The sequence below is a fragment of the Streptopelia decaocto genome (assembly GCF_964273445.1).
Source record: "Streptopelia decaocto genome assembly, chromosome: 6".
Classification (NCBI taxonomy): Eukaryota; Metazoa; Chordata; class Aves; order Columbiformes; family Columbidae; genus Streptopelia; species Streptopelia decaocto.
In genome coordinates this window covers 21,032,151-21,176,329 of record NC_138660.1, presented here as the reverse complement: position 1 = coordinate 21,176,329, position 144,179 = coordinate 21,032,151, and the positions used below count along the sequence as shown (strand labels likewise).

The 144,179-nt window shown below is 37.3% G+C and overlaps 3 protein-coding genes across 4 annotated transcripts; 1 reads left to right on the top strand and 2 right to left on the bottom strand.

Annotated features, from left to right (window-relative positions):
* Positions 1 to 83,521: 83,521 nt before the first annotated feature.
* Positions 83,522 to 89,471, top strand: MRPS22 (mitochondrial ribosomal protein S22). Its single transcript, XM_082057065.1, has 8 exons — positions 83,522 to 83,654; positions 83,869 to 84,020; positions 84,745 to 84,909; positions 86,232 to 86,375; positions 86,864 to 86,947; positions 87,535 to 87,680; positions 88,877 to 88,985; positions 89,246 to 89,471. The coding sequence occupies exons 1-8, from the start codon at positions 83,543 to 83,545 to the stop codon at positions 89,336 to 89,338; spliced, it is 1,005 nt and encodes a 334-aa protein (XP_081913191.1). The 5' UTR covers positions 83,522 to 83,542; the 3' UTR covers positions 89,339 to 89,471.
* A 432-nt stretch (positions 89,472 to 89,903) lies between these two features.
* Positions 89,904 to 106,446, bottom strand: COPB2 (COPI coat complex subunit beta 2). Of its 2 annotated transcripts, none has more exons than XM_082057063.1 (22): positions 106,341 to 106,446; positions 104,807 to 104,944; positions 104,124 to 104,210; positions 102,271 to 102,397; positions 101,030 to 101,178; positions 99,669 to 99,815; positions 98,296 to 98,395; positions 98,021 to 98,163; positions 97,603 to 97,802; positions 96,914 to 97,024; positions 96,567 to 96,655; positions 96,377 to 96,483; positions 95,942 to 96,085; positions 95,120 to 95,250; positions 94,634 to 94,841; positions 94,291 to 94,401; positions 93,234 to 93,448; positions 92,873 to 92,965; positions 92,613 to 92,793; positions 92,394 to 92,462; positions 90,710 to 90,802; positions 89,904 to 90,243 (listed from the first exon to the last, which is right to left on the bottom strand). In XM_082057063.1, the coding sequence occupies exons 1-22, from the start codon at positions 106,341 to 106,343 to the stop codon at positions 90,148 to 90,150; spliced, it is 2,742 nt and encodes a 913-aa protein (XP_081913189.1). In that variant the 5' UTR covers positions 106,344 to 106,446; the 3' UTR covers positions 89,904 to 90,147. The 2 variants fall into 2 exon arrangements, with proteins under 2 accessions (XP_081913189.1, XP_081913190.1); XM_082057064.1 differs by having other exon boundaries at positions 90,710 to 90,799.
* Positions 106,447 to 122,409: 15,963 nt separating this feature from the next.
* Positions 122,410 to 131,361, bottom strand: RBP2 (retinol binding protein 2; the record flags this gene model as incomplete). The annotated part of the gene is made up of 4 exons (XM_082057140.1): positions 122,410 to 122,560; positions 124,186 to 124,287; positions 127,285 to 127,463; positions 131,289 to 131,361. The coding sequence occupies 4 exons, from the start codon at positions 131,359 to 131,361 to the stop codon at positions 122,507 to 122,509; spliced, it is 408 nt and encodes a 135-aa protein (XP_081913266.1). The 3' UTR covers positions 122,410 to 122,506.
* Positions 131,362 to 144,179: the final 12,818 nt, after the last annotated feature.

Here is a 144,179-nt window from a genome sequence, read left to right as displayed (position 1 = left end):
ACCTGTTCATTGGAATGATGCTGAGAAAGCTAAGTACCAGATAACCTTCTGCAGTTACCTTTGCACTGCCTTCGAACCAGCAAACTGGGTTTGAGCTGCGTCGCTCCAGCAAAGCTTCCTTTACTAAAACATAGATTCACTGACTTCAAAGACACAAATAAAATTGATATCCTAATCACCATTAAAGTTGCATTTTGTTAAATGCCTTTGTACATCTTACTCCTGTATTTAAGAATGTTTGGGGCTTTTTTTTTTTTGTCCTAGAGCACATGGATTTCACTGATGCCAAGCCTTATAAGAAGGGCAGCTAAAGTCACTATAAGCCTAGAGGTCCGTGCTCTGTGAAGAAACATCGCAAGTTTTAAAGTTTTCTGTTTGCTTTGTATGACAAAGTGCACACAGTGCCTTCTGTCCTACACAATTCATCTCAGTTAAGTAGAAACAAGAAGATAGGGACTCACGTTGTACAAAAACGAGCTAATGCATTTAGCAAGCTGGGATAAGTGTGTGCAGAAGTTATTACAGACACTAGACTAACAAGAGCACATAGCCAGTAACTATATACATTATATGAACATCCTTTGCTGAAAAGGCGAATACGTTGTTTTAGAGGAAGGTTGTCAGTCAAAAAACCCAGGGAACAGCCCTTTCTAGGCAGAATAGCTCAATTACCACAAGTATCTCACAGAGCAATGGAAACAGTGCAATGTATTCATGAAGCACTCTCAAAATATTGCTTGATAAAAGAGACTAGTGCTTTTCACAGCAGCCTCCACTGAATCCCCAGAGCTGCCATTACCCAAGGAACATCCAGGTGTTGCTGAGCTTGAACAGGAGAAGGGGCTGGGAATGAGAGGAATTCTGCTCCCCTGCCCACCCCAGCTGCCACTGCCTTTTGTTTCTCTATTTTTCTCTCAACTACAGCCACATCCCATTTCTGAACAAGTGACAGACAGCTCCAAAACTTGACCACCTGGCCTTTATCAATAGGCATAACCATAAATCCCCCAGGACCTGGGCCAGATGGAAAGTAAAATTCAGCAACATTTGCAAACAAAAGCACTTACACACTAAAAACTTGTTGTTTTGTGGTGAAGTTTAGCATTGTTTACTGACAGGTCAGCACTAAGAGTAAATTGTCTCCTCTAGGAATTGGGTGTCAACACTTCTCTGGCCACTACTAATTGTTACTCTATACTTATGTCATTTACAGACATCACCACAGTAAAACACAGTTTGTAAATTACTTCACCCTCATGCAGCAAATCAGCACCTGAAGTAAAAGGGTAAAAAAGTTTGCTCATTAGACATTTTAGCAATGCACAAAACATGCTGCTCACAAGCACCTCCGAAAACATTCACATGAACAATTCATTTATTTGATGATCAAGTGAAAACAAAGTTGGGGGTTTTCTGTGCTTTTTTTTTTTTTTTTTTTTTTACATGTCAGCCATGATAATTGCTAAGTTTCTGCTAGGAAACAGATTCAGAAACACTAAAATGTTTCACTTAAGTTTTGTCACTTTTCATTTCCTGCTCTCCCAAGTTGCAAAGATTCCCTTTTTACCGAATGTTACTTAAATCTTTTTTATTATATGATAAAAATGTTTAAATGCTACTTGCAAACACAAGATGTTAAATATTTTGTTTTGTTGAAAGGTGACCTGCAAAGCAATTTTCACAGCACCTCAAAGGAATGTCCCTACACTGAGCAGCAGGGACCCTGCAGTAGATCTCAGCAAGGACAGCAAGAGCCCAGGGAGAGCCCTTCGCATCAGTGCTGTGCCCGATTCACCTGAAGATCACATGCAGCCTTGTTCACTAAACACAGCAAAACTGCACAACCTTACGGGATTTGCAGTTTATATCGTCTGTGAGAGGGACTACCTTATCCCACAGAAATGTGAAATGCTGTTCTTTACTTCAAAGGCTTTAAAATAGCAGTGGGAGGTACTTTATTTTAATCAAGCTGCAGAAATTTGGATTCCAAAGCAGCACACACTCCTGCCCCTAATTTTTTTATTAATTAAATCAAGCACAGCCTCAGGAAGAAAATTTTGCACTTAAAATTAACCTCATGTGTAACAGTTTGTAAGCTTTCCCCCTAAATATTAGTATAGGGGCAAGTAAGAAGCAGCTGTCATACAAGTCTTATAAATAAATATTTACAGAACATACAATAAATTGTTATAATATTTATGCTTTTAGTAATCATAACAGAAATAGAACACAGTCTTAAAAAGGTGTGATGTTCACTAATCAGATATGAGATCTTTATTCTACACATAATTTCAGACAAAAAAAAAAAATCCCCATTTTCTCAATAACAAAAGGACCAATCTAAATATATAATTCATGGGGTTTCAACAGGAGTTTTATAATGCCAGACCATGTATACATAAAAATGGAGCACACGGTTTCAGAAACACAAGCTTCTGAAATACTACTCATATATTCTTAATCTCCAGGGCTGAAGAACAAATCTAGCCTAAATAACCTTCACTCTCAAAAATGTTATGATATTTAAATTAATCTGATGGCATTTTTTAAAGCAAAAGAAAAAAAAACTCTATGAGTAAATGGCTTTACTTATTTATGTCAATGCAGTTTTCCAGCATTTGAAGCTTTTGTTTTTTATTGTGAAGGTCATGAAGTTATTACTGCTAAGATTCTCTTACTAACTCTACATTAATATAGTGCTAGTAAGCTCTTCTTTAAAGTAAAAAACCAAAAAAAAGTCATAGGCTAACCACGAATTCAGCAGTTGATGCTACTTTATTAGAAGCCCTTGTTAAGCTGTTACAGAGAGAGTCCAAATAAAGGAATCATGGACCCAGCTGGCAAGGTACCCAACCTAAACAACTTTTCTTACTTTATTCTAATTGTGCTTGCTTTAGAAAACAGGGACAGACACCCAGAACCTTGAGACACTGTTTGGTGAAGTTGTTTCTGCTACTGTGGGAGATCACAAATTGTTCAGCAACTCTCAGAATACATTTTGGTTTATGTGCTGCTATCTATCCTTTTACACAGCACCTTCAGTGTCAGGAACACCCGCATTACCTGAAAAACAATGAGGTGAACTAAGAATAGGACCTCTAATATTTTTTTTATTTTTTAAAGCAACTTCTATGACCCCACAGAATTTTGCTGGTAAGCTAAAGGCATAAACGTAGACACAATAATAAAATAATTTTGCATACCTGGAAAGAAGTCTTGAACACCTTTTTGTGCCTTATGGAGGAGAAGGAAAAAGAGACTATTGCTGTACAGTACAATTTCTTCAGTTTGACAGAGGCTAAATATTCTGATACATAAACATGACTAACTACAAAAATGAAAACTTTACCCTAGACCTCTAGTAAATTCACTGCAAGCTAAACAATGGCTATGAGATGAGATGCTCTGTGCTTCCAGCCAGCCAAAAGACTTGAAACCCCTCCTTAGGCAAGACACACATATACTAGCCTTGGTCAGGGCTGTGATTAGACTAATTGGCTGTAAGTGTCCTTACCAGCCTCACCTGGTACCTACTCCTCAAGAAACTCCTGTTAAACTCAGGCCAGGAGTTTCAATCTCATTCTGATCTATTTTGCAGTTGTACCAAGTTCAGATTTATTTCTGCTCTTGAGTCCTGTGTAGCCCTTAGATCTGTGCTGTAGCTTTGTCTCTACTCTTGTCTCTTGGACCTATGCTGCAGCCGGTTTCACATGTTTTCTCTGGCCCTATTCCCTGCTGCTCCTGCCAGGACGTGGGTCCTGGTTCCCCAGCTCACCCTGCCTGGGGCAGTCCGTGGTTCTGGGCTGAGCACCCTGCTCAGATGCCACAGGCCTGTGCTCTGGTCAGTGAGGGCACTGCCTGTCCTGTGGTCACCTGTGACTCTTGGCTTGTCCTCCCTCACAGAATAGCCTTGTTGTTGCTGCTTCCTGATACTCTTCAGAAAACTGCAGGAATCTTCGTTTTTGAGCCAAAGGAGCTCGTTTTGCTATCAGTATGCAAACAAAAAGGCATGTTTTTTTCAGTGAATAGGTTTAAACACCAAAAGTATTATAGATATCAAAAAAACCTGGGAGACAACTGTACAACTGCCATTGAGGAACTAGGGTATGCTATGGGTCTCACAAGAAAACTGGAGTTCAGCTGTCAAGCGTGAGACTTGCTCTCTCCTGCCAGCCATTGGTGCTGTAAAAGATTTTTATTGACTTATGTTATCTTTAGCTCTGTAAAGGATCTGGACATGAACTCTCACTCCTATGAAAATCCAGGCTTTGCCCCAGTATATTTTAACAGAAGTATTTTTTTCCTCCATGATGAGGGACGCTGAAGGTGCCATTGCCTCTCTTCTTCTTCTCTGTTCCTGAGAGATATAACATAGCCCAACAGATTTTTACTTCAGTTCACAAGTCCTATTTCTATTTTCCATTATACTCCTGTGTCAAGTTAAATATGTTCCATATTGAAAGACACTGATAACACTGACAGAGTGTGCTCTGCTATTCTGCCCAACAAAAGCTTTGTCTTGAAACTAACCTTTCCCTCAGCAGACAAATGTGAAGGGCCCTAATAGCAAATGAAAACACATAGTTCTGTTTATTAGGGATGTTGGTTTGAATGCCAAGTTCTTGGTACAGGACTAAGTGCAATTTGTGTACAGCTGGAATATGTCATAGGTACATTCAGGTCTTTGATTTTTAACATTCCCAGGTGATTTTTTTTTTTTTATTAGTCTTTAGTGCAGAAAAAATTCTGGATACCTTTTAAGTTCTGCAAGTATAAAAAATATTGTTATTAAATTTAATGCAATACTATTTAAAATCATATTTATTTTAAAATTGAATTATTATGAAGCAATGGCAGCAAAATAAATTATAAAACCTTCAGATTTTATATACCTTCTTTGAACCGAAGCATTTTTATCTTTAGTATCACTTCAGATATCTATCCCCAATATAATATTAGATTTTGTGTCTATTTAAATCAGTGTTGAAGTTTTGTAATGATTTTACTCATATTCCCAGTTTCTCAATGAGTAAAATCAGTAGAAAACCTCACCACTGATTTAAAGCTTTAGAAAATTTCTAAAGAGACGAGGCAGCCATCTTCTTCCATGTGCTTTCGAAAAATATATCAGTTCCATACAAAGAAAGCAAGGGTTTCTGCCTACTGTAAATAACTGATGTACTTTATAAAATATGCTGCTCATTTATGGTCTGATGTAAATCCTAATGAATCATAAAAATATTCTTCTTGACTTCTGAGGACTCTGGATATAGTACTTAGGCAAAATTATTTCTTACAATTCTGTTAATGTAGCTGTTTGGGAATCATGATGTCCTGCATATTAACATCAAGGGTTCTTTTATACTTATTTTGATTAGGTTTGGTTTCAGCTTTGTTTATTAAATAATGTGAATAATGGTTATATAAGAATTTATTTTGAGTGGTGGCATTAGGAGATATAATGAAAACTTTTACAGGAATACAACCAAAAAAGAACTGAAGAAATGAATGGGATGTTTCATATATGTAAACAACTTCTATGATCGTCCTCCAGCCTACCACCACTCAAATCCAGCATGTTTGTATCACTTATGTTTTCATGAGAGTTAAAGGAATTTGGGAAGTAGATGAAGATACTTACTAGCATTTGATCATTACTTTTTGGCACTCAGTCTGAGAACTCATTTATTCAAAGAAACACACTGCATACTCTATTTCTTTATATGCATCCTTGCCTTAGGATTTTTAGGCAGGAATGGTGACTTGCTATGCTCCTTCTCAGTGTGTAGCTGGTCAAAAAATGGGGGTCTGTCTGCAGATAAGGACCTTAGCAGAGTTACTTATGTCTTTGACACTTCCATGCTGTTTTACTGCACTGGCCTGTATTTGAAGTTAGCCTTGAAGACCACCCAGAAGTACCAGCTGGTGCAGAACTCTGCTACTCACATTCTTAGTAGAAAGGAGCTGCTATCACCATAAAACAAACTGTGCTCAGTGTTTTGCTCTGCCTATCTTTTGCTTGGTGCTACGACAGTGTGCAAGTTGTACTCAAGAAGGCTGGATAGCCTGGCAATTGATTACTTGAAGCTGCCTCTCCTTACTCCTCCATCATGGCTTGCCTCTCTCAAGTTCTTTGATAAAACCTTTAGGACCAGACGCAAGCCACACTGAGTAAAAGATCAAACTCTTCCCCTCTGGCAGTTTGTCAGCACAAGAACTTGGTAGGGCATAGTGTTCATTTGTTATGGCAGGTTTTTAATTACATCTATGATACGGCAGTGATAGGATTCCATATGTGAGAGTAATGCAGCATATGCACTAGTAAATCAGAGTTGAAATAAATTTAGGTCAGATCCTCACCTGATGTAAATTAACTGTTTCACTGACTTAAAGGGAACCCTGTGTATTTCTCACAACTGAGAATCCGATCCCTTGTGAGATTTTACTGAAATGTCTAGGCTATAAAACTTTTGATAACAATAGGTATTTTACATAAATATACTTTTCTCTCTCTCTCCTAACCCTGGAGCTCATGATGTTACTAAACTGTTGGTGAACTTTTAGGAGAAGCAGACCATGTGTTGACCTGTATAAAACACATGAAACCTTGAAAATATTAGAAGGTTGCAGACTTTGGAACTGTGAACCTCAGCTGGAACTTCCTGCCGACTGCTTTCCCATTTAGGAGGCATCAGGTTGAGTTTTGTGCTTTGTGGCATACAGCATGTCTGATCACAACTGACAGACTGCTTTGAAAGCAGGCAGTAAGGATGAACACTTAATCCGCTGCATAATATGACTGCAAAACAGTTTCTAACTAAGGGAAGCTAATAAAATAAAGCCCTTAGGGGTAAGGTGATTTGTTTATAACATAATGTGCATAATTTAATATTTATAAATGAAAGCAAATTTCTGCCTGTAAATTTTGGGACACTGGTCAGTTCAATTTCACTACAGTAAGACCATCAATGAAAATAATCTCAGTTTCTAACTAGCGTTCTGTACCAATATTTGATTATATAAATTACGTGCTCTTCATATTATGCACTTGTTAACATTCAGTAAGTATCAATTTAGTTTCATCTAGATAAAATGTCTGTAGTAAAGCCATCCTTCTGCAGTCTGCATATTGCAAAGCTTGGAATCATGCCACAGCTACACACTGAGATCATGTTAGTCAGCCTAGGTGCACACATAGCTTCTGGTTTCTAAAGACCTATTGCTGATGCTCACCAGTTTAGGATCTTACTGCTATTTTTCATGCTACAGAATGACTTCAGAGAAGGAGATCTTTTCTTTGAAGCCATTAATAGATGCCCTTTGTAGTGCTCCTCTCCCCTTTCTCTCTCCACACCACTTCCTTCCAATTATCTAAAGGTCAGATATTGAGGCTCGTTTCTAGTCATGCTGAACAAGATTGTACTTTACTAATTGTCTCCAGAAGACAATAGGACTGTTGTCAGTGTAAGCTATTAATCGGTGCAGATGGAAGTAGCAGAAACCAAAGTAAGAGCTCAAAGCATTTTTCCAACTGACTTTGGTAGGTCTCAAACTGGACTGTCTGGGCAGCCTGTTGGCCATATTCTGTACATAAAAATATCCCCAAAACAGTGGGTTCTGTGAAAAAGTGATTATAAATTAGGAACTCATGAGGAGACTAGAATAACAGGTATGAGTCTGAGTTACTATAATCCATTACATCACCTTCTGAAACCAAATTGCTGCTACAGGTCTGGGCCCTTCTTCAGCTCACGGTCCTGTAGGAGTGGGGGGCTTAACCTTGTCACAGAAGGGAGCAGGAGCCCACAGTACTGTGCCATGTGAAGTGGAGAGAATGGGGGACACAACACCACCTTACGCTGACCTACCCTTTGTATTTGAAGCTCTGGCACCTTTTCACTATGTGTTCTGCAGCCAAAGATCCACAGGGGATAAAATGCCTTTAGTAACTGACAGAGTTTCCATCTTTCTTCTCTGAATCTCCAAATCTGGGTAGGCCGTTGCCAAAAGTTTTGAACAAAGCTGAAAAGGAGTGTATTGGGATGGACGGAGGGGTGAATACAATCTGCGTTTGACTGGTTTTGCTTCTATGACATGATCAGATATGGGAATTAGGGTTGGCATCTGAACCTCAACAGTTCTGAGGGATGAACCTCAGTCTCCTATAGAAGCAGGAAAGGACACAAAACACCTGATGCATGGTAGTCTTTTGCTGGAAGGACTAGCACACAAAAGTGAAGGACACACCAGTGTAACAGGACAGGTAGACAGAGGAAACAGAATTAACACACTATGGTAGACAGAGGAAACAGAATTAACACACTATCAGACTCATCCTCTAATTCTTCAGATATGAGTTCAGGGCATGACTTGAATGCCTGAGAATACACTGAGATTTTAGCCCAAGGGAAGAAAATGACAAGGCATTGACCCAAAAAGGAAATGTTCAAGTCTTATGAATGCTTTAGTCCTGTTTATCAAACAGAATCCTCAGCTTTCCCAAACAGAGTATTTTCATTTCATGCTTCCATTTTCTATATCACACGCACAGAGAAAATAACTGAAAATATTCTAGGAGGAACAACCGTATATTGCACTAGAGAAACAATTCACTTTTCTTGCTCCCATTGGCACCAGCATCCCTTAGGTCTGTACGTGAAGCCTCATGATGCTGTTACCATGAGCATCAGAAATCAATACTAGGAGTTGGGTGTCTTTTTGATGTAATGTTATTTATTATAGAAATTATAATATTCTTGTTTCTCTGAATATATAAGAAAGGCACACACCTTTCTTTTAAAATAATCTTCACATCTGTCACTTCTATAAGCATCAAACCACTGAGACAGATAGAGGGATAAGAAAGAAAAATGTACAGTTCAGAAATTGTTCTGGTGTAATAGATCATATGTGTTTGGGTAGAACAAGGATTTGGGAGAACAGAAATATTGTTGCAAGGATTTGTGGTTAATCAAAGCTATTGTGATATGATATACAGGAAACCACCACAGATTTACAGCTGTATTCACAGAACTAATTTTACTGACCTCTTTGTAAGATTATCTGGCTCTATGCACACGTCTTAAAAATCTTAGGTGCTGATCTTGCAAAAACTTTTGCCCATACTTGACTTAGCACTTATTATAAACAGTTCTCCTGAACTCAAACTAGTTGCATGACTAGTGTTAAGCAAGAATCCAATGATTTTTAAGTCTCTAATTTCTGTCCAAAAAAGATGATCTTCTACATTCTGCTTTAGACAACACAATATAAATGTGTAACAACAGCCAGGTCTCTGTTAGCCCTATAACATTTAACAAGAAACCATATAGTTTAAGGCATTCTGTAGTGCTAAGAATTTATACCAATATTGCAACAGAATTCTAAGAGACGCTTAAAAGAAAACATTCTTTGGAAAAGTAGCAACTTGATCATGTTTCATAAATATTTGGCACAAGATTTGTAGGTACCCCTCAATTTTTATAGTTTAGTCTCTTACAGATTCTACAGCATTTTCTCTTCCTGTGATTAACACTGGACTTTCCTCCCCCACTGTGGGATTTTGCAGGGATGCTCATCTACAGTTCTGCTATATTTTAATTTTGTTCCTCATTGACAGGTCACAATTTTACATGTATCACTGTTTTTCAGTGATACAACCTGCACTGTAAGTTTCAATGACCTTTCAAATGTCTGTAAGCAAAAGGATAGACACATTTTTGCTCAAAATTTCATTACAACTTTTCTTAAAAATGGATCTTTCCAATTGGACAGGTCCTTCAAGGAAGCAAAAAAAAAAAAAACTTTCAAAATAAACATTTAGTTGTACAATATATATTTCAGAATAATGTTTTTTTATGTTAGTGTGATTAATGAAGGAAAACGCCAAGAAGAATTTTTCTCTATCACCTCCCCATTAATAACGTTGCTGCTTAGCTATACTGAATTATTTTTCTGCAGAAGCTCCTCAGGTACCTTTGCCCTGCTTGACTAAAGCCTTCATCCCACAGATTTGCCACAGGTAAGCTCTAGAAGGCAGAAGAAAGTGAATGAAAAACATGCAAGAGAGAGTGTGAGAATCAGGAGCCTGTGTATTTTTAGAAAGCAATAGAAACTGTGGAGTCCACATCTTCTAACAAGCAGTTGCATCTGAACAGAAGCAGCTGCTCAAACAACAACAGATTTACTCAGTTTTCGCTCTGTAAATTGGGACTGAGGAGGAAGGGAAGCATATTTCGTAGAACAACAAGCAAAGAGAAACAATACTGCTGCTCTTAGCTTTTATGAAACTGGCAGCTACATGGGACCTGAACTCTAAGACAAAACTCTCATAAACAGTGACACAAAGAAACATCTGTTTCCATAAATGAAGACAGAGTAACCTACAGCAACTTGTAAAAAAAAATTAGGAACATGTAGAAATAATCTCAGCCCTGGAGGTGTGTAATACATATACCTGTGATGATGCACATGTGAATTGTACTTGTTTCTTCTCATTCAGGTGTTAAAAACAACAACTGGCCACTCTTATTCTTCCACTCATTTGTTTCTACCTTATTAATCTGTTCAAAACATCTGTTTATAAAGCATTTGTCATCTGTTTCCTCCAAATGAAAAGCCTGATCCAAATCGGTGGCAAATGTCCCACTGAATGGGAGTTGGATTAGGTCCTTAATGTGTATGAGCAGTTCCATAAGAGGGCAGAAGAGACAGTAAAATACACTTATCCAAAACATCTGTGTATTTTACTAAGTTTACAGGTGAAGTAGTACAATTTTTTATAAGTATAACTAATATACCAAGTAATTTCAAAGTTATAATTTGGCATGCATAATTCACATTGATATGAACTCATAAATAAACTTCCAGATTTCACAACTTCAAGGCAAACAAAGAAATCACTGGAAAAGAAACATTACAAGCCACATGGGAGGAAGAAAAACTCTTTTATAATCCATGGACCGATGAACAGCATGTTAGCCAGCATGCAGGAGGCGAAGGGATATCTGTCTACACAAAATCAGTGGGATTTTTCTTTTTCCTTGTTTGATTACAGGCTATCAGCCTAATATTGGGCAAATACAATGGATGATAATGATGATTCATCAGAGTATAAAGCATCCCAATGGATATCATGCTGTTAGAGAATGTGCCTTATTTCACACCTGGTTAATACCAATAATATGACCAATAATGGCTCAGTCCATCATCCTCTGAAGTCTTAAGTATTTTTTTCCATTATTTGCAATAAACATCACATTGGCTTTTTATTGGAAAAATTCTGTAGTGACTTACACCTTGAAATTAACATTGAATGAATAATAATATTATTATTATCAATAGTAGTAATATTAGAAATAATATAATAATAAAGTAAGAAATAAATAAAAGCATATTTGTGCAAAATTTGCCCCTATATATCTAAAGACTGGTAATGAAACATCCTTTCATTTGAAATTGAATGGGCTGCGAGATTACTGCCACATTGAATAAAAAAAGGTATTACTGAAGTAATGCTGATTCATTGGCTTAAATGTATGATTACTTATCCACAACGGCATGATGATGCACAAGGAGAAGCACAGCACAAAAAGGGTCTAATTCATCTGTGGTATAGTACAAGTGAAGGAAGGGGCTATAAAGGATTCAAAGAGATAAAAAACTGTTACCTGCAAGCAGCAACATTAGTCATTGGAGATGAGGGCTACAAACTGGACATGTATCTTCCTCCAGATTAAAGGCTGTATACTTTGAAAGGGTCTCCTTTTGGTCTGTAGGAAGAATACAAGAGAAGAAGTCAGCCTTCATCTTAAATATTATCTCAGACAGGAAACTTTGCCTTTACAGAAGAGTTAAGGAACCTCTCATCAAAGCCTAGCTGAAGACATAAAATAAATAAATAAAAACTCATTCCTTTGCTAGGAACTCTGTGAAAGGGCACTGAGCTCTTGCAGCAAGGCCTCTGCTTTCTTCGTTCTTAAAAGGGCTAAAACTGTCCTGGTCAGCCCCCAGGGACATGGCTGTGCTGGATGCAGTCTCATGTAGTTTTAAACTTTTAAAATGGCATTTTGTTCCTACAAGCAGATCCCAGATTGCCAAATGTGTTCCTGCTGTGCTTCTGTCTCCTCCTTACGAGAGCTGTGCTGCCTGAGAGGGAGTCATGATCATCCTCCTCTGATTTAGACACACAAGTCCTTGCTCTTAAGGTCTGGGGAAAAAGAAGAGGGTCCAGCCAGCTCCTTGCTATCTATGATGCTGGCCCATGTAGAACAGCTGGAACTCCAAACAAAAGTACATTTGCACCCTTAAGGGAGATGCAGTTTACATGATTATAAAAAACCTTTGCTGCTATAACTTTTCCAATGATGTGAATAGAATAACTTGTACTAACAAACTGCTGTTTTCTCTCCTTGTCAGCACTGTTTTGTTGAGCAGTGGTAGAATGTGTTGCTAGGATTATGCACTCAAATGAAAGTTCACCTCATAACAGAGTCCCCAGCACTCTCTTACCAAGCCTGTTCTGATGGAAGAAAAGTGTAAGGAAAGTATAAGGAAATATCTTAAATCACATGCCCTCCAGTCAGACTCAGGCTTTGTAGTGTCATAATGGAACAGCTGTCTGGGAAAGGAACAACTTCCAAAATAGAGGTAACTCCCAAGAACTAGCTTGGAATTACCCCAACACTCAGCAAATAACTAGTGCTTCTATTCTGAAGATCAGCAATCACCATTGCAAAAGAAACTTAGTTGGTCATGTTTTGTGCATAATGAATAAATTACTCAAATGACAAATTTTAGGTCGTATTCCTCCAACACAAATTTCTCAAATAGTTATTTAGCTAGACATGATCCCCCAGTTTTCACTAATGGCATTTGCTAAGCTAACCCTTCAGTTCTTAGTAGTATCTTTATATTAAACATTCCTATTATGTAAAGCATACCTGAAAAGCTCAAAGAATTTTTACTCCAGTTCATATTTTCTGTCTAATATATACTGATCAAGTGAAAACATATTAGAGAAGATAATTCCCTGGGTTAAATATTTTTAAATAAGTGACCAAGATGTTTCAAGAATCATTTGTAAGAAAAGAGCAAAACTCGAAAGAGAGACGATGCAAATGTCTGTAGTAACCCAACAGTTAAGCTAAATATAGAAATGCTGAGCAAAATAATTCGAAGTCCCCAGGAGAACATGTCCTTTGCCTGCTGTGATTTATCAAAACAGTAAGTCTTTAACGGACTTATCACAGAAGACACAAATTTGCCCCACTGGTTCACAGGACCACAGCATCAGGCACAGCAACCACCCTGGTGAGCACCCAGCCGCCGGAGTCTGCTCTTCCCCATGGCAGCAGTGCAGGGTGAACCACGTGCTCACAGCCAGTTTGTGCCTTGCATCAGAACCTCAATCTTGGGTTCTTGGGAGCAAGTTGATATTTTTATTCCTAACACCTTAAAAACCACCTTCACAAAGTTCATTCAGGCACCTTAATGCTGTGACTGTCCATACTCAAGTTTAAATTTTCTCTAAAGAATTATAAAGAAATAATGGATGCTATTGGGAAGCTTTATAATTTTTCTTAGATAGAAGTCTTTGCTGGCCTTTACAGAAATCAACACTAGCACAGCCACAATGGCAACCTGAGGTGTCCTTCAGTGTCTCTAAAGTGCATCCTCTGAGGTTCGTTTCTGTGGCCTTTACCAAACTCTTTTATTCTGCGGTGGAGTGTCTATGTACCTGGCACACACAGCTGAAACCTGCACAGGGACTGTGTGACTGGAAATCTATTAAAATGCCCAGGAAACAACTTCTTCCCTATTTATTCACTTTGTTTATTCACCCAAAGATACACAGCAAAAGATTAAAACAACACAAGTGTGCATGCAAAATGTGCTAAACTAGACCTTTCTAGATATTTCTTTACATTCTTTGATAAGCTATAGCGCCTACGCTAAAGCTTCTGTGAAGATGCAAACTATTTTACTGTAGCATGCACCTGGCGTTCCTTTGGGATATTCTTCATTTCTTGTCTTTCCTAGGACAGTATTTTTAATGTTTTTGCATTTTCTTTGCTCATAGCCTCCAACTGAAGCATCACAAGCTTTGCTAGCTTGATTAGACAAAGTTCCACAAGCTTCTAAGCATACTTTATGATCTGATCTTTTCATTGCCATGCTTTGTTTACTCCTTCACAGCCTTTCCTAATTTAACTCTATAAAGCTGAACAGGATAATATCACCTAGGTAAAGCGAAGTGCACATGATGTTTACTAAAAAATACAAAAGCCCAAACCTTCAGACATTTTCATTTCCTCACTAATAAAAGGAATTTAAAAGGTCACTAGCTGAAAACAGTTTTTCAAAAGACTCCAGATAAAATGACCGGACCATACCAGATAAAATGACAGGGCCCTACAAAATTTCTGGGTCCACACACCTTTCTTTTTATTAGCTATGAAAGGATAAATCAAAAGGATCCAAGAGGGTTCAGAAGATCAGTGCTTCTTTGAAGGAGGAGCAGAGAGACAACTTTTTAGGAATAAGCAGAAAGAATGATTTCCCAGACACAGAAGAAGTGATGTTATCTCTTCCACACTTTAAAGAACAGAGGGAGAAAAAGAAGTTTTCAGTATTCTTGGGAGGTCTGGCAGATTTACGTTTCTGGCTTAGATGTGATTTTAACTTCCCAGTAACACACTGATATTGGATGCACTGCAAGCACACAGAACTATTGTGCTTCCTGCAATATTAAATGGCATGTGAGAATGGAAAATAATCATAATGGCAGAAGTTAGTTGCCTAGAACATTCACGTCAGATGACCATGTTTAAATGTATTCCAGCTTGTTACTTTTCATGTTTGGAGGGGATACGAATTGCACAGGATAGAAACACAGTTTCTAGCAATAGATATTCCTTATATTTCCCATCATCTACATTGTTTCTCAGAAATTTCTCATTCTAAACATACTGCACAGTGACTATAAAACCTTGTGGTGTAGTGGGTATATTTCTGAAATAAGAAGTCCAGCCTTCACAGACAGGATACGCTGCATCTGGCCTATGTGGAAAGAACAAGGAAATACAGCAGAAGTAAATTAAAACAAGTATTTAACAACATCTGAAGATGTTCACAAAGCAAATATAGATGTTATTTTGGTCTATATAAAGTGGGTACACTAGTTTAATAACCTGAAACTGCTTGGCAGAATTTACTCAAGTAGTTGAAGATAGCTTCAAGTGATTATTACTGTAAATACAGCTGTTAGAGCAGCTGTGTAGTCCAGCTAAGTACTACCCACAGAGTAATAAACTGTAGGATATGTGAGTACAGCAGTTTACAGTCACATTTGTAGATCAAATTCATATCTAGGTTTTGTCTCACAAACATAAAGTGATGCCACAAAGATTTATTTCCTGATTTGCATCCAGTCAGATGCTATCTTGAAAGTTCTAGTAAGATACACGAAACCAACCATGGTTAAGGGATCTTGCATGTTTCCAGCCTTTCAATATGTTTCTTAAATATTTTTTTTCCAGTCACACTGCACAAAGTACTCTAATACTCTTCTGCAAGAAAAATAACCTGTTTAAATATAACAGATTGTAAAGATAAAGCTAATTTAATTGTGTCTGTGCTAGAACTCTTTTTAAACATCCTTATGGAGAATAAACAAGGTCTTGTAGAATATACATATTCTAATTTATTTCTATTTCTATTATAATTCCTCATTACTTCAATAGATGCCTGAGACAGTAGTATTTGAAACCAACAGAAAAACTTCCACTATGTAAATGGACTTTGTAAGCTGGCTTTTCCTCGGTCACTGCTTGATGTTATTAATACAGGAGAAGTGCACACTGTCTTCATATCTTTTACTAAACTTTTAACTAGAAGGAATAAGTAGATATATATAATAAAAGAGAATGTTTATCCTCTCTTTAAGGACTCATGTCCATACTTAGTCACCTAAAGAAATGGTAGACTTCAACAAACTCCCAAAGATTGTATTTAAACTCCGAGTATCTTTAAATTTGATTTGGCAGTGTCTCAGAAAACAAGAGAATCAGTACAACCGCAAAAGTTGTTGCCATTTATTTTCTCCTTTTTTTTTTTTCCAAAACAGCTTCCACATTGATAGCCCTTTTCCTTCTCAGTCCTTGCATCTGTATTAAGAATTATGGGACCAGATAAGACTATTGACTTCATTTGAGCCTACCATGAGGCTTCTGTGTTTAATTTATTTTTATAATTTTGACAAGACACAAGATACCACATGAGTAGATTCATGGAACTGTAACAAAACTCCTGGAGATTATCACTGTAAATAATGCACATGAATTCTAAGTGCTGTACAATACTACTGCCAATGTAATGAAGCTGAGGAATGAGACTGGACTTTTTAATTGTTTATGTAAACTCTCACTATTTTATGCACAAGTGATTAATTCCATCAGTGAACCAGGGACATATACACCAGATTAATCAAAATCTGCTCAGATCAGGGGAAAGAGGTTTAATCAGTTGCATTCCCCTTGATATAATATGCGTTTGGCTCAAAAAGTATCTTGCAGAAGATACAAAAGATAAACAAAGATGCAAAAGATAATTACGTGCTTGCTGTGTTCTTGTCTTTTTCCCCAAGATTTCTGTAGTGTTTAAGACAGAAAAGTGGGCTAGCTGGGCTTTCACTCTCACCCAATACAGTTAATCTTATATTTCACATGGGAGGTGGCACAAGCAGTCAGCACAAGTTAACACAAGTGGGGACACTTTTCACAGGTTTTCTATAATGAGAGTCCTAGAAAATGGGTCTTATGGCTTTGCCACCTTCCTGTATCTTTGAGTTAAACAAATAACCCCTTTTTACCTATACTCAAGCCATTTAGACATGAATGAGAGCAGAAAACTCTTCTTCATGAACTTTGGTGCCTCAGCGTTCTGAGCAAACAGCCTGTGTGGACTCTCAGTGCTACATCTACTCTTTCTTCAGCACATTATAGTAATGCTGTATGCTGGTTTAAGAGACAAAATTTTATATCCATTATTCAGTCCTCTCTTACTTTCACACTGCAAGATTTATATCGCCCTGCTGGAATATTTGGAGATTCATCATGGCGAGAAACAAAATTCCTGTCGATCTGAACCTTGAAGGGAGATGTCTGTGCCTAACAGCTCATCAGTCTAAAAAGCTGAGTAAATTTTAAAACATTTTGGAGCAAGTCCTAAGTTCAGGAGATGTCTTTGTGCTAAGCAAGAAAGTTATCTGCTCCAGAAAAGATAAGAATGATAGTAGTATCCTAAAGCTAACTGTTTAAGGGTAAACTCTGATTCCTGTGCAGTACATGCATTAAGTGAAATGAAAAGAAAATTGCATAAATATTGACGTTAGTTAATTGTGTTTATGTTAAAAGTTACAGTGTTTATTTAACGTCTTTGCAAAATCTGTAAACTTGGCTTCTGGATAAAGGCATTCAGAATACTGTTTAGGGTTACAGCCACGTGTTCCCATCACTCACTTGTAGCACTCCTGCCGAAAACCCAGGCCTGTTTTATTCTCAGGTATCTTGCAAAGTCCTACTGGCTGTGCCTCAAATAGCCACTGAAACATTTCACGCACTGATACTGAAAATGCAAACATGAGGGCAGCTTTCCTTCTCTGTGCCTGAGAGCAAGACTTTGGATTTAGAACTTGAGGGTCTTTTATTCTGCCTTTATCTCTGTATCTCCCAAAAGAGATTTTTCTGTTTAAAAGAAACAGAGATCTTATTTTTCTCTGATTGATGAGCTTTTTCCATGGGCTCAACTCTTGCTGAAGCAAATTTTAAATTAGAGCTAGTGACACTTGAGTAAAGCTTTGCTAGTTTGTACCTGCAGAGAGTCTTTAGTGTGTGGCACAGAAACTGCTCAGACACCACCGATCCCTGCTGACTTCCACTGAAAACCTGGATTTAAAGAGAGCTGGCTCAGACATAGTCCCTGCAATTGGTACCACATGCACCAAACACAGCTTCTCCTCAGCCTTCTACGGCCTGAATAGATTTTACTCATATCTTAAGAATAATCACTTATGAGCTTAGAACTTAACTATGTGCAGTTCTCATAAGACTCAAAACCATATTAGTAAAAGTATTTAATAAGATCAGCTGTTCTCGTAGGAAAGCGTCAGCCTAGACTTCTGCTTCTGTTTCTTGATAATATCCATCATTAAAATATTACAAATATCTGCTTCAAGGCAGCTAATACATTTTAGCATTCCCAACAATGTTATGCTCAGCCATCAGAAATGTCACAGTAGCAGTATCTATCTGCAAAGCAAAATCTGAAAGCTGGGCCAGTGCTGGATAGATTTTGGCTTTCAGAGAAAAATCCCTAGATTAATCTGGAGGAAGAGTTCATTATTTACCAAATTCTACAGCAGAGCAGGTTTCTGCTCAGTACAAGAGTGCAGCAGAGCATATAAGCATGCACTTAGCATTGAACAGCCAGTTCAGTGTTAAATTAAACATGCTTATAAGAGTTCTGATGGAGTACAGCCCTCTTTCGTGTGCACAAAACTTACTGACCTCAAGTAAATTGTGTACGGATAACTGCCACCAAGTATATACTCCAGCCTCGCAGTCGGTATCAAGGAGAATTTGATCTTAATATGCAAGCTAAAATACTTTCTGTATTAGAGGGTCATATTATTTTTCTATCTATTTTTTCACAAGAGTTTAAATGTGAGAACGTGCTGACATTGTTGAGGCTTGTCCTTAACGTGGAAGATAAATTTCAAATTCATTCTATCAGTTGTTTTCAATAAAAAATGTAAACAAGTAGGATCATTTTGCAATGTCCTCGAACAGGATCTTCTGTTAATAGTGATAGGGTACCCGGGATTTCCATTGTTGTTAAATCACAAGTATTTTCTCACCAGGCTTTGCTCTTTTCAGTGAAACTTGCTATGGATTATGAAAGCTGATTTAAATTGGACTTGAGTGTCGCTGACATATAATCTTATTTTTAACCATGACAGAATATCTAAAAAAAATTAGTATTCATAGGCTCAGATCTATTGGCATTTGTTTTGACCAGACTGTGTTAAGTTTAGAGCTACAAAGTTATGAATACCAAAACTGGTGCAAAGAACAAGGAAGAGCAGTTCAATGATGGAGCACCAGGAATTGAAATTCACACATTCTGGAGTGTTTTAGAAAGTCAGTTAAGAGAACGGATGCAACAGTGCTTTAATGCTTGAAGATGCTTTCAGGTTTCAGGTTTCTAGGTACAGATATACACCCAAATAAATTTTTAGAAGTGTTTCAATTTCTTCCATTAGTTTCCAAGTACTTCTGAAAATCCCTTTAGACCTATGTTAAAGATTGATCACTGGTGATTTGGCTAAATAAATACTACTTTCTTTCTTGGGAGTGAAGACCCCAGATTTAATACTGAGAGATGCTGTAAAAGGTGGAATATGTTTCCATCGTCTTTTGCAAGCAGGTGCAAGGCCATTCCTGACTGTACTCTGCAATGACAGGGAACCAGACTGTCTCAGATGGTGTTTGCTGAACCTCAGGTTTCTCAGTCTTGATGAGAGGCAGAAATTATTGTTTCCAACCAAATGCTGCACAAATGCAGGTACAGGGCTCATGTTCAGCCCATAGTACAGAGTTTGTTTTCTCACCTGCACTAGCATTTGAAGGCTGGGTAAGCAAGTCAAGAAACTCATTACAAAATCAAACATGAGACACAGCATACACATGACAAACATGAAGCCACGTCTCCACAAAATACATATATCTTTGAGAAATGGCAGCAATCCCTGCCTTCACACTAGTTCTTTGAATGCAACCATCCAGGTCAGCTTCCTCCTCATTGAGTTCTCATGGAGAGGTGGTTCATTACAGAAAGCTTTGTATCAAGTCTTAGGTGCTTTTGAGCCCAGAGCTTGCAGACAGGGACAAATTCTACACATTACTCATGGTAGGCACAACACACACCTGAGTGCCTTCTCCAAGGTGTAGTTCATCCCACAGCACATACTTCCAGCAGTTATATAAAAACATGGCTGCCCAGAGCACTCTGATGTTTTCATTGTAGATCATGAATTTACAGAACTGTCTGTGTGCATGTGCTATAAACAGCTAATGTAACAGCCAGTTTTTAAGGTTCAGAGTCCCTGTCAGCATCACACCTAGAAATGGTTTCTTAGGAAGGTTAAGGTTGTACTTACCTTGGCTGATACAAAAAATCAAGAATGCTGATTGCAAAAGGCATATCGTGGATGGTTGTCTCTAAAAGGATGCTTAATAGGGCAGATGTTTTTCATCCACTGCCGAGTTCACAGTAACACACACTCACTGTCCACATGTTCTCTGTAACCATAATCACTTACATGCAGTCCCAAAAAGGGGTGCTACAGCCTAAGTGAGTCAAATTCCATCTTGTTGACACAACTCACTTCAGCTGTTATTGAGGCAAAAATGTTACTATGCTATAATTAATTTGGCCTAAGTCTTAAGAAAATCACTAGAGTAGGTTGCTGTCTCTTTTAAACACTGCAATCATCAATAGTAGAGTGCAGAGCAGAGCAAAAGCAGAGCAAATTAAAATCAAATGCATGAAAAAAATATGAAAAAACATGAAAAAAATCTTATAAACATCAATAATGTAATATTAGTATACTATAAAGTCTAAACAAATGTATTAAGAGAAGAATTTGGCTTTCTGCACTCTGTACAAAATATGTGGTGGTGCTAGGAGAAAGCACCTATTGACAAAATAACTATGGACCATTGGAATTAAAAGATGAAGTACTTCAAAATTAAAAGATAAAGGCTGAATGCCTGCCTAAACCCAGATTGATTGCCAGACCCAAATGCATATGCAGCACTTTTGCCAAAACTTTTCACGTAGAGTGCTAAGAGTCATTTCGAATAGCTTTTTGTCTATTTGATGTGAAAATAGGATGCAGTAACAATATTTGCAAAATTCAGGGCTTTTGAGGTGTCTTGCACACCAGCACTGAACACCTCATCTGCCTGTGAGTAAAGCATTGCAACTGCCTTAGAAGAAAACTCATGTTTTGGTGCAATGAAAAGGATTTGTGATAAAACAATACAAATTAAAATTCTCATTTATGATTGATCAATTCCCTACTATGAAGGGAAAAATACAGCAGAAACCAGCTTCTTTCTCTTCACTTCTCTGGTTCTCATCTTACATTTATTACCTTAAAGAAATAATAACAGAAGATAAATTTTGTCTTATCTTTTTCAGAGGCCTGACGAAGCAGAAGCATCAGTGGAGTGCAAGAGGCAGTGCCTTGATTTAATCTCCTCTCCCTTCAGCACATGTATATGCACTGGGCAAATTCCTCTGGCATAGAGGCAGGGGAAATCCTCGGCAAAATGAATTGAGGAAAATTTGTTGTTGGGGAAACCTCTGATAGTCTTTAGCAAGTGGAATTAATGTGACCTGTTTTTCAGTGATGCTCAGCACTGACAACTAAGGCCTGGATGTTTGAGAGAATTCAATTCCATTTTTGTCATCAAAACATGGAGGCCAGATGTTTAGAACCGTTCAGCAGCATGCAGAGCACTGAGCTTTCTCCATCTGGCCAGATGCACCACTGTTTGAGCATGGAGAAACAGAACATTTGGACTCCCCTTTTATGGGAAATATTTGCCACTATGGCTACATCTTACAAGACCCATCATTCTCACTGTTATTGAACACAACATTTTTATTATCTGAGTTGCTTTCTCAGGTTGTCAAAAATGTTACCTTACACATTGAAATAGTTTACAGAAAACAAAATCTCGACAAAGGATCAAGGGACACAACTGTTTTTCAAATCACTCTCACAAAACAAAAAATGGTTTTGGAAGGCCCATAAGCATGGACTGAAAGTGTGGTTCAGTTCAACAGGACTCGCTACTTCAGATCTGGCTTCATGCTACCACAGTGACCCAGCTCCTGCCAGTGTGGACAGCCAGAGCAACCCGCCTGCGAATGTGTTCACAGATGTGCTCAGAATCTGCAAACCCCGGGCTGCAGCCACGGGGAGAACATTCAGAACTGATCTGTATTGCTGATAGCAAGCGCTTTAAGGTGCTTGTGTTAATCAAGAGAAGCAAGCTAGCTATTAACTAATTGCATTAAAGAAGCATGAGAAGACCAGAGCTGAAGGATATAAAGAAAAACATGTTAAGCAAAATAGAAAAAGGTGGTCTAATAAACTAACGATAAACTAAGAAGACAGTTATGGGGAAGGGAAAAGTTCTTGACAAAAGATCTGATTATTGAAATTCAGAGCAAAACTCTTGGAAAGAGATATATGACACACCAGAAATGAACATTTACCAAATAAAGATATTAACATTGTCCAAGAGTAGATTTAATGGAAGCATCCAGCTCTGATACAGCATCTCCTAAACAGAATTAAAAATCCTGTAAGAAAAAAGGCAGACTACAGAGTTCACCAAAACTAACCCAAACACATCAACAACATTGCAGCAACCATCTCAAACTAAGGCAATGCCTGGCAGTAGGAAAAGATAAAAGAAATGTAGGGGATTACATCACTTTGGAAATGCTTCTCAGCAGCAGCAGAGGGTGCACTACTTAGGTAGAAAGGAGAAAAGCAAAACTGCTTTTTTTTGAGTAACAGACAACATTGTGAATCACTGAGATATCAACCCAGAACCACACAAAATACTATTTCCATCTAAGTGGATATTAGATATTATAGCTATGCTTCATCAGAAAAGAAACAATGCAAGTATAAGCACATGGATATAAAAATATATAAGGAGATACACAGTTTCAGACATAATATAAGGAAAAATAAATAACATCCAACGCATACGTTTGTGTACATTCAGTCTTCTCTTTGGGAGACATGATACGCTTTTCATGTTTGGTTATGTTCAGTACCAGGTCTAAAATATATACTCTAGCCCAGGGGGCAGGAGGGCAATAGAAGTGTGAGACCAGTCATCCCCTCATATAGGATTGGAGGAAAATGTTGCCAAAATAACTAACTGCCTAAATAGAGCACTATGAAGATCAGATGATGGCCTGGATATGGTCCTATGAAATTATAAGTAACAACAGTGTGATATTGGCTGTCGCCAGCTCATGCTTTGCTCAGGAAGAACTGTGACAACCAAAATGGCACCACGTATGAAAAAGATGCCAAAATCACTAAGGACTGCCAACCCACAGATAATAGGGAAAACACAGAAAGAGTCCACGTGATTTGGGATTCTGACATACTCCACCATCTTTTGTAAATGCTGTTCTAATTCCCTATGGTAGAACTGGAGATGTTAACCTAAGTTTGCTCACATAAATTTATTAGTCCTGAAGACCAACTCCAATGGAGGAAAAACTTACGCAGATGCCAGAAAAGAGAAGATTAAAAGGGGCACCAAGCATGGTGCCCTTGGCTTTTTGCCTACTGGCTTCTGGCAAGAATCAAACTCAAAAGGTTGAGCTAACAGGGCACAAGGACATGAGACAACCAGATCAACAGGACTTCCAGCCTGGTAGAGCTGATGTTCCAAATGAGCACTTGTCTGAAGAATTGCTCAGGGCATCTCAAACACTAAATGAACACTCTTAGTGAACTGTATTTTTAATTCTATCTTGTATTACAATTAGCACAAATGTTTGGCATTGAATGTGGTACTGGACCCATGGTCATCAAAGGCTGGGTTTTCCATGCACCCAGTCTAGGCAGGTTGTACAGTCAAGAGCAACAAGATGCAGAACAAAGTAGACTTTTTGAAAATATATTCAAGACCAAACACAACAGACTCCATAAAGTATAGCTGGGAGGAAAGATAATGGCAATGGCCGCTCCAATAGTGGCGGTAGCTCTGTGCATCCATGACAGGGCTGCCTAGCGTACAGTCTTCCACAGCTGCCAATAGCCTGATCTCGAAGAAAGCCAGAAGCTGAGACCAGCCTGTCCTCTGGTGCAATCTCCCATCATCTAGAAATCAGAGATGAAGTTCACACTTTGTTTAGATGTCACTACCCTCCTAAACTTGTGTAGTTTCTTTTTGAGATCATTTTACCCCCAAACATCTGATGGCTACAAAATTCATTGCATAGTTATTAACTTAATGAAAAAAGTCATGTTTCTTTTGTTTTAAATCTATTGCCTGATAAATTCACTGGGCAGCTTATAAGTATTATTCTGGGAATAAACACTTCTAACTCTCCTTCATAGTACTTACTTAATATTATTATAGATTTTATATGGACCTTTGTCATATTTAACGTATGGCAACCAACTATCTCTTTCAAGACAGAACCCTACACTGTTTACCTCCCATGTTCTATGCCTTTGATTATAATTTTTGTACTATTCCATATCTTTTCTGGATCTACTATACATTTTTGAGCTGTGATGCTCCAGCCTGTCTGCAAGGTTTAAGAAGGGACCAAATCGCAAAGGTAAAATTTCTCTTTTTTTTGTCATCAGTTCCTTGCTTGGTATTGCAGTTGTCTTTTCTATTCCAGCTGAGCACTGAATATTCAATTTAAGGATTCCAAGAACTGGCAGAAAGATCCCACAAAAAGGGATGGCGTGAAAGTTCTCTTCCTCTTCCGCTTTTTCTCTAACACACACAGCAAGCACTTCATATTCTTAGTTTCTTTGTTACAGTACAGGAGGTCACCTGCTGCACAGCAGTGTGGCTCACGGATACGCTGCCTTGCAAACGCAGGTTTTGCACTTGCATTGCTGCAGTGTCAAATATGAAGTGAATAACGGGAAATGGGGCAGAACTAAAATATTTACTGACTTGAGAAGGCAGAAGATCAATAGATCAAATAAAATTGACTTACAATTATAATATAAGATTCAGTAAGCCCACAGGGAGTTTTGCCACTAAGGTCAGTATTTCAGTGAGGCAAGAACATTTTATAGATGGTCTTATAGCCCTGTAAATACCAATCCATGGAGCAGGACAAGCATCTACTATATCTTTATTGTAAATCAGCATATACTCCTTCTTTCTCTCTGCTCTCATGCTAAGACAAAGCTTTTGATGATGTTTATAAGTTAAAAAGATAATTATATTTGCTACTTAGTGCCCCAGTTCTCAAGACTATTCCTATACAAATCGGGTGTAGATTTCTTGTTGTTTGTAACAGAAAAGAAAAAGGTATTTTCATTTTTCAAACTAACAAATTACAGAACCGAAGCGAAAATATATGTAAAAGTAATGCTAGTAAGGCTGAAAAAAACCCCTTTCCATAACCAGAAAGTTTTGAAAATGTAGAGGGGCTTCGTTACAAATTACTACCTCTCAATTTGCTACTCTAAACTTTCCAGGACAGAAACTAGGAAAAGCAGCAAAATAAAACGAAAGAAAATGATATCTTGGACATTATTCCTGTTATTGGACTCAGTGGTGTAAAAGAGGGGGAAACAATTAAAACAACTGAAAATTCTGAGGATTTAAGAGATTAATCTTTTATATTATAAAATAACATTTAAAATGTTCAATTGAGTTTCAGCCCTCTTTTAATAGAAACAGCTCTGAAGTTTCAAAATGTTACACTATTTACTCTTTTGAGCAGTTACATGACTGAGAGTGTTAGATGAGAACCTGTTGCCTCTCTTACTCTGAAAAAAGTACATGTAACATAGATAACGCAACACAAAGTGGAGGGAAAAATAGTCACCTCTCACCCAAATAAATTATTCCTAATCCAATCTGCACCATAGAATTCTTATGCTCTTCTAGGTAAGTCACTTAAACCACCGTTTTCCCAGAGGGCCTCTTGTTTATGGTCTTGCACAAACTTTGAGTGTTTGAGTCAAGACAGCAGAACAGCTATTGGAACCTGCTTTTCTCAGATTGAATGTTTTCCTTCTTTCTTAACAGCTTTTTTAATTTTTTGAAGATCTGTAACTTCCTTCTGTTCTTTATAGGCCTTTTAATCCATTTGGGGGTGAACAGTAATTGTAGGATTAACATCTTTACGTGCTTTCAAAGCCCAACTTTTTCCAATCTGATAGAGCTATAAAATTTGTCACTGAATATACATGGTTCAATACACTCACGTATACATATTTAGTAGACTAATTCCTTCTTGACCAAAAATAATTTTAGACTTCTACTTCAAACAAACAAAAAAGAAGTAAAGCTGTCATATTAATTCAGTTCCACGATCGATCCCTCAGGGAAAGGGCCAGCATTGCTTTTACTTTAAAAGCTCATAAGATGTGTTTAATTTGGTTCTGCAGTTATTTGTTCAGTATGCAGTGCAAATTTTTCTGGCTACAGACATGGGATATGGTAAACCTTTGCCTGGATCAATGTCCAACTTCTTTTAAGTTGTGGAGAAAGTTGCTCTCTCTTAAAGTTCAGACCTGCCAGACTCAATAACTCTACAAAAATGTTCAGATGAAAATTGCTTCAAGCAATCCTAGTAGAAAGCCAGCACCTCACCCCTAGTTTAAAGTTATGATCCTTATCATAATTAATTCAATAAAGAAGTAATGTACTTCAACCTAGGCATAGAGAATAATTTTCTGTCCTGACTGGTATAAACTTTCAGCTAGGGACGTTTAAACTCTGGACCTGATCTTTTAGAGCAAATAATAAATTACAGACCTAAAGCCAGCAGATTATAGCTGAAGTTGAACTATCATGAATATGTTGCTACCTCTAAGATGAAAAGGTACACTGGATAGGAGTGATAAAAGTTATAATACTATTTATAAATATAACAAAAATGTTCTGTTACTGAAAAATCAAACACTAATAATATTTTTGAGCTGTGAATGCATTAAAGAGTAGGAATTTCTAAGTGGTTCTTGTAAGCTGACATACCTTGCATCCTGAATTTAAAATCAACATTTTTCTGCCAGTGAAATATAGAATTAATTCACTGTCAAGCAAACCAACACTTTCGCAGATGCTTATTTGAAAGTTTCAATCCCAAATGGTTTAAGTGTTGCATTTATGATTCACCTTACTTTTGTTTAATGGTATCGCTTTGCTATTGAAGCCCTTCCTTGTACAACTGTGAGAAGCAGATCCTGTTGCAGAGATCTGCTTACCTAGTGTGTGACACTCTCAACACACGGAGGAGTAACTGGCCTTTTGCCTCTCTACTCATCTGAAGATTTCTGTTATTTATTCTGGAGAGAAACATGCACTGACAACAGGGGGCATGTGAAGTAATAGCATAGGTGTAGAGCTAAGTAAACACACTATAAACATTCTTCAGTGTATACATTGTTATTTTTACAATGTGCATTTAGCAGTAATAAAGAAAGACAACTTGAAGGGAAAGAACAGGCCCACTGAATGAATGCAGTAAGATGGAAGAGGTTGTTTTTTGACACTTATCCAAGTGTTCTTTTCCTCATCTGCTGGGATATGTTAAAGCAAATAGCCATTCTTTTTAGCAGCAAAGATATACTAGTAAAGTGGAGTGTGTACTTCTTTAAATTTTAGCTTTTATTTTATCATCTCATCTCGCATTCCATCTCATTGCATTCAGTCCTTTCTGTGCTGCAGTGTGACATAACTTGCTGGAGTGTTAACAATTCCAAAACATGTAAATTGCTTTTCCAAGACATTTTATCCAAAACAAATATCCCCTTCTCACTAATTTAGTTTGAATATTCATAGACAATCTTTCTAAGACATATTTAAAATACACATAGTACTTTTATCAGATATAATAAATGTATTTTTAATCCTAATATGCGTGGATTTGTATGCTGTTTCTACTGTTTTTACTGTTACCTATATCTATTTATGTTTAATTCTCTCAGTTCTTACTGTACAGAGGTTAACCGTGTCTCTCAAATAATGCAAGAAGCAAAGTACAGGATTTTTAGGAAATGTTTGTGGCCTAAAATTTCAATAATATCCAAGCACTGATGCATTGTAAATGTGTAGTATCCTGCTCATCCAGGCGAAAAACCCCAGTGATGAAGAGGATTCCTTGTTGTGTTTGTTTGCTTGCTTGTTTTCCCTATTTCCAACCCCCCCTCCCCCCCCCCAAGTTACCAAATGAGGGAGAGTTTCCAGGATTTTAACTCATCTAAAGCTCTCTTAATCATACCACGATATTATGTTATCCTAAAGCAAAAAAAAAGCAAACAAAAACTCTTTAAAAGAGGCTTTGAGTAAATTTAAAATTAAATGGTTTTTAACATGTACTTGTGGACTGAAAGTTTTTGCTATGGATCTGCCAGGATAAAACAAAACTACATTGTTAAGCTTTAAGAGCTACATTTCTCACTTAAATTCTTTTTTTTTGTGTTATAAGTTAGCTTTCCTCGACTGAGTAGCCTTTATACTGTGTGAGTAGTTTGTATTATATGAATTACAGCTCTCAAGCTTACTTGTGTACAAGATTAGGCTCAGATAATGTCAGTAGATGTTAATCCTTAGAAATGTGTTTGTCTACTTTTACTATTTTGAAAGTAACACTGTATGGTATTTCAGGTTCTTTTACGCTAAATTACCTCCACTTTAGAAGTGTCTTTAATAAATTTAAGCTCACATACATGTACATACAACCACATCATCTAAAAACTTACCCAGCAATTAAAAACGTAAAAGGAGTTCAAATGATTGATCAGTTATTTACAGTACACACAAACCAAGACGTATAGGAAGTAAGTCACCACACTAGAGATTGGTTGCTGTTACAACAAATGCGTTTTTGCCAGAATGTTTGACCAACACTTGCAACCCTGCACCTCCACCCCCTTTGAGTCCCCCTTGGATTGATTAAATTGGCTCAAGATGACACCAATAATTGGCTCAAGATGCCGCTTCGACAGACCCAATGATCCATATCTTCACATTCCCTAAAATCAGTCCTTTCAGCTCTGTGTTAGATTTAGGATGGTTTACATTGGCTCTGTCACAAACATTTTAATAAAGTCCCAGAGAAACCTCAAACTGGTGACATCATTGGATGGTGTTAAAAAAAAGTTCCACTTTGCTGGTTAGTTGTTAGCCTTTAAAATCCAATCAGAATCTTTTTTTTCTACTAGATTCTGGCATTCCTTTATAATGCTCTGCAATTAGGACCATAGTATTAAAAAGAGAAAAAAAATAGTATTAGCTATAAGGAGAAAACAATTCTAGGTATTTTGACATCAAGTAGTAAAATGAAAAAACACAACCTCAAACATTTACTGTATCCTAAGGGCAGGAGGCCTTAAACTGCTGGGTATGTTATTTTTGAACTATTAGATGAATTAATTACAATGAAAGTATTGGCTGTTCTCATGAGACTATTGTATAAACTAAATACAAAATAATGTTATCAAACTCACTGGAAAGGCTAATACTCATTTAACTACTTTTAGAAAATAAATGGCAAATTCTTCAGTGTGTCCCAAGACTGTACACACATCTGGGTTCAGCTAATACACACAGGGCCTGATTCTCCTGTAATTTATGTACATATAAAGAAAAAGATGTTCCACTGACATCAGAGGAGCAGTGCTAGTTAAAGGTCTGAGGCTGCTGACAATCATTCCCATGCCATTTGTGTATTTTTCCTAAACGCATGGCTTTTTACAAATTAGCATTTTCAATCGTTAATTCTGATCCACCCCAAGAACAGAGTCGCTAAGGAGCTCCACAACACAGGCACTCCTGTTATCTGATATCTGGGCTCCTTGAGCTTTCCAGTTTTTTGAGTTTAAACAGATGACAGTCCTTGTGTCATCAGATGTTATTACTTAATTACTTCTAGCAGTGCACTTCATATAAAAAGGTTACTCTGAGTATTTTTTTCCACACCACACTGGAAAATTTGACGTGCTTTTCCTTTTCAAACTCAAAGGCTGATTTTATGTCCTGAATTTCCATACTATTGTCCTTAAAAATATGAAAATCCCAAGTAAGTGAGCTAAAGCCTACACCCAGTTTATAGCACAGGAACAGCCTGCCTTGCCAGGTGCCAGGATTTCCTCTGATAACTAAATCTTGTTTATAATACATCCTGACACTCAAACACAGCCCAAGAGCCACTGGTGCTAAATGCTGTCCTGACACGTGGTAGATGCTCCAAGCCCTCATCCCACCCTTGATAGCTGGAAATCAAAACAGAGCAGGTCAGCGGAAGAGGGAGCAAAGGGATGGGAAATGACTTATTTAAGGTCAGTAGCAGAGCCAGCACTTGAACCTGGGTCTTCTACTCTGAATGGCTGTGCCTTATCAGCAAAATGTTCTGCCTCACGTGCCTGTACTGTCTCAGACCTCGCCACCACTTCACACGAAGCAGAGGACACTGAGCTCCTCACAGCTAAGGAGTCCACATGGATTCAACTAACTGCTTTATTCTCAGTGTGTACAGGCAGCAGAGGAAGCAAAATACAGCCGGGATACTTCTCCTACAACGAAAGTCACTGGGCAACTACATGCAATAGTGGTCCCTTGCATGCACAAGGTATTTGAGAACGAGAGGTAGTTAATTTTTCCTTCTTTCTTTATAAAACAAACAGTTGGGTCCAGATGCTTGGCTAGTGTGAATCAGCGTCACCACATTATCATCCTCAATTTACACTTCCCACTAAAGAAAAGGGAGGCCTTTTAATTTCAACAGTCAGTTTGAGCTCCCCTCAAAAATCAAACACAAATACAAGAGCTTTGCTATCAAAACACAGAAATATTCATTTTTAACACGTTAGTTAAAAACATGATAACATGTTTTCTAAAAAAATAAACTACCATTGAAAACTAAATCAACTTTATCAACAAACGTAATGCTTGCAACAAGTATAAAAGCATGATGATACTGTTGCACAACTATTAGGCAAATGTAGGTAAAATTATTATTTTTCTCATTCTGTTCTTTTTCCAACATTCTTTACAACACTGAGATAAAATGCAACTACTTTAAAAAACCTATTTTTTTAGAAAATGTTTCTTGTAAATGCTAAAAGCCTCACTCTTTTTACCCTTAAAAAAAAAAAAAAGAAAGAAAGAAAAACAAAAAAGAAGCAAAACCACACCAGGATAACTGCAAGCATATTTCCAAAATAAAATTAAAAAGGTGATTTTCCAGGTTTCAATATGTAACAGCTTTTTAAATTATCCAATACGTTGTCTTGATTCTGTACAAATGTTCCCTTCCTTCAAAGAGACAAAAAAGCATGTACTGCCAGATCTGATTGTATGTAGAGAGTCGATCTGATCCCCTTGTCACTAAGGTTACTAATCAAATTTCCATCCAATATGCTCATGCAGGATTTCCTGATCAAACACTTAAATCTGCCCCCTCTGCACCCCCATTAGCTAACATGTTTTATATGAAGCGGGGTCATCAAAAGTGTAATTCCCTTAAAGAAACCTAATCCTGCCCTCTTGTCAACCAGCAGATAGCTAATAATGCTTTCTATCCTACATTTTTTGAACATCAATAGCATACCAGAAATTAAGATCTTATTTTAATCTCACAGCAGATGTTCAAAACAAAGGTATTGCATCTGTATGTTACATGTATTAAAAAACAAACAGGTGAAGAAATATGGAAGTTTCACGTAAGATTAGCATGTTTTTTGCCCAGGAAAATATAAAATACATTTTAGTTTCTGTTTGGTCTGGGTAAATATCCTGCAGGACCTAATGAAGTACGGTACCTGGACTAGAGGGCAATTTCACTGTTGAAACAATGGGACTTTTGGAGAGAACCTCGGGCTGGTCCCCCAGACGCGATCATGCGGGAAAGCCGCTGAGGCGACACCGATCTGTTCCAGTGGGTCGCTCACAACACGTGTTCATCCTGAGACGCACTGCCCTTTTCTATGTGGATTTCTACAACTTCTCTCCTCTGAATACTCACTAGATGTTTTATCACTCCTTTTCTGTTCATTCATCTATTAAAAAGAGCCAAAGCAAAAGAAGAAAACTATCAAATCTATTTCAATGCAAACAAGATTCAATACCATTTACTAAGGTGGGTTTTTTTCTCAAAACCACCTTTTTTTTTTTCAATAGTAAAACCAAACCATGAAGATTTGGCTCAAGTTTATTTGTTAATGAATTTCTTTATTAACAGGTTGAATAAGAATTTGTACTGAAGAAATATAACTTCCATGAGGAACATTTTGGAGGTCTGTGTGTGGGGTTTTTTATTTTTCTTTTATATTTTTTCTGAGCAATGGTCACAATCAGAGTAGTAGAAGTGGGTCAGGAAATTCAACCTGACTGGTCGAACTCTGGGCTGAATCTGTAAGGTCTGCAAGGCCCAGGTTTGTCAGAACTCAGTGGATTATATGCATCTGAATGGCAAAACAGATTTAAAATGCTGTCTATTTCAACTTAACATTTGCCCTAGACACTGCTGAATTTCAATTAATATGAACTCTATAGACTCAGCTTTAGCAGTCGGCAGCTTTGGTATCTAAACAAAATTCTTAATCACATATCTGTAGTTCAATTTTTTTTTCTCTGATATGTGGTCATTTAACAATTTTTTAATGTGCAAAGAGAACCAGTTCAATGTAATCCTTGTGTTTTCAGTTTTGGTTAGTGATATTTTATGAAGTCAATATATAACTCTGACAGATCTGAATAGTACTTCATATGGAATTCTGTGAAACCTTTAAAATATATTTTAAGTTTAACTGAATAATTTCAACTACTGTAAATGGCAAGAAAATGTATTTAAACCATGTAAATTCCATTTTGAAAAATGTTTGTTGAGTTTCAGGTTTTATTGATTTTAAAATTATTTACTGAACAGAGTTAAGGAGAAAGAATATAAAAAGATGATTTAATCTACTTCACATTTTTCTGTACAAAAGCTTTAATGGAAAACAAGTGGATGGTTTGTGCTTTAACTAGTATAAAATTTAATATAATAATGTATGGGAGCAAATTCAACTACAAAACTAGTTGCAGACAATTTGGGAATACTAGGTGTATGAGCTTTTTAAAATAAAGCCACCACTATGCTAAAAATGAATTTTCTTTTTGCCAATGAGGATTTTTTTATGCTTTTGACTGATAGTACAGAACATATATGTTTTTAAACACCAAAATGATAATCAAACACTTTGTAGGTGGTGTTTAAAGACATTTAAATGAATTGCTCAGATTTTAGTTGCAAAATATTTAGAAAGGATTCAGGAAAACTGAATTCTTGGAACAAATTGCATAACAAGAAAATAATGTGGATGCTCTAAGTTCATCTTTGTTTTTGTACAAAAATCATTTGTTTACTTGTAAACCTGGAATTTTCAATTAGTATCCTAGCCTGAAATCTTAATTTTGATATGAATAACAGTATAATTTAATATCTATTATGATGTTAAGCTTCATTTTTATTCCCAGCATATTTAGTACAGTTAGAAGTTTACCAAATCAGCACAGTCATTGAAAAGGAAAGAACCGAGTAAGTTTCCAAACAGTAATATGAGTCTTAACAAGAGATTTCAAATGAAAACAGCGATGAGTTATGCAAACGCAGCTGATATTGCATCATACTCCCAAATCTTCTCTAAATTAGCTCTATGTCAGGGGGCTATACTGAGAGAATGGCTTTTTGTGAAAGTGTGTCATGTTAAAAAAAGTTGGAATAATATCAGTTTACTGCAAGATCTAAGAGTTCATTACATTTTATTGCAATGAGCAAAGTTTCTAAGATCCTTTTTTGGCTGTTTTGGGGGAGGCTGTTTCATTTTAAAGCTACAGCTCAATTTAATATACTACTTTAAAGAATTAATTTCCTATTTTTTTTTGCAACACAAAACATTTTCTGATTTTAGTGCCACCATGATCTAAATGGGTAGATCTTGTACAAGTGACAGATACTTGGAGTGCTCACAGAAGGAGGAGTCCTTTAACATGAGCTGTGTTAGAAGACTGTCTGAACTGATCCTGCTTTCTGCACAGGGAGGTTAGGAGGATCCCAGGTAAATATTGTGTATCACAAACTGTGTCTACAACTGAAAGAAAATAGGTCAGGGAGAAACATTACAGACCTTTGCTACATTTGACAGAACAAAATGTGACTGTAATGGATGTTCTTTGTCATACATGTTGCAAAACATCAAAAAGGTAAGTCCTCAGTGCAAATTTTGGAATAAGATTATACAGGAGAAGGCACCATGGGCCTAAAGAAGCTCCACAGTATTTCTTCAGTTGCCAACACAACAGACTACAGGAATCAGTCAAAACCGTTCTGTTATAACTCAGTTTTACAGTACAGCCCCAAATGATGTAGAACAAAAACTCTCACTAGAGGTTCACAGTTGCAAGTTGTGACACACTGTATGTGGCTACAATACTGCAGTGACTGAATTAAGCACCAGGAATATGGCTAGGATGTAACTGATATATGCATTGAGAGTGCCAAATGAATATTATTAATTATTTATGTATATGTTTGGCTTTCATTTATATATTTATATAGACAAGTTTCATGCGAGAATAATGAATTGTACTTAGCAATCCAGCCTTTTTTAGTTATTATGCAATAACAAAGACATATTGCTGCAATATGTACTGGATGTGTGAATAATAATTCTTTTAAATGATCTTCATGATAGCTAGCTATGTGGTTATGCCCCACTAAGCAGACATCATCGACGGCAGAAAACGCAAAATTCACATGTCTGTGTAAACTTCACAACCATTTTTCTCATTAGAGCTACTTATCTATGTATTTATCTATTAGTTTTGTTGTAAGCATCACTTCTGCATGAACAGATTCATTTTTCAATCTTTCTGTACATTAACTTCATTTTGGGTATACAGGACTGAGCTACACGTATGAAGTGATTGCAAAAGTTAGGCAAGAAGTTGTTAGTGACAGAAACTGAAAGGCAGACTCTGAAGCTCGTTTTTTTCCAACTCCAAAGTCTCCATGTGCAAGAGCGTCCTGTTCTGCCTTTGTTTACCTCTCTATTAAATATAAAGCCCCCTCTTCTCCTTGGGCAGGGTTTGTACCGAGCAGCCCCCTGGCACAGACCCACACTCCCTCTCAGCAGTGGGTTAACCCCAGGAAGAGGTGTAACTGCTCCAGAGGCAGATGTTTAGGCAGGAGGGTGTGGAGAACACTCATCACCACAATCAGAGCTGTAGGGGGATTACAGAAAGAGGCACACCATTTTCTAAGCCTTTCCTCAGCTGTCCACCTTGAGCTTTTCAAATAAAAACCCAACCTCTCTGAAACTCTAAGTATTTCATGTACCTGTTATTTACAGAGTATGAAACTCAATTAATCCTTTTAAAGGCAGAGGAACAAGCATTTATTCAGAAAGGCCATCTGGTAAAATGAAACGCAATCCAACTCTCAGGCTGCTTCAAAATTTAATTCAGAATCTTATACTGCAGCCTAAAGTAAAATAAAAGTTGCAGCCTGTGCCTTTTCTTGTGGTGCTGCTGTGTGCATTCATTCCTTACTGGAGCTTCCCATACCCAGACATGCACACCTGTATCAGAAAAAAAAAAAAAAACATCTATGGCCAGAGAACATAGCACAGAAAGGGCAGGAAGGCCAGACCCCTGCCTTGTATGTCATGGGAACTTTTACCAATTCTTTTTGAAATAGAATGACTACCAGACAAAGGCAAGCACTTAATGAGCATTTGCATCTTCCAAAATTTCTTGTGCTCTTCCCTCTCTAACACATACATTGCATTTCAAATAAGTTTTAGCCTCTGATATTTGGATTCTGGTTATCTGTTGCACAACTATGCCCTGTTAGAGAGACACTGAACCTGTCTGTATTTAGACACTTCACATGGGTGTTTTGGCTTGTTCAATCTAGGGAGGGAGCACGTGAACATCAGAGCAAAGGAGAATAGAAACGTAACTTCCAGAATACTCTCGAATAATAATATGACCTTGTCTCCATGAATGTAAGGTCCTCAGCACCAGTGCTGCGCAGAGGAGTCAAGCGGAAGCCCGGAGTCTGTGACTTGCCCAAGGTCACCCAGCAATCAGTGACAGGAATGGGAATGGGACAAGGTCTCTCAATTCTCATAAACATGCCTTTATTTTAGTATAAACTGCAACAATGACATGCAATGACAGGTCTCCCAGCTTATATTTAGTATACATCTGCTTCAAACTAGCCTTACTGATACCCACAGGTATATCAGGCTAAAAAAAATATGCTTAAAATACAAATGTTAAAAGGGAAAAGGTAAAACGTTAAGATTTCTTAGGAAAGTTGTGAAGAAAACTGTGGCACAGTTCTGTATCTCCTATTCAAGGCCCAAAGGTAAATAACTCTTGTTTGTTGATCATGTTTTAAGAACTGAAGGCTTCATACCAGAAATCACACATGTTTGGTTTAGACAGGAATATTTTGATTTTGAAAAGGGAGGTTTTGGTACTCTTTGTTAATTGTTGAAAAACAGATACACTGTGGAGTCAGTAGAAAATAAAAACAAAGAAAATTTTCTTCTCTAAAGAAAGTGTTCTTTATTTTCTACTTGTTTTGTCCATTACAAATGAGAGGATTTATAACAGCTTTCTCTTTTCTTGCTTGGCTGTATCTTGATCAGAAATAACTGCCTGGATAACACATTTGGATAAAAAAAAAAAGACTTTAAGAAGCTTCCTATTTTACTTGGAATGAAAGAAAAAACTTTTGCTTGTGTTTGTGGAGTAAGAATTTGAACCAATTTCCTTAGACATTTTCCTCAAAATTTATAAAGAACAAAAATTGCCAAAAAACAAAAACAGGGGGAAAAAAAAAAAAAAAAAAAAAAAAAAGAGAGAGAAACCTAATCCTGGAATATCTAATCAAAGAATAACTTAATTTTTACATAGTGACACTTTGGCTTCAGGGAAATAATAATTTATGTTTTGTCAATTACTGCATTTTCCCCATGTTTGTTTTTTTAATGGTTGAAATTAAATTAGTCAAATTAGACATCATGTTACTCCACAAGCAACAAGGTGGAGTTTGGTCTAGCTTCAGTTACAAAATACACAACCAAATCTACTTGTTCTGCTTCATGTCATAAATATGGCCACAGGGTACTTCTAATGGGCTATGTGTTAAAAAGAAACAAAATAGCACAAATACTGTAAAATACTAGTCTGAAAAAATAATAATAATCGTGTTTCTTCTGAATGGGACTTTCGTTGAAGTAAAGCCTGCAGATTTGGGCCTTTGGTGCAGTCCTGCATGACATGAACATTCAGAGGAAACTGTGAATACTCTGATCCAAAATATTAATTTGGAGAAAACCAAATTTGCAATTAAAAGGAAGAAAAAAACTAGTCAGCAGCATTTATAGTTTTGGTTTGGGTTTTTTTGTGTGTTTTGTTGTTGTTGTTGGTTGAGTGTGTTTTGTTTTGTTTTGTTGGGTTCTGTTCCCAGTTCACAGTGACTTCAATACCTAGGTCGTAACAACTACAGCAAGACTTTCTTACCACTGGCCTCTTCTCCAGTCCAACCCAGCAGTTCAAAAAAACCTCGCTTATTTCTGATGAAGAACCCTGGTAAAAACCTCAGACTAACACTTATCCTCAAAAGACTTCTACTGTATGCATGGCAAAATGGTAGCAAATGAGGAGAATGGGACCTCAGGTATGGTTAATGTGAATTCAAGCCACAGCTATAAAAGACATCTGCAGTCTACACCAATAGTTTCAAAAGCATTTAGACCTGGTTGATAATGTGTGTGCTTCTCATAAAATGTTTAAAAAGTATTGTTTCCATTAAAACTTTCTTGCCAGTGCCACACTTGGGCACAGACGATGTAGCAGATGTATCTGGAGAACAGGGCATGAGCAGATCTTGAGCTCTGGTCCCACCTCTGCTACTGCTAAGAGCCATTGCCTTGGGCAGCTCACCCGGTCTGCCTCCCCTCCTCTTCTGCAAATGCATCTAGCAGCACCACAGAAATATTTTTTCATAGTAAATGATGATCATAAAGCATGAGGAATATTACTACATACAACTTTCTATGACGGACCTTATGGCTAATGAGTAGTTTCACTTTCCTTTTAGAAAACACCGCCCCCAGAGCATCAGCATAATTCAAAAAAGAGAATCATTGATATTATAAAATTTGCCATGAAGCAAGAACAAAGCAGCACTTGCAAAACTTAACACCATTTGTCAATGATTGGCAGGAATCATCTTTCGGAGAAAGACAGAAGTAGGCAAAATATGTGCCTCTGAAAAACATACCTAAATTTGCAAAAGCTTGTTGCATAGAATGGAGAGTGAGGATAGCTCACGTCCTCTGTCATGCACCACATAAAAGCTCAGACTCACATGTGGACTGGGCTACGGCTGTGAGCATCTCACGGGGAATTGCTGAATGCTGAACTCTCTTGAATATTTGACTCACTGTGTAGACTTCTATTACCAGAAGCACTAAATCACTTCTGATTGATCCAATTTAAAGCATTTACACAGATCATTGCCTGTATGTTACACACATGAATATATTGCACAGTAGAATGTACTTTTTTGCCAAAAATAGTACTTCCTGCCAAAAACTCTTACCCAGCAGTGGCAGAAATGAATAAACAAGGTGCTGGAGAAAATGATTAATGTAATGTCCTGCAGCATCACTTTTAATCCAAATTGACTGAGTTCTGGCAGACAGATCGTTGAAGTTTAGCTCTTTATTCCAGAAAGCCTATGTGCAACAAACAGTAATCCTGTCATAAATGCCTAGAGATACCCCAAACACACAGTTGAATTTGTTTTGCAGTGACTACATCCATGCCTATGTTGAACTGAAGAGCTTGGTCTTAATTTCAGCATTGTAAATTCCCAGTATTTTACTTTGAGTTGCACAATGTTTGAGATTTCTAGCTTGTGAAGGCATGCCATTTGACAAGTCCTATACTCTTTTAGTTAAAGAAAATCACATTCACAGCTGTGGGAAAAATCTGAATGGTACAATCCCTAGGCACCCAAGCAATTAAAAAACAGAAGTCAAAGAAATACAAAATACCGCCTTTTAAACTCCTCCAGTTGTTAAGCCTCCTCTGATTTTTTGAGGACCTGAACTCGAGACTTTTAAATGCTGGCACTTTGCAATATTATTAACAAGCCTTTCTTAGCCGGTGTAAGTTAAGGCACTTGTCTGTCTCAGGGTTTCTCTCATCACTCGACTTTCCAAATCATATACATGTCACAGGAAAAACTAATAGATGTCAAAAGATGGAACAAAGAACTGGAAAAGCATAAAGAAATCAGCGTTATCAGCATTGGAAAACTATGCATTGCCTTGCCCAAAGGAAATAAAATGGAGTCAAAACTTGCCTAGATTTAAATCGGAACATAAGCCTGTTTCTAGGAGCCTGCTGTTTTATTTAAGCAAATTTTGCTTCCTTCATAGAAGCACAGAAAAAAGAGGAAAACATATTTTGGGACTTTTCCTTCACAAATCAGCTATTTGCAAGCTATGCTTGCATCCTTCAGCAACATGACAGAAGTTTACAGGGGGTCCTCAATTAAAGGAGCAGAATACTTGTTCCTTGAAGAAGGATGGCAGTCTCAGCCTATCCACAAGGTTTTGCATCTTAGAAGGCAAAAGAAGACAGTCTAACCTCTTTGCTAATGTGGCAGTTGTGGTTCTGTTAAGCTACAGAATAGCAAAGGCTCATATGTTGCAAGTGTGATACAGGGCCATGTCTGAGTTGCAAGGGTTGCTGAGATGCTGTGAAATAAGGGATGTTGTTTTTAGAAGCACATGCACCTACTCTAAGATTTTTTTTTTATTATTGTTATTTGTGGAGTGGCTGCTTAGCAGGAATCTAGCTAAAAAGCATTCAAAAGGGAGAATAATGTCGCCATCTGTGCAGTGCAGTAACTGTACAAGCTAAGAAAAGCTGCACTTGATCAACACTGTACCCAGCCTCCAAGAGGCATTATTAATATTTTGTTTCCTTCGATTCAGACTACATTCAAGCTTTTACACTAGGGGTAACTACTCCTACATTTATACAGTCCTAAAATTACATTTGGCCTTTTGAAGGCAACTGTGAGGCTGATGTGGCCCCTGGCAAAAATGAGTTTGACACCTCTGTCTTACACAATGAAGTTCAGGGGTCTCTCTACTGTCTCCCATTTCACAGTCAGGGCGGTCCTTTCAATCTCTGGATGAGGTGAGTGCCAAGGAAGGGGTCAGCCATTTGCTAAAATGTTTGGCTCAGCCATCACACACTGCTTTTTGCTTGCCAAAAAGGAATTAGGAGAAAGGAAGGCAGGAGAATAAAAACAGATCAAAAAAGGAAGCAAGAGAACAGGAAAATGACCATTGAGCAGTTTTAGCAGGAAAATATTTCAGGGGAGGGAACACTTGATGCGTGTAACTTTCTGAAACAAGTCATACGAGGGTTTTTTAAACTGTATTTATGGTCAAGGAGAGAAAAGAAGATGATGAAGAGCTGTCAAAGGACACATGCTGTTTCCTATAGTGCAGAGTCTGCATACCTTCTCCAGTGGATACATAAGGGGCCAAACCTCTGGAACACTTGATATCAAAGTCCTGAGTAGGACAACTTGATCACTCTGACTTGTAAGAGGTTGGAGCCTTTTCTAAGTCCTCTCTGAAAAATCCTCAAGTATTCACGTACAACACAAAAGTAGCAAGTGCAGAGGGCAGCATTTTCAACCGACAAATTGCCCTGCCCAATCCTGGTAAATGTATATCGCCAGTTCTAATAGAGATTACAACAATGGCTTTTTAATAACTATGAAAATCTATTTATTACTAGATAGAACCATAAAGAAACATTGCTTTCCACGTGCCTGTATTAAATGTTACATTTATTGAATTTTATTTTTATTTAAGTCTTTGTTATTATTTTATAGTAGCTAACTGTATATTTTTCTTTTATTTTTAAAATGAGCACCACACTAAACAGTCACACTGACCCTCAAAGAAAATTTGCACATGCTGTCAAAAAGCAAAAATGGTTATTATTGATTAATCATAAACTTAATATTGTAGGTTTCTGAAAAAAAGATAATATGGAAAAGAGACATATATATGCCTCCCCATAACCAATTAGGAAACACAAAACCAATTGTCTATTAAAAAGACACAAATTCATAACTCAGTAGAAAAGCCCAAAGTGGATAGCTTTTATGGGCCCATACAGCAGTATTTGATCAACTGTATTATCTCTAATAGTGCCATCTTGAAATTTTTAAAATAATATTTATCTGTTCATTAATGTTACGGGTAGAGTTCTGTACAAGTGGCAGGTTACTACAGGGCTCATCCCATTTAGTCATAAAGAAATTCTTGTACCTTGAGATATAGTCCTGATTAATTCCTTACAGTAACATGTTTTCGTGAAATACCAAAACTGGATCTGGTGAGCACACCATGCTACCTCACATGCTCATCAGATCTTGAAACATATTTTCGCACAACATATTAGCACACAATGTCTCACGCATGTCCTCACATCTCTCTAACTATTCTGCTTATGTTTCTTTTATACTTTACCTGGAAGGCCTCTGGGACCAGGATCAGCTTTTGCTCTTTACTCACCGTGGTCCTGAACAATGAAACATGGATGCTCTGGTCATAAAAATAATTAGCATTTCTTGTAATAAATGAGTAGTTTTCTATTCAAGAAAGTCTGTCTCCATGCCTCTCTTCAGTCTCTATGCTGCTGTCTGAACATCCCATTGACTAATTCTGCACAGAGATTTTCAGAATAAGAATATGCAAATGAGAACAGCTTTGGCTCAGTCTTCCCAGATTTCTCAGGCCTCCTTTATTGTGGCAGCCTGTATTTGTATTTTTTTCTGGGGAGTGTAAAGCTGCAAAACCTCATTGCAGAGCTATGGTAATGAAAACAAATAAAGCGGCAATTGAGATAGCAATTTTGGCAACAATATCAAGTGCCCTCTTAAGTGCAAAATTAAGTCATTTGTGCTGCAAGTGGGACAAGCTTTCAAACAGGAGGATGGCACAGAACCAAAATTATTCTTTTGTGTTTGACAAATTGTTTGCTTATGTAGGCATAAGAAGTTATGCTAAAAGCTCTTTAACAGTGGTGTTGAACAACCTTCTGCTGCTCATCAAAGGCTGTGCTAGGCTGCATTCCACACTGGTAAGAAAGCATTTTCATGTATTATTTAGTAGAACAAATATGAACATTTCATATTCTTTAAGCTTTGATCCCAAAAAAGGATTTACCTACAAAGAAGCCCATTGTATTTCAGAAGCCCTCTGGCTAATAAACAGGTGGATTCAAACATACTGAATTGCACTTACACTTTCAGCTTGTGAAGTTTTTCACTCAGAATGGTTGATGGTATCCAGATTCTCTGATAATCTCTTCCCATGCTGTTTTTCAGTGAAGATTCATGTATAATCTAAAAATGTTCTAGCAGAAACCATTATAACAAATACAACTACAGACCTCTTCTCTATCTAGGAGGCACATTTTTAGTGAGGCAGTCAATATTTGTAATATTTCTGAATTAGCATTCAGATCAGTCACATGTAAGAACAAGGGGGTGTTTCCATAAAATGACATATCAAATTACATAGGACCTGCGATTCCAGTGCCAGAAGAGTCATAGGATTTCACTTAGGAAACTTAATATAAGCATAAAAGGCTCTTTGTCTGAATTTAGGCTAACATGTCTAAATGAATCTTCTACATAATTACTCCTGTGATTAAAATTTAGCACACACACCGTTAGAAGCAATTTACATATTTAGTAAATTTTGGATACATGTTTATTTTGGGATGGAATTCTAGTCTGCAGAATTCAGAAGCCAGAGAAGAATGGGATTAAAAGGTTGCTTACATCCTCTGTTTGCTTAGTTTAATAAGTAGAAAAGTTTAGTTATATAGAACTTAGGTTATGACAGACATGCTTAAACATTTCTGTAATTATTAAAATAAATTCTGATATAAAAACTTAGATTTGTGTCATTATTGAAAGTAACCTCAGTGAGTATACAGTTTGATTAAAGATACATGGCTACCATTTAAATAGTCAAATAATCAGTGACAGCTGGAGCAAGAGAGCTCATTATGTGTAGAATCAGTCAGTCCTATTTATGAAGATGCTCTAAGTCATCAGTCCACTTGTGGATGGAAAGTGATTTCAATCGTTGGCTCTCAAGAATTCTGAGAAACACAGTTTAAGATCTAACTGCTGAGGAGCAGCTAGTTGTGTTCGGCTGAATCAAATTTTATGATTGAAATCTAAGTAGTTTATTTGGAAAACGATCTTTAGAAAAGGGCAAACTTTTAAACTTGGTAAACCACAAAATTAAGTCTATCTGATCAGAGACAGTGACAAGTCTGAGAATTAAAACTTATTGTTTGTGATACAGAAGGCAAGGGAGGCCTAAGTAGAAGAAAAGTGTCTAAACTTCTCTCTGGAAGTCCCACATTAACATCATACCTTGTGGACAAGGAAAGAAGACACCTAATCTTCACTACACCCCATGAAGATGGGGAAGTTGAGATGTATGTGGGCTTCATTAAGTCAGTAAGAAAGGATTACCAAAGAATTGTTTTCTCACTTTAAAAGGACATTAGAAAACATCACACCTAAGAAGGCTGGTGGATCCAGAAATGAACATACTTTCCAAGTTTCCTCAAGCCACGAAGTAACAGTGTATTTCCTGATACAGCCCCTACACAGCAGAAGCATCAGTATGGGATCCTTTCAAAAAAGGTTGTTTGAGTCCAATAAATACGAAAGTGACAATTTACTTCATGCCAGTAGAACAGGGTATTATATATTCTCTTAAATGTAGACATTACACAAATTCTGGAGAACATAAAAATGGAATTCTCTGTAGACTGCTATGAAATGTGAGAATAGCAATAGTGAAGTGTTACTTTTTTGTTGTGCAGTAGTTAAGTGAATGCTTATAAAATAAACCCCTATCGTTAGTAACATCACACATCTCTATATGAGTTTGTATTTTTCATAAGGTTTCTTGCCTGAAGTTTGTGACAAACTATGCCTCTCATGCCATTTTAGACATAATTACAAACATTTTTACTAAACTGTTTTCATTGCTTCCTCCCACATTTGTTGGAATACTGTTATGGACTGATGGCCGCATAGTAATGAAAGGTCTTCGAGTTCAGTTATATTGTTTTTAACACTTTTGCTGTCAACATAATATTATTATCGCACTTGCATACCTGCACAGCATTCATTGCTGGATTAGAAACATTAGAAACATTGAGCTAAGTTTCTTTATCAGAAATGCAGTGGTTTTCCCCAGTTTCCTCTTCATTTTGGTATTTCTTTAAAACAAAGAAAAATACCCTTCCCTCACAAATATCCTAAATTCATTCCTCAGAACAAAAAAAATGCCTCGAAATAAAGCAAGTATAATCAGAAATTTTTAGGCCACAGTTCCTCTCACCCTGAGATAAACATAGAATCATATAACAGAATCATAGAATCATTTCAGTTGGAAGAGACCCTCAGGACCATTGAGTCCAACCATAACCAACTCTAGCACTAAACCACGTCCCTAAGAACCTCATCTAAATGCCTTTTAAACACCTCCAGGGATGGTGACTCCTCCACTGCCCTGGGCAGCCTATTCCAATGCCTGACAATCCCTTTGATGAAGAATTTTTTCCTAATATCCAATCTAAACAGATGAACTGCTCTGACTGCAAGGAAAACACAGACACAAAGGAAATGCAGCCAAATGGCTCAGACATCCACTTCACCACTTGCTACACCCCAACACTGATCAGATGAATCACCTTGCACAGACACCAGCTCTGCCTTTCTTTGAGGTGGCTGAACAGTGAGATGTATCTGGAGCTCAGCAAGTGCTTACAGCGCATGGAAAGACCAAGGGGAAAGCAACCTGCAGTGAACGTTTACACATTATTGTGAAACAAGCCCTTTGGGATTTCCCAAATTTTACACCAGATACAGAACACCTGGCTTAGTCAGAGACTGTGGGACACCTACACTGCAGTCAAGTCTGAGATTATTTTGAATATTAATAATTTGCTAAGTGCTATAGACAAATGCAACTGGTCTCCATCCCTGAAGGACTGACAATCAGATTCGCTCGTGCTGAAATATTTGGAGTCTTTGCATTAATTGCCATAGGATTTTATGGGGGCACATACAAAACCATCCAAGACGTTTCAAAACTGGTTTTGTACTTTCTATGCACTGACAAGTACAAATAAAAACCCTACGGCTGTAAGAGCTTTAAGCAATTTAAAAACCCATGCCCTCTGTGCTCCTTCCAATCTTATACTTGTTTACACTAGGTATAGCACAGTTTGAAAAATAAGAGATAATACAATTAAAAGAAGGAAAAAAAAAATGAAGGAAAAAAAAAATCTAGAGAGAACAGCTCCATATGCCAAAGCAGTTTGTGTGGCCTTTGCTCATCAGGTAAGGTGCTGCAGGTACAAAGCATTTGTACACAAATGCAGCCCAAAGCATTTTTGAATAGCATGTTCCTGTGAATGCATTTTGAAAACACACTTAAAAAAGCCACTCAGAATGCTTCTCTTTCACTATAAAAATAATTTTACACACAAGGGGAAAAAAATATTCATGACCAATGTAATTGCTAATTGTTAAGCATCCAGCTTGCTTATCTTTATTGCCTTTTGTTGAAGATCTAGTTAACTGTGTGTTTTACAAATGAGTGTGTGGACTGGAGTCAAACAATTTTTTTTAAATGCCTTGTCACAGACCACTACTACTGATCTCTCTTTTTTAAACCTGCATCTACTATTTTCCACTAGAAATTCTCCGCAGAAAGAGGAACTTCCTTATAAATAAAAAGGTTTCTTTTATTTACTACTTATTATTTTATTCTACATGACAAGAACAGCAGATTTTTGTTCCCTAAGTAAGCCAAATTGAGTTGTACATTCCAGTTCATGAGGCAATTACAGTTAAGCTAAGAGGAAGTTAATAGCAATGTTATATTTGGTGTGGCTCCAAGCATGCTTTCACAGTTTTGATAGCTGACAGAGAGATGGTCATTTTATGCAAGACAAAATCCACTTACCGCTTAAGCTACTTTGCCAGATTTTTCACACCCTCTCCAGTAATAACCAAATGTATAAATGAATCCCATTACTAAACAGTAAGCCTTGATCAAATGCATGCATTTCATATCTCCATTCTCCAATAGAAAGCACATTATTATTGTACCATGCTTGTGCATATAAGTCTATGTCATAGTATGCAATGATAAGCTTCATGGTAACCCTCTCAAGCAAAGCAGTGGGCAGGGGAACACGTCTCACCCCCCAGCCCTGCAGCCTGTGCGCTGCCCAGCAGGTGTGTGGAACAGCTCTGGAGACAATGCTGCCAGGAGAATCTTTCCTCCAAGCCGCTCTTCCAAATGCACCAATTTCAGTAAAACAGGGTGTACTTTGAATTAGTTACATCGTGGGATCAAAAAGGTTTGTTAGTTCTAATACCTGAAAGAGTTGTAAGGCAACAGCCTGAGCATTGCCTCCAGAGTAATTTTTATTAGGATGAAATCTCTTACTGGAATAAATCACTACATATGGTTGCCTTTACTGCTTCTACTGATCCTCTTTCCCATGCACTCGGTGACCTCCCAGACTTTCTGAATAAATCTAATAGTGGAGCTATCCAAAGATATCCTTGGAAACTTGCAATCTAGTGACACAAGAGGGATATGTTTCCAAGTATCAAGACAGTTATCCCCAAGGATATTTCCTATGGCAGGCCTGGTAAGTAGGGAAGCTGCTATAGTCTTTTTTTATGCTCAAAAAATGTCCAAGAAATGAAGGAACTGGTGCCAAAAATATGCCCTAAAATATTAGAGGATGACAGAGCTAATCATACTTTTTAAACTGGTGACAAAACAGCTGGGATTCTATTGCTCATTGTGGTAGCTGGAATGCAGGCTGTGTTAATCAGGACAAAAATACAGACTCTCGATCACTAACAGAACTAAGGCTGACACACAAGACCTGAGAATCTCTCTTATTTTCTGTATAACTCTGCCTTCAGAAAAATTTAATTTGAAATCATATGTATACACTCAATGCAAACCAATTTTGCTCTTCTAATTTTCTAAATGTGTTTTAAACACAAGATTTGGCAGAATCAGTACATGGAGAGGTGAAGGGAAACTGAGGCACTTAGCATCAATTCTATGATGTCAGAGGGAACCAGTGACCAAGTATTCAAACCCACCAGTTATCTAAGTTATTACTTAAAACACAGAAAAAAAAATAACAAGGATCATAATTTAAAAAGGTTTATTATGGAAAGTTATTTTTCAAAGTAGATATTAGTAGACTTGCAGGACTTTTCACACCAACAGGGCAAAAGATGTCCAAAACTCTTGCAGTAAAAAGTTGCAAGTTTAATAATGTGCACTGAAAAGTGACAGAGTCCATGATGTCTAATCTGATTTTTCAGGTAACTTCAAAAAAACCCTTGCAATGACATACAGCATTTGTCTCTGAGTTCCTGTCCTATGAACTACCACACTGGAGCCAGGAATATTAAATGATTCCTAGGAACATGTCAAAAAAGATCAAGTGTTCGAGCAAGCATATTTCTCTAATTTGCAAGAACAGGAAGAGGATGAATCACTTTCTGAACAAAAACAGAGCTAAAGCTTTCCTAGATTTCAATTTCTAAGAAAACTGACTTGTGTGGGGTGCTGTCTAGTCTTTCTTGGACTGTCCGAGTGGCAATTATCCTTCCCAGGTGTTCACCATTGAGCCAATCCATCTGTTTTTTCTGTCCAAAAGTTACCTGCATACAGGATAGTGCCCTCTCACTGTGATGGAGAAATTGTTAACAATTAGAAAATATTGTGCAACTGTGAATACTGAAAGTATTATTTCTATTCAGGGGCTGAGGACAATGACATTCAAAATGCATCTACCACACAGGGCATCCCAAATGCTTGCTCCAGTGACAAGCAGGCAAAACCATCTGCATTTGGATACAGTATTCCCTTTGAATAGAGTTTAAATTCCTTTGTTGCAGATCAGGGACTTCATACTTTTTCTGACATAGAAGACACTCAGGACACAAACACATTAATTTTAATTATATTCCCATGATAGTTTAACTGATTGTTGTTTGCAGTTCACTGGCAATGACACTCAGCAATATCATGACTCTATTCTAATCCTCAGTGCTTATTCAAACCTGAAGGTTCCTAAACCCATTCATGAACTGTGGTCAAGGGAAACATCATGTAACAGATGGGGGAATTTTACTAGAAGATGTTTACAATCAAACACTGCAAGCAAAATCGCTTCAGGGTAGGAGCTTTTCACTGACTTTAGTCATTGCCAAATTGAGTGCTAGTTTTCTTAGTTTGACATCAGAAGACTGTTCTAAGCCCTTAAGGGAGAAGCAGCAGGAAGGATGGATGCAATACACACTCTGAACCTGACTGCTGGGCCACCAGTTGGACAACATGGAACTCGCCAAGTTTTCTGCATCTCTTTTCTAGGCTTGTACAAAGCCAAGGAAAGACTGAGTTTTTGGGGCAGCCGAGTGTATCATGACAAGGTATTACCCATTTGGGAATGCCTGAACTGTTGAATGCCCAGACTCTGAAGGGTTCCCAGTTTTGAAAGGCAGACAAGTACTGCTTCCTGGAAATAGAGCCTCTAGGCAAATGGAGGTCAAACATCAAGGGATAGCAAAAGGGATATCAAAATCAGCATTTGTTTCAGGAAACATTAGCCCATGTTATTTCTGCATGTGCCAATAAAATTTGTTCTTTCACAGACAGGTGCTGCAAAACTCTTGAAGAAGTTCAAAGGCAGAACTCACAGCAGCTTCTTCCACTCAGTTCTTCCCTAGAAGCCCCTTACATGTTTAACTAACTGCTTTGCTCTGCCACAACACTGGCTTTCTATGTCTCTATCACAAAATCCTACTCTGCCTTAAGAATGAGAGGAAAAGGGAGCACCTATGATTTTCCAGATGGATTCCCAAAATATTCCCAAATTAAAGTAATGATTAAAAACACAGAAGAGCCACTGTTTGTCAATCTACAATGTACAAGGATGAGTATTAGCCATAAGCAATACAATATAAAGCATTTGAAGTACTGCACTTCAGAAAAACCGACCCAACATACTTGAACATTTCAGATTTTTTCCAAGACTCATCTCAACATGTCAAGGAGACACAGTTTTCCTTTTCTCAAAAGAGCAACCTCCAGTAAACACATACCAACTTTAGCCAGAGTCTGGCTGACGTATCTGTTTCTAAGTTCACAACGCCCTTTTTTCATGTGACTGAGCGTGCTTAGAGCCTTGTCCATGCTTCAATAGGTATTCAGACTGAATCAGAGCTCTAGGTTTACCTAATTCAAACACTTTATAAATAACAATAAAAAATGAGAAATTTAATAAAAAAAAGGAAGAAAAATGATCACTGTGATGTCCATAGTACAAGAAAACCTAATATTTAAGGAATATCTGGTATGATCTGTATTTTTAGCAATTTGACATATATAGTTTGCTATAATACGCTAACACCTAAATGGGAAGGTTACGCTTCCTCTAAAAATCAGAAAATTGAAACTACCTTGCAGGAGTTTACGAAAAATGGAAACTGTTTTGACTCTGTTTCACAAGAAAAGAATTCATTGCATGAAGCTGTCAGTCACTAACATCAAGACACTCAATTTTCCTACAAAAAAAAAGCACGAATGGCTTTCATTATATTTAGCTACAGCTTTAAGAAAATTTAATCAACTTAAACTGTTTAGTCTTTTTCCCTGATGAAAATCATAAAGTCAAATTCACATTTAAACCTGTTTAAGCTGAAGCTCCTGTCAGCACCTCTGTTTATATTAAATCTATAGGCATGAAATGCACTAAAATAAGAATAATGATATAATGTCTTAGGTGCATAATGTTAACAGAGGTCCCAGACAGAAAAGTTGGACAGACAGGCTGAACATCGTAAATTATTTTTCAATGTGTTATATTTATAGCTGTCATGTTTTCTAAATAGTTGCTCTTGCAGCTTTTACACACTCTGCTTATCCATCTGTCTCTGTTAGTCAATGTCTATCCACTAACATTACTATTTCAGCAGCAAATTGCTACCTCCAGATTTTTGAGTGGGCTGGCACACTGGGTATCAAGTTCTCCTAGGACCAGCTTTCAGGAGCAACAGTAACAGTTACCGGGAATGGTGCCCCTGAGATAGCCCAGCCCCTATGCTTTTAGTGTGCTGGCCCTGAAAGGCCAATGCTCCTTTATCTCTTCAATAACTAAGGAATCTACAAAACAAAAAAAAGTAAGCAACAATAAGGGAAAAAACTGCCAGAAAAATACTGGAGTTTCTGGATAACCATCTTAGAAAAACAGGTACATCTCATCAGAGATAAACTACCTGAGAGGTCTCAAAAACTCACCTAAGACTTCAGTTTGTTTTACATTTTATTAAATAAAATGCAAGCAAATGAAAAAACTTGCCAACAACACAAAAAACAAAAACAAACACACAAAAACCCAAATCAACCAAACAAAACAAACACAGAAACTCCAAATAAACAGACACAAAACACACACACACACCAAAAAAAGCCCCACCAGAAAAACCCAACAACCCTATCTTCCCAAACTCACACTGTGAATATTAGGGCCCTTTTTCTGGGCATTTAAAATCACATCTTGTAACTCTTGAGCCAGTGGCCCAAATTATACAGAAAGTAGGAAATCTTTCAGATATGATGGCTCTGCCAAATGGGTCATAGGATTAACTTCTATATATATAGCACAACGCTGCTTCTTGGCATTTGCTGAGAACTGAGTTTAACATATCTTGCATTATGCAACTAAAAGGACTATTCGTGCTTGAAAAATGAGGACAGTACCATGGAAATACATTGACCAGTTACTGCATTTCAGACATGTCCAACTTCCATAGTAACTTTACAAAATGTTTTTCGAAGGACCCAGTTTTGTATTTTTATTTACAGGATTACAGCAATACTTTCTAGAATTTGTAGGTCTGGATGTTACCAAAGCTAAATATTTCATAAAGCTTTTGATAAATGAGACTGTAGGTGATTTAAATCAGTAGAGGTTCCCTGAAATCACCTTAAAGAAACCAAAGGCAAAACTCTTGGTTACTCCAGGACTGGGATCATGCTGTACAGATTGTAAATATGTAAATAGCTCATATCCTATACAAGCTAAAGATTTCTGGTATAGGACTCTAGAAACAGTCAATTATATAGAAGAAAACATTTCTAATGCAATTTTTAAAAGTTTTTATTATTACTTGGCATTCTTTGTGGGGTTTATTAATTTATCAAAAACAGGGGAAAAGTATTGGAAATCAGATTTAGTTTGTACGTCTTTTCAGGCATTTTCCTATTGAGAACTGTTGCAGCAACTGCATTTTCTTCTTGTATCTATCTGCCTGTTACTGTTTTTAGGGTAGCTTTTCCTCACTAGCTATCCATAACAAGAAGAGTTAGCATTAATGACATAAAAATTCATGATTGTCACATAGTAAATTTGTGGGAGAAAAAGATGCAAACAGTCAATCTATTTCCTTTTCAAATTAGTCTAGCACAAGTCACAGTGTGTTTACTGGATTCTGATAACTGGATTAGTCTGATTGAGGTTTTGCATTTTCTTCTGCAGAAGAGAAAATATATTTGCTGTGGTTAAAGGGCGTCTGTTCTGAAGCTGATAATATAATGGAGCAATTAATAAACATTATTTCTGGTATCTTAATTTTGTTTTCAGGTACTTTACTGGAAGGTGCACTTTGAACTCAATATAGTGATACTTCCCAAGTATTGCGGATATCATGCTATTTAGTAAGGCTCATATTTAAGCAACTTATCTCCCATAACACTCAATTTAAAGGAATTTTTGTGAGTGTCTTCCTAGTGTAGCCAATCAGGGCAACACTTCATACATTTAATAATTTCAAAATGGATATTGAGGGTAGGTGGGAAACTGCCTTTTGTCATATGACCACGCTTGAGATTTCAGAAATTCCTCTATGTGAAATTGGGATAGAGGTTTGAATGATTCTATGCAGATTTTAAATAATTTTAATTGAATCATTAGCTATGGCAGCAATTTCAAACTAAAAATAATGTTATTTTGTTTAGAAAATATCAAGATAGGCTATTGAAATTGGTTTTTAATGGAAAACAAATCTGCTTACAATGGAAAATACATTCTGTATTGACAATTTTTATTTTTTTTTAAGTCAAATAATTTGGCCAGCTCTACATATGAAAAATTATTCTCACAAAATCTCTGGGAGCCTGCAAATTTTCAATTCATTTTTTTAGACAGATGTATATGTAGGCAGCCACATCTGAATGTTGGTGTGTACATGCCAATTTTGGTTTGAACGTGGAAATTCACCCAGATTTCAAACACATGAAATTCATCAATTTTCTTTTTGGATGCACAATGTTCATTATCAGTGTCTGGGAAGCTGCATATTTTGTAATGAAGATTATAATGCCTTTCATATAAGAGACACTGTGCTTAAAGTGAAACTCCCCTGGTTTACTTTTTGTTAACATGCTTCCCATAAACTTCTGACTGGAAATCAAAGGTGAGATCTCTGAGGCTACATAAACTAATAGTGGTCAAAAAATAAGTCTCAAATAACCCTACCACTGATGTTAAAGCTACATATTTATTTCTATAAGCTTTTATGCTTGTTTTCAAATTAGTCATTATGCTTGGAGCTAACAAAGATTTCAGTTTGCATTCTCTGGATAACTTCTATTATGCTTGTTAAACTCTTAAATTGGTAGAAATAAAGCAGAAGAAAATTACACATCTGACTAATATATTAAAATACAGCAAACTTTAATACACCAATAACTGCTAAAAGCTTTATTACTGCTATTATTATGTGGCTGACTTCACAGCTATTGAATCAGTCATCACACACTCATTTGATTGGCAGCATCATTACCCTGATGGTTTTCTCTGTTACACATACTAAATTTTTGTAACATTCTTTGTCTTTTTCTTCAAGGAATTTTTCTGTTTTGCTATTTCTATTAGGAATTGGATGTGTCCTGGTCCATGCTACTTTCTCCTCTCTTTTGACAGTGTTTTCTCTGGAAAATTCCTATTTTCTTACACAGCTTTCCAATCTGACTACTAATGTGCTTAAACTTTTTAACTGGTCTTCCACCAATAATTTTTGTGCGTATTAAATTCCCTTATCATGGTTCCAGATGTGATTCTTCTGTCAACGACCTCTGAAAGGCAGTATGCCATGTATTCCAAGTTTCTTCCCATTTTTCTCTTTCCTTAGCCCCCATGAATCTTGAATTATCCTGCACTCTTCAGTGTCTATCCCCTTAGTGGACCAGGCCCTCAACCAATATAAAAACTAATGTGGCTTCATAGAAGTCATGGGAACATAAGAGTGATTTATACAGACGTCCCCATCTTTATAGTTCAATCTATGTGAAACTTTAACCCAGCAAAACTACAGTGAAGAGAGAGAAAAAGAACCTTATAATGCTGATTATTGTGACACAACCACAATAATCGGCCACAGTAATCAGCCACAGTTTATGAAATTATTTCACAAACTTCTAAGATGTCAGCAAGTACAATGAAAGGTTTAAAAGACAGTAAAAAGGCTCAATACTGAGGAAGCTGTTTTTCCCCTTTGAACCCACTGCCTACTTACAAAGGAGTTAAATACCGCACACTACTAACTCAAACAAGCACGTCCTCTGCATTCCGCCACATCTTGCAGCACAATTCCCAAGTCTGTTTTGTTCTCCCCTGCCTTCAATAAATAGAAAGGGAAAAAAGATATCAAAGCAGTTAAGCTTTCTGGAAGAGACAAGGGGACGAGCCCATGCCGCATCAGTGGGATCAAAATACCAAAAAAGGCAGGTTGTGTCTCTTTTTTCCAACATTATCAGTCACTAGCTCATCCCTTTTAGATTCACATGGGACTTTGGCCCAGGTTTTATGCTGTGAATCTGACCTGCCCCAGCTGCAATTTAGTTATCTGCATTCAATTTTTTTCTTTTTTTTTTTTGAATACAACCTAATCTTCATCACTTGCATTTTAATTGCTTAGAAATGCCAAGTTGTTTTGGTTCAGTCAAACCACAGAGGCGACGTTTATCACAACTGTTACAGTGAGAACCAGTTCAGTTCTCACCAAAAAGAACTGTTATTCCCATCAGTGACATTTAGTTCTGAAAACAAGGCTACTGATTTGTCTAAAGCAAACAGAACAGCCTTTCCCACTCTGAGATAGCTACAGACTCTCATCTCAACCATGAAGCAGAGGGGAGGTGCCACAGAACCAAGGATATTATAGTTTCTGGAGGACTCTTTACTGATATAGAGGTTAAATCACAGTGAAAAAAAATATGCTTCATTTTTCCTGCATGCCTTGTGGATCCAAAATTCTTCTTTTAAAAAGGAAAACTATTATAAAATGCTGGTTAGGGTTAATATGACCACTTTTCAAAATACTTTTTTATTAGTTTGGTAAGAAGATTTCATTTCATGTGTTGGCCAGACTAAGCAAGGGTGAGAGAGAGATACTGATATTTTTGAGTAAACAAAATGAATCAGTTCTCTGATCACAGTGTATTACCTGTCCTGGGTCAATGACACTGTAAACCATCAGCACTTCTCAGCACATACAGGCAAAAAGCAGATCACAGGTCTTGAGCTTAGAAAAAGTCACCACTGCTAATGAATAAAATATCTGGATTGCTTCAATAAAGGTTGAAGAGTTTACTCCAGTCTCTTCTCAACTTAAAAAAATGCAAGGTCTACCTGTGGAATGTAGGCTAGAGCAATTTTGAAACTCCAGGACTGTATTAACATAATGATATACAAAGACTGTCAGTCAGCGAACAAACGTATCCATCTCTGAAAGGAAGAGCGGCTTCTGTTGAGCAGCAGTGAACAACAGTTTAAAGACAACAGCTACAGAACATCCTAAGGAGCAATGTTGGAGGGGGATTAAAGGGAGGTAGCATGTAATTATCTCAGCTGGAACTCAGCCTAGAGTAGCATTTCAAACTGTTTTTCCTTTTTCAAGAATAATTACTATGAAAACACTCAACCAAGACTGTCAAAACAGATGTCAATATTCCATTCAAAAGATGTAAAAGCATTTCATTATTAAAAGGGAATCTGTAACTCGGAACACTGGAAGTTACAGAGTTTTTACATATCTGTTAGTAGGTTGTCAACTGCAAGAAATAGAGATAGCACTCCAGATCCAGATGTCTAGAAAGAAGAGGCTAAAGTCAGATGAGGATTCAAGTCATTTTTTTAAAACCAGAATAACGTATGTTTATCCCTCAAAACAGTAATTTGGCACAATTCATGGTCTGTCTGTTCCCTTTGTGAGAACTGAAGGACCAGTGGCTGTGGCATGGAACATGGAACTGAAAGGGTAGGAGTTCCTTTGACCAGTATCAGTGACAAAGACAGGGCCTCACTGTAAAACTGCTATAGACTTTTAAATCCACAGTTTTGCTTAAAAAAAAAAAAAAGGTATGTTGAAAGTGAGATGTTGTCTTTCAGCTTGTGAGTCAATGACAATACATACCTATGTTACAAAGAGAAGGACTTTTCTGAGAAGTTAGTGTCCTCTAAGAGTTTAATATAAACAATACAAAAGGTTTTTCATGTTCCTTTCAAATAAAAGAGCAGTTTTGATAGTATCTACTCGTATTAAAGTTTTTATTCATTCCAAACTTGCTTTTGTTCTACAGTTTCTGTTTTGTTTTGTTTTCTTGGCAAACACAGAGAATTTATTTGGGTACAGCAGTACATCTTGACCAAGTATTTTGAAGTTAAAATATTTCTTTTTTTGTTGGATGAAAAAAAAAAAAAAAAAAGTGGCATTTCAGTTATCCTGAAATTATTTCTACCTTCCTGAAAGTTCTTTTATGCCAGAATAGTAAATAAAACGTAATGGATTTAGGGCATAAAAGGGGACATGTAATTTATTTTTTTTGAAAAAGCAATGAGGTAAACATCAGTCACAGCAAGTAGGAAGCAAAATTTATCATAAACATTACCAGCATCTACGTATCTAAAAAAATCAGTGTTTTTTATAGTTATATATAATTATATGAAAATACTATTTCTGGGATGTCTATCAGCAATGAACCTGTTAGTGGGCTGGCATACACAAAGCTATTTATAAAGGGACAGTTCAAAAGCTAGGTCAAATCTGCATCACTGGAAATTTCTTACCATGGTGGAACTTTCCGAGTAAAAATTTGGCTTTAGAATTCTGAGTCTTTCCAGAATCAGTTTTCCAAACAGAACTAAATGAGAGAGCTGGATGCATAGATTAGTCAACCCCTGGAAAGCTGTCTTGATTTTTAAAAGCTGAAAACAGAGAAACAACCTTTACAATTGATGTAGCACTGATCCAACAGGAGTTATTTTTAACTTTGGATGAATGAGGACTAAATTTGCCAGACTCTAAAAGCTTGCCTTTTCCCATACTGCCTGCTTTCCTCTGTGTAACTGACACCATGTAATTCATCTCATGCTAAAGCTTGGATGGATATTATTGCATGTTAGAGGTAGTTATACAGTTTGCTATCTACAAGAGAAAAGATAACAGATCTTCTATGGACTACTCTGAATGAAATCTGGCTGTCTTCAACTGCTGGATTCTGAATTCAGTGACTCAGGAAGTCTCTACCCGATTTTAGTGCTTACATTTTTGCCCATGATGAATGGATTTTTTAAACTAAAATTTCCCTACCATGTCATTAGATTTAAAATTTCCAGGTGACACAGGTATGAATTCCACATGCGAATGAAACAGCTGCTTTGCTAAAAGGGAGCAGCAGGAGCAGCTGCTGCGCAGGCTGCAGGGAGCCAAGAGCAGGAATGCAGCGGTCAGGACATGGGCCTCACCACCCCACAGTACCAGGCAGGGCCAGACACGGCAGCCAGCTTCAGAAAAACTGTCCAGATCACCAAAAAAGATCATGGTGATAGCCAGGTCTGCGGTTTAGCCAGCAACACAAGTCAACAAATCAGGAAGCCCAGTGCTGGTAACCAGGGTCAGACATAGCCCAGTCATTGCTGGGCAGGTCCAAGTGACAAGGCAGGACCAAGGTGAGGCCAAGAAATCAGTCCTCAGATCAGAGTTTGGACCAGCGGGCTCCATGGCTGGACAGAGCTGCAGACAGACACTCTGACAGCATGGTAGGGCAGGGAGGAGAGGCCTGAGTAGCTCAGGAGACCCATTCCAGCTCACATTGGGCTTTATATGACTTGGTATGCTCTGGAGAGTTGGTCTCAATTCTCAAGAAGACAAAGCCCATTTAGACCCTTGACTATCAAAACTAAAGATACTGTAAAGAATCCTCAAGTTGGCCACTCTTTTATCCTATGTTAAAAAACAAACAAAACAAAACAAAATCCCCCACACCACTACCACCAAAAAAGACAAGTCGTATGTCTATAGTTTAAAAGCCGAGAACAGGAAATAAAAATCCATTATAACCAGCTGAACGTACAATGGAAGTTAATATTGGCAAGTTGTATTTAACCAAGATGGGTTCTGGCCCACTAGGGTTAACACTCTTATGCTTTTAAAAAAGTGAAGGGGCTATAAATGATGACATGCGTTCAGACCCTTGGTTCCCCTCTCACAAAAACAAATGCTTTAGAACATGTTTTTTCCTACTTTCTCACTTTGACAGTAACTACCTTTTTCTAGTATCAAGCTTGCTTTCAATGAAGCCTGTTGCAGACAATCTTTAAAAGTCCACTTGAGAGACAGAATAGAGTACTTAAATTGTATCCAGTTTAAAAATGTGGAAATCAGTTCTTTAATTTAATCACAGCATAAGGTCTTCCCGGTTTAATCCCACTTACCAATTGCTAAACTAAGTAAAACTAAATACAGTGAAAATAGAAAGCTTGATCAAGTAATACAGAGACAAATACAGTTACTAAATATTAGAAATTAAGAGAATGTTGTAGGGAGTAAATGTTAAGCATGAATTCACTCTTCTCAGTTATCTGCAAATATCCGTTTCCAGTTCATTTGGTTCTCCAGTTGGCTCCTCTGCAGCCACAGAGATAGCAGTTAATTGCTTCAGTTGGTTAGAATTCACAGCTGCAACTGCACCAAGATGCTACTTTTGCAATTAACTGAGCTATCAATTAACAGAATAATCTGCTAGAGTAAAAAGCAACTGGTCAGCTGTAAACTTATCAACAAAACCAGCAAAGTTTCTCAGTAAAACTCATAACATTTGATAAAACAATCACATGCTTCTCCCCAGCCTTAAACATCAATATAAATCATAGCCTACAGCATTTTAACTATTCTCAACATTTTTGCCAGCTTTCTTTCCCATATGCTACTGTATTTACTGAGGAAATCTTTACAGGTTTCTCTAACTTATTTTAGCATGCAGCATCAACCACATACAAGGCATACAGGTGGATGGTTCACCCACATGAAACTTTATGATCCCATTATCTGAATGACTCTGCTCATCCTGTTGTTCTAACTGGTAACTAGGCAAACCTGAAGTTAATAAGGACCTTGCTAGATGTCTGACTATAATTCCTGTTACAGTCCAGATTCCTAAGAAAGCAAGCGTGAAAACTCACCTGCTTTGACTATTTTGGAAGAAACATTTACATGACACAATTTATTACACTAATTGTTTTAGCCATTGCAACCCGTCGCATACTTTGAGATTTCTGTATCTCCAGCCAGACAGCATACTTAGTCATTGAGAGACAAAATTACTTTTTTTTTTTTTTTTTTTTAAGAGGAAATTCAAGTGATATGATATTATAAAAAGCCTTGAATCTAACTACATAGAGTCTGGTAACTCCCTCAATCCAATTCACATACTTCAAATATATTTTGATCAATTTTGCCTAGTTTCCCACATGGATTTTATATTTGCTAATTCTGAAATAAGCTTGTTAATGCAGGTAATAGGCTTTATTTCTATTATGATCACTGATAGTCTCTTATCCCCCCTTAATGTGTAGGCAGCAAAAACCAGTACAACTCTCTTCTGTAGCTCTGTACTTGTAGCCTCTTATGTAGCTTTCTGACCTTGGTGTCATAAGAACAACTGCAAGAATATTTGTTATGTTTGTGTTTCTGCTCATCCTCTAAAAACCAAACCTGTCATGGCTACTGTTCTCTAGACTACGCCCAGCAAGTAAGTATATAATATTTTTTCAGATAGCATCTATTTCTATGGTAGTTGGTGTAGTCTTAATATAGTTACCCTCAAAAAAAAAAGGGAGAAATAGAGAAATACAATTGCAACCGCTTTCAAAAAGTTTCCCTGTATCTTAGCTTGTCTGTGGAAAGTTGTGGAAAAGTGGACTGATTCTATTGATTTCTTCCTACAGCCCAAGAACCAGGTCAGCTTTAACTGCCAAATGCCTCCTGATTGCTCAAATATGCCCGTACTGCAGGCATATTTGTACTGTCCATCAAATAGCAGAGATGCAGGCACACCTATTTCAGTGTAAGCTATTAATAGCAATCTGTATGTGGGATCAGCCAGCTTGTGCACTGTCTTTGGAAAGTAATGGCTGAAGTCAGTTTTGAGTGACAAATTGTTCTGAAGATTTGTTTACCAAGCTTACAAAAATAACAGAATCCATGCTGAAAACTCTTCCCTCACATCTCACTGTCTTGCATTTAGAGCTTCACTATCAACTGAAACCCTAAACTGGTATTATTGAAATACATATAAGTGATAAACTGCTAGTATTTATTAACAAAAGTACAGCTACTTATATATTTGCATTTTTTTTTCTACTTTGGTACCATGTTTCATTGTGATAAATAACGTTAATTTTATTTTTATGTACTTTGAACATATCCAAAACTTTACACAGGAAAAAATGCTGACATTCAAGCATCTTATAAGGACTAAGTTGTATAGCTCAATAATACATAAAAAACTAATCCATGTGTAACTGCATAAATATTGGGCTCAAATTCAAGGTTTTTTTGGAATTTCTCCTCAGTGGAGAAGGTGGTATCACTTACATAAATACATATCAGAATATCTAGAAGAACACTCATTAGAATATTGGCTTGTCTTTGTATAAGGGTCAATGCTTAGATGATTTATTAATGACAGGTTAGTAAATATAAACATCGGAGTCTCTGACAATCAGAGCAGCATCAAGTTCTCTCTCCATGCCTGAGCACACTGCCTCATCATTATGAACTTTTGCAGAAACTGCTTAAATGTGTTTGGGAATCCCAAAATTCTGTTGCATCAGAGCACAAGTTAGTCTCATGTAACGCAGTGACACTCTAGTGTCTAGTATGTGATTGGCAAGTGCACAGACATGTCAGATGAAATTCCTACAACAGAGAAAAAAAACAGTTTTTCACTGCAAGATAGTATCTTACCTAACCCTCAGAAGCTAGAGGTTCAGCTACAACTTACTCAGTAAGAACATTACTTCCCTTCGAACTTTGTGAAAGGTAGGAATTTTATTAACTGCAAATAGAAAAGAGTTAAGCCAGAAATTAGTATGAGCCTCCCCTGTGTCTTTACGTCCTAGTCATATCTTATACACCCTTTCTTAAAGTTATACAGCACTTACTGCCCACACAAATGAGTGCATACAATGTCAGGGTGAGTATTCTTGTTACAAGTTACCATTATCAATTAAGAATGAAACATCAGTCACTAGATTAATTTGTTTTAGTAATTACAACTTTTGGTGTAGTAGAAGCTGTTTCCTGCAGCAGTGACCTTTCTTCAAGGGCTTCATGATAGAATTTAGAGTTCACAAAAAAAAAGACATTGCTAGAACACTTGAATGCTGAAGTGCCTGTGCTTCACAGAGATGGGAAAACAGAACTCTAATTTCCTTTTTCATGACAGATTAACACCATACTTCCAACAGCTGGGTAGTGGGGCATCTGATTCTAACTTACGGCAATAAAACTGGACTACATTAAATGAGTTTAAGGTGGAGAAGAATATCAGCCTCATAGTTAAAGTTATCATGAAGAACCACTTCAAGGGAAAACATCAGCTCAGTCTACTTGATATTAATGTTTGTATGCTTCAAAACAATTCCATTAATTATTTTGGAAAAAGCCATTGGATGATGTTAGGAAATATGAAGGTATTTTCTATCTTAGCTTTCTAAATTGCCTTCTAACATCTCTTTCCTGCCACGTGACAAGATTTTGGTGCTACTATTCTTCTGAACTATTTACATTTTCCCGCTTAAGCAGACTTAGAATACATGATTCAAGGTAGATATTATAATTAGAGAGCTGCATCTACATTGCCTATGTGTTTTAAGATTCAAAATATTTTTCACAAGTAAGAGAACCAAAAGAAACAAATGTGTTCCTTACAGGGCAACTCTAGCAACAGTAAACTGATTTTAATGTTACTGCAAACTGTGGGCTTCAGTATTCCTTCCAAAGCTGGAAGTATTTCCAAGAATCTACCTGACAGAGAGAAAACATCAACAACAGCTGTGGGCTGACAGGATAGAAATGACATTGGAAAACATGTTGTGCTATGAACTCCACATGATAAGAAAGCTCACGAGGCTCATCATGTGCTTTGCTGCATTATTGATACAAATTTTATTCCTCAGTATTTTTTAGAATCAGGGATTTTAACTAAAATCATTTAAAAAAAAGATATGGCGCTATTGTCACCTTTATATCTACTTAGATGTTCATCATGTTGAAAGCAGTTGTTTGTGTTTCTTAACTCTCGTGGATCTGATTTGCATTCATTTTATCCTCCTATCCCTTCACTAATTAAAGTTTTAAAAATACTTTTTGTGAGCTATGCTCCAGCGTCTCTGAGCGCAGTACAACTATGCTTCCTGCATGGGTACTGACCCATAACTGTGAACAGATGTGCTGCTTCGACACAGACAGAGGTTACAGATGTTCTGCTGCCAGAAAAAAAAAAAAAAAAAAAAAAAAAAAGCTGTTATTTCAGTGAAGCAAGAGGAACTCAGAGCACCTTGACCCATCTAAGGAACACCTTACCCTTTGCTTTACTGTTCTGCCAGGTTTTTCTTCTTTTCATATAATGTCGCTGATGAAGCTTTAATGTGTGGGAGACAAGGCTATTGCTGTTTATCAAGCCCTTTGAAATGTCCAAAAGCTTTGCCAGAACTGGGAAGCACAAGTTTTATTGAACTGACTCTGCAGTGAACTCTCTACACCAGGGTATTTTTTTTTTCCACCTTCCACTTGGTTTTATAATAAAGCAGCAACTGACTCAGCAGATATTTTCATTATAATTTTAAGGAGCTTAGAGAAAGGGGATGCTACATAAAGCAGCCTTTTCTTTAGCAAAGGGAGAGTGGTGGCTTCAAAAGAAAGAATGTCTTCAAAATTAAGTTTTTAGTAGCATTGAGTTACCTTACTTCTGATCTAGTTTCTGTACACTGAGAAGATACTAATGACAGCACAAAGAGATGCACAAGGAGGGTTAAGGGTTGACCCTTGCAATTAAGAAAGTCTTTCAGAAGTTACTCATGCTGCTACCATAGCTATTCCTTGTGAATACCCATTTCTTAATTTGCAAAAATTCTGAACTCAGTTCTAGATCAAGAAAGTTTCAGAAAGATTTTTAAGAGGGGGTCAGGCTGCTAGAAGCAATAAACCTTACAGAAAACAATCCACTGGAATGAAACTAGAAATGCTTTTTTGGGGGATTCCAAAGCATCTGGTCAAGCAACATAGTACTTTTTTAAAGCTACAAATTGGAAGAAAAAAATATTTTTTTTCTTACCTATTTTAAATATATGTAAAGGATACTGCTTCTATATCTCTGAAGACTCAGAAGAGTTTAGGCCAAGAAGTTCTGCACACAAAGTGGTCTTCTGTTGTCTGGCTAAAGTGATTTGGGATGCAGCTGGTAACCTAACCCATTCTTCTAGATTATTTACTGTCACTTTTTACATTTATCTTTGCTCACCTTCTGAGAAAATAATTTAATTAAACTACTTTCTCAAAATAGCACAATAACAGATTATTCTAGAAGGAGAGTGAGTTTCTTTCCTTTCCAATGAATACTACAGTAATGATTATTAGCCTGCATTAAAGCACTGAATTCATGTGGTTTAAAGATAAATCCCTATAAAATCACTTAAATGCTAGGATTATTATTCACCTTTAAAAGTAATTATTAGACAAAATAAGGAAAAACAATCAGCAATTAAAGGACTTTACTACATATTAGTATTTAGTTGAGTAAAAGATATTCATTTGAAGAAAATAAATCCTACCTGACAGCTTTAGTTGATTGCTTCACAGAGATCACAGAACTGTATGTATTCTTGGGGGGAGGGAGGGAAATAACACAGTAATTCCATGCAGTTCATGCCATTAAGGACTTGAGGAATCTTAAACTGCAAGTGCTGACATGTGAACAAATTCACAAACTAGAAAGCTCAAGCAATAGGTAGACTATCAAGCTTCTTGATAAAACGCTGCAGCTGTACTGCCTCAAATCCTGCCACCAAACACACCATGTTCATCAGCTCAGAGACTGCATCCACCTGCAGAAGACAAGACTCTTCCCTAGTAAACTGATGCTCTTCACTAATAGTTCTGCATGTAGGAAAAGTATGCTCTGACAAAAAGTGGAGTGGTCTTAGAGACTACTCTCCAGACATTTGATTTATTTGTAAAGCATACGCAAGTTTGCTTATACATCTCCTCAGGTGACCACTTGCTACAACTTATGACTGGATTCACATTTACAGTAGAAACCTATTATCAATCCAGCTCCACTGTGCTTAGCAGAATTGGCTTTGCAAATCAGGAAGGTATTAAAATAAGGATGTGTCTTCATCTCTGAAATAGGCATCCAAATGATTGAAGGCACAAGAAGGACAAAGGAGCATTAGGAGAAAAGGAGCCATTTTAGCCTGTAAACCAAGAATGGCTGTGACTGTATGTGCTGGGTAGGTGAGGTGTAATTCCGGTTACAACTATTATACTACTCATTTAGGGTATATATCCTTCACCGCACACATAATATTCAACTCCTTTGCCTGTGTTAAACATTGCTGATTACACTTTTATTGTTTTAATTGATACCAATTTAGGATATGTGTTATTAATACTTTACATATATGTCCCTATATCACACAAATAATATTTGAGTTTTCCTTTACTTTGTAAAGTGCATAGGGCACATGATGGTTATATTTCTATCTTTTATACTGAAAAACATCTAAGTTAAGTCACATTTGGAAAATGAAATTTGAATTTTAAAAATTACTTCCATTTCACATCAGTTTGGAAAGAAAATATAAATATAGAAACCATCAACTGTAATGAGATGAAGAAAGCGTGGCTGTGTAAATCTCCAGATGCACCCAGCTGTTATTAGGGATATTTCTAATTCTGCAATCAGTGCAGACTCTCATAGAACTAAATGGCTTTCTCACTGCAGATCTGTGAGGTTTGTTGACTATGTCTTTGAACTCAGGCAGTCCAAGTACATAACAGCTGTTCTTCACAAAGAAATCAGACTTACTGAAAACAAAAGCATAAAAAGACCTAATGGTTTGTGGTAACACCACTATTGCATATAGTTTCATTAAGCAGACAGAATCACTATACACAACTAGATTACATGAGGAGTACTTTAGGTGAGAGATGTAACATTTTAACTGAAGATGGTTTATAGTCTCTTTAACCTGTCTTAATTGCAAACAAAATAACGACATAAATTGCTAATCATATCACTTTGGATTTATTAAGCACCATAGCCTTAAGAACTATTATGCAGCTACAGAGACATATAAACATTTTAAAACTACAGAGATAAAAAGGAGGCTAGAGACTGCTATCAAACACAGAGCAGTTCAGCTCTAAGCTGTCACTGAAAATCCTCCACGTGTCTGAAACTTATCTATCCCTTTAAGATGAGCGGTGATCAGCCTGTTATCCCCCGTTATTCCTTAATATATTACAGGGTCTAATCAGAACTTGACACTACTTTGTGGAGTAATGCACTCCACTTTGTGGAGTAATGTTCCTCAGTGTGAGGAACAGTAGTGCTTTGTCCATCATGAGTAAGAACCAAATTAATGGGTTCCCAGAACTGACTATTGGGGGCCAGAAAAATTGGTTGGTATCATCTAAATCTCCAGCCTTGAAAGAGCCATGTCCTCATTCCTATACAGACTAAGAGCTTGTAAATACAATTCCATAGTCAAAGTCTAAGCTAAACACTAAGTACTATGAGACCAAAAAACATTCATGTATAATTAGTTAAGCATTGTTCTGTTCCTGTTAATATTAGGTGTTAATTCATTACAGTATCCTATTAATGTAGTTATTTAGCAGACTGTTCCATTCCTGTGAATTACTAGATTTAGAGAAGTGACTGAAAATGTTGTGGACAGGGTTCAGGAGCTCAGTGTAAGCACAGAGATCTGCCAACTTGGCTGCCCAGGGTCTCTGAGGCTCTCAGGGCATCAGCAGATAAGAGACAAATGCCTTCAGTCGTTTTCAAGGCCCATTATTGGCAAGACAGCCTACAGCCCGGGTACTGATTTGTCCCAGGTACCAGAGGACATAGTCCAGTATCAGCATTAGATTAATTCCTCCCACATATGCAAACCTTGCTTTTGGGACTATTCTACCCTTTTCTTGGGCTTCTATATCACATTTTATATATATTATAGTAAATATGGTCAGAATTCAGGAGTGAGAGATGAAGAAAAGTAAATAGAAGTGCTAGGGGAAGCATCTTTCTCTCTAAGTAAAAGTATGTAGCTTCTTAATCAGTTACCAGATGGCATATTATCATATCCCTCTCCCAGCTGCATCCACCTTCAAGATTTAGGTTGTAAACTCCTCAGCATGCAGAACCATCTACTCAGCAGTTCTAAACTGCGCCTCCATTCAGGACTGACTTCCTAGATACCCTAACAAGAGTGACTGAGGCACTAACATGGTTCCTTCCATGCCCATTAGGATTTACACTGTTAGCTCCTGTAATCTAGCATGCCCAGCTCAAAAATAAAGAAGCTGTTTGAAAGGCTGGGTGCCAGTTCACACACATCCTATTGTAGTCTGCAGTGAACTGTTAGCCTCCTTTATACACCATGAATAGCAAATACTGAGACCAACATAAAGCACTGGTCAGGAGATGACAGGTAGGATATAATCAGATTTGTCTTTCACAAAATTAAAAATGTATTAAGAACCACAATTTGTCCTTTCTCAAAAGTATATTCAGCCTAAAGTTTTATGTTTTGTGTGATAAGTTTCTTAATGCTTCGTTACAGTCTAATAATTTGATAACCACCTGGCTTAAGAGCCTTCCACTTTACTCTGATTTAAGCTGGCGTTCAATACCTGGATCTGTGCCATTTCATTTTCATGTTCATCAAAGGTCTGTGTGTGGGAAAAATGAACACCGTTGTTTTCCAAATCTTCATTATCCTTCATTTTTACCCTTAAGTGGGCTTAATGAATGACTTTGTAGGCTAGACTTTGAGAGTAGGGTATTCAAAGATGCCTATAGGAATCGATTGCCAAGCTGCAGCTGATTCTTGGATACTCCCTCTGAGAAATTCTCAGATACTCCCTCTCTGAAAATCATATTCTAACTACTATTTTGTGTCACTTTTAGCCTATTGCAGCATGCCACAAATATTTCTTTTGCTGGCATTACCACAGCTTGACTGGAAAAGTGAGTCTCCTGCATCTCACGTATTTGTCAAATCCAGCAGCTGGGTGATGCTGTTCTTACCTGTGCATTCTAAGTTTTACGTGCTAATATCATATCACTATGCTTCATAGTACAAAGAAACTTAAAATCCCACAAGAAAGGAAAAAAGGAATTTTGTTAAAAATAAACTGGTTTTAGGAGTTACAGCTGTTTCATGTTTCTATTTATTCTAACCTCAAAACTGCCAATTCTTTTTCAGAATGTTTTACAGCCTGTTTTCTGTTAAGTCCTTGTTGTTTGGCACCTGGACCCATGTGCAACTTTTATCTTGTGTACAGTATCATCACCTCAAGTGGACTACACATTGCTGCAAGTTCGCTGCACACCTAAGGACCTTACTAAGATGGACATTCTAGGACCCAGTCTTTCTTGCATCAGTTTCTATTACAAAACTGACCTCGACATCACTGGGCAGAAAGAAAATTTTAAATCTTTACTCCAATTCTAAAGACATGTGCAGCTTGTGTCAATGGCTGACATGGGATGAGGGGGAGGTGTTTGTTATTTTTTGAGAAAAAAAGAGGTAAAGCTTACACTTCAAATTATTCTGGATGTTACTTTTCACTTTGAAACATCAGTAAAGCAAGAACCTCCAGTTTACAGCTTGTGGAATTTCCCACTGAAATCTACAAACATTTTGCATTCAAAACGATTACACATTGAATAAGTGCTCTAAATGTCATCCTTTAAATTAAGAAGAGGGTGTTTAGCAAAGCTCATTTGTTCCCATGTTTCTTTTCAGTTATTTAGATATAATTTATAAAACAGAAGATAGAATGAAATTCCATAGCTGCACTGCATTAGAAATGCTGTCAAGACTGGCTGAAGATTACTGATTTTGCTTCAGTTGGAATTTGTACAAGTAATGTTATCTAAAGAAGAACCATGCGAGGGCAAACTGAGCAGCACGAATGAAAACTATTAAAGTTTTACCTAGCGGCAAAGTAGCTAAAAAAAGATTAGACATTCAGCAATACATCTGAATACATGAACATCTAAGATACCTAATGAGCACACCAAATTCCTCTAATTTCCATTTACCAAGCCACAGTAATAGTCATAAATTCTTAAGAGTATCTCATTCAGTTAGAGATCCACAATGAATTACTTTCCCTTGTTAATGCTGCACCTATTAATTTATAATTCATTAAAGAGAACTGATGCTTAAGAATGACAGAATGCATCAATTTTCCAAAGTCCAAAGTAGCATATGCAAAAATGAAAATTATTTTATTAAAATAATGTTAACTCTATAAGCGCATTATTTTAACACAGGCAGCAATCGTTTGATACATACCGAAAACTGCTTTTCTGAATGTTATTTGAATTAGAAATAGCATGAACAGTTTATTTTGAAGAGGGAATCGGACAATAAATTATCTGTACCTACAAATACTCCCTGGTTAACTTGTAATACCTTCCTTTACTGAGTTTTGTTTGCTAAATACTGAACAGTAGTGTTCACTGTCGCATGCATATCCCACAAAATACAACAAAGAAAGAGACATAGGGAGGAATTGCCACAGCATAACATATGGCAGCAACTAGTGCAGTAAACTGAAGCAACAGTAAACCAGAAAAAGAATTATAATATTGGACAACACTTTCCTCAGCTAAGAAATTATGGGCCCTGTAGTTACAGCACAAGTGGAGGAGACAGGAAATCTGGGATTTATTCTGGGATCTGTCACAGATTTCCTGTGTGGCTTTGAGAAAGTCCTGTGGGGTTAACTTCAGCCATGAGGATTTCTTTCCTCTGAGAGCAGCTTGTACCCCTATCTCAACAACCCCTCTGTAGTGTGAGCTAATTACCAAAAAGGTAAGATGTTACTAGAGCAACTTCTGTACATAAGCAACAACAAAGTCAGAATCTAATAATAATCAAGGCAGGCTAGACAATAAAAGTACAAATACAAAGGCAGACAACAGACCCCTTCCCAGGAGGCAGTGAGGAGAGAATAAAAAGAGCATGTACTCCAGCCATCGACTGCTGCAGTTGTTACACAGGTGGCATCAGGAAGCAGCAATTTATTTTCACTGGAAGCCAACACTCCATCACCTTGCTTCCTTCCAAGAACTAAAACTGTGGGGAAAATACAGGTTGAACTATACCTCCTTTCCCGTTTTCTCACAGAGCACATTCTCCTCATGCAATCTAGCCTCCAGTGGTAGGAATCAAATATACTCACTCTTCTGTATCTTCACATAATTTACAAAATTAGCACAGAGTTAAGCAAAGTATTACCGTCATTTCAATAGGTCAGTTTTATTCATCAGTCCCGGTGGCTTAATGTCTCAGATTTGTGCAAAATAGAATAAATCCCACATGTTCCTGCTGTGAGCTCATACCCTTTTGGGTTCCACCCATTCTCTGAGGACAAGCCCAACATTAAAATAACTAACCCACAACAATAAACCATCTTGTGTTTTAGGCTGCTTGCTCAATGCTCTCAGATGATCCTTCTCTGTCCCCTACATTCTGAACTATTTTGTTTCTACTCAGTGTTGCTACCTACAAGGGAAATAAAATCTAAAAAAGATGGGTTGATGCTGTTCTCAATTTCAGGGGAACATCTCTTGAACAAGGTGTTAACTCCATTGAATTTCCTACCTCCTAGCCAAGATGGTTATTAAATCACAGGTATTTTTATTGTTTTCAGTTATGCTAATAGATGCTGGGATGCTAACAGAACACTTAATGCATTTATAACTTTTGTTATTTAGTAAATAAACACAAAAACCCCAGTATTTTGGACAATGAAAAACGGAATCTAGAAAAGCCTTATTTTGAATTTGAACTGCATGAAGAAGAATTCACAAAACTTCTGAAGTTATTTATTTTAGTAGGTGCATCAAATCTTAACTTGAAATAATGACTTGCTCAAACTTTCATTTTCAGGGAAAGAGAAGACTGGAAACAGACTCCAGGGACATAATATAATACTACATCCCAGTCTCCTAAATCATCCTAAAAAATGAAACATGTGACAACATATGGCTGCATCCATATAACCCTGAATCACAACATTTGTTAACAAATTGTCTTTATAGACTGTGATTAAACTTCTAGGACAGCTGAAACCACGTTTAACCACTGAAAATGAGGCACCCAGTTTCTCAGAGATATCCAGGTGCTGTTCTTCCAATATTGCTCTCAATTGAATTTGCTGGGCAATTGTAAGAAACCAGTCATTTCACTGAAAGTCCTAATTGGAAACAAGTGAATGTTCTGGCCCATGAGCAGTGCAACTCTAGAAAAAAACAGGAAGCAAGATGAGCTTGTGTCCTGAGCTTCAGATTCAGGATTGAAATCAGATTTGAATAAAGATGCAAATGCAAACCTCAAAATCGAGGCTTTCTAATACAACAGGAAGCTCAGGATACAGGGCTACACATTCCTTTTGTCCGCTCTAAGTTTCCTCCTTTTGTGTGGAAGGAAAACACATCCCTACACATTTTTTTACCACACTGCAATGGTTGCACCTGTCTGCTCACACTCATCCTCTCTTCCTCCTCAGCTCCATGTGAAGCCTGATTCTCCTAGAGCTCAACCAGCTTCCAGGTGGCAGTTACTGAGCAGATTCCAGCATCATGCCAAACCGAAGGGCCTCCCCCTGATCTGGGACCAGCATTCGGCCCTCTCCCTCTTAACTGGCTCCTATGTGTACTTACAGGGACATTCCCAGCAACAAGTCATGCCTATTTATCCATCAGAAGACATTCAGCATTCCACTGATACTAAAGAGGTACAGCATTAAAACACAACAAAATAATTAACAGTGTGTTTTTCTCTTCCTAAGGGCCCTAAGGACACTAGAACAAAAATGACACGGACATAATTTTTCAGTTTAAATACATAGTAACCGTAAAGAGGACAACAATAAACAGATTTCAGACCCAAAGTATAAAATCAACATCTTCCTGATGACTTCTGATGTCTCCAGTTTAAGTTCTATTGCTCTTGTACATAGCACCAATCATTTAAGTATCTGTTCCAGTAAAATGTATCTGATTGCCATTTATTGTTCCTGTTAATTTTTTCCTCTGATGTTGTATCAGAATCTTTATGAATCTTCTCAGACAGGTGGAAATTTACATTTATGGTAAAAAACCCTTGTTTTGCAGAGTGTAAGATGCAAGTCAGTCAAATCTCTACAAAAATTAACTAATAAGTGAAAGATTAGGAGATTATGAAGTATTTCTTCAGTATGATATGCATTTTAAGTTTTCATTTTCTGTTTTAAAGAATTCAAATTCTCTTTTAGCCTCGGTCATCCTGTCTAAAGTATCTTGGGAAGGTTTTCCTTAAAACCAAAGTTGCAGCAAAAGAACATGCACAAGGATATGGCTTCCAACCTCTTTGTCTGCCTCAGAGCCAGATCAATAACCACTGGCCACACTCAGCCAGAAGTGCTGACCTTAGAGGCCGCTGCTAAAGATACATGATTGGAACTGTGACTACTTCATGTGAAACACAACAAGGTCAAATTATCTGGAACTGGGTGAAGGGCAGAAAAAAGCTTTTTTTTTCCTCTTTTTTAAATTTTTTTTTTTTTTTTTGGTATAATCTCCAACTACTTTTAAGCTTTTATGGCAATTACTAGAAGTCCCCTGTCTTAGAAGCATTTACCTTGCATTTAAATGTGGTGTGTATTGCCCTTGACATATTACTATCATTTACAATTATTCACTGATATTTACCATTTGTTCGATGAAAAAAAGCAGTGAGAGCTGAGGAAAGATAAGCACCGGCTTGATCATTTAGTGACACAAGCCCAGACACTCAGATGCTCTGTTTGTGTCAGAAGTCATACTTTTGCTGCAACAGCTGACTAAATGCCCCAGGAAAGCTCACTCTTGGCTTTCTATGGTAAAGGAGTGCAGGCACAGGTGATTAATGATGCCTGAGCTGGAACACAGCTATAGAATGCAAATAAAACTTGAAAAACTACATTTATGTACCATCTTTCCCTCTTGCATTTTGCAACACATTGTTTTTGTGTGAAAAGCTATGAGCTAAAGACAATTTTATCAATAATTGGATAACATGCTTTACCACCATTCCTTTCTAAATTACAGTATAGTGACTGTTTTGCTTTATTAAATGTGACATTTGCAGATTTTTTTAATATGTGATAGCAGATAAAACTTTTTAAATCTTTTGCAATTTTTTTCTTTTACGCTGTCTTTATTACCATAGAACAGGCCTTCAGCCAGAGTAGATTCTTGTACATCACAAACTTCAACAGAAGTTTTTCACCTTTGACTAGCATCTTACACCAGCTCTTTTTGATATGTATTTAGGTAATTACAATAAATATTACCTCTCTCTTCTAGGAAGGAAAGCATAATTATCACTTTGGTTTCCTCAGAATATTTATTTAGCATCAAGATTTGTTTATGCTCACTGATACATTGGTTAAGTTTGCTCTTCATTTATTTTAATTTTATGTTTCAAGGCTATTTTACCTAACACTCACTATAAGACCTTCAGCTGTCGCTACCCACATCCTGAAATTTTCTCTCTACCTAATCCTACCTTATGCCAAAACAGAGTAATTTTTTTTTTTTACAAAATACTTTTCATGCAGCAAAACCTACACATCCCATAGTATTTTTTGTTATTTCAAAAAGCTTGTGTAGCATTGCACAGTGTGTATATACTTAAGTATGGGCACATGCTAACCCTTCCCAAGCACATACACAGAGCTATTGTTGAAAACTTTCATTAAAACTTTGTAAAGGAAGTCCATCTGCCACAGCTCAGGATGTCCTGTTTCTGTGAGGGGCTTTGGCTATTGCTTGGTCATTTTCTCATTGAAAACACAAGTAGGAGACTTGAGAGCATTTAGTTGTTCCACTATTAAAACAATCTGATTTGGAAAGGGTGTTTTGAAGGGTTTTTCCCCAGTAGTTGGGAATCCTGAGGCATGGACATGTCCTCAGACACAGCGCACTTAGTTTAGTGTCCTCTGTTCTGGTGGTATCAGTGACAAGGACGGAGGCAAACAATTTGTTCTGTAAGGATGGGATACATTCTGGTCATCAAGATAATATTGAAATACAGCTATTTCCAAGCAATATTTGTGTCTGTGGTTGTGTTTCAATCCACCTGTAACTCATCCTGGCCAGGCTTTGTGGGCTCCGGGCAGCAGTGTCCCAGCAGAGTGGGTGGGCTGGAGCTCCTTCCCAAGCTGGCCAGCTGCAGAAAGCAGCGGTGCTTCTGAGTGACCATCACCCACTAACCCAGCAGGGGATGTGCATACTCCTCCCCGTCGGAGGAAAGAAACAGAGATTCTTGGCTTCTAAAGCACTGAGGATGTAATTTGGGGTTACCATATGCTCACAATATATATTCACTTGTTTAAGACACTTGTTGCTTTGTAAGAGGATGGAGACAGCTCTGTGGCTTGTCTGGAATCTGATTTTATTTTGAATTATTGCAAGACAAACAGTAAGTTCAAACCTCAGGAAAACTCTTTCTTGATTGATTGGTGACATTTGCTTTCTTTAGTACTTCTCTCCAAAATGTTCAGTTTTAATTTTACAGTTGATCAGTCTGCAAGCTGCAGAAAGTCTTGAATCTCACTTCCACTGAGCAAGGGCTTTCCTTCTTTATGTTCATCATTTGGAAATAAAGGATTATAGCCACCAGAGGCAACAGTTTATACTTATACAGAGTGGTTATGAGTACCCCCAAAAAATGTTCTCAGTGGGGACACGTACCAGACAGAACCAAACAAACTAAATACGAGAGGGATGCCCTTCTGCCAGGAAAAGGAGGAGAGAAAAGGACAATGGATGGAAAAAAGAAAGTGCACAAAAGATCAAAATGTCAAAATAAAACACCAGTGGGGAACATAGAGCAGAGAGCTCAACAGTAAAAAAGAAAGTGAGGGGGGAGGAGCGTCATTAATAAAGGCCCTAAGCATCCCATTCTTCCCATGCATGTTTCCTCCTGTTCTTCCACCCTCAGTTAGCCATCTTTCCAACATTGGATGCTGCAGTAGGATGGAAAAGACAATAGGAAGGAACTGGAAATAAACTGGCTGCTCTATGCTATGCCTCCACTTTTTGGCACAGAAAGAAGCTTTGCCTATAATAAGAGAAAGAATGAGAGCACTACACTCATCCTGCCATCACTGAGTCCTGTGATCCAGCAGGAAGGCACAGACAGTCCTTCAATCAGTTTCATTAGAGCAGAACATGAAACAGCCTTTTAATCCCCGTGTCCCAAGAGGCAGATCCTCAGCCTTCCTGCCCTACTGAGAACACACCAGCAGGTGGAGGGAATGTAACTTTGTGGTGTCTTAGGCATAATGTCCATCTGTAATACTCTTAGTGGGTCCTCACCATTAAAAAAATCACCCTTTTGTTTGTACAGTAATAATACACTACACGCAATATTGTACAGAGGGACATCGAAGGCATATCATCATCGCATTCTTCTAAAAATTATTTCTGTAAGACAATTAACTTTGCCAAACACAGGACAAAGTGTGACTTGCTGGATAAAGAGGAAGCATTTTAAAAAGCTGGGCTGCATTGCATAGTTAATACAAAATTCTACTAGAAATTAAAACAATACCAAGTCAAAAGCCCTCAAACTTACATGACAGTTACTCATGAAACACTTCAATTATTTTTAAAAATAATGTATTTCTTTACACCTAATGAAAATGAAGTAAGAATACATACAATAATACTTCATTTTTACTATTCATTCAATCAATCTGTATTTTAAAGCTAGGGGAATTAAGAAACATGAAATGGGAAACTGACTGACCCAGATTCACCAAGAAGTCTGTGGCAGTTATTAACAGAACCCAACTTCCAGCCAGGAATTGGTTTTATCTTGATGAAAAGTGACCCACACAGACTGAGGAAGAGAGAGACCCAAACCAGCACAACAGAGAGAGGATATGACACAGAAAAAAACAGAACACTACATGTGATTTAAGTACCTTACCAAAACACACTCAATCTTTTTCTTAAAGACTCTATGCAGGATCAGGACCTTTTGAATAACATGTTAGTTGTGTAAGATCAGTGTTTTTGAAAGCACTTCTTTTGAACACATCCAAACCCAACCAAATATTGACAAAGTAACAACTGTTGCACTGGTTGTCTTCAAGATGACTCTTTAGCTTAAAATAAGAGCATAAGGTTGCTGTTGCTACCTAACACTTTTTACGTAATTTTTAAAATGCCCATTGTCATGAATGCCATGGCACTGAGTTAAGGGTTATTTGAGGAGACAGAAGAGGGCCACACACCAGCTGTCATTCCTTCCTTCCTGCTCTATGGTAAGGAGCATGCTGATGATATCAGGAACTGAAAAATTTCCATTTTGGGAGATTAATCGATTGGAGAGCTTTACAGTAGACCAAAAAAATGAGCAAATGTAGTCACCAGTCTAACTCATTAAGATATGTTCCTCATGTAAGCATAATGCAGGAAAAAGAAGGTTTGTGATGCTTTTAGAGTGTAAAAATCGAGCATTTACACGTTGTGATTGTTTTCATAATAAAAAGGCAATATTACAAATATTTTTGAAAGATGAGGATTCTTTCCTATGTTGAGAGGCTTTTGCTGCCGGCATTCCTGTGTCAGACACGCAGTCACACAGCGCCATCTAGTGCTCTGTGCCCATGCAGGGAGGAATGCTGAGAACTTTGAAAAGATATTCCAATTTCACAATATTTTGAGTGGCACTGAGGAAATTATTAGGAGAAAGCAAAAGAATGCCTGACTATAAATCAAGCATTATTTAACCATCATCAATAGGACATATAATCATATTTAGAGCTTATAGTATATTGCACAGAATCACATATTGTACCAGCATTTAGAAGTAGTTTGATCAGGTATACCATAAAAAGGGAGATGAGAAAGAGTGAACAAATAATTTAAATTATGCTCTGCTTTAAGGACAAATATCCGTTTCCTAGAGCTGATATATGCACAGCAAATGCACAGTTAATTTCAGACACAATTATCCCAAACTATATAATACTGATCTCATCTTCCTCTGTTGCTCATAGGATCAGACCTAATTTTCTGCTCCCTCAGCATTCCAATTGTCCTTTTAGTTTTTGGATCTAAATGGAAACCATTCAAGCAATAGCTTATTTGATTTTTAAGTAGTAATCAAAAATTTCACTCCGAACTTACAAAGTAAATGCTACTAGTGTTGGAAGTAATTCTGCTGCACTGGAGCACACAGGAAAAATGCAGTGATCTCAGTGCTGCAGCATTTTACTGTCAAACATCATGTGGATTGGCTGCATCTAAATAATACCTTGTAAGGTTTATGAAATCTTTGTGCTGTTTCAGAGATGCAAAGGGGATAGAATCTGATTTGCTGTTCTGCACAGCATAGAAGTTCCCTTTCAGAGCCAGATCCCGAATTTGTACGTGGCCCAAACTATTGTGCTTTTAATCAAAATTCAGAAGAAAATAATTCCCTCCACCTAGTGACTGTCATGAAGACCAAAATGTTTCCAGCAAGCAAAAGAGCCCAAGGGAAGATATGAACAGAGGAAGTGGGATGGTCTTTGATCAGTTTTGGCCAGTTATAAAACCTCATCTTGAGGCTACAGTTACCTGAAATGCTGTGACACAATCTGGAGGTTTGCTGCTAGTGGAATCAGAAGATCCTGCATCCCTTCTTTATCTCTCAGAGGTTCTGGCACTCATTAGATTCCTTCGTGACTCGATTCAGCTCAATAACCTGAAAGAAAATTATTAATGGTTTCCACTTGGGTAACAGACTGAGATAGTTTATGAAGATAGGATGTGTGTGTATGGAGTGGGTGTAAGGGAAGGAATCAGAATAATGGTGAATGAAAGTAAGGACCAGGACATTCCCCTTTTGCTGTTCAGTTGTAAAAAAAAAAAATAAAATAAAATAAAAAAAAAAATCTATGTACAAATATTTGGACTTCTAGTACTTTAAGCTTTTCATCTTAATTTTCAGTTTACTTGCTTGCTGTAAGGTTGTTTTCCATTCCCTTCCCCACCAAGGAAAGAATTCTATGCTTTGACTTTGTGTTTCATACACTCACCCCTCTGACAAATGAGGGCATGCTGCACACACTGCATGGGGCACAGTTAGGCCTGGTTTTTTTATGTTTCTGTCACTAATATTTCTCCTGGCATGCTGGGCTGTCTGTTGTTTTTTTTCCCTTGAAACATTTTACAAAGCCACTACTAGATCTCTCCAGCTGCCTCGCTACATTATTTATTTAGATATGTAATATGTGCCTTCATAAAGATCCAAGCACTTATTCTAGTCCAAATGTACAAACATTGACATATGTTAATGATCATATCACGTACTGCAAAATGGCACAGCTAAGCATACGAGGATTATAGGTACACAAGAGAGAGAGCTGTGGTAACAGTGTCCAGGTTTCTACCCGTACACATACTCCATAAGAACCAAAAGAAGCATAAATGCAATTACTCATTCAGCACACAGTTTTAAAACAGTTTGTAAGGAAAACACATATGTTTTGCCCCAGATTAAGCAGATATAGCACCAGCCGAATAATTTTTGTCCGAACTGTTCTGGAAATCATCTAGTGACATCTCTTACTCAGACGATTTGTCCAAAAATGGATGGGAATCTTCTTATTAACTCTAGTGGGAAACCTAATAAATGTCAAGAGGTTAACCTGGAAATAAATGGTGAAAACAACCTGATAAATATTCGACCAAATTAATTCTATGTCTATTTTTGTTTCTAGGATTTTCTTGATTGCTTGCATAGAAAGAAAGTAACAAGAATAAACACAACTGGAATCTGTTTGAGTGAGATTTTCTCTCCACTAAACAGCTGAATAACCCTTTAATCTTGAACTTAACGACAAACTTCATACCAAACAGGTAAATAGAGTTGTTTGGCCAGCAAATCAAAACACTTCTGCTTAAAAAAAAAAAAAAAAAGTTAAATTTTAACATGCGAACAGAAATGTCTGAGATTTAAAATGACACCAAATTCTTTTAACTCTGCTTCTGTGAGATAAAAATATCTTTTACTTTCTGAGCGTTTTCTTTCACTTATTTGATCATGAAGATACTGTAGATTTATGTGTTGTTTGTACTCAAGAGCACAGCTGTTTTAGCTTTTCTGTCAGACCCCCAGGATTCTGTCTTTATAATGACTTTTTAAAACACACAGTGGGTTTGCCTAAGCAAATTTAATTTGTATTATGCTCTGGATCCAAAAGAAAGAAAAAAAAAATGCGTAACAAAAAACTCCTCCAGCACCAACCACTTATAGAAGAGAGGGGATTTTATTTTAAATAGTCTAAAAAAGTCCTTTAGTCTGATATGGGTAAGAAATTGAGTACAAAAAAGTTGACCCTGTCATGCATGCTATTTAAATATATAATAGCAAGTCAAATGTATGCATTGTCCTTATCAACAACAAAGTAAAAAATAAAATGCATATTGTTAAATAGCAAACTACAGGAGCTTATTTCTATGAAAAATTTATTTGTGCAAAGAAGAGAAAGCAAGGTGACTAAACAAATCCTAATAAATCCAGATGAATTCAAAGTAATATAAGATGAAAACAGGAAGGCTTAGGGGCAATATGAAGAACAATTAGGAGATTTAAATAATTACATAAACTAGAAGAAAGGAACTTGTGAAAGAATCCCAGAGACACATAGAATCACAGAATCCTTTTGGTTGGAAAAGACCGTCAAGATCATCGAGTCCAACCATAACCATGGAGTATCAGGGGCAAAAACCACATGAGAAGGCATGTGGGCAAGAGTGGTTTCTTGGTATCACTGAGCAACAAGATGGCTGGTTATGAGGTAACTGCTCTTTAAACTGGAAGAAAACAAACACAGAAATAAAATTATAACAGACAGTAAACCAGTTCTAGGAAAAATTAATCTATTTAACTGTAACAAGTCATCAGCAGAAAAATGTATTCGCCTACTCTGAAAGAACTGAAGAATGAAGGGGTTGTGTTAATTAATAAAATTGTCTATTATGAGAAGAGGCTGGAGGAAACAAAATTTTGCAGTTACCATTGAACAGGTATTAGAACAGTTTATAACTAGGACAATATGCTTCTGTGTGAAGTAAATCATTAATAAAATAATTAAATTAAAATAATAAAATTATACAATAGTTATAATGATACTTGAATTAAAATCATGTCTCCAGGCTATTTTGGGAGAGTGACAAAATAGGACCAAGTATAACTAGTAGACACATCTGATTTGGATTTTTATGAAGCCTTTGACAACAGGCCAGGCAATACACATAATAAACAAGACAGTCTAGGTTCCAGAATATTCTGTCAGGTTTCAGTGAAAAACAGGTAAAAGTACAGTTGTGAGAGAAAGGTATTGACTACTTGTGTTAGTAACATGCGAGGATGGAAAAATTATAATTAACCTTTGAACTGGATCGTGCCATCTCCTCCAAACATTCCTGTCCCCTGAGAACGAAACAAACCAACAAATCTACCAAGATCCTTGCCCTGTTCTTCTACTGTGGAAATAAAGGTATCAGGTATGTCCCTTCCTGCCCACATGTAGCAATTTGTGCTGGACTCCAGATTCAGTTCACAATGCCCTGGTGAGTGCTTGGATTCAGAAGAACAGGACTTCAAAGAGTGATGGAATGAGAGGGAGGTTAAAAACTGATTAAGAACAGGGAAAACAACAATTACTCAAATGCTACCTTACTTTGAATAACACTGAATATTTACTATTTTTTTTTCCTGACAATTCATTTTTAAGATACAAATATTACAAGAGCAGAGAGGTAGAATAAAATTTATTTGAAAAATATGGACTTAATTCAGAGCTTGTTGAAGTCAGGGAAGGACTTCCAATGGCTTTAATGGGCTTTGGCTCAAGCTGCTACAGTGTAGCAAAGAAAACAATATAAACTGAAGTGGGATTTATATCCCTACTATAAATAATGTATGTAATCTCAATTACTGGAGGCAGTATTTGTATATATCTAATTTATCATTATTAAAGTGAGATTATGGCAGCTTTATGTGAGACGGAGGCAAATCTAGGTCATTACTGAAAACAGTTCATTTACATTATCCACTGTAAATACTCAGGCACTTCCATTCTTCATGTTTAGAATCTCAATCTTGCCCCCCTGTGGCCCACAGGAATATAGCACAAATGCACAGTATAAATTTGTCTGACTAGACTGAAAATTAAAAATCAAGAGCATGTATAATCCTTTTTGTTTTGTTATTTTTTCTTTCAATTTTGAAATACAAATATCAGCTACTGAAGGTACAAATAAATCCTAGAGGGACATTTGCTCTTCAGCTTGTGCTTACTATTAGCACTTGCTAAACTGTCAGCACCAGAGAAACAAACACGGAAGACTTCAGCACAATGTTTCACTCATTCCCTCTCACTAAGGATATTTATGTAGGCAACAGAATGTAGCTGTTCACACAGCATGATAATAGCTACAGTTGAGCTCAATTACTTTAGTTTCAGTGAGCATCGCAGTTATTATTTGTAAAATGGGCTTTGTCCACAGGACTACCCATAACTCTGCCTTCGGAGCTAAGCTGGGCCCAGCAGCCCAGGACAGAGTTCTACAGCCACAGGGATCTGTTACGACGGCCAAGCACCAAAAGGAAATTTTAAAATAAAACAGCTTAATATGGTCTTTAAGATAAAAAACAGCCACTTTGGTGTATTAACAAAGGCTCATGCATCGTCATCATGACCATCACCATCAGAAAAGCTACCCAGGGCTCTGGATGGCAATGCCAATCCATGGCTACAGACCTCAAAAGACAATTCCAGATAAAACAATAGCCACTCCCTTAAACAAAATAAACTGGCAAATAGGGTGCTTGCAAGTAATATGCCTGATAATAGATAATCATATTACAAACAACCACCCCCATAATTTTAGAAAACAAACAAATAAAAAATCTCACTCCATCTATGTACATGGGGAACCAAAGCATATAATATACTATTCCTTTACAATTAATTTGATGACCTAATAAAGCTTGTGTCACCTTTTCTACTTCAGCACTCTCTGCCTTTCCTGTGAAAAATAATTTCTCTTCAGACTAATTCATGTAGGTTTAGTAAAACCAGCTTCCAACCTGGTCCACTGTGTCCCTCAGAAAAATGTTCCACAGGGTTGCCAAATCCTTTCTTATCAGGAACAAGAGAACCAACCATTAATTTTAAAAAGGTTGTGTCATCAGCTATGGACATGTACACAGCCTCAAAGGGTTCACTCTGTTTTTTCTTATAGCAGTTGGACATGCAGTTACTAAACCTTATATTTTGTATTCTTTCTTCCTAACAACTTCTCACTACTAATTTGACATATTTATTATTCAGAAAGCCTGGTAAACTACAGCCCCTTGTTTTATCAACTAAAAAGACAAAGCAACAATGAAAGCTCCTAAGCTCCACATTTGCCTTGTCTTTCCCTGAGATGCTAAGCAAACCAGCTCCCTCTCAGCAGCCATCTGATCCTTTTGCCCTGTTGAAACTACCAACAAAGAGGAAATTAATGCAAATTGTGAAGCTGATTTTCCAATAGATTCCAGACTGAGACCACCAATGTGTTTCACAAGGGACATCAACTCATCATCAGATGGTTGCAATTTTCCAACAGCAACTGTCCTGGGATGAATTCAAAATACTAACAAAAGCTAAGAAATGTTCTTTATTTCATTATCAATTTTTACACCACTGATTCTTCAAGCTGGTGTTGTATTTTTAGCTATACCAGTATAAAACATCCTACTTAAATTGGTTACTTCAGTGCAAATACAAACCATAAATAAAATATAATAAACCTATGCAATATACATTTATTTTATTTTATAAATTATGTTAAATTGCTCTACTTCCATCTACAGTATGGTTAGCTAATATTTCCTTTCATCCCACCAGCCAAAAGGCTAATCCTCATAGCAGCTGTTACTACTCCAGTACAGAATGACTGTGAATTTAACCTCTCCTGGATATAGCCTAATAAATTCTGTTGTTTTTCTAAGCACTTCTGTGAATTAAAATGGACGTTGGCTTGCCATCCAAATTCATGAACAGGTCTGAAGTGGCTTTTAGGCAAGTCGCCAAATAACTTCCCAATTCCCATATAGGGTATTGCTCTCACTCCAGAGATCTTCCGAGCAAGAACTGAAGAACAACATCGTCTCCATTTCCTCAAAATGATCTTTCATTTTCTTAACATTATTTAAATAGATTAAGCACAACATTACATTAAAATAATATTAAGGGTTCATTTGCACTCATCGATTCTCAATGACTTTAACTTAATTGTACCAATACAAATATGAGAAGAATATGTCCTGCTGCAACCTGACAATGCAAAGGCCAGGATATTGAAAAGCTTGAATATAAAATGCAACCCACCGCATGTGTTTGGATACTGAAGAAGGATGAGGATGAAGATTTATTACTAGAAACAAATAAATGTTTCATCTGATGCTTAACTTTATGCTAATGAAAACCAATATGTTCTCCAAGACTCCCAACTCCATTTTCAATAGCAACATAATTTAGACTTGGATTTGGAAAAAGCAATGAACGACCCACTAAGCTTTAAAACAACTGGAAATCTACAGAATTCAAGCACATTACTTGTGTTTCCATATTTTTCCTCCTGGAGATGAACCATTTCTTGTTTCAACAGCAAGCCATCAGCCAGCTTGCATCAATGTGTGGCTTTGAACGTTTTAAAATTCGGAGTATTCAGGGTCAGTATACAGAGACCTGTCTGCTGATAACAGGTTTTATTTTTGTTTCACACACCCCTAACCACAACCGGTAAGACTGAAATTCACAATAGATCAGCTAGAGAATATAAACTTCAAGTAACAGTAAACTTCCAACCCATTGAAATAGACAAGGCTATAAAAAGTCAGTTGTTCTAACGAAATAACATGTCAGTTTCAGCTGCATACCGGCCTCTTCACAGCCATTAGATCTGAATCTGCTATATCTATTGGATTTAAAAAAAAAAAAAAAAAAAAAAAAAAAGGGTTTTAAGCTTGAACACAGTTACTTATTTTCTGTCCTTTACAAAAACGTTAAAGTTCTCTGAACATGGGAAGGCTGAACTCATGACCACCAACGGCAAAGACTTGTTTTACCAGGCCGAGGAGGCCAGTGCTGTGCAGGGGGGCACAGGTGCTTCTCAGGTGCTACTTTCAGACACTGATACTCTTGGCTGACTCGCTGTGTCTTCCAAAGTTCCTCCAGCTCCTGGGCCAGACAGAAAATCTGCCACCTGGCAACGAGACTGCCCTTCCAGTCACCAAGCAGAGCGACACTTGAGGTTTCTGATTTTGTACGAATTCCCGCAGCATTGCCCAGGCCCCGGGCAGAGCCGCCCCGCCGGCCGCCAGGACCGTGCGCACCTGCCTCCTCGCACCTGCCTGAGCTCCGAGCAGCTGCAGTTCACCAGCGGTTCGATCGCAGCAGCGTGCACCGTGTGAGAACCGAGAGGCTGCTCTTGTTTCCAACTGCTTGGTCTCCGCACGGAGCAGGGACACCTTTGGGTCTGAGCCCCGCTCGCTCCCGGCCGGCGCTCCGTCACACCCGCCGCTACCCCCGCTCCGACAAGAGCGACAGAACGAGCTCTCACCCTAACACAGCCCTCATCTCCGCCTCGGCGGCGTTTTAACAACACAAACGCATTGGGAGCGTTTTATTTGCCTTTCCCCTCTCAACTTTTCTCCCTCCCTAAGGCGAGGTCGCTGCCCGGGGCGGCCGTTCCACCCGCGGCGCCGCGACTCCGTTTCCCGGCCTGCCCCGGCGGGGCGGGGTGGGAAGGGGCGTGTGCAAGATGGCGGCGCTCGGCTCCGCGGCAGCGCAGGGCCGGCTGTGGCGGGCGGCGCGGGCGCTGTGGGGCTGGCGCGCGCGGCGGGGGCTCGGGCAGGACGCGGGGGCTGCGGCCGGTAGGTGATGGGGGGGGCGGGGGGATCCCCGCCCGGGTTTGGAACCTGCGAGCGCTCGGCGTGGTGCGCGCCTGCGGTTCCCAGAGGGCGGGAGGGGGCAGCTGTGCCACACGGGGCCGCGGCCGCGGGGCCTTCGCGGCAGGGGGAGGGGGCGGCCGCTCTGCCCCCCGCTTCTCCTGCGGGCTCGTTAACGGCGTGTGAACCCCCCGAGCAGGGAAGGCGGCCCGGCCCGCCTTTGGCGATGAGGCCGTGCAGAACCTGCTGTACAGAATGACCGGGCTCAACCTGCAGAAGGTCTTTAGGCCGGTGAAGAAGCAGCTGAAGCCGCCCAAGTACAAGCTGATGACAGAAGCTCAGCTGGAAGAGGTGAGCTGCTCTGCTTCGGCTTGAAATATTAGCAAAACCTTTGTAACGCTCCATATTTCTGCTTCATTTAGTGCTGCCGTTGAAAACATTTTGGTTTCTTTCTGTTGTTTCAGGTCATTTCCTAAATTAGTGAAAATCAGTGTTTCTTCACTTTAAATAGTCAGTTCTATTTATCCAGTTGTTCCTGATTTTTATGGAATATAGAAAGAAATAGGATACTTTGTTTTTCCCCTCTCAAGCGAAAGGTTCTGTTTATTATTCCCTTAAACTTGTGTTAACTGCCTTTATCTGATGCTGAAGTTATAGCCCTGGGAATCCTTTCACTACTTGTTTTAGTTGTTGTCAGACTATGGTCCAGGATGGTGAAGGGGCCAGTTCTTCTGTAACCACAATCACAGCAATATACAAACTGGTTATTGTCCTTCACGATCTGGGGGAAATTGACCCGACCTGAAATAAACTTGGTGTTTGCAGTGGTATATGTAGATTTTAGTTCTGGAACTTCTTCCAGCTCTTTGCCCAAGTTACAATAGTGGTATATTGTTCATGTGCAGTTCATCAGCCTGGAGATTTAATTAGTGTATCGCTTCTTCTCAACTGCAGAAAAAAAAATAAATTAAAAATGTGTCTCTAAATGTAAATATTTGACTCAAAATTGTATGCTAGCTTTCCAACAGGATGATTTTTTAAAATTTTAAAATTAATCTACTGGGGTTTTTTTAAGGCCACAAGAAAAGCCATTGAGGAAGCTAAAGAAAAACTAACCATGCCCCCTGTTTTGAATGAACGAGAGCCAATTGATGATGTCTTAGCAGATGATAAAATCCTTGAAGGAACTGAAACTACAAAATATGTGTTTACAGATTTAACTTACTCCATCCCACATCGTGTAAGTAACAATATATTAATTTAAGAGTTTTTAATTAATAATTTCAAAATAAGCTTTAGGTTTTAATAAAATTTAGTTATAGCAGTCTGCAAAAACGCTGATGAGTTTTAAATTCAGTCTGGTACCAGGCAATACAAGGACACGTATTGCTAAATGTTTGCTTCTAACTTATAATGGTAAATAATTCCAGTGCTCAAAAGCAGGTGAGGCTGGGAGAAAGATGGGGGAGGGAGGGGAAGCTGTGGGATAGTTAATTATATATCTATTTATCTATCTATCTATATTATATATCTATATATAGTTAATTATATATCTATATATCTTCTATACTTCCTAGAAGCTTTCTGTGGAATGGGATTACTGAGTACTGTGCGTAGTCCAAAAGATGGAGCTACTTCACAGTTGCAAAGATCTGGTGAAACGTTGAGTAAATGATAAATGAATACATGTGAAAGCTGTGAAGAAACAGTTGTCAAATGAAATTGTGGAGCATAAAGAAAACAACTAGATTTCTTTGTACTGTGAAACATCCAGCGTGTCTTAAGTACCAGTAATAAGAGGCTTGAAAAATCCTTAACAATAGTTATGATTCTCTGAAATCTCCGTGGTACAAACGTGTACATAGTGATGATCCTGTGAAATGAATTGCCAAGTCTTATGTCTCTTATTCTGGGAGCTCTCCCCACAAACCTGCTATTTTTTCTTCTGCCTCAGTGTATTGAAAACTTCCTCTTTCCTGTCTGCAGCCCTAGATCAAATAGGTTTGTGAACAAATCTGGGTATTGTTTAAATTGTGGTATTTTTTGTTTTGCACTTGCCCTTACTTGATTCTAGCATCTACCTCTGAAACAAAGTTAAAAAGACACTGGCATTCTTAATCAAGTATAAAATCAGGCCAGGAGCAACCCTAACTCCGTTCTTTGGTACTAGTTATGATATGTCTGAAGTTCACAGAACTGTAGCTTTTAGTGTAGGCACATGCACAGTTATGTCACCCAGTAAAATTAAGATGCAAATGTAGCACTTTATTAGCAGGTACCAAGGCAGAAATGATGAATTTAGTGCACAGCAACAATCAGACAGAAACTGCTTATTATTGTGGGTTTAGGTATAGAGGGATTTTGCCAAATATTAATCTTTTTTGTAATGGCTATAAAGAGAGAAGACTTTGGGAGATAATGCCCTTTTTTTGTGTTTTTTTTTGTTTTTTTTTGGTTTTTTTTTGTTTTTTTTTTTTGTTTTTTTGTGTTTTTTTTTTTTGTTTTTGTTTTTGTTTGTTTGTTTTGTTGTTTTTTTTTGTTTTGTTTTTTACATTTTTTCAGGAGCGTTTCATTGTAGTTAGAGAACCAAATGGTGTGTTACGCAAAGCAACCTGGGAGGAACGAGACAGAATGATACAGATATTCTTCCCCAAAGAAGGGCGCAGAGTTATCCCCCCAGTGATATTCAAGGATGAGCACCTTGTGGTAAGAGCTTCCTGGTTTTGAAAACTGACCATTTTTACTTGCTTATGCTCTCATAGTGAAACTGTCCTATTTAGATCGAGGAGCTCTGAAAAGCCAGTCTGCTTGTATGTTTTAAGCTGCTTGAATTCTGTTTTGAACAGTTATCATTGTAACTTAAAATACTGTAAAGCTCCAGGTTGGGACCAGGTAAATCCAGGCTAGGTGTAAATATTCTGTCATGCTGTAAGTCCAAATTTAATAGTTATGCATTAATGAAATGGTATGCAAATCTGAAAATATTAAGCATGTTTCAGAAACAAAAATTGAGAAACACTGTATTAGTCTCATCAGGGCAGTTACTACACTGTTATCCATTTTGCCTTGTGACTAAGGGGATACTCACTAGAAGTTTTGCCCAGAACAGAAATACTGTGGCTGCTGTTTTTATTTTGGATAGTTGGAATGGTGTGATACAGAATCTAGTCCTGAAATTTGCACTGTTGTTTCAGACCGTGTTTCAACAAGATCGTCATGAGGACATCCTTAACATGTGCATTGCGCAGTTTGAGCCAGATTCACCAGACTATATCAGAGTGAGTTCACTTTTCGCTTTTCTAATAATAATATTAGTGAAGAACTTTAGAGTTTGTTTTGTAAACATACATATTACTTGGTGATCAGAGTTGTTCATAGGTGTTCCTTCCCCTCCGTATTGATTACCTGTTATCCTCATGCTTTTTTTTTTTTCCTTTCTCTTGAATCACTGAGAACATAACTTCTATTGGGCAATTTTTCAAGTACCTTTTCTTCAAAGTGAAATTTCACCTCTTTGCTTTAGGGTTTTTTTCTCCTTAAAGAATAGCTTACAACTTGACAGCCGTGAAATGAAAGTTCAGAGGTTATGTCCCTGCCTCCCACCTTTTCAGTACATAGCTAGTATTTACCTTTCTCTTAACATAAAGGTGTCCATGCCTAAGTGCTAAGAACTGGGTTATCCCAGTGTTACCCTGAATACACCAAGTATAAAGCTTTAAGGTAGCATGGTTCAGCCTGTGGCTTACTCCTGCACTTTACAGAGGTCTGAAAATGGATGAAAAAGTCTAAATGATAGGTAGAGAGGAGAAATTGTCATCAAAAACTCTATTTGTGTTAATGAAATGGAAACCTTTTCTGTGTATAGGTTCATCATCGGACATATGACGACATTGAGAAGCATGCCAAGTATGATCTGCTCCGTTCAACAAGACATTTTGGAGGAATGGTGTGGTATCTAGTAAACAGAAAGCAAACAGATGGCTTACTAATAGATATGATCAACAGAGACTTGTAAGTGGTGTTTGTCACTTATTAATTCTGCTTACATAAACAATTAGAAAACAAGTTACATTGTTTGAAAATAAAAACAGTATTTCTCTAAGATTAGTTTTAATTTGCGTGAAATTTTAGGTTAGCTGTAACTTTTAGCCATATAGATGCTGAATGTAAGCACCAACCACAGTCCATGGAGTTGCAGGGTATTAAGCTACTTTTTTGACAAATTGGTCTTATAGTTCTTGGGTTTTTGTTTCCCCTGTAATTGTCATTGTAGTTCCAGCTCTGGGGTCTACTGATCTTAAAGCCTAACAATTTTATTTTGCTGAGCTCAGTTTTGACTTAAGGTTGACACGATCTGGGTTTTAGACCAATTTCTAAGTAGCTTAGGAACATATAGATACTTTCATTTTAAATAAATGGATTTCCATAAGATATGCTCCTAAACTTAGTCAAAACTTCCTGAAGTAAACAGTATTTACTTGTTCAAAATGTCACTAAAGCTAAGAGAAATTTGTACAATTAGAACTCCAAGTTGCAGTGACGGTGGCACTCATTCCCTAGTGTTGAAGCTAGAAACTTTTGACAGGTGGTCAGATCTTACTTTTGAACCTGAGGATATTAAGAAATACAGGGAAGTTCCAGTTTTGGTTTTGGAATGAAGTTGTTAAAGTGAAAATTAAAATATCTGGGAACTTTAAATTACCCAAATTAGTAGCAATTTTGCCTGCTTGCCCACCCATGTTTTATTTATGTTTAGGTTTATGTAAAACAACTGTTCCAGTTTTAAGTTCAGCTTGGGGTTCAGTGTCACAAGATTTCTAATATTATTTCTGTAAAACACGCTAGTTACTGCAGTTAGTGTCAGAAAGTCTCTCTTTGGCGTGGTTGTTCCAGTAAATACTTGTAACTGGGTAATTAATTGTATTTTAGAGAGAGATTGCAGCTTGATCACTGCTGAACCATACATCAGACTTAAGCTGCAGTATGGATAAGTTCATTTACCTTACTTGGTGCACATCGCTGTTTCCATGCTTCTGGGCTTCCTTCTTGTGCAGAGGTTGCCATTGCAATAGATGGTGGGATGCCCGTTTAGCTGTATCTGCTGACTCTATGCTCAGTGAAAGCAGTTTATGAAACCACAAAGTACATTTTCTTTAAATAAGTATTTAGATAAAGTAATTGCTACAAACAAACCTTTATTTGTTTAGGCTGGATGACGCTACATGTTTAGTCACACTGTATCATATGCTTCACCCTGAATGTCAATCCGCTAAAGAGGCTAAAGAAGGGAAGCTCCAAGGAGTTGATCTAATCAAGGTATGCTTTTCTACTCTAACAGTACTGAACTAGAGAAGGCTTTTAGACAGCCCAAGCCTATTTATTACTCTGAATTTTTTTTTACCTTAAGAAGCAGTTATTTAACTAGAACTGTTATACATACTAGGTTGGGTTTTTTTAAACTGTATATTTGCACCAGGATTGCAGGTGTAGCTGGCTGATCTGCCACTGGAAACTGTAATCTCATTATGCAACTATGCTCTTAATTGTACATTAATCTCTTTCCTGCCATGTTTCAGGTATTTGTGAAAACTGAATCACAGAAAGAAGGCTACATACAACTGGCTCTCCAGGCTTACCAAGAAGCAATGGCTACTTCTACAGTTTCATGAAATAAAACTTATGATGAACTAGGGTTTAAGTCTGTTTATAAACACTCTCTGTATAGGATTCCACAATAAATACTTTGGACAACTGTTCTAGAAATTTTTTTACTAAAAATAAAAAATAATTATTGCAACAGTTTGTTACTTTCAGAAATCCTGTAAATGAACTTAGAGCAGTCGTCATCACTTTTGGTTTGACATAACAATATACCCTGAGTTTAATGACTTTACTGTTGCATGTGGAATCTTAAGAATTGCCCACAATTTAATTATTGAAGTAAGTATAGGGTCTGGATAGCTTCATTTAGTAAAGTGTAGAATACCACATCTGTCCCTTAAGCCATACTACCATTCTGTTAGATTTTTTTTTTTTTAAAGCTAGAAGTGTTATGTGGAAGAGTAACTGAGCTGCTGCTTGTTAGCAGATAGAAGCTAAATAGCACAGTGGAAAAGTAACCATGTACCTAAGGGTATAGGCTAGAAAAGTCAGTTGAAATACTAATCCTTGGCTACTATGCTCCTGTTTGGTTAAGAACAGCAAAATTACTAGTAAATTGAAAATCAATGAACAGAATTTTTAAAAGGGTTTATTGAATTACTTGATAAACGGAAATATTTTTTAGCATGTGCTGCAGTAAGCCTACACCTTGAATTTCAACATACTGGAAGCCGCTTCCTTTTGTACAGTTGCTGGGTCTGCCCTTCTTTCTACAAGTACATGGTCCACTTTCAGTATAAAAATCAACTTGGAGCGCATAGTCTACACAACTTCATTCCTTTGTTAGGAGTAAGTGATTTGGTCATTAAAAATATGTTCACTCATCTAAGATCTCTTCATCCAGATTGATATCTGTGGTATCAATATCTTCCAGGTCCAGGTTATCCAAGTCATCTTCTAAGTCCAGAAGTGTCTACGAAAATAAGAGACTAGATTATGGAGAGGCTAATATGGTACATGTTGGCCAGCTTATGTGATGTATGACTGTATGATGTATTTACACATTCTGCAAAACACATAGCTTAGGCAGGCAGGTGGAACAGCTGTTAAGATCAGCTGCAGAGAGAAGCTGCCTTCATGGTAAGAAAGTGTCTCAGTTGCCACTTTTTGCCGTGTTCTGACAGATTTGGACTTCACCCTTTGTTCCTTGTAAGCCCACAAGGCTGCAGGAATTGGGCGATCTTACCCGGTACAGTTTCTGTGTACAGCAGGATGGGATCCATACACTGTACTGGTCCTAGGCTGGCTGGGGCTATTAACATAGAGAGGGACATTTTCCAGTAGCATAGTTAAATCACATTGTTAGTTGAAGTCTTTAGCCTAAAATGAATTTAGTGTTTGTACTACATTCCTCCTCTTCATAAAATATATTTCAGTACCTTTTGATCTCTTGTTGGAATTGGATCAGAATTCTGCAAAACTGTCTTCATCACTTCTGGTTTAGCAGAGGGAACTGGTTCTTCAGCCTTCTTCTAATGAAAAAGAGATTCCTTGAAGTTCTTCTGAATTTAAATTCTTTCAACAAAGGCAAGTAAACAACAGCAGGCCTATCATTCCCCTCTCCCCGTGGTTCTCTTTCAAAGTTTCCCTCAGTAATTCTTGAGTCACATCTTTGCAGCCAGTAAGTGTTCTAGCTCTCACACCACTGGAGACCATTTCCCATCCAGTTTATTTAAAGCAGGTTGATGGAACTGGTACAATGAAAACAACCTTCAGAACGTATCGGTTAATTTCAAATACTGAAGTGCTGTTAGAAAGGAAGTGATTCTCAAGGTCCGCAGCAGGAAAGAGATGAGGTTACTTGAGACTGTCACAGAATTTTAGCAAAAATGATAAATCTTAGCACTGGTGCTGGTCTTTGTGTTCAATACCCTATAATGGTTTAACACCTTTCTCTCTTCACTGCTGCACAGGTTTTATTGTCAGTTAATAACATCACTGAAGGAATACTACTATTCTATTGAGCATAATTAGATAAATTATATAATTATATATCATTATCTCCTACAAAGCTTCCCAACTTATAAGGACTTCTATGCAATCATGAACTGAATGCAAAGATATGCTTCTAACAGAGGTCTTGTCTTCACCTTCTAATGTAAACCAGTTCTAATTTGTTTTAGATAACTTTTACAATGCTATTTCTGTATTGTCTTTAACAAATTTGCACAAAAGTTTGATTTTGCTTTAATGATACTTGCTCTGATACACAAGAAGCAAACAGTCACTAAAGCTACTGAGAAGCAAGCTAACGTCTCTGAACTGCCAATGAGTTTTTGCAGTGGATCTCCTCCAAGGAAAAAAATACAGGGACAGAATGGAGAGTTGTGAGTTTCTGTCTCTCCCTCAGTTTCCACTGCAGTTCTTTCAGAAGTTCACAGCCTCAAAAGGCTGTGCAAACACCACTGTCTTCAAGAAACTCTCATATTCTGATTTTCATGTCCAAGTGTACAGTGTATTTGACATGAGCAAAAATCAGAAGTTGTCACCTTCTGTTTAAGCTCTGAAAAGCATTTTTGAAGTGTTTGTTTCAAACATAAGGTATAAGCATACACATCAAATCATACCTTCTGCATAATACTTGGACAACAACTAGATGGTAAAAAAAAAAAAAAAAATCAGTTTGAGTTAGGATGATTAGTTTGATTAGGATGTATTTTCAAAAAATTGAGCAGGATTCCTAGTCGGTTCATTATTTAACAGTCTTATTTCATAACCATGCCAAAAACCAAATAATATAAAGCATTGTTAATTGCCATAATACATGTTAGTTTCCAGGTTCCAACTACTCTGCTTTTAGGAAACTTGCAGCAGTTGAGGTAGTGTTTGTATGTGCAGCTTGAAAAAAGAAACAATTTCACAGTCAAGAAGCCAGCAGTAGTTACAAAATCAGATTAAGAAGAGTCTGAGGCAAAAGAACATGAAACTCAGCTGCAGTGCTTACAGTCAAGCCAGTAAGAGCAATAATTTTTCTGTTATTGGTGAACTGTTCTCCAAGGTAGATGTTACTGTACAACAAAGTTGCCCCCTTCTTAGAATTCATCATTTAGTAGAAACACTGACCTGAGGTGCCACTACTCCAGTAGGCTCAAAGCCTTTTGCTTCTTCAAGTATGTTTCTTTCTTCATTTGGCTGAAAGAAAAAAAAAAATCAAAAAATCAGAACCCACAAAATGTACACTCATGGAATGTTTAAGCAGCTGCACTGATGTACTTAAAGCTGATTTTACACAGCACCAAATGTTTTTTCTTCTAGAGAAAAGAATTCCCACTTCTTACTTACAGTGACAAGCGGGTATTCCCTGGCTGGCCGCAAGTCAGCAAGACTTTGTTTAACATACTCTTCAGCAACAAAAGCTTCCTTCAATCCAGGGAAAAGATTTTCATATTCTGTAGGATCAGCAAGGGACTCAGCAGCTTTTTGATTGACTTTAGAGAGATTCTCCCGCCACAGTTTAACAACCCTGGAGATGCAAACCATGTTTGTTATATACAGCTACTTTTGACAATGCTACTCATGCTCTACATGTGCTTTCAAGTTACCTTGACACTTGGCTTGGCAAATATGTCCGTGCAAGAAAAGCAGCTTCTGGAAGACGTCCAGTTTTAATCAGGAGTTCCAAACATGAATCAAGCCTAAAATATTTTAAAATGTGATTTTAACCAGTAAGTTTAATAAAGATAAATATTTTTATTAGCTTATCTGTTTATTTTATGACAGTAAAGTGCTTTCCATTTCAGATTTTAAAAGTAGCAGCCACCATAAAATAGAATCAGCCTTTCTGACAAGGTAATATCTTTCTTCATTAAGTTTTAAGTTAGCTGTAGTTAGCCATCTGAAGAACCTGAGGTTCTTCGCACTTGGCAAAGCACAACAGAACTATCTGAATCTCTTGCTACTTACTTTCCCTGCAGGAAGTAGCTCATAAATGCAACGTTGTTCTTGCCATCTTTTTCTGCTCCTTCAGCTAACTTATTCACCATGTTAGCATTTCCTGAAGCTGTCGCCAGGAGCAGCAGTCCCCCGTAGTCTTGTGCATGGTGGAGACACTCCTGGGCCAAGCCAAACTGGCATTTACTAATGGCAAGCTCAGCAAGTTGCTTCCATTTCTGTTCTGACTAATGGTACAAAAAGGAGAGAGGGAGGGAAATAAATAAAACACCGCCACCAAACCAAAACAAGAAACAAATGACACCTCATTTTTGAACAGCATTTAAAGATTTTTCAGAGCATTCAATACAAAAAGGTAGGTGTACTTGTGAAGGTACTGTATCCCATTGCTACACTTGTCTTCCCTTTGACATACTAGGATTACTGCAGCTCCTCCGCATGACAGTGTTACATGCAGATCATTACACACCTATATACCATTACATAAAACAGTTTTTCACTAAACATAGAGGAGGTAGAAATCACTTTGGAAATTTAGACAGCAACAATCTCTTAAAGAAAGCTCCCAAGTTAATCTTCGCAATGTAAGAAAGATATTTGTGTCTGTAACTAAGTTAACATCCTTTATCACTAACTTCATTGTTTTACAATGGGAACAACAGGATCAATTCTCTGAACAATGGCTGTGGGACAAATCACTGCCTGTCAGACTTCCCAGTGCATCAGCCTAAGTTTGCCAAGGCTGGAACGAAGGCCCAGAAGGTCAGTCCTGCCATTCCTCCTCTCTCTGTTCAATACTGGAGATTAAGACTTGATACTTGGTTCAAGATTTGCAGTCTCTGGGAGTTCCTGTAGCTTTCTGAGCACACAATATTTTTTCTGTCCCCATCCAACAGCTTAGACTCCTTTGAATTACAGACAGAAGAGCTTCATCAAGGAAGCTGGAGGGCTATATGCAGCGTTTACAGAGCTGTACTGCATCCACACATGTCATTATATTCCCTTACAGGGCCTCTTAGATTCATGCTAATACTCAGAATTAGTATGAATCACCAAAAATAATATTTACCTCTGCTTCCACTGCAAGCTGATATGCTATTTTTAATTCTCCAAGTTGAAGAGCAAGTTCAAAACGATGCTCTGGATCTGTAGATACTGCGAGAGCTTGTTGTTTGAAGCCCTAAAATAAAAATCTGAAAGTCAGACTGGTCTGTCAGGTTGAACAGCACCCTAAACATTCTAACAAAAGCACTCTAAATAGAAGGATAGAGTATTCTCAGATAAATGTGGATGATTAACAAGAGTTGATGCTTACAGATAAAATAGTCTAGTTTTGTTCAACAAATTCAAGTAGAAATGTGAATAAACTGACTTATTAAGCTTTTTTATAACTAAAAAAGTAGTTTTCTTGCCTGTTTTTCAAGAAAATGTGCAACTCTCGTCCTCTGTTCTTTTGGAATCGTGGGAAGAACTTTATCAGCCATACCGAAATCTCTTCTCATCACCGCAGTTTGATATTCAAGCACTGAGACCAGCAAAGAGTAGCTAACAATGTTTAGCTCCTTATCACCCAAATAAAGTCGGTTGTCCTTTGGGATATACCCCAAAAGATACATTGTCCTGAAACAAAACAAACAATATTCCTCTTTAATAGATCCACTACTAGTCTATAAATAAGCCCAACAGAATACTCATATGAAAAATTCTACTTTTACTGTATGTACACTTCCAGATAGCACCGTTTATTCCCTCCAAGATTACATTACTGCCTCAGAATATACATTAGCATAATATGTAAGGAAAAGTAGTAATGTATGGCAAGGTGACAAGGCTCACCTTGTCCTAACTTTGTCAAAAACACCTTTAACACTTGCTTACAACCCAGTGCAGCAACTTACCTGTCTAAATGGGCAATAGTGACAATTTCTCCTCCAACATAGTAGTTGAGTCTGTTCACAGAACTGGTGTAAATAAAGCAGTCGCCCACCCACAAGCCTGTTTTCACAATCTCCTGAATCTCACCAAGAACCTGCAAATTAAGTTCAATTTAATCAGATTTATTAAAAGGGACTTTTAGATAGCAGTAAGACTATTGCATTTTCAAATTAAACCTAATATTCTATACTTAAGTAAATAGTTGGGCAAGTTGCAAGAGTTAAGATACAGATTGGAGGTACTTAAATAATGCTTTTAGTTTTATAAAAATGCTGTCACGAATGAAATGTCTACCTTAATACTTAACCAGTTACAAATCTGGGAAACAAGCACAAAACTAAGTGTTAAAAAAGATAACCAAAGAACCTTCCTGTGAAATTTTTGTTTCTGACATTTCAAAGGATGTTTTACTTGGTTTCTAATTTCAGCAACATTTGAAAATTTGAAAACGGCAGAAAACATTTAAGCTATGTAAACATACTACCCTAGTTTGTACTTTAAAAACAACCTCTGTAAATCTGAGAGAATAGTATTAATAAACAGATGTCTGAAGAGAAACACAGGCATCAAGGTCTGTCATACTGGGATTCAAACAGGGATGCTCTCCCCAGGGAACCCAAATAAAATTATGAACAGTATTCCTGAGGCAGATGTATATTGTGTGGTACTCAGTGTTCTGGAAACTAAAATTTAATAGGACTATGGTAAGGACTAAATTTGCTATACTCTGGGAATACTTGCTTCAATGAGCTCTAGTCCTATTCCATTTTTTTAACAGAAGGTACCTCAAAAGCATCTTCAATTCCATCTTCAGTGACACCTTCATGTGTTTCTTGGGCTGCTGCAACTTTTTCTGACAGGTATTTCAGAATGAAGAATGACTCTTCTGTAGCAATGCAGACAAGCTCACCCGAGTCAGACCAGAAAATCTGTATCATCAAAATCAATAATGACACTGTCTTAGAGACCTCATGGTAAGAAAGGAGGATGTATAAATTAAAGTTAGAACATGCTATTTCTAACAGAAGCTTTAGAACCTGAAAAGCCAACACATACAGGAATTTTTTTCCCCTTCTACTACAAGACTGGAATAAACTTAAGAAGTTATTACATTATGATTGACAGCTTGGCTTCATTAAAGGAAATCAGCAGTCTAGCAAAAAAACCAAAATCAGTAAACGCAGACAGTAAAGTATCTTCAGTCCCATCTTGAAACTTACGTGTTTGGGCTGAATCTCAATTCTGCGAATCAGTTCTGTGTTTTCCCAATCATAGAATGCCAAACCATTAACAGATCTGACCCCCAACAGGAAGCCACCATAGATGCCTGCAAGAAAATAAAGGTGGAAGAAATCCACAGTGTGCAAAAAAAAAAGTGCCAACATATCTATTTTAAAAGTAAATACTTACCTTCTGCTCCAAAATCAGGCTTGAATGATTTCTTCTCTTTGAAATTTTTAAATATCTTTACAACGCTGTTGCTCTCCCTGATTGCGTATCTAGAGATTGTATTGTAAAATAAAAAAGTTTAAAAAATTATTTGGCTTCCAAAGTAGGAAATTACTAAGATCATAAGCTTCTACAAAATAACTGCATTTAATTTACCTTCAAAAATTAGCAGAGTGCTACAAATGGAAAATTTTAAAGCAGTTATTCAAAGTTCATTATCCACATAGGCCAGTTTAATGTTTGTACAGCCTGAAAAGTAGCAGCAGCAAATTCGAATTAATACAAAGGAAAAAATCTGCAATACTTACTCTGAAGAATCATGTGCCCAAGCAAACTCCTGAGCAGAACCAAAGCTCTTGTTTCGCAAAGCCATGGCTGTGTAAATAATGTATTCACCATCACCACACACTACTACAAACCTAGAGAAGGAGAAAGATGCATTTGTCAGACATCTGTGTTCAGTTCAACAGGCATGACCAAGGAGACAAATTAACCAAAAAGTTAGAGGCCCCTAGCCCAATCTAATAACTGCAAATGCAGATAGAATAAAAGAGCTTCATATATTCCAAAAATGTCCCTGGACTTTCCTCTGCACCATGTTGCTACCTACTTGCTATTCTGTCTTCCTTCTGGACAATACTGAGCAACTCTTGTATTTTACCTTGTATTCCTTTACCTGTTCTTTTAATTTAGCTTATCTGTCAACAACAAACAATCCAGGAGAAGTGATAAAATGATGTGGTTTGCTGCTATTACCTTATACAATTTGTTTGCATACTTCTTCCACTGCCTAGAATGTCTAACTTGTCTGTTTAAGCAGCTCTTACAGGTGCAGATCATCTATCACTCTGACTTCACAGTGCCTTGCTCTGATACACCTGTTCACTCAGCCACCATCACACATGCAACTCAATTGTTTTCACCCAAAAAGTTTTCCAATATTTTAAAACGAGAGAAATCAGAAGCACTTGAGTATTTTGTGCTAAAAATCTATTACCGTCCATTAGGGTTGTGCTGAATTGTCTGAGGATAGATTTCGCAGCTACCCATATCCTTCACAGCCAGCGGCAATCTTTCTCCATCTTTGATTTCAGCATCTCCCATAGCTTTTAAGTTAGCCTGTTGGACTTCTGAATGTTTAGCCCAAATAATTTTTCCATTTGCATCCATGGACATGGCAGGTTCTTCACGACCAAGCTAGGAAGTGTAGCATAAGATTTTAGCAGATGGAGAAAATACATTCCTGATTTTCTCTGCAGTTGAACATATCTAGTGAAATACCCTGGTTCTGTCTAAAAATGCCAATTAAAAAGCCAATTTTTCAGTATTTTACATATTATCACAGAATCAGAAATCAGTTGCTCTGTACAGATAGTGATGAATCGCAATTTCCCATTTCAGATCATTAATTGTACCTTAACAATAATGCTGCCTTCATCATATCCCAAAGCCACATTATTGGATCCTCTTAAACTGGCCACACACCACACTCTCTCCATACCGTAGTTGAGGGTACTTTCCAGGCGGTAAGTGCTTGAATGCCAAATGCGCACAGTTCCTAGAGGAAAGAAACTCATGCCTTTTATCTCTTCTCTCAACGCAAGGGCACAAAGTGTGTAGCCACACCACAAAAAGAGTTCTCCCGTAAGTTCACCCCCTGTCCTTTATATATGAGAAAGTGGGAAATTACCATCTTCTGAGCCTGTGATAATGATAGGCAATTCAGGATGGAAGCTGACACATGACACATTTTGAGCATGTCCTTCCAGTGTTTGCACACATGTTTTATTCTGCAAAACAGAGTCAGGAGTACAGGTACAGATAATAAACACAATGCTACAATTTTTACACTCCTTTCTTAAAAAAGCGCCCCCCCCCAATCCATATTTCTCTAGATTTCTTCCAGTACCATTTGTTTCCAAGTTGCTCCAACAACAGCATTAGACATTAAAAACTATGTTTGTATTGAGTTAATTTATACTCCCTAGAGGAAAATATTTATTTCCCTTGACACAGTTGTTTTTCTCTATTTTCGGATGGGTTTCTGCCTAGAAGATATGCTTTCTCACAGCTATGCAGCACAACAGATTAAAGCAAGATAGAAAGCAACAGATTAAAGCAAGATAGAAAGCAGAGTTCACTGAAAAAAAAAAAAAAAGCAGAGCAAAACATTTATCTGAATCTAATTACAGGTAAGACAGATCCAATATTGTCTTTGTTAAGAATGTTCATTCATACAGATGTGAAAGAAAAGTCTACTCTGAGAAAACTGAGATTAGGCTATGTAACTGATGCATACAGCTGTACCTGGTGGCAAAATTTCAAGCACTGCTATTTATCAGTCATTACTGCAGCACAGACAAATTAACAGCACTAGCTTTAACTCTGAGCTTGGATTTACTCTAAGGCAACATGATTTAACAACCAGAAAGTATCATCTAACAAATTTTGTCTGCCCCTTCTGGCTATTTATACACAGGAAGCTCTAGGTTTCTGCAACACAATTGGATTCTTGGATTCAATCTGTCTTTCCTGCAGAGCATTCAAACAAGTCACCTCACAACACCTGCAAACTGTAAAGCAGAGGCACACGCAGGTGTTTGCATACACACGTGTGCTTGTGTAAATGTGCGTAGGATGAAAAAGGAAAAAAATCCATAAGAAGCAAAAGGAAGGAAAGAGCTGATACATGAACAATATTTACATTTGAACATAGAAGAGGAGCACCTTAATCCACAAAAAAGTCCAAAAAGCAGGTTACAAGTCCAAAAGCTAGGTTACAAGAAAAAACCTAATACTAATAAAAGAAATCTTCTGTCAAATTTAATTCCACTAATTAACTTTAAGGTTATTTAAATTCACAGCAGATTTTCTCAAGGGTTAAAGTATTTCTTTTTAATGAAAAACATGTCATTAAATATTTCCCCCCAGCTACCTTCTTTCCAAGGAAAAATGAGAAATATCTGTGGGTATATTGAAATCCCTTCCCTCTTTTTCTATTTCTTCAGTAAAGGTTTTGCTATGACAATCTGCACAAAAATTTATGAGGAGTTGAGCACATACCTGGTAATCCCAGATCTTAACCAACCGGTCATCCGCACCTGAAATGAGATACGGCTTGTCTCCCCCGCTGTAATAGTCAATGCAGTTTACTCCTTTCTCATGGCCTTCCAAAGTAAAGTTGGGTGATGAAGAGCCAAGCTGCCACACCTTCCCAGAAGAAAAAAAAACACCACACACTCAACCGCTTGTAGTTATCAGGCTTTTCCATCCAAGTCAATCTTGCCAAAAAGATTAAGTATTCAGATGTAATGAACAATTCCAAAGATACGGAATTCCACAGACACAGTTGTTTTCTCAGGTTCAGAACACTGCTTATCAAACCACCAATCCTCCCCCCATTAAATAAACAGAAATAACATGACAAGTTGCACATGCTGTGCTCACATCTCAATGGAATTGGTTTCTTCTAACTTGTTTGTTTGTTTGTTTTTAGGGACATAACACCATATAAGACACTGTTTGTAAGAAGTAGTATCTGTTTATGAAATTAACTAATAGACCTAGAAAAAGCTATCCACTATTTGTGCATGCACCAGTTGCTCCCAACTGTATCCTGAATTTTGTTGATTTTTCTTTTCTTTTTTTCCAGTTACATTAAATGAATGACAAATCGCATGCTAAACAAGGACTCAAAATTATTCAAGTTAAGTTGTAGATATACTGCTATTTTTGCATGATCATTACATCAAATCAACATTTATATGCACCTAATTTCAACATCTGAGGATATATTAAATCAAAAACGGCTTTTTACAGCCAACATACTGAAAATATTATGGAATGTGAGGAATTCTCACTGTTCAGATAGCTGTAAATCTATAGTTCCAGATATTTAGTAATAATTTCATAGCAAATGAGACTAATCAGCATCTACCATGAGAAGGATGAAGACACCTTTGGAAGCAATTCAATACATAGACAGCCAAGGACATGAAAACAATGGAACAAATGCCTTTACTAATTTATTTTTAAATGCACACAAAGGCTTTACCCAATATATATATATATTTATATATATATACACAGACACACAAGGTTTCAGTTATACAAAACTACTTATTGACAGTATAACCGTTACCCCTCCCCAATGTTTATGTGTAATCCACACGGAAATACAACACAAAGTTTAGAGAGCCACATTTCAATGAACAGAGGTGACAGGTAATCTTTAAATTTACTGAATTACTTAGCAAGTAAATAGTAACTTGACCAACGTTCAGGTCTATGTTCAATAAGAATTCTATTATTGCACCTGCTTTTAAGAATTCTGACCCATTTTCCACAAAGCATTTTTGGTTTGTGTACTGTGTCTGATAATTATTTAATGACCTAAAAAAGAACCCAAAATACAGTTTCTGTACCTTTATTGTCCTATCCAAGGAGGCACTAGCAAACTGGTTATTGTCTTTTGGGTTTATAACAATCTGCATGACATAATGGGTGTGTCCTTCAAACACCTGAGAGCAAGACCATTTTTTATCCCAGTCCCAGAGTTTAATGAGCATGTCATCTGAAAAAGAAAACCAAACAAACCAAGTTTCAGTTAGTTTAATATATTCTGATACCTACCTTCTTAAACTACATAATCCTTAATAACTTCAAGTTAAAGGCTCACTCATCTCTCCCCCCTTGAAAGGAGGCACTGCTAACACTCAATATATTTTCCATCTGTAAGATTACGGGTCCTTCCTTGCAGAAGGACTATAGAGAGTACAAGTTTCTCAAAAAGATTGTCCAGTAAAATGGTGATAAAACTAAGTAAGAAATACACCTGTCTTAAAGAGGGAGATTAAAAATGTATATTAAGGAACTGAATTATTAATCTTAAAATACTGAGCAGATATGAAGGAAATGGACTCATGTTTTCTCCTGCAGCACCTACTCTGATGAGCACCAAGGAACAGGCAGCAGATACAACTAAGCTGCCCTCCTAGTATCTTTATTTCAGGTATAAGTGTATCAGCTTCAATAGCAAAACACAAAAATATATGGTGCTTCTGAGTCACAAGGCCCTCTGCATTCTTGCAGAGCTCTGCCTGCACTTGTAAGGTTTCCGAGAATGAAAAGGACCAAGGAGCACAATCAAATTGTTCTTGAGCAAGATCTGTTGGGATTCTGTGATCTTCCAATCCCAAGTAACATACATTGCCTCAAACACTGGCGAACTCAGTAGTATTTGGGGAAAAAAATAAATGAAAGTATCTGTTGCTTCAAGCTCAATTGCCACTAGAAAACATAATCCCTACTGTTATGTCATTTTTTTTAAAAAACAGAACTTGAGTGTGGCAAACTCTCAAATAACAGCTAAATTGCACATATATGAACGTTTCCTCCGGCAGATACTAAGCAACAAGATTCTTTGGTCTTCTGTGACAAGAATGTAAGCTACTATATTTTAAATTTTAAGTACAGTTGATATTCCATTAAAACAACATGAATGCATCTGGCAAAGAAATAACATGAAGTTACAACTGTCATGTTGGCAACTAGCTCAAGGATTCCTGTTTAACCAGAAAAAGAAAAAACACATGCAATGTCTCACTAGACAGAAACCTAAAAGTAGCTGGTTAATAAATATAAAAATATACCAAAGAACTCTTACCGCTGCTTGTCAGTATGAAAGGCTGCGTGGGATGCACAGCAATACAACGAATATAATCTGAATGTGCTTCAAACATGTGAACCCTTTCCAAGGTGTTATAATTAAAGACTCTAATTTGCATGTCATCCTATGAAACGGAAGAAAAGCCACTATTAAAATAGGATTCTCTGTATAATGCACCTTATATTCAATGTAGGGTAGCCAGAGAAAACATTCCAGCATTGAAGAGCCTCTAACAACACAACATTAAAAAAAACCCATTTTCTGTACATTGCTAATGATACAAATTATACTTTGACTCAAAAGTCTATAAATTACCTCATCCTATTCCAAGGCATTTATGAAATGTAAAAAAAAACTTCAACTAAAATTTCATTTTTAAAATATGTACTTAAAATAGTGTTTTAAAATTAAGGAAAGTGCAAAAATATTTTTAAATTATTACTGCTTCATATGAAAATGAAAAGCAACCAAAATGCTAATGCTGTGGGGCCAGGAGAAAAGTTGTAGCTCTAAGGCAAGTAGAAAGGTGATTTCAACTTTATTTTTTAAAACTCATTTTTTTTTTCAGGGTGGAGTGTGGGGGCAGATATTTTTATTTCAGATGCAGTATTATTAGAAGCAGCATTCCCAAACTTTTTTAAAAAAGAAAACCGAAGAACTATCTGACAAGCAACAAAAAAATCAGCTAAAGCTTTCAGAAGTGACCATGATTCACAAGGCCATTAGAATAAACAAAACATTGTGAAAAACTCTACGCTCCTTATTTTATCCAAAGCATTTAGTTTTTCTCTTTCACACACAGGCCTGTTTAAGCAGCAACACCTACAGAAAACACCCTTCAGAATGTCAGAAAAGGACAAGTATGTTCTTTTAAGAGCAGCCTGTCAGCATAATGAGCATGGAGCACACAGAATAAGTAATGACTAATGTCACATTTTCCTTGTTACTGTTTAAGACTCAGCTCTGTTGCTGAAAGCAGCTGTCTTGCCCTTTCCTTGCCATTTCTTGCTACTGCATTGCAGCCTCCCTCGGGAAAGGTAGGACAAGCACAGCTGCACATTGAATCAGATCAAGGAACAGATCCAGGTGAAATTAAGTTGATGAAAATAAAAATGGAGACTAACTTTCATCAGTTACTAATCCAGTTCCCTGCAGGTGTTTGAACTCTTGTGCTGTCAAAGAATGAAACAGTGCTAATTTATGAGCACCTGAAGTAACTGGGTCACAAAAGCATAAGACAATTAAATGACAAGAAATTTTCTGCTCTGTGTATAAGGGGAAAAAAAAAATGTGACAAAAAATTTTAGGCATTGCCTCAATTTAGACCAAAAAAAATCATTCAATCAAAAAAAAGCCATGTGACCAAGATGAGACTTAAACTATTCCTCTCAAACTATTCCTCATTGAATAAGAGCAAAGTATTTTTCTAGAGGTAAAACTTCAAAAAACTTACTTTTAATATAGCCAAGAACAAAAATATAGTGTAACTTTTAAGTCATTTTACCTAGAATAGTCAATGGTTTCACCTTAGTCCAAGTAGCGTTACAAGTATTTAGTCAAAACTGGGTGCTGAGTGTGTTCCAGGTGACAATAAAAGTTGAATCTAGATCTAGCTTGCACTACATGCAGAATTAGCCAACATATTATATTGCTCTCTTTTGAAATGAAAAGTTTAAGTTTCTTAGCTTCCTTAAAGGTAAAAATTTCTGTGAAACTACAGTGAAATATTCCTTTCTATTCTACAAATTCATATCAAATCATATTACTAGTTGATGTACAAAGGAAACGCATGAAAATAAACTAGAGAAAGTACTACTGCATATGGAAATCACAAGATGATGACAGCTTACAGCTCCTGTAACAACCCAGTTCTTTCTTGCCACAAATTTGGCAGCTCTCACTGGCAGGTCGCACACTTCAAAAGTCTTCACCAGAGTCTAAAAAGAAAAATAATAAGTTTATAGCACTGGTGAAAATATCCATTTTGAAATCAGCTCTGTATCTTAACAGTGTCCAGTATGTTGCCTTTGGCAATGCTCCAAGAATTCTACAGCAGTCCATGCACACTTTTTAAAAGGATCATACCTGTCCAGGAAGGGAGATACTTGCCTGCTCTGTTCTTTTAGCATCATCTTTATGTTCTCCCTTCATTCTTAACCCAACTCCACCTTCAAGTATTTTTGAAGGTGCTGCCCAATTTCAGCTACACTTGATAGACAGTTCCTATAACCTTTACAAATACAGATGTCAAGTACAAGACAGAGGCAACTAATCTGCCAGAAGGAAGAGTTTGTAAGGAATCCACAAAGGAGATAACTGTTGAAAAATAAATTTATAGGCAATGAAACACCATTGAAGACACAGCTAAAGATATTCCTTGTATAATATTATAGTGACTTCCGTAATAAGACGGGAATAATACAGTCAGTTAGCAGCAGTAATTTAAGATTCTTCTTGTGTACCTAGTATTGAAAAATTTAATTTATACATCTGTCAGTAATGAAGATTTCATAATAAAAACCAAAGTCATCACCTGTGTTTCATGGTTCCAAACACACACACTGCCATTGTAAAGGCTAGCCAACATCCATGGTTCTGTGGGATGTAAGTCTACACTCTTCACCCGGTCAGACCGAGCTGTTAGTTTCCGCTTTATATCAAGTCGGAGAGGCTAAAGAGGAAAAGAATTGAGAGTAACAAGTCACTCAACATAAAACTGGAACAGAAATATGATGGAAGAAGGAAAGCTGAAGTTAAACCTTAAAATAAAAGGAGGCAATCCTGCTTTTCAGGCAGACAGAAGACTACTACTCTTTTCTATCTACCTGCTTATCTGTTTTTGTAGGGTTTCTTGAAACATCACATCCCCACCAATGGCAATGGGTCCATTTAATTTACTTTCGTGAAATGTTTTCATACCAGAAAATATATCTCCAGAACAGCAAAAGAAAAGCTGCACTGTACATCTTCCTGGTGTCTCTGAAATACTAAATCAAAGCAAATGTTTCTAATACACATGATAAACAATCAATCTTCCTGCTACTTCACCTGTGAAAAAAACAGGTGGAAAAGCCAGTTATCACACCAGAACACAACAACAGTTGCCCATTATAAATTTATTTCTATTCACAATTCCAGCTTTAAGTTGTAGAATGAAACACTGTGTTGTAAAAACTGCAGGGCAAGAAAGTTTGTGACTTTCCCTTAAAAAGAAGGCCTTGATTTTCCACTCTCATCACTAGCAATGTAAAGCCAGATTATTTTTATAAGTATGAAGCATAGCAAAGTGATTTTCTAAAATATTTGAGGCATTATAGATTCTTTAGATGCACAAAGACAGTTTAGCTCATTTAATGCTGCTGACATTTAATGTTAGAGAACTGAATGGATAATATCTGAACAAAGAATGCTGTGTGTGTTCAGCAGCAGAAACAGACTAATAAAACCTGCAATTCAATATGTTAAACGCTGCAAGGAGAAAAAGATGCCTAGCTATCATGTAGTGCCCATAACCTATGGACGTGACATCTGACAGTAGAGAACGAACTTATGATTTATTTCTACTGCCATCAGTGCTAGAAAAGTAAGCAAGATTGTTACATGTGATTCTGAGCTTATCCTTGGAACTGCTCTTATCTACCGCCACTAAGGACCACACTACGGCTGATCTACGAGGTTAACTGCACCGTATTCAAAACACTTGGACAACTGATAGGTCTGTTTGATAAATCTTACGGGGGCAGGACAGGACCCGGCCGGGCCGGCTGCTCAGCCCCGGCTCCGCGGGGCCTCTCGCTCTTCATTCCCGTCTAGCTCCGCCGTTTCGCTGGCGGCGCCAGCCACAGCAGCAGCTGTGTGGTGCCAGGCTGGGCTACCTCACCGAGGCCACGGAAAAACACCTCAGCGTGGATCTTCAAGCCTCCTGCACCGGGGCCGGCCCCGCGGCACCCACCGGAGCAGCCTCCAACCCTACCCGCACGGGCCGCCGCATCCCCGCCCCGCCGCACTCCCCGGGCAGCCGGCCTGGCTCGACATCGACCCCGGGCTCACCGCAGCCCCGGACTCACCATGGCCCCGCGGAACGGCTGAGGTGTCCGTAGCCCGGGCCCACTCCCACCTTCCGACGTGGAACTTCCGCACCCTCCGTTCTCGCGAGAGCCGCGCAGTATTCCCCCGCCCCCCTTCCCCCGGGCCTCGCGAGAGCGAGGCGGCCCCGCAGGCTGCCGGGATATGTAGTCGGAAGTGTCTGGGCTAAACGTCGCGGGGCAGGCTGGGAGTTGTAGTTGCCGCGAGCAGGACCACGCGCCCCGTCAGCTCCGCGTGGCTGGAGCGGCGGTAACGGCCGCTGCACGCGCGGCGGCAGTTGGAGTGCGGCACGCGGTGTGCCTGTGCCAGCTTTTGTGCACCCTTTGCCGCGCAGGGAGGCGGTGATTGTGGAGATGGTGGCTGGAGAGCTGCCGTGCTCTGCCCAGGTGTGGGTGACTCAGGGAAGAGAAGGGTCCCTTGGTCTCAGTGTGCGTAATGGCAACATGGGTGAGAGGGGACAGATCCCCCGGGGTGAGCAGGACCCTGCAGGGAGTCCCTGCAAGGAGCCCGCTTGCTCCTCACTCAGTAAGGAAGATGTGAAGCTGGTCAGTCCTGCAGATGTGAAAGGTTATATGACACATTTCTCCTCTTTTTGTCAGCTAAAGCAACAGATATTGCAGCTCTGAACAGCATCCAGCAGTAAAGTTGTGGGGAATGTGAGGTTTTGGGGAGCACCAAAACACAAGGAGCCACTGCTGAGTAAATGGCTCCTAGCACTGCTGCCAGATTGAAGTTCCATCTTTAGTTAAAAATTGCAAGCCCCACATTTCACTGCACAGAGGAGAGGAATAACACAGACGATATTTATATTCATTGGGATTCAGTTAAAGAAAATAACTCCTTTTGATACAAGTGTTCACCTGGGGATTAGGAGCCCTGTGCGCTCTATCCTGCAACACGGTAAGAAGGATTACGTTGCCCCGGAGTGTTTACAGTTTGAAGGACGTAAACAAACAAAAGGGTGACAGAGACATTCCTTCAACTCTTGTTAATTTCACTCCAAAAGAGCAAGGACAGAAAAGACACATACTTAAAATTTGAAGAACACAATCCTGATGAAAATAAGTGAGATGTTCCTGAAGCAATAAAAGCAGCACAATGTTGTCAGTTGTTATGGGTGAGTTCAGACTTTCAGCTTTCTTTAAGGTTTTCTTTTCACTTTCATTTCACTCTACTAATGATTGTAGAAAAATGCTTGAAACATTGGAATACAGAATTTCAGGATGTAGAATCTGGATAACCTTGCTTAAAAGTAATGATTTGAGTAAGATTTACGACTTTTGAGTCTAATTTGTGATTTTTAGACAGCTAAGGTTGAACATTGAAAGAACACGTAGAACACTGAAGGAAGAGATGTAGAGGATGGATACCTATATTAGAGAACACAGGTATTGAGGGATGAACAGCACACATTGTATGTTTTTCCTTGAAAAACTCAACAAGGTTTTGTCCAGAGGGACATGAGGGTATTACAGCGGAATCAAAGACAGAAAGAAAGGTAAGTGAAAGATGACAGAATAGAGCTTGTTAGTCAAGAAAATAACAGCAGGAAAAGGAGGAAGTTAGTTTGCTGTTAGCTTATCCTGGGAAGTTGTAATAATAGAAAAACTAAAATACAAAAAAGCGGCACAGGGTATAAGCTAAGGCTGACTCTATGGAGGACAGAAACAATGAAATAAAACAATGAAATTAAGACTAAGAAATAGCCCTCACAGCTGTTAGATGCAAGGATACCAGTTCTGAGTTTAAAAAAACATGATACACAAATTACTGGAAATGTAATGGGTATACAGAGGAAATATTATTATGTATTCGTTATCCTTAACTATTTCTTTCTTATATATCCTATACTAGCCATTGTGTCGCCGGGGGTTATATACAAAGCAGCTGGAACTGTGGGGAGTCTCTAAGAAGACTTGGAATAAAGACATCAAATAAGAACAAAATCTCTACTTTGTGTTCTTTTATGTGACCCAACAACTATTCTTATGCTTATTTACTGAAAGATATCTTGGGGGTAAAAAAACCCAACACAATGTTTTCCTCTGGAGTAGTGGAACAGAGGGAACTTTGTTTTTTGTGGGCACTGCCCTGTTCTGCAGTTCCTCATTGCCCCTTTCGTACCCCTGTCTGCTTGGCTACACTGGATCAGTTGCTGCAGCTTATCTGGAGCAACATAGATGTCTGCTGAGCATTTGGATATTGCCTCCTGAGCTTGAAAAAAATCTAGTATTTTCTTTACCTTGGAGGAAGGGCACAAACCTGATTTTGTCTGTCTCCTGTTACCTTTGTGGCTGCTTGATATCATAGACAGGGAGAGGGGGGAGGAGAGAATGATGTAGGGAAATTTTGAGAAATTATGAGTAGAGTGCAGTCATAGGCCTTGCTTCCTTAAGACACCAGAATAAAGCTGTACAGAATATTTACAATGTGCTGTCTGGTACCGTTCTACAATTGTCTTTTTGCTAGAAACATGAACAGCATTTCTGTAAAGTGCGGGAATGAGTGTGCAATGAAGTGTAAAGGACCTTGTAATATAGTGTTTCAGGACACCTTTCCTGTAGGTGCAAAGCTACTTTTAAATCTCTTGCAAGTCCTCAGCACAAAGCATTAAAAATGACCTTTTTATTACAAGAAAAAAAAAGGTGCTTTAAATAACTGACCAGCTAAGTGCTGGAGTTGGACTGCAGTTCTATAATAGAGGAATTCTAAACATTTTTATTTATGGTGATTTAGTTAGAAGCACAGCATCTGTAATGGGATTGCAACAAGAGATACAACAGTTGTAAGGAGGAAGCAACTATGGTACTGTTCCAGCCTACTGGTAATTTCTTCTTTACAAGGCTCTTGCTTCTTGGAATAGCCAATTCATTTGACCTTACTTTTCTGAGATTTTGGTTCCTTTCGGCTAGGAAATTATTGACAGGTTTTGAATGTGCATGGCAATAAAAATTTTCTGGAAGAAGGATAGAGCATTTTAAGACCAAAAAATAGTATAATATCATTCTTCCAAATAAAAAGGTTAAAATAGTTTGGGATACCAGTCACAAGCACCTATAGTTTATCTTCAGGGTATCAAATGAATGTTAACAAAGCAGGGGAAGGCGAACAATAAAACACCAGTCCACTTTGTTTTTCTCTTGGGTAAAGACCAGAGGTTTAGAAATAAGAGCCATGTCCATATGGCTCATTCTATATGCTTCAAAAATTTTATTCTGGCAAAAATCTATCAGATGCTCTTAGCTAGATCCATACCTGGTATATTAAATATAGTGTGAACTGCTGCTTGTTGCAGTAGGCAGCTCAGTCCTGAGGGTCCAATATTTCTTTACCTTGATTGTTCTACTGAGGACACCACCACTGCTATGTAAATTGCTTCTCCAGACTTCACCCGTGGCTTATCTTCTTTATGGGGATATGTAGCACCTCCCATGACCACTGCAGTTACTTTGAGGCTCAGTTTACCAGTATTTCTGAGCTTGACTAACTTTATCTTGAGGTAGTATTATGAATAGCTTACTAATTCCCTAAATATTCTGTGGGTTATCTTGTAACCTGAATTACTGTATTGTCATAATTAGATGCTTTCTTTTAGAACATACAGAGGCTTTTATACATTTAGATCAACTCCATAGTATTGCAAAGTGTATATTTCATATACAAAATTATTGTGAAGAGCTGTTAATTGCCAGGAGTTAATACTTGCAGTGCAGTGAAGTAAAACTCATTGCAGCCTTAACTTGGAAGATGGTAAAGACTGATGGGACACAGTGGGTTTAAAGAAAAGGTGTTATTAACATGTAGGTGGCAGAGCTGTGAGACAAACCCCACTGTAAATCTGAATGAAAAGCTCCCTTGAAACTACAGTATTTCAGTTTGTTGCAGATAAGTGATACAGCAGTGTTGTGGAACACAGTTTATTTCTTTCAGTCTGAGATGCCCAGCCTTTGTCTCTTCTCACTCTCCTGGAAACAGACTAGCCCTGGATACAACCCTGACTCTTATACAGAGCTCAGAGTATTAAACTCACTGGGATAATGAGGAATTAAAATGCCAGTAAAGAAATTGGAACTTGTAGCAGAACTGTCAAAACCATAGAGTTCATGTTAGGAAGAAGTAATCTCGTCCTCTCTAAAATTTGCGACCTGCCAGTAGCAGCCTGGTGGTGTATAAACTGTTTAAAAAAATGGTTGTTTCTTCAAGTACAATCATCTATGTTGTGCATACAGAGAAAATAGATACTGCAGTATGTAAAGAAGGGATTGGAAGTTTTATATTTGAAGTCACCTAAAATAATATCACTTGACACTTTCATTACAGGCCTGCCTTTTCAGCTTACAATTCTGCCAAGCTTCAGCCATGTGAGTTTAGAACTTTTTGTATTAGATGTCTTCAACCAAACAAGGGACCTGTGTCAGGTTTGGTCGTTTTTTAAAAGGTATTAAGGGAGTAAAAAATACCAGCTTTGTTAAAATCAGCAACAAGATAATCACCAATATTTTTAGCAGTATCTGATTTAAGCAAAAGAAAAAAAAAGTATTAATTGTTGTAGCACAGTAAGTTACCTGCATGATAATAATGAGGAGAGAGATGTCCATTAGCAGGGAACTCTGACAAAATAAAAGGTTATCGGTGAGAGTGAAGAAAGTGTTTTACATAATATAAAGACTCCAGTTCTTACCCTCTTGTGCTACATCTTCTTTAAGTGCATTTGATTCATTAGATAAGTGCTATCTTTATGTCGTTCATGTAATCACTTAGCAGGAATGATCTTGAGGGGCTTGTTACTGCTTCTGATTTATTAACACTTGCTTCTTTGCGTTTTATTTTCTGGAGGCTGTAGTCACAGTTTTGGCATGATTCCACTTCCATTAAGATTGGTGTCAAAAGGGCAGGCCTTGAAACCACAGAAGTGGTTTGGAATGCAGCAGTATATCATCCCAGGTATTCCAACTTTAGAGCATGTGATTTCTTTTTTTATCAGATTTACAATGTCTTCCACTGTAGCTGAATGTTGGTATTAGTGTTCTTTTATTGAGTTTTGAGGCTTCAGATAAACTTATTCCATTTTCTCTGCTCTTCTTTAAAGCTATCATCTGTCAAACTGTTTCTAAGATCTGATTCGGCAAGCAGTTTAGTTTGCCCTGAATATAGTCTTGAGATAACATAAACCAGAGAATGTATATAATTATTTCTTCTTATCTGAGAAGTATCAGTTCAATAGCTACTTAAAAATTTCTATAGAGGTATTCATTGTTTCAGAACAAAAATATTCATTTATTTTCACTTTCAGTTACTATTATATATTATTACCTTATCACTGCTGACCACAGAGTTGGAGTGTGCTTGGGAAATTATTCAGCATTGGGTTTTCCATAAGCTTGCAAAAATTATTTATTGAACAGTATTACCAATCATCAGAATGATGTGTTGCCAGCACTCTGGAAAATTGAAAATACTGCATTTGTTTTCTATTACTGTTAGACAAGGTTGACATAGACATTTTTTATCTAGATATAAGGTGGTAATAAAAGGAAATTTAGGAACAGCACTATGGACACTTAATCAATGTGAAAGGTTAGTGGCCAGGCTCTGATAATTGACTATAGCTTGTGAATGAACAAAGTTTGTTGTTTTCTCTTGATCAGGCAGTTTTGTGTTTTCCAGATGCAGAGGTGAGGTTCCAGCTCCCGGTGTAAATGTCTGCATATACAATGTATATAACAATACAGTACCAAACTGTCAAAGCACATTTATTCACTTAAAATGAACTGCACGGTATCAGTGTCTAAATATTTTACATTAGGATCTGTTTCACAGGAACAGTAATGATGTTAAAACTACTTTTATGGGATTGCAATGATATCAGACAGTATCTTTCAGTTGAGTACTTTCTCAACAAATGCAGGGAAGGAAATGGAGGTTAAAGAGTTGCTGTCATTCCTGTTACTAAGATCCTATTGCTTAGGCACTCAGCCCACATGACCTAGTGCTCTGCTATGAGTAGTTTTTTGGTTTATGGTTTGATAGCAGTCAAATGCAGGTCAGGCTTGCAGTGTGCTAGGCACATAAAACCAAAACCCAGCTATTTAGTTTTGCTTTCAGGTCATGCTAATTTGTGCAGAGTGTCAGAAGAACCTTTTAGAAACCCCAAATGTGGCTGTAATCCAGAACCATTCTTTCAAGATATGCCTGTCAAGTGGAAAAAAATGGAAAGTTGCTTTGTCAGTGCGTTGGAGGCTTTTTTCTTTTAATTTGTTTTCAGTAACACTAATATGTAGGGGTTTTTGTTGTTTTTTTTTTTTTTTTTGAAATGTTAAGACCACTGTATCTTTGTAATTTGAGCTGCACAGTTAGATGCTTTCTCAGTTTGCATTGCAGTTCAAACAATTAGCAGTCACAGAACTGTATGGTATGTGTGTGGCGCTGAAGGTACATCTTTGTAGTTGACACTTTTTCTTCACGATGACACAGTGACAAGTTATTTGTTGCTTTGGTTTAACCTAGGAGGCAGCTATTCCCTCGCTCCATCCCCAGTGGGATCACGGTTAAGAATCAGAAAAAAGGTAAAACTTGTGGGTTGAGATATAGACAATTTAATAGGAGAGAAAAGGAAGGGAAAATAATAATAATGATGATAAAACAAGTGATGCAAAATGCAATTGCTCATCACCCAGAGATCGATGCCCAGCCAGTCCCTGGGTAGTGGCTGCCACCCACTGGCCAAATTTATTCAGCATGATGTCATATGGTCTGGAATATCCCTTTGGCCAGTTGGGGTCAGCTGCCATGGCTGCGTCCCCTTGCAGCTTCTCGTGCAGCCCCAGCTGCCGCTCTGGCAGGGCAGTATAAGGGGGAAAGTCCTTGACTTATTGTAGTCACTGCTCAGCAAAAACTAAAACATCAGTGTATTATCAACATTGTTCTTGTCCTAAATCCGAAACACAGCACTATGCCAGCTACTAGGAAGAAAATTAACTGTATCCCAACTGAAACCAGGGTATTTATGGAAGACAGCAGTCAGTGGTGAAAGCTGTATTTGATTTTATCCTTGTTCTTTTATAATAATCACACATAAATCAGGCATTGCCAGAGGCAAATGTAACAATGTATTTATATATAAAAGTCCTGTACAAGCTCTGTTTCTTTTGTTTTCCCATTTCTAGTAGAACCTGAACCATTAAATTTTTCAGACATACATATATGTAATTCAATAGTAACAGCATAGTCAACTTCCCCCCTCCCTCCAGTTAGTAATAATATCACCTATACATGGTTTTATATTGTTTATTAAGAGTTACATTGAATTCTTCTATCAAAAAATGGATATGCAATATTTTTATATGGCTGTCCAAATTAAAATAATATATGGCTAGTATGTAGTTGGAATTTAATCCCTTCAGAATAAAAGCACCTGTAAAGTTAGGATACAGTTTAGACTAGACATCTTGTCAATTACAATAGTGACAGTATTTTTTGTTTTGAGTCTGTGAAAGGGACATGAAACTCAGATAGTAAAACCATAGGATGCCTCTCTTACCTGTGTGTTTAAAAGCTTCTCCACAAGATGGCGCCTTGATCCTGTTAATGTCTTTTTTTTTTTTTTGGTAATATTTTTTCGTCTATTATATTGATAGCTCATTTCTCTTGCACAAAACCCCTTTTAAAAACAGCTTTCTTCATGCTTATTTTTCCACGTCCCTCTGCTTCACATCTGTAACTTCAAAGTAGAAGCAGGTCAGGATGGCATCCTTTACACCACCTATTAACAGACATCTAGCGGATGTGGATAAGCGCTTGTATAAATGTGTTCATTTGATACACATTTTTCCTTACCAGGAGGGTGGAGGAGGGGAATAAACTATACTTTAGTAAAGCATTTTAATTCTGGCATAACTGTACCCATTTAATAATATGTACTCACATTTGTAAAACGTACACACATTTGTTGTGCTGACAAAATCCAGCCTCATTAGATGGGTTTGTAACTGGAAGAGATGCTGTTCACTGTTTGAAACTTTTGAATTATTTAAAAACAGGCTTTAACAAAAATGGTATCTGGATTTTTATGTGAAGTATTTAATGACAGCCGATGAATATTGTGGTGTTAAATGTAGTAGAAATTAGTGATGGAGTTGTTTGAGGGGCTTCTCAGAGTTGGGACTCAGAAGACTGGCTCTGACTGCAATCAGAAGCTGGGACCTTATATAAAATAACACTGGGAGCCAGTGTTATATTGTCAGCAGCATTTTTGGTGATTCTGTGTTGGCTGACGGAATTCTGTTGTCTGGGAAGGTAGATTCAACTTGGACAAGACAAAAAATGGGCTTTACTAGCTTACATTAGATTTGTATTTATACTTTTAGTGACAAAAGAAAGTTTCTGGCAATAAGCCTTTGCAGAGTAGACCAGACTTTTGAGGAAATTTTTCTATACTGAAAATGATAGCATAGAAAAAATATGTTTCTTGTATTACTAATTTTTATTAAAAATGTCATTATATAAATTATCTTCTAAAAAAATAATAACTAAATTAAAACATTTGTCTTCAGAGAAGATGCTGTAAATTCTTCTGTGGCTTCAAGTAACTTTGTAAAGGGCCATGGACCGTATTAGTATTAAGTATTTAAGAAAGCTTACCTACATCATGCGTTCAATGGGACAGGTGTGCTATACTTTGCAGCTCATTTCATTGTACAGGGACATGGTTACAATCTTACACATTAAGGAGGGCTACATAAACCAAGATTATTTTCCCCCTCTCTAATACTGGCAGATAAGAAGACCTGGCATTGAACTAGGTATAGTAGTTCTCAGATTGAATCCTCTCCTACCTAAAGATGTTCTCTGGCATCTTTTTTGATACATAATCATTGTAATGAGGGAGGAAAATGGTGATAAAAGCACCAGGCTACCTTTATGCTCTTCAGTCAGTGGAGATTAATTACTGCTGATGCAGTTGACAGGAAAGAATAGGAGTAGTAAGGTTTTCATTACCAAAATCTAATGGAGTGGTCAGGAAAGAAGGATAAGTTATAATCTTTCAACAGTCTGAGACCAGTTTCTGTATTTCATCCTTCAGTCCAAGTGAAATCCAGAAAACAACTACAACATGCAGCCCAAATGCTCTAGCACTGATCTAATATTTGAGAAAGTGATCTGAACTGTAAACTGCTTAAAGTGAAACTGACTGTTCTGTGTGAAACTTTATACATGTGTGACTGCAGAATTATATTCAGAGTGTATATATTTAGTAGTTTTGATTGTTACTATCGTTGGTAATCTAGGCAAAGGACTATGAACATTTTAAATATTTTGCGGACCCATATTGTTAGATAAGTTGTTGAGCTGCTGTTATATCCAAGAGAGTGATACTGATTTACTCTATGAAAGAATATTAGCATGTCTACTTCAATTAGGAAGTAAATTTGCAGTGAGAGGTGGATTATTTATGCCTTTTAAAATGTATTCCAGGGTGCCAAAATATGTTCTGCTTTTCATTGGAAGATTCCTAATATGTTCTATGTCTCATTTTATTTAAATTATTTGCACTAGGACAGCTACAGAGTTCTGTCATATACTTTATAAATAAAAACACATACCTGATAAGTTATTATAGTGTTTTCATGCACAGCTTTACTTATAGTTCGTTTATATTGAGATCTACAGTAAGCCAAACAGATTTTTTTTCTTTATTTATGACTTTGGGAAGGATTGACTTTCTTCTTTGAAACAAAAGACAAACATAAATTGTATCAACAGAACACAGAGATTTATCCTTGTGAAAAGACAGGTTATGAAAACCTGTAAACCCAAGTCTGAGCTCAAGTGCCAGAATCTTCGTTGCCTTACACTTCATGCTGTGTCAATGTAACATTACAGAGGTTTAAACTATTATATTAATATATGCTTTGCAATTCATTTGAGTTAACTTATTCCATGGAACATGTTCAGACAGTTGGTATGAGATCATCTGATAAATATGACCCTCTCACAGTACTGCATTGCTCCTGTAGATTCTCATAGTTCAGGTACAATACAAGCTAAGAGAGGTAAGTCTGGTAGGAAGAGTTGTAACATGAACAGTCCGATAAGCCTGTTGCTGTGAGCAGATGCTGTATCTGGGAGTCCAAATGGGAGCAAGGGCTGGAGCTGTCTAGACTTCCACTGGGGACCACACTTGATCCTGCAGCCCGATGGCCAACATTTAATTTATTCCTGCCATCACAGTCAATGTTCATTTTGCTCTGCTGCAGAATGACTCTGCAATCTGTATGGCAGTAGAAAAATCTGGTACTGCTGCCTGTTTAAAATGGCACAAGTTCACTAAAACAGAAATAGTTCAATTATGATCACACAAAGCCCTTCTCTGGAAAACAGTTATTTTCCTTTAGTGACTTTTGATGTGCTAACATTTTAACTAAGTGTTCGTGTTTTCTGTGTATTCAGTTTATGCCATCAAGGAAAGCAATTTGCTGTAATGCCACTCAAGGCGCCCATTAGTAGCAAAGCGCAATCTGTGTTTTTAGAGAACCAAGGCTGTTATTTCACAAAGGGAGCCATTCAACGCTGCCTTAATCCTCTAACCAGTAAAGCTCATCTTCCAGGTGTTATTCCTGACTGTTTTACTGATATGGGCTTCTCAAAAATGTTCAGAAAATGACAGTCTAATTTGATAGGTTGTTAGTGATTTATTTAAAAAAATACAATGTGATATATGTCTATATAAATAAATGTAATTCTCAAATATTTTTTGAGATAACAGAAAAAAATGCCACATGTCACATGCTTTTATTTTTAGTTGCATGTTTTGAACATCTAAGTGAAATGAAAAATATTAAACTTAAAAGCCTTGTTACTACACATTCAGGAAACTTATTGCATTATTTTGTTGTTGAAACTTTGAAGCAGATATCAATAACAGTGACTAGTAATACACATTTTTCTGACACTGCTACTTTGAATACATTAAATTCTGCAGCTTCAGCATCTATAGTCTGTGTTATCAGTAGATATGTATGATCTGACTCAGGATCTGATCTGGCTGAAAGGAATAAATTACAGCATAGCAGTACTCTGACTTAAGTAGAACTACTTTCAAACCCAGCTCCAATCTACAGTTAGAGGCCCTTATAATTATTTCAGAAGTTGAAAACTGATTAAATGGGTGTAAAAAAATAAAAGATAAAATTATGTATTTCAAGAATACACTGTTGGCTTACTTGTCACGCCAACTGAATTTTACTAAGACTTTACTCATTTTTGTGACAAAGGCTCAATAACCTTTCTCTGATCAAGCTAGAAGGTATGACCATGGAACATGGAATTTTTCAATCAATGAATCAAGGTGTTGAAAAGATATACTAAAGTATTCAGTTGGCTTTTATGACTACTGCATTGGATGTCAATCTGGAAGAGCATTGCTTTAGTTTGGACACCAGAAAATTTAAGCTATCTTTCGCTTTAGGGCTCCTCCACCAGGAAAAACATATTCTTCAGTTCTTCAAGTTCTTTTTCCTTCTGCACATGTAGGAAGAGATGAGCAAATTTCAAAAGAAAACAAGTGATCAGATACTAGAGATAGATAGCCAGAAAAAGACAAATCAGAGAATTGAGTAAGTAGCAAAAATGTTAAATATTATAAGGTAGTCAATAAAACAAGTACTGCTGTGAGCAGCAGAACTACTGAAGCTTGGTTCCCTATGGATTTTATCTCATGACTCAATTCATTGGCAACAAGACACAAACTCCAGCCAAAGATTTTCCATGGTTACAGGCATTTATTGGGTTTTTATCCCAAGTGATTTTTCTGGTAAACATGAGTATACCCTGTAGCCTGTCTTTTACTGAAAGCTTGCTATCTGGCCATTAATTTTCACATAAACTTGTAGAACTGTTAGATCTTAGAGAGTCTTTTTGCTTGGAATGAAATTGAGGTGACAGAAAACATACAAACAAAAGCATTTAAAAACTATAGGAAAATGCTCTGAGTGTAGTGACGAAAGGCAGGAGAGGGTGCAACATTTTAGAAGCAGTTCAAAGGAATGCCCTCTGCAGTTTTCACAGGGAGGCATTCTATTTAACTTTCATGCCATGGTTTATTTCTGAAGTCATAACTAATTTTACAGGAAAATCCTTTGTGAAGGGTTTATCTGATTTTCAGAAAGCCTTTCTATGATAGACTATTACCTAAACTAAAGCCAGCAGGAATCCAAAGTATAGCAACGTGAAAATAGGTAAATAGAATTTCCAGTGGTTCTTCTGGCTTGTTTCTGGGTCTTGGTAAACATGAGTTTATGCTGTAGCCTTTCTATTACTGCAGGTACTCTGTTTGGCTTTTTTTTTTTTTTTTCCATAAAAACATTAAGAATATAATATCCTTGAGATCTTTCTGGCAGTCTTTTTTGCCAACTATTGCTACAGATACAATGAAAGACTTGGCTTGATTTGTTGATGAAAGTGGTTACTGTGGTTGGACCACAGAGACTCCACAAGCTCATCTGCCAGCCTCTTCCAGCCCTTCATTATCTTTTGAGCACAGAGGTGTTGCCTAATGTCCACCTGAAGTTTCCCTGCTGCAATTTAAGTCTGTTACTTCTTGCCCTGTCTTTCTTTTCCCATCATGGATGTCAGTGTGCCCTCATTCCTTTAGCAGCAGCCTTTCATGTTTGTGTTCTTATGGCAAGCGGTGTCTCTGTTTGCTGTCACGTAAGGCAAAGCTCCTAATCTTTTAATGGATTCCTCCACCTCTAAGAACTCTGGAATATATCCTGTCATCTATTGCATTCCCGTTTCTATTTAATGATGACTGAAGAACTGTAGTGTGAGATATAATTAAAACAAGTGTGATATTTAGAGAATAACTGGCTTTTTTTTTTTTTTTCAGCTATTGAAAAGCGTGTCTAGTTAATTTTATTTTAAATCACATTTTCACAAAATGATTTCTTCTAATCTTCACCATCTGCATAACAAGTGTAATCACCAAACTGAATTTAAAATATCTGCAACCTCTGCCCTCCAAATCAACCAGAAATTCAACCTGAAAGTATGTATTCTATTCAGAAAAAAACCTTCCAAATAAATCCTTTCTATTAATCTCTCTCAATTAAGGCAAAATACACACCCTTGTTTAAAAGAAATGCAAACAAGATGTAATTAAACAACTTTTGTGTGTATATGATTTTTTTTTGTCCTCATCGGATCTTTAAGTATATGCTGATTTAGAAACCTCAGACTTTTTGCCAGATGGCAGTGGAGTAGACATCTTTTACAAGCAGCAGATCAGCAGAATGCACAGGATATTCATGGAAATTTCGAAAGTCATTCTGTGCACATAGTACCTAGGTGACCCTCCAGAGCTGAATAGAAAGATAGCATCTTAGGAACTAACCACAGAACATTAGTGGTAGGAGAATTTACATCATTCTTCTACAGCATTTGCCTGCAGTGTTGCTTTCTTCTTTTAACAGTTGATAAGAAAATGCTAGCTGACTTTTAGGGAGAAAAATGGGCTCACCGCAGAGGATTTTTAGAAATCCCAGCATAACTATTTCTTACACATACCTTTGTCATTGTCATTTGAAAAGTCCAGTGACAGGTGACTCTTTGCCCAGTACTGTACTCACTAGGAAGTGCTTTTGTACAGGCTTTTCTGTCTTCCTGATCAGAATGTTGCTGTTAAGTTCCCTTCCTGTTAGCTGCATTTGAGTAATATTCTCTAAGAGGAAAAGAATCAATGCAAATGGTAAACCTTCAAAACAGCTGAGACGGCATCGCATGCCAAAGGGCTGAAAAAATGTGAATGAACATTCTCTGATTTACCAGTTAGGTCCACTCCTCCAGTGCAAGAATTTAATCTACTGATAAGGAGACAAGGTACTTTGTATAGCTTAGAGACCAACCTAACATCACAGATATGATACAAACAAGTATACCTTTGGAAGTAATTATAATGCAACATAATATCTCCTCTGTCTCCAATGCTGTGCATACAGTTGTAAAAGGTGTGCAAGTTCTTGCATATCAGTAGGTGCAGGAAGAAAATGTTGTTTTGGCATGTAAAAACCTTGCACATTTTCTCACTCCCTGTTCAAAAGTCTGGAATTTTCATTTCTAAAATTTTCAAAAAATAGGGCCAGATCCAGTTTTCTCCTAATCGAAGTCTACTTAAGTGCCCAGTTGCCTATTTAATTTACTTCTCAACCATATCCATTAGATAAAACTAGTAAGCATAACAAGAAATCAGTTGAAGAATGCTTGCTTTCTGACTTCAAACTCATAAGTTGTGAATTAATGACAGTTCTTTGTGATAGATGAAAGCTTTTTCTTTGTTTTATGATGTGGTGTGAAGCTATGAAGCCCTGCATTGTGCAGGCTTACTCTTGGCAAGAAGCAGCTGAGAGAAATGTCACTAAAACATGCACATTTTGTTTTCTAGTGATTACTTTGTTCTGATAACATTTTGAAAGCTTAATGAACTGTGGTACTTCTTAGCCTAATAACTAGAAGAGACTTAGAAACATGAATTAAATATGTTTCTACTGGGTAGTCCAGGACAGGGCTGAATAAGAAAAAATAAGGAATTTACCAACTCCAAATGCAGTTTCTTCAATGTGAACTGACATTAGAGCTTTGCTCAGGTGAAGTGCTCAGGAAGTTTGATACCAGGTCACCTTTTATCAGGAGAAGCAAAGTCCAATTTATACAAATATCCCTACATATGCACTTATTTGGCCATGGCCATGTACGTATTAGTGACATATTAATCAGATTCGGGTTTTTGCAGACGTAATCTTGTTTTCAGCTGGGAGACTGTCTCACTCCTATTCTGAGCTATTGACAGTGAGTAGGCTCAGCAGCAGGTGGGGATGGGGAGAAAGCATATGGTCCTCCATTTCTGCAAAGTTTTTTCCACATCTTTTCTCCTATTTCCTTACCACTGATCTGTTTAGTGAATTTCCACTCCTCCCATACTAAACAGAAGATGGGGCATATGGACAAGAGGGAAATGAAATGGTGACAGTTTCTTTGAAAGTTTATGTATATGCAAGGCAAGGTTGTAGGAAAGACAGTAAATTTTATTAGATTAATTCACATAGTTGGGAAAAAATATATGAGCTTTTGGGCATACAAGTCCTTCTTCAGTTCTGTGAATGTGTGCACAGATTTTATTGAATAATTTCAGTTTCCATCTACTGAAGTAGTGCTCACCATCCATGGTTAACTTACACTTGCCTTTAGCAAATAACTTGAATTCTTTTGAAAAACCCTAAATAAAACTGAGGAGAGTTGTATGGAAATGACTTTTCTTTTTAAAATCTCTGAAAGGTAGGTACAAGGTGAAGACTGCATCATGGTGGGTATTCTATGCACGGGGTACCTACAGTCTGTGTATGCTCTGCAGTTTTCCTGTTATACCCATAAGTATGCCTTAGTTTTTGCGTCACGGAGCAACTCTTGAATGTAAAGTTTGCTTCAAACAGCAAACTTCTCTGCTGGGATTATTAGTAGGTTGCCAGTTCTGACTGGAAGTTGGCAGCATTGCCACTGATCCACTTTAGGACAGTATTAAGGAGCTACAGCATTTCACATTGGCCATGAAACATTTATCAAATGATAACTACTAGCAGCTATAGACCTGGGCCAAATTCAAATGAATAACCTAGATGTTAAAGGCTGCTTTTCATTTTCAGTGAGCCATTCTGTTACCTGAAAGTGTGGACTTAGTGATGCAGGACTAAATAAAATAGAAACAGTCCAATGAATGTCCAATTTTACTCAGTCATCCAAATATATTAGGATATTACAACACTGTGGAGAGATATACTGTGTTTGAGATAATTGTGGCTGTTAATTTTCAACTGTTGCTAAAGGACATTCCTCTGGAAATGAATACAAAGATGTAGGAAAGCATTATTTGAAATACAGTTACTTTTATTTAACTTCAGACTGAAGACAAAGGAATTTACAATGTTTGCAACTGTTTGATGTTATTTCCATAAAACTTGTTTGTTTCCATAAACAGGCACAAAATACATTCACATAGCAGTGTCAAGGCATTATTGCAAATCTGGCTTGGTTCTTCTTTTTAGACGAAATATAACAGCATAATAGTGTGATGAAGATCTGGGTGGCTTTCTGATCAATTTTATTTTTTCTTCCTAAATGTCTGATGGCACACCTGGTCTTCACATGTCAGTTCCTACAGTATTAAAACAATTAGTAAGTATATAGGAGTTGTATTTTGCATATACAGCAGATCCCACCAGAAATTACTACAACCGAGCCACTGCAAGGAAGAGATATGCTTATGAAATAGAGAACAGAAAGAATAGTCTGTGATATGTACCCAATCAGCAGGCATGCAATATATCTTGCATTAATTAGATTTTGATACTTGAATTGAGCTCTAAGAAGAATAAACATGAAAAATGCATAAAAAATTGTTCTTTAATGCAAGACTTTTTCATGCTTTCTTATTAAAACAAGGTACTGTAATAGTTTATGATTCACATTACCTTATCGTTCATGAGAAGTTATGAAACAAGGAAGTAAAAAAAAAAATAGAGGAGGCTTTAAAAAGTTGAGGACATTTGCTTCAGAGATGTGCCCAGCCTTTTTAAGGGGCCAGAACAATACACCATTTTTGCCCAGCATTGCAACCAACCATCCCTTTGGTTAGTCTTCTGATTAGCCAGCATTCCTGTGCCAAACAGGACTTGGAAGCGAGCTGAAGCTGGCTTTTTGGCCAGCAATTGGCCAAACGTGCAGTAGAGTTTCTGAAGACTGTAGTATTAATCTACTTGGTCTCTCTCTTTCCATCATTCTTAGCCTGAACCCTGGTGCCAGCATGTAGAACCTTTGTTGAATCATTTTATGTTAAAATACATGTTAAAATAGAGTCTAAAAAGTGTACTAGACAGTTGGCAGTTGACAGTGTACTTGACAGTTTTCCACTAGACAGTGGAAAATAGTGGTTTTTAGTTCATTGGTTTGACCTTTCAAGCACATGGACTTGAAACAATCTGTAGGGTCAACTCTACGAGGAGTAGATATCTAGATGCAAATCATGAGACAGAAAAATAAGCTCTCCTCCATAATCTTTCTGCACCCACCTATTGCACCATCCAACATTATAATGCTCATTTCTTGATTGCTTTCCCAAGAAATTCTGGAATCATTATCTCTGTGCATCTACTATTTTTAAATCTTTCTGGACTTCACTGGCTGCTTATTTCCTGCACAGGCATTTCTGGCATCTCTTGGTCTCAGATCATTTGTCTTTGGGCTCCAGCTTACTAACTCAGATGTATGAATGTTTTGAATTTTTACTGTACAAGCACAAAATAATTGCCGTGTAGGTTGTTTGAAGGATCCTCTTTAGCATCCAGAGGTTTCTGATACGTATTAGAGCTTCACAGTACTTCTTTCAGAACAAAAATTAATATTTTTTTTGCAGTCTGTCCCATACTGTGTGGTGGTGGTTGGTTTTTTGTTTGTTTGTTTGTTTGTTTTTCTTTCCTACCAGTGATTATGTAAGAACTAGATGATGTTAGCAGTGCAATGTAACAAGAAGGGTTAATAGCTGGAGGGCAGTGGACTGGAGGAAAAAAAACAAGGCAGGGTTGTGACCTAATTGTGAGCAGGTAGAAAGAAACTGAACATTCCCAAGTCATAGCAGAGGGGGCATTTCCCTATAGTTCGGAGATCAGAGCTGTCTAAATAAAGACCATTCTAACTAGAACAAGTAACAAGCCCTTTGAAATGGAAACCTGTACTTGGTTGCAGTCTCCATTATGTGCTGTGTGTCTGTACAGCTGCCCTTACCAGATGCAGTATGTCCCCTTCAATCCAGTGCTTCCAGCCCCTGTTTTTCTTTTCACCTTGCTGAACACATACCAGTTTGTCACCATCCCAGGTCACTAGTGTCTGCAGGAATCAGATAATTAACTCTGATATGTTAACAAGTTCATTAATACATGAAAATACTCTCAATCAAGCAATGAGAAGATACTATTGCAGTTGCTTCCTACCATTCCCCATCTTCCTCCCAAAACAACCCAAAGCTTTAATAGGTATTTTGATGTGAAGCTTTTACATTGCTTTGTTGTCGTTTCCATGTATTTCTTCACGTACATGAATATAAAGTGTTCATACTAACCAGCAAATTGCTGAGAGAATTAACAGATACTTGTGCAAGTCATGCAAATTGTATTTTTCCTTTCTTGCCTGTTTGTAAGGTTTCATGAGTGAAGACCTGGGTGCTTATACTAACATGTGCCATGCTGACACCTTTCCTAGCTCTGCATAAAATAGCAAGATGAAGTGTATGTTAATATTATCTTATACAATAAATTTATTGATTTATTTTCAAGCACTTTCATGAAAGATCTTTGAAGAGATATATGATCATAAGCTGGACAATGTGGTCTGGCTGACCCTGCCTGAGCAGGGGGGTTGGACTAGGTGATCTCAAGAGGCCCCTTCCACCTTCAAACATGATTTGGTGTGATTCAGTGTCTGTCACTAATAAATGGGGTATCAGGTATGCTGATTCTTGTCCAGGTGCAGGATCACCATATCTGTAATAAAAAGTTCTCTTTACAAGCTAAATTCTCTAGTCAGATACACTAGAGTACATTCAAAGCAGCTTTGTTTGAATTGTTCTAGAATTGAACCATTGTACTTTAGGGAAACATTTAACCATGTATCATAGGCAAGTCCTCATCAGAGACCGCTTACAGTCAGTGTAAGTTCAGTTATTAAAAAGCTCTAAGAGTATTGGGAGTTTAATTCATTTTGTAGTTCAGCCCTGGATGATTTATTTCTCTTATGAGGGGGATTTCTATTAATAATGAGACAAAACTAATTCTATTTCAGTCAACTTCTTTCTTATTTACGGAATTTTTAAGCTACATGCTCTTTAAATTATCCATACCCTCTTTACATTTAAATGTTACCTGGCACTTTTAGCACCTTCAATTAACTTCAATGACTTCAATGTGTTTGAGGCATTGTTTTGTTAATAAAATGACCAGAAAACTCTTTTAGAGCAAGACATGATTCCTTTTTCCTTCTCCTCTTGTCAGAAACAAATAATATAATTTGTTTAGAAAATAATATTAGACAAAAATTATTAAATCAGGTAGGGTTGTAATTGTACAAGCTGTGTTTCCTTCCTTCCTTCCTGCCTTCCTGCTTTCCTTCTTCCCTCCCTCCCTCTCTCCAGATAATGAAGAGGAGCGTCTGCAAGTGAAAGGATTTTGCACAGAAAGGCAATGGCTTTGAGAGTGGTGAAGAGCACTAGAGGAGCATTAGTCTATGGATTTATTAGGCAACTAATGAGTCCTTAGATCCTTAGTAATGCTTTCCACTGATCTAAAGGGATGTGGGAGTAATGTTTTAAAGCATGAACTCTGTCATAGGAATATGTATAACTGAGTGCTCACTGGAGAAAGTGATGGGAAGGAAAATTATAGATAGGGATATTCATGATACTGGATCTTATTATTTGATGGCTTGCAGTGCTGTGAATGAGAAATAGTTTGGAAGAAGTCATAGGAATTACACTGCACAAAGTTAGTTTGAGAATGAAAAGTGATCTATAGTAAATAAACAATGTCTTCTGTTAAATTCGTGCCACTCCAGTGAAGGATGATGTGAGTTCAAATGTAAACATGTCCTTTATGCTGCCAATTTCCTGTGGAAATTGCCAAAACAAAACAGGTCTTGTTGATAATGAGCTTTGCAGAGTTTGGCAACAAGTTCTGAAAACTGTTCATTGGGAAGATACTGATGGACAGGACAGCGTATGTTTGGAGAAGAGCAAGAGAGCTCAGAGCTGAGTGGAAGAATAAAACTGTGGTAATTGGCAGAACAGTCGATAGGAGTAGATTCAGGGAACGATGACAAAGAGGCGCAAGTGATGCAAGATTAGCTAGACTATACAGGGGACAGACTATGGAAATTTGAGATCTACTGGCCTTTCCACCTTTGAAAATCTTGCTTAAGTATTTTAGAGGTGAGAGGAGAGTAAAACAGAAGCAGTATTGACACAGAAACATGAAGCTGAATTCAGTAAGTGAATTTAATTAGTGCTCGTCTGCATTCTTTTCCTCGCTGACTTCCCAGATACAGCCTTGTTTGAAAGCCTCACAGGAACAAATGTATTAGTTGACTCTGTCTGTGTCAGGAGGTAGGGCATGGGCTGACACACAACATGGTCCTTGATCTAAATGTTGGTTTTCCACATATCTCACCAAAAGGTGTCTGAACGTATGCCCACAGTTTCCCAGCGGAATTTTAAGCTCAGGTTCCTCCTGTAATCCTAAAGATACTAAAGCATGCACTGCTGGGCCTCCTTGCCTGTCTGCCCCTGCCAGTGGGCCTGCCACCCCTGTCAGTCGTACCTTTGGCTCAAAATTTTTTATTGTCCCTTCCTAAAGATTAGTAGCTGAGTGCAGTGTCCAACTGTTGAACTGTCTAATGGAGGTTGAGCAGGCTCAGATTAAAAATACAGTGTGAACGCAACCATTCAGAACTGAAAATGTAAATTGACACAGAGAAAGACCTAAATTCAAAGGACTGAATTTATGGTTTCATTAAGGAAGATACATAGGTAAAAATACAGTTTTGCTACTTTCTAAATACATAAAGGTGTATCATAGAAAAGCTGGAACAATCCCCTACTGGAAAAACATGTAGTTAATGATTCTCCTCACATATATGAGTAATCATCCTGATTTGAATTTATAACAAAAGCTTGTATCAGGAAAGAAAACTGTCTCAAGATTCAAATTATTTCTGCTTTATACAAATCCTCTAATGTTTGCATTTTTTTTTTTTTTTTAATGTATTCAGCTGATTTTTGGAACTGCTCACTCTTGGTGCTGTAGTGTAAACAGATACCAGGTACCAAGCTTTTACCTTTACCACTCGGTTATCCAGTCCTTTGGTGTGTTCTTCAAACTCCACTCCCACAGTGTAATTCACTTCATAGTTTCTGAAAGTACTGAGTGTTTTTGTTTTGAAATTATCTCCATCTTGAATAATCTCCTTTGTTTGTTTCAAGTGTTTTGCAATCTTACGAGTTGCAAAATCAATATCTGCCGAAAAATAGAAAAGAGAGCATCACAATGAAAATTCTAATATTTGTTACCAAAAATAATAAACTACAGCACTTGTTTTTACACATAATAAAATAGCCCAAGCATTTTATGTGGAACATAGTTCCACAAGTGATGTTTTTCCTGCAACATTTTGCAGAGAAAAAGATAATTTCAAATAAAAATCACCTTGTGTTTGCAAGTAGACTTTCAATTTGAGGATCTTCCACTGATTGCAAAGTTAGTTATTAACAGGATATCTGTGGGAATGCTGTGAGCAGAGCTACAATGTACAATCAGTGGTGCATAGATGCGGGCACATTAAATCACCCAATTTCCTTCTTTTTCTAGAGACAATGGGGGCTATTAAGACTGACATTGCCTTTTTGGCCTCACTCACACATGAAGCTGCGGGATGCCAGGAGCGCAATTATCATCTTAGGCCTGGGAGCCATTCCCCTTTCTAAGCAAGTACTGTAAATCATGTAGCTCTTGGTCCTTGCTGGGTTACAAATGTTGGCCACCCCCAAAATAAGAGTCTCGGAATAACATTCCTTTTCAGAAAATAAGTATGTTAGGGATTTTGGCATGTTCATTTTATGATGTGGGAGTATGCAAGAGGTTAATTAATTAATTTTAAAATAATGGAAATTATACTAATGAATAAAAAATAAAAAATCAAATAAAAGCCTGCTTTTGTTAGACACAGAAATGAATTGTAGCTTAGCTGTTATAAGGAGACAAATTCAAAGTCAAAAAAGTATCAAACTACAGCATTTGACAGTTCCTGTTTAATATTCTGTCCACATTTTATGCAGTACTGACCTTCTCAACATCCTTATTTTGTTCATGAAGACTAACATTATAATGTAAACAACTGCTTGCAACTGAATGCATTTAAAGTTATCAAAAGGAGAATATATATTGCCATGATGACACTTTGCCCCAGACAATCCACCTAATGCCAGCTGCCTTACCATCTGTAATAAATATTTCTGACCAGCTGGCAGTGAATCTTGTTATAGTGCTATATGCAAATGAAATAATCTCACATGCTTCTGCAAGAGATTGAAGCACGGTTTGGGTTTGTTAGCCACCCTTTACTGGTTTCGCATGTGAGTTAATCATTGTCAGCTCAGCAGTGCCACATACTAATGGAGCATTTTTTTTTTTGGTACATTCAATATACTACTTGTGAAATACTAATTGAGTTGAGTTACAGGATTGGGTTGAAAAAAAATGGTGATTTTTTAACATGGGAAATAACGCTCTTGTTCAGTATTTATATTCAAGACTTCTTGGGTATATTTTATCTGCTGTGGTGGGTTAAAGGTATCTCTGAGTCTGATTTATAGCCAGGTAACATAAAATTCAGTTCTCTCTGAGGAAAAAAAAATGTCTAGACTTCTAAAGAAATGCTGTTTCTGACTAATATATTAGCCTTGTATCTCCTGGAGAAAAATCAGGGGAGGTTTTATTAAAGCATAGTTTTCATAACTGCATTTTGGACAAAACAAGCAATAAAAATGATATAGTGTTCTATTATAGTAAATTAAAACACTTTGTAACATGTTTATGATAAAATCAAAGTTTCTGGCTTAAAGGGCAAAACTATTCTTTAATTAAAGCATAGAAATGTGTATGCATTTATTAGAAGGATGGATAAATAAAGAACAACGACGAAACCTCAGTGTGCTTTGAACATGAGCACTTTAGTACTTAAAATATCAACTACATGTGGAATTGTGAGAAACAGAGCAGAACAATATATTTTCACTGTTTTGATGTAATTTTTTTCCATTCTGAGAATCACTGATAGCCATATACATCTTTGCATTGTTATCGATGTTCATTTTTTTTGCTAAGTCATTGGAAGTTGTTGATTAGTGTAACTTATAGTATATATATGCACATATCTACAAAAGTCCTTATGTACTTATGAAGGGCCATATCCAGACAACTTGTGCAAACAGTTCTTTTGTCCCAACCAGTTGCTGGCATTCTTATTGGGAAAGTAGTTTTAAAATCTTATCAGAAAGTTTTTACAATTGGCGTCTTTACAAACAACTATTTTGGAATCTGAGCAAACAAGTTGTTTAGATCTTCATTAATTTGACTCAACACCTTTTGAACAAAGCACAAGAAACCACAAGTCTGATCTCAATGGCTGATGAAAAGTACAAGGCAGTTTGACCTGAAAAAACTCCCGCACATCAGCATCATTTTTACAGAGGTGTCAGCTACAGTGGAAAGGCAGAGAAGAGCAAATGCTGAACAGAATATAGAAATGAATGACCACTAGATAGAAAGCACTGATATGTCTGGGAATGAGCAGTACATAGGTCCAGTTCGGCCCCTAAGTGCTATCAATTGTAAGCATTAAAATCCAATACAGGTTTGATTTTTGCCACATACTAATTTATGATTCAGAGCCAGACAGACTCTTCCAATCTAGGTGAAATTACCAACTCTAATGAGTACTTTTCTTGTGTAAGTTTCATAGTCATCTTGTGGGGTAAGGAAACAATAGTCCTTTATGCCCTTCATCTGTGATGTAGTAGAGTTGGGAGAAGATTCCTGATCCTAAATATTACACTTCTCATGCATGTATAAATCTAACTCCCATACTTTTTGGTGGTTTTGGAATGCAGCTATATTATTGCAGTGGTGGAAAGGTGCTAACTATTCTTTCAATGCCAGTTCAGGGTGTACTGAAGAAATTATTGAGAAATGCTGATGTGTTCTATTATTTCTTCTTTTCAGCAAATTAAAGATCTGCATCTCTGCTAACCTAAGGAGAGGAAGGATTTCCTGCACACTACTTGCATAATCATAATGACCTAGAGCAAAAGGTTTATGCCTTTACGAGAATGAAAATCCTTGAAAGGCAATTTATATTGGAAGTAATAGGTACAGTGAAAGAAGACGTTTTTCTCATAAAATTATATCCAGTCATTACAAAAATTGAGTCTGTCAGTGTGGGGAAAAATAAATACAAACAACATAAACTTGATCTTGATGTGAACTGACAAGGATATTTCTTGCATTCAGTGAACAGTGTTTTGGCATTCTAGCATCTACAAACAGTATGCTTAATATCTAATACATTGGATACACAAAGTGTAGCTATCAGGCCTCTAATGATAAAGAGGCTAACAAAGCAGTAAAAGAAAGTTGCCTAAAGAGCAGAACGTCTCTTTTTGCAGGTATATATCGTTGTCATTAATGATGGCCATAGCCAAGTGAAATGAAGCTTACTTAACCATGTAAACACAAGTTTAAGAACTCCTGTGACCTAAGTCTCCTTGATGTGTAAGGATGACTCCCACAGTATCTGCCCATTTATCTTTTAAGGCTTTTAAAGGCTTTTATTGCCTTTGCCATGCAATTGATGCACGCAATTTCTACTAGTTCAAAGCACTAATTAAGTACTAAACACTATTGTTGCTTTAGTGATATAAAATATTCTATTGTTCTTTAACACAGCCAACCAAGTTGTGGTGTGACTGTTACAGCAAGTATATACCAGGAATAAAAACAGAGCTTCTGTATCTGACAGCCTATTTTTTTTAATCTATCTGTATCTGTTTTTTCATTTAACTAAATAAACACTGTTATCTTTGGCTACAAGTCTTCTCTTGCTTATATACTTAGATCATTCTAATTCTAAGTACATTACAGTTACTTGATTTTTCATGTAATTAGCAGAAACCCTTATGCCACAACACACATTACAGAAATAGTCTAATTAATTTTTAGAAGGATTTTACTTATAATTGAAACGCTTTCTCTTTATCACTATATAGATAATATTTTTTCATTTACCTAAAGCAACCATGAGGCCTTCAAAGTTTTCATTGCTTTCCATTTCCCACGTTCCATTGAAATCAGCAGGCATGGTGGCAAGAGCTTAAAACCAACTTCAGATCAAAATGTGAGGCTAGAAACAGGATCTGCTAAGGGAAGGTTTTATAAACCTTTTCATATCTTTTTTTTATAAGGTTTATGGTTTTCTAGGTAATACAGTTTAAGGGTCGGAGTGATAACCTTAGAAAACCTTGTCTTCATTAACAAAGTTCAGCTGAACAGCTGGCAGTCAAGGAACACTTCCTGAAATATGTAGTAATACAGGTTATGATTTTACAGTGACCTTTGTAAAGAACTACTGGCTATTGTGGGATACCTTTGAAATATATTGAATACAGTGGCAAATTGTACAATCCAGATAAAGTTTCCAAGGTGAATTCTCTTTTTCTGTTCCTTTCTATGTGTCATATTTCCCTATGAAGAACCGATCTTACAGAGCTGATATACCCAGAACTCCCATTTAAAGTGGATGGAAGTCTTGAATGTGTAGCAAACACAAGGCAGGGCAGAAAAGGGAATACTTATGTTGAAAATATTTTCATTTTCTTTTGATTTTCCAAATATATGTATACTAATAGCTGCACTTATACCAACTGCACTTCCATATTTTTCTTTTAATTTAACAACAGGTTTAGCAAATGTAAAGTAAATTGAAATCAGTCATAATTAGTATCAATCCTACCTAAAAATTAGTTTTTAATTACTCTGAAACAGAGCCGTTGATATTAGAAAGGTATTTTTCACCCAGCAGCATTGCATTGTTGTGGGGAAAAGCACAAGATTTCATTTGTGCAAATAAGCACATACAGAATGTGTCTGAATGGAGAATTTGAATGTGCAGTAGAACTTTATTGTCAGTTAACACAAGCATTAAAAGCAAATTAATATCAGTTTAAAGTTTTAAATTCTTTGGCTTTAAGTAGTTGAGATAACTTATGAATTGATCAGGAGTCTAAAACTCCCTGCTTTTCTTTATCTCTCTCTGTCATCTTTTTTTTTTTTTAATAACAGGGATAGTATTAAAAATTTTACTAGGAGAATATTAAGGTCTAGAACTCCAATTAAGAAATAAGTAAATTGAAGAGATACTGATCTTATGATGTCTTCTGTATGCTTTCACTTTGTTAAAATTATTTAAGTTTCTACAAATGATGACTAATTATACAGGTATTAAAAAAGAAAAAAAAAACTAAAAAAACTTCAGAGTTTCTGGGAGCTGAGTTCTTAAAATGTCTTTGCATGATACTTAAGGAGATCATTAAAGAGAAGCAGAACAAGTATCTTTATCTATACCTACAGGAGATATTAAGAGGGTTTTCAATTAGACATCATAAAAAGGCTCAGGGAACTTCAGTGGCTGAAGGTGGAAGTTAGGTGGATTCCTATGTGAATGGAGTATAGTTTGCCTATAGACCAGCTTACCCAGGGAAACTGGTAGGCACTGAAATTTTTAAGTAGGCTGAGGGTGGTTTTCTAAGTCATATACCTCATTCCAAGCACAATTTATTGGGCTGAACACATCTACTCATGTGCTGGCTTCCACTATAAGAATTTTTACATGAAACATTATGAATGATGTTATGTCGAAAGTGAAATTTGAAAAACTTTGTGTTTGAGACATTGTTCTGTAGTGATATTATGTAATACACAATAGGTTTGATTTTACATCTTTGTGTACTTGCTCTCTTAGCCTCCACATTGCATCAACATTAACAAACACATTATTATTATTTATACATTTTATATATATATATATATACTAAAAGATTCTAAACAAAGGTTAGAACTCTCAAGTCAACAACTCACAACCACTCAAAATCAGCTGTATCAGCAACAGCGGTTCCTTTGTGCAGATGCATAATTTTTAAGTGCATTATCACACTGTTTTTTCCAACTGGAAGTGATTATCTTCTTCAGTGCACTAAAGGGATGATGTCCAATTTATAGGAAAGTACTTAGTGTTTTAGCTTATAGCTCAAAATGCCTAGTGGTGGATTGTGAGGAATGAATCAGGCTGAACGTCTATAACACACTCACCTAAAAACAGAGCATATTCTAGAAGCTTGTGCAGGGAGATTTTATACAGTCATTGATTCTAGTTCTGAAGTAGTTTTTTTCCTCTGACAGTCATTGTCGTAAGATGCAGAAGTGACTGAAACTGTATCATGTGATGATCAGCAATTAGCACCCATTAAGAACTAATAAAGAAATAGACAGTTCTATTGCTGTAGATATGCAGAGTTAGGCACATTCAGAGAAAATTAATTATGAGATGAGAACATCCTTTATATATAAGGCCATAATTAATTAACAGCATACACATATAATTGTACAGGTTTTTACAATGATGTTTTGTTTATGCCCGTCCCTTATTATTATTTTTTTTTCAGTGTGTGTCTTTTGTAAACTCCATATTAGGAATTCTCTAAGCCTGTGTTTATCCATCAACCTGAAATAGCTCTTTTGAGCCTTTTCAGGTAAATATGCAACTAGGAGGTTTACAGACATTAAATTTAACCAATCAAAGAACCAGCTAAGTAGGGAATTAATAAAACATGAAATATTGACTTGACAAAGTTCTGTGATGCTTCATGAGCTAAAGAGCATTGTGTTAAGGTTCTCAAAGAGAATTTTTAGTTTATGAATCAGGATCTTAATAGGCAGTAAAACCTCTACCATATTTGAATGCCTGCATAAATCATATGGAGCCGAGACACAGTACAGGTGCTGCTATCACATTTTTTTTTAAATCTGTATCTGGATAATTGTAAGTCAGCATTCTCTTGGGTCTCTGCCTTGCTAATTATACTGACCCGCTTCTTGTCACATTGCAGCTTTAAAATTTTGACTTACTATCCACTTGAAATGTTAGAAATTATTCTATTTGCTCTGTGTTTATTGCTTATATACTACATACTTAGAGACAAACTCTCTAAATTGTAAAACATTTCCTTCCTATACCACAAGTATAAGTTTGGGAAAATGAAGGAAAGGTGCCCTCTCCTAATTGTCATGCTTATTTTGTTCTCAGCATCCTTTCCTAGCAAGACCACCAGTAAAATCGGTAGGGATGCCATGTATAGCATTTATTGATCTCTGGGAAGAGGAGGAGGGAGGTGTCTTCTTCAGGTGTTCCAATATGTCTGTTAAAAAACAAAGCTCTGAGCTCATATTATAGCTTGTATGTCAGGTTTCAACCCAGGGATAAGTTTTATGGCTGCGTAAAAAGACCTTGGAAATAAAGCAAAGTCATGAAAAATCAAAATACTTTTGTTAAAAGCCTAAGCAACTTTTCCAGTCTTTATTTGTGTATGAAGAAACAAAGGTGATGTTTCTTGCCTCTGTCATACAAATCAATACTGATTAGTGGCAGTTTGAAACAAAACATCTCATACAAAGAGCCTAGACTGGCAAGATTGAAGAACGAGGCCCAGATGCTGTTTCTGTGGAATGAGCCAGCAGTCATGAATGCTACTTCTAACACCTACATCCAGCTTCTCTCGCAGTATCTGAGACCTGCCCAGAAGAGAAATCTATCAGTAGCCGAAAAAAGTTCAGCTTTCTTGCTATTTGAAAGAGCTGGTAGTGTACTCTCGTTGGGAAAGATTATGCTAGAAAACACTGTTAGGAGCACTATATAAAAACTAGAGCTACTGGTCAAACAATTTTTTCTGTAAACTATTGGACATGGTGTTTTGAAGAGATGGTTGCACTCTGTCCTTGCCTTACTTCCATTTTCCTTTTAAATTGCCTAATATGCATATATAACACAGGAGAAAAATGCTTTGTACTCCCCCGATCAGCCCCTGTACTTCTCATACTTGACAGCTGGGACTTTTGCCTATAGTTATTTGGTTGTTGTTGCAACATGAGTTGTTGCGACTATGGTTGTTGCCATAGAAATATGGCAAGCTGCATAAGTTGTTCTTAGCAACTGAATTTCCCTGAAGTATTCAGACAGAAGCAGCATGGTCACAGACACCTATTATTATTTTTAACTTGTTAGCACATGTGCACTCGCTAGGTTTATTTTTATTTTTAGGAAAATTAATCTCTTAAAATGTGTTCAGTGATGGCCACTACTGCAAAAACTGTCAGAGGTGCTATCTCACCAGGCTCGGGACTCTGTTTACCACAAACATAAGTAGTCACATTATGACAACTACAAGTAAGTCGGAGGGAGGCAATCCGGTTCTTGTCAGTATGTAAGATGGCTTGGAGGCCTTGGGGACTCAGCTGGGTGAAGATAGTTGTCAGCTACTGGGCAGAGAATTTACTAACAAGTGGCAGGAGCAGTAGGGGAGACGTGTACAGCAGGAGAGGACAGAATCAAAAGGTGTTATTTGCAAAATGGGGTCAGTAAACAGTGTTTGATTGCCTGGTGGTTATTGGTTGCCCTCCCCCAATATCAAATGGCACTAAACAACCTTGGATATCCCCAGCTTATAAGCTTTCTTGCCAGGTCAGATACAACGAAGTATCATTAAGCCTCCCTTAGTGTCTTGGGAGTTAATTAGAGTTTTGGCTTCTGACACTGAAGCTTACTTGCATGTTCACGTCTGGACCCTATAGAGAAGGGATGGAAGTTTTGACCAGTTGTACATATGGTTGTTGGCTAGCACTTACTATTTGATGTCAGTTCTTAGCTGATCATGCCAAAACAGAAATCTGCAGGGACAAACTTTTTGTTGACACCTTAGAGAAGGGAGAATTCCTTCATTCACATCTCAGTAAAGGACCGTGTCTGACATCTTGCAGACAGAGCTGCAGGGACAGGTTGCAAATGCTGTGGTAGGGTGAGGATGAACACATAGCTTGCAGTTATGCCAGTCTGGTACATTTCATGTTTACCTTCAATTTACAAAAAGATGTACAAAAATATGTTTTAAATCAATCTTTCAGAAATAAAATAATCATCTTTCTGCCATTGGATTTTTTTTTTCTTTTGATCAATGACTGTCTGTGTTCAGTCATTCTTATCTCTTTTACTCCATCTGCTTTTGCTGATGGAGTTGGATGCAGGTGTTTCACACTTTATTAATTAGAGAAGCCTTCCTCCCCTCTAACCAAGGACTTTAGCTTAGCTCTTAGAGACTTCATAATGTCACTAGTGATCATGTTACTGAGTTTGATAATAATAAAAGTCATCCAGTGGATCCTACTGGCTTGTGAATTCACTTTAATAAAAGTGGTTTTCGTTATGAAAAAGTATGCTCTAGAGAAATAATAACCAGCAGATCCTGATTTTCAAAATAAGTGAGGAACAGTGAATTTATTAATTCCTTAATTCTCCTGCGCATTTATTGAATGCTCTTTGTGCACAGGCTTCAAGGAAGCAGGTAAAAATCATTAGCTTTTGTAAAATCAGAAAAATCTAGGTCATGACATGGTTCGGCCAAGGGCAGGAATAAAGCCACTAGTCAGAGCAAGTTAGCGAGTATAACCCTTTATATTATCCACTAAAGCATGTTTCCTCCTGGACTAACTTTAATGTAACATGAAAACCCAAACTCAGTTTAAGTGCTTTGTCATTGCCATTAAGGCTGCCTAAGTTTTCCCTTCAGAGATTTTTTCAGGATCTGAATTGCCTGCATGAGCTGTGCATTAACATCTGTAACTGTAATCTATAACTTAATTGCATTTATTCTGTGGCGAAGTTTTGTAATTGCAACTGCCACTTCTTATCTTCATCAGATAAAGGCTGCATTATTCAGACATTGATCTGGAATACTGATTGAAGGTTTTGGAATTAAAAGAATCTATAGAAAGCAGTATGGGTTGGGGTTTTTTGATGCTTCTATGACAAGCACAATTTAGCTGAGAAAATGTGCATCTGCTGTTTCCATAAAAGCTGAAGTGGAGAACACTTTATAGGGATACTTTCAAATATCTTAGACCTCAAGTTTTCACATAACTTAAAAGTGGTATCATTTCATGATGGAAAGATTTTTCTGAAAGTTCTAGAATCCAGATGAACAGAAAAAGTCATATCAGCTGTTACAATTACTGCACAATTTTGAATTCACTGTAGCCATTTAGAAAAAGATTAAAACCATTCTTGTGATACCCTTAAGGACATAAAGCCACTGCCCCAGGAGGACTGCAGATTAGGTCCAGATATATTGAGAAAAAAACACAATAATATTCTGTCTGTTTGTTGTCTTTCACTATATTGCTACCAGTGCAGAGCAGTTACAGAACTGTTATCCTAGTCCTAGGAAAATTCCTGGGTAGGTGACTGTATCTATTTCCTGAATGCTTTCTTTTTGCCAGAAATCCATTTTACTGCTTCAGCTGAAAAAATTACTTGCTCAGTAACCCAGAAGCAAAATCTTCTGGGTAACAGAATGCTATCATCCTGCGTTATTGCAGATCTCTTAGAATACAGGCATAAATCTCTATTTCCTATTGATTAAGGGTTGCTCTGTGTTGTAAATCTCATAAATTTATTTCTCTTACAGTGTATGGTTATTCTTTTCTGCCTGCATCTCCAGCTCCACAACAACACTCCAGCTGTGGGAAAGTCTCTGGCTTCATTCTACCATATCCTATTTGAAAAACTAAACTAGTATTTAATTCTCCAGTACATCCTGGAACTTATTAGAAAATAATTTGTTGTAGTAGCAGTGGCTGTTTTTGTGGTGAATTTCTGGCTTTAAGTTTGCAGTTATTTCATAGAAACAGCATTTAAGGTAATTATAGTAATCTTTAAAAAAATGTAATTCAAAAAATCTAAATAGTGTCTGATACAGTTAAATGAATTTGTATCATCTGTGTTACTAAAATGCAAATGCAACATAGCTGATGCTGCAAGATGGCTCTTTAAGCATGTATATAATCAGTCAATTTAAGAATCATTGGTGGTGGGCTAAGCAATATAACTCAGGACACATTGCTGAAATTAAGATTTCTCCCAGACCTCTGCCAGGATAGTTTCTTAATAGCAGTGATACCATGGGGCTTCAGGAACTGGAAGCACATGCATGTGAAGCAGGAGAGAGGATAATTTATATCTGATTTATTGATGTTGCCACTGGATGTCTGAATTGAAATAGGCAATTGATTTGTATTTTAGAAGAAAATGTATAGATGTAGATATAGATATAGGTATATAGATATAACAGAATGACAGACTGTCTTTCATGAGAAGATTAAAAAAAAAAGGAGAAAAATAATTGAACAGAGTGATATCCAAATAGAAAAACTGAGGCCTAAATATAATGTCAGATTAAAAAAGGATTCCCCAGAAATTCAGTCATTATTATAGGTTTCTCTAGTTTATATGTGAAAATCAAGTTAACGTAACCAATTGATTAGGAGTGTTACTTTAAAGACAGTATTTGAAAGTTACTTTTCCTAATTTCCATTAAAAGGAAGGGAGGAAGGGAGGGAGGGAGGAAGGGGGGAAGGGGGGAAGGAGGGAAGGAGGGAAGGAGGGAAGGAGGGAAGGAGGGAAGGAGGGAAGGAAGGAAGGAAGGAAGGAAGGAAGGAAGGAAGGAAGGAAGGAAGGAAGGAAGGAAGGAAGGAAGGAAGGAAGGAAGGAAGGAAGGAAGGAAGGAAGGAAGGAAGGAGGGAAGGAGGGAAGGAAGGAGGGAAGGGAGAAAGAGTCTTTATTGATGGACGTAAAAGTATATTTTTATCTGTAATTCATTATGTAATTAGTATAATAGCTTGCCTAGAATGTTGCCTAAAAGAACTTAAGGAAGCTGAATGAAGAAGGCAGAACAACCATGTTTATCTATCTTGCTAAAACTATTTGGGAATTAGTGCAGGATGAAAGTAGCCCGTCTGGTCTCTACAGATTTTTCGCACTTGGCCCTTTCAGGCTGTATTTGAAGTTGTAGTTATTAGTTGTTTGGCTTCACCTTGTTTGTACGGGAATTTACAGATGATATGAGGTTTGAGCAGAGAAAAACACCAACATGGAAACAAGTATCTCCTTATCAACAAACACAGACCATCAGGTGTGTGACAGCAGTGCAAGTGAAGTGTCAACTTTGGCCGCTGTGATAGCAATCATGAAAAAAGAGCTTGAGCTTGGAAATATCATATTTCCTCAGTACCATTGGACTCCTTATCCAGAGTCTCCCTGGGAGAACAAAGTCCTGTGAGAAATGTGTTACTCATAAAAATATAGATATCTAGGTAATTTTTTCTTACTTGCCAAACATAAGCAGAATTCTTTGTAGTAAGCTATATATCTGTTAGAATGAAGTTTAGCATTGCCTTTCTTGCTAGTAAAAGACAACCCTGCCAGGGAAAATAAAGTGTATTGCTTATCAAGGTATTGTCTCCATTGCTTCCCAGTTGAGAGATGAACTTTTTGGGAAAAAGACTGCTAGTTGAATTAGCTCCATTATCAAGAGATTGCAACAGACATTTAAAGATAGAAAAATGTCTGTTATAACTATATTCAGCGTGAGAGGCAGAGAAATAATCCCTTTTCCTCCTTGTGAGTAATGCAGCTACATCTTCAGCCAGCAGTTCGAAGGATTCAAATAGCACCATGTTGAATAGTGACAGTGGCAAAGTACAACACGGTTGGCAGGTACATGCGTCCCGCTAATGGACCGTTGTGAAACTGCTTTCTGCCTGCCAGTCATTGGAATATGCTCATTGCCCGTGAAGGCTGATTTGCTATCTCTGTTCAGCGATGTATCCTGCACTTGTGACTAAAGGTTATATTACTGCGTGGCAATCAGAGATATCTTATGTTTCAAAGAAGCCATAGTATAATTATCATAACCTTTTATATAGTGCCTATTAAATGAACACTCATTGGACTGAGTCTCTAATGGGATTCTTTGAAAGTTCAGCTTTATCAAAAGCAGCCCCAAACTGTTCCTCTTCCCCCCATTAGTAAGTTTCATTAATGTCTGATCATGAAGGCTGCTGAGTAATCTGCCTTTTATCCAGACAGAACATCTACATAATTTTTTTGCTTTCTGTCAGTAGATAGAATTGTGTTTTAGTAGTTTCCGTATCATGTTAGAGATCTCAGGACCTTGCAGAATCCCATTCAGGCACATTTACATTGCAGACAGTAGACTGAATTTCGATATATAATTACAACAAGTAAAAATATTTGCATTGATCTTAAACATGGTAATAATGTATTTTTGAAATCCTTGGTGCAATTACAGGTAGTTTTGCTATACTTTCAAGGAAAAAAAGAAAGAATGAAAAAAGTGTTATTTCAGCAAATACTGTCATTGTAAAGAGAGCAAATTATCAGCAAATAAGCACCGAAAATGCCCCATAGTACAGCTTTACAAGGCTGAATCTTCTAAAAATAAGAAGCACTTGCATGAGAAAGGAAAGGAATATGAAGAAAGGAAAATCTTTTTTGCTTTGCCCAAGCTATTTTCTTAACGTTGTGTTTGGTGTTTTTTTTTTTGTTTGTTTTTTTTTTTTTTTTATGCTATGGAATGCACATGTTGCACAACAGTACATCATGCACTCTGAAAAATGTTGTAGCAAGTCCAGGAAGAGCGTAACTTCACAAAGAAATACCTCTTATGATAAGTGCCCTTTTCTGTGAATACCTATTACCTTTATTTTTTCTCTTGACTTATACTGACATTTTTAGGTGGAGGAATTACCAGGCAAGATAAGAAGTCTGCCATCCTGTATTTAGGCACAGGATCCAGTGTTTTGAGGTTTTATGCTTCAGACATGAAGTGTAGTGAACCTTCGGTCATCTCTGTTATTGAAAGCTGTATTTATTTTGCTATTGATGATTTTATTGTGATGGGGCTTTTCTTATTTTCATTGTGCAAGGGGGACTTAAAAGAAGAACAATGCTATTTGTTTTAAATGGGGATGTACTCCACATTTGTCTCCACTTCACTAAGATTTAGGTATTCCTGCTACAAAACTTTAGTGTCTGATGAGAGAATCTGATTAATCCAGACTGATCTGGTTTTTGTACTGAAAACCATTCACTTCAGGGGAATATGTGACTGAGAAGGCAACTAGAAGTTCCTAAAATTACACAAGCTGGAGTGGGAAGTGCTGCATGACACTGGGCCAGCTTTTCAAAGCATTTATGTGGTTGATGAGGGGAAAAGGCTCTCCTAAAAAAATCCACATGATATTCAAGCAAATTAGGTATTTATCAGGTATTTTAAGTAACAGCTGAGCATCTGGTAAGAGTTTTGGGTGACCTTCAGCAGTTTAAGTGCCTATTTGTTTCTTTGGTTACCAAAATACATTTGGAAATACAGTAAAAAATATCTGCCATCATGCTGGGAGTTAGAAACAGAAATGGAATTTTGTGTAATGTGGTACTTCAAGTATCTACAAGACAGACTTGCTGTGTGAGAAAAATGCATTATAAAGGATTGTACATATGTTGCAAAAAAATATTATCTGAAATAATCCTGCATATGTTTTTGGGAGACATTTGCCTTGTGTTCCATTGCACAAAAGAAGACAAGGATAGTTTCTAATGGAAATTTGGAGGGTTTTGGTCCTTAGGGAACTGGAACCAGACTGTTGGGAGATTATTTTACTATGAAAATCTGATGTTCTACTTATTTTCTGTCTTGCTTGGTAGGGAATGAGTCATCTGTTTCTGCATCGTTTAGGACAGTGTGAAAATTAGCTTACAGTTCTTGTTTGTCTAGCTCCTAAGTCAGCCCCCATGTCTGAGATTGGTTGAAGCCAATCTCAGAAGTTGTTGGTACTATGTGATACTGCTGCAGTGTTGTGAGAGCCTGTTCTGTGCTTTCTGCTGTTTCTTAGTTATAATAGGTCTAAAACTCACGAGTACTTATGTCAGAATTCTTTTGGAGTAGTCTGTGAGCAGCTCTTAGGAACTGAGAAAGTATCTGTGTTTATATTTGAAATAATGGAACATACGTGTTGGAATAAAGGAGTAGTGATGACTAGCTTTCTAGCTAGTGGTATTTTAGACCATATGCTGCCCTTAAGGATTGTCCTGAGTAGTTAAGTGTCTCTGAACTCTGGTATCAGTGATAGAGTGGAGAGGACTGACTACATTACAGTGAACTACATTGCTGTACCTAAAAATGAGTGCTTGAAGGAGATGCTTGGTAGTGTATTTGAGTAAATTCTTTCCTGTGTTGCTGTAACATATATAAAATGACTCTTTTCTCCCCTTTTCCTCTCCAAAAATAAACTTGGAAATGTCAGCATAAAGAATGGCAGCATGTTTCTTGACAGGATGAGTGAAAGATCACACAGTCGTTTCACAGAAGTACTGCTGAAATGTGTTAACTTCTTCTGCATGCCCTTAACATGCCCAGCTGGAGAGAAGTGTTAGAAATTGTAATGGTTATGGGTAATAAGCATCGGTGTCTTGGTAAGAAAAGATGAATTGAATCATGCTGATTTAGAATTAGAGAAGGGGAGCAATGAACTGCTGTGAGTCTTGTTGCACTTGACTGAATGTTAAGTTTCAGTGAGCTCGCCCCATATGCTATGGTTCTAAGCCCTAACAAATTGTAAAGTGAATGCACTGCATTATAAATACCTCCTTTTTGTAGTGAGTGCATGGACTAGTGCTTGAGAAAAATTCAGTGCAAACACCAGGACAGAGAGGGACCTTTCAGTTTAAATGTTAACTTCAGATTTCAGTACAATTTAGCATTAGCACCTCTGAACTGTGACTTTGTGTAGCACAAAGGGGAGGGGAAAGAAAGGCCAGCCAAACAGTTACAGGAAAGCTCTTGAAGTGATTCCACAATGTTGACAAAAGCATTTTTAAGAATGGCATATCTTTGCAGTTTACTGCTGATAATCATGCCCTGTGTATTTCTGCACAGGCATAAACAAATTATAAATGTTAGCTACTTAATGATGCTTATGCACCCATAACTAACTGCTCATACTTCTGCTTCAATCTTGAACTATCAAATAGCTGAACATTTAAATAAAATAATTTAAATTTTAAATGCTCTTGTCACAAGATTGTCATTTTGATTTGCTCACAGCATTAGAATAGTGTTGTACCACCAGATAAATTGTCTCTTGTTACAGAAATAACTGTAGCGTTGAAACCCACAGACTGTTTCCCATCCCTCTTGCCCCCACCCCTTTAAGAAGAATGTGGCCCTTAAAAGATGGAATTTTATTCTGCCTCCATGGTGTAGAAACCTAATCTTCAGGCAGTCCTATTGAAGAGGCTAGTGAAGAACTGAAATGCCATTCTGCTTAAATGTTCCATGTGGATGCTCATTATCAGCTATTGATATAGAGAAAGTGTTTGTCCTGGTAATAAAAGAAATGGTACTGAAGGAATTCTACTTGTGTGTGCACTTTTTCCAGACAGGAGTAAATTATCTAAATAAACATTTGCTTTGAGTTTAAATAACTCCTTAAAATAGAAATAGCAATACCACAGAGGTAGTATTCCAAGATAAATGTGTTACTAATAGTGGATGAAAGGATGAGTAGCCATGAGTCTGTTATGCAATTACAGATGAGACTGTCCAAAAAAGAATATAGTAGAATATGAAACACACTAGGAAGTTTTATTAATGCTGTACAAGAGAAACTTTTTGCTTTTCCATTCACAGTGCTGCTGTAAGCACTGGTCTTTCCTTACAAAATTTAAAATGTCCATTATCTAGAAGTAATGCAGTTGTGCAGAAATACAGGTTGGTATTGGCAAACCATAGCTGAAATTATGTGGAAGATAAAAAAAATTAATATGAAGTTTGATTCCTGAGTAGGAAGCAAATCTGGTTATGAATTCACTGTGAAGGTCTTGGCTACTAAGCAGCTTTGAATGTAGTTTAGGAGGATGATGTTTGTCAAGGAGTTGTTGAATGCTATATATTCAGTAAGCAGCTATTTTACGGAGGAAGTTTTAAATTACATGTT

Excerpts from the sequence above, each read along its gene's own strand:
- MRPS22 (XM_082057065.1), top strand. The coding sequence starts at position 83,543 with ATGGCGGCGCTCGGCTCCGCGGCAGCGCAGGGCCGGCTGTGGCGGGCG. Across the intron at positions 83,655-83,868 it reads GGACGCGGGGGCTGCGGCCG|GGAAGGCGGCCCGGCCCGCC; the intron begins GTAGGTGATGGG and ends CCCCCCGAGCAG. Across the intron at positions 87,681-88,876 it reads GATATGATCAACAGAGACTT|GCTGGATGACGCTACATGTT; the intron begins GTAAGTGGTGTT and ends TTATTTGTTTAG.
- COPB2 (XM_082057063.1), bottom strand. Across the intron at positions 96,484-96,566 it reads GCCTGATTTTGGAGCAGAAG|GCATCTATGGTGGCTTCCTG; the intron begins GTAAGTATTTAC and ends ATTTTCTTGCAG. Across the intron at positions 92,966-93,233 it reads AGCTACTTCCTGCAGGGAAA|GCTTGATTCATGTTTGGAAC; the intron begins GTAAGTAGCAAG and ends AAAATATTTTAG.